This window comes from Nymphaea colorata, chromosome 1, assembly GCF_008831285.2.
Source record: "Nymphaea colorata isolate Beijing-Zhang1983 chromosome 1, ASM883128v2, whole genome shotgun sequence".
NCBI classification, from domain to species: Eukaryota; Viridiplantae; Streptophyta; class Magnoliopsida; order Nymphaeales; family Nymphaeaceae; genus Nymphaea; species Nymphaea colorata.
In genome coordinates, this window is record NC_045138.2 from 18,630,776 (window position 1) to 18,764,350 (window position 133,575).

The window sequence follows — 133,575 nt, forward strand, 5'->3', positions numbered from 1 at the left end:
TTAAGCTTTTTCGTTTGTCTTCTTGGCTGTGATTAAAAGTAGATGAGATGGGTAGCTGCTGATTCATAAAGGGTACATTGTGGCTTGACGCCATACCAAATCTAAATTTGAAATGGTTGGTCTGGTTCTAGATCCAGATCTGATAGACATCATAATGGAATTCTGGATCCAGGATACAGAATGAGGCATTTTAACAATGCATCTGCTAAGATTTATATTTCAAGTGCAAAAGACAAAGGTATACTGCAAGTATGTAGTATTTTCTAATGTCTGCTTAGGAGAAACCACTTTCAGTATAAAACTATCATCTCCATACCCTTATGCCTCCAAGGTTATGACTTGTTTCAAGGTTTGGATGGACTTATGGTACACCTTTCAATGTCGGTATCATGCTTGCCACCATTTGCAGCCAGGAAAAGTAACAAGCCGGAACATGACAAGAACGACTAGATATGAACCTCGGACCCCTTGAATATGAGCCACCTTGCCGCCCAGTTGCACTATGTCCCTTGAGCTTTGCAATTATCTAGTTACATAATGTGAGTGGCCCACATTATTGACTAAACAGTGATATACTATCTTCATAACCATGCTTGCTTGTAATTAATATGGAACCATGAACCTTGAGCCTTCTATATATTTAGAAGAAAAAATTTTATAGGTCCTTCCCTGAATGGATCATGTGTATCAGATCCAGTTGGGACCTGTGATGAAGTTCCAGTGAGAATGCACCTTTAACATTTTGAATCCAATCATAAACCTAATTAGCTAAGAGCGTTTGAGAGTCCAAGTCGATAAGATATTCAATCCTTGATAATTAAGACACTGACTGGCAGAAATAAGTGAACTGTCATCATGGCATGATACTCCATCAGAACTCATTGTCTCTCTTGCTTGATCATCAATGGATGTCAGGAGGCAAGGTACTTTTGAACCTTGACATAGCTTAGAAGTGCCTTTGAGTGCAACCCAAGTGACTGAACTTTTGTAATGGCAAACAAAATACAGCGTGAAGACGACAGCCATTAATGGCGACTAAACAAATGCGGAACTTGCATTTTTGCTGCATCTGATGATTAGAACTTGAAAAGAAAGATGAAGAAGCTAGAGAGATGCCAAATGCATGTCAAGTTAGTGCCACTAGGCTGAGAAAATATCTGGATATTTAAAAAAGGAATAACCAATTGCAACTCAGCTAGACTGCAAGCATGCTTTTACAGTATATGTGGAGGATTTGAAACTTTATATGGCCCAAAAAGTACATTGATTTCTTGCGGTTTGGCCCATACCAATTAATTAGATAAAAGTGTACCATTTTCATAATGATCATTTATTTGCATTTGTTACGCAGTAAAGTGAAGATCTTGATAAAATCCTGAAAATGATTACGTGTAAGAAAGTCTTATATATGGAAATAGTCCGAATATGCGTACTAGATATGGTAGGTAAAGAATTTAAACCTTTTAAAACAGAGCTCAATTTTTTGGTGAGTCAATAAAAACATACTCAAATTTAAAAAAAATTACATTTAACCACCTGCCCATTCTACAGTAATTCTTAATTCACATGGATAAGCGAACAACTTTGAAGCTTAACCATGTTTTTTTCCCCTCTTAATCCTTCTGAACATACTCAAATATATAAACTCTAATATTGCTGAAGGAAAAACCACAATCGAATCCCCATGATTATATGAAATCTATTTAAGTAAACTGCATCTGTGATCCATAAGTTCAGAGGTTTGGGTTATTTTAGCTGGTTATGACTCACGAGGCTCATCAAACTTTTTGAATGTAAAATAAGAGTTAACCATGCAGAAAAATTTCGGACTTTCCAAGTCTAACGAGTTCATACGTATAGATCAAAACAACGATCACGGAAAAGTTGTTCTCCAATTTTCTCTTTCACCAGTCATGTTTTCATATGGTTAATGAAGCGAAGTGGCATCTAAACTGCCAGCCAATCAAATGCAGAACGCTTAGTCCAAGTATTACTGTCCAAGCGAACACGTTAAATACAATGACAAATGGACAAGGTGGTGTGTTGATCTAATACAAGACGTTACGGACCAAGCGTTCTTTTGTCCATGTATTTTGGAATCAAATGGTACCTAAATTTCGTGAACAGCGAGCATTCGAAGGATAAAGAAACGTGAACAAAAGAGTGAGAAATCCAGAAAACATTGGTAATTCGTGAATAATTCCTGAATTTATGCTCACTTTATTTATTTGTACACGAAAAAAATTGTCGTTACTATAAGGTGCACATTTCTAAAGAGACAAACGTCAACTGAACGACAGTAAATCATGATAAGTAGGCCTCCTGCGGTGGCCCGGTTCGGTCCGTTTACATTAAAAATATATATTTTATAATTTTTTTAAAATATATGTTTATATTATTAAATATATTTTATATTTTAAAAAATTATTTTATAATTAAAAAATAATTTTTAAATTCAAATGGACCGGACCCATGCTATCGAGCCGAGCTCACTTGCCCGACGGGCCGGATCGAGCCAGCCCTTACCGGGCCGGGTCGGGCTGGCCCGATGCCCACCCTTAATGATAAGCACCTTGTTAAAGGATTAGATCCTACGTCCCGTTTGGGTGGTCCTCTAAATTTCACACCAAGAAGAAATCCTTAGTGAGGACCAAGAAGAAATCCTTCGTCAGGACGTAGACGTACTTTTTTTTGTTTTTTGAATTAATTGTTTTTCTTTTTAAAGAAAAAAAAATTACTTCTTGGTACAAAAATAAAGGGATGCAAGGGTAAAGCTGTTTGGGAGAAACGATAATGTGGATTGCTCCTTGAGGGACGACACGTGACATATGAAAGGGCGGATCAGGTAGCCAAGTTGGATTTTGTTTTCTTAAAGAAAAAAAAAAAGAGTCCCATTCCGTCATTGGATGCAGTTGTGATATTAGATGTTGGTGAGGATACCTTCCTCATCTTAAATGTAAGTAAATCTAATCAGATCTTAGTATCTCTTCTCTCTTCATGTTATCTACCTTCACTAAGTGCAATTCGAAGACAGATTTCATAAAGCATTTTTTTTCATGGGCACTAGATGGGGAAGGGTATTTCTCAATACATCGTGTATATAGCATGCTTCAACTTCTTGGTGTCAATTGGTTTCCTCATTATCTCCTTTCGAATGGGGGGTCCTACTCGACGAACCAAAACTTTTGCATTGCTTATTTTGTTAGACCACATTCAGACTCAACATAACCTCAAAATGTCTGGTTTTCACCTTGCAAGCAAGTGTCCTTTATGTTGTTGTGCCGATGAAGCTACCACTCACTTGGTGTGGTTTTGTCAAGTGTCTCAAGATCTTTATGTGTTTACCTAGTATATGTCTTCTATTAAAGTCACAAACATATCTACAAATCGAGACACGATCCATAGACCAGTTAGAATGAAAAAAAAAATTGCGTACCATTTGAAGAATTTGAATGTTTATGTTTTGGTGGGTCATTTGGAACTCCAGAATCGATAGTATTTATAAAAATGAGACTGTCTCAATTCAGTCACATGACATCCTCCATTTTATATGATGTCTGATTAATTTCCCATAACCTATGGAAAAAATGGTAGTACCTTCAACTTCTTACAAGAATTAAGGGCTGATTTTTAAACGTAATCTCTTTTTCAAGTTCAACTTTTTGTTGGTCTTATATTAATGTTATTGTCCTCTCTCTCTCTCTCTCTCTCTCTCTCTCTCTCTCATCTGATATCAGTTGAAGAACTAAATTTTAAAGAACAAAATTTTCAAAGTATTTAGTTGCCCCGTAAAATTTTTGAAAAAAAGTAGGGGTTGGCCCTTGTTAAAAATTTTATCTGGTGGTCGTATGACTGTTCGGTCTCCCTAAAGGTAAAATTCTGGCTCCGTTCCTTGATCTCCACATATGTGAAGAAAAAGATTTTCAGGCTTACATAACTCAGTAGTGTATCATAGTTTCTAGTTTAAACTCTATCTTATGACGGGCAATGCAAGAGAAAGCATTACGTGTTTGGGTGCTTTCAATGGCTATGTGGAATTTTGGAGGAAAAAAATCGTGGCTTATTTTGTATTAAACTCTAGTAAAAACCGACTTGAGCTTCCCATTAGATCACACAAGTTTATATCATACCCAGTTTAATGCGCAGACCACCTCAATGGGTTTTGGAAAACAATATTCGACTTATCTGCTCGAACAAACTTCCTATTTGGACAAGTTTAAAGAGAAACTCGTACCTGAATCCTCTTGAGAGCAGCTAGGAACCCCTTGAATGTTCGTCCAAAACCTTTTTTATCGAGTAGAATTTTCAACATGATTGCCTAAACAAAAACATGGCCAACCAAAGTCCCAAAATAATTGTTCAAAGCCAAAATGGAGTTTAAACCAAGTAAACATACAATAGTAGGGACTGGATATCGATCCCTGCCTCCCTAACCAGACATGGAAGCAAAAGATCTACCTATCAAACATATGACATCAATCCATATGGCAATGTTCATGCTTCAAGGTGAGGGGGTTAAAAAGACATGCAGATTTATGCTGCTAAAATGGCAGAAAACAAACAAATCATTAGTGGCTTCAAACGGTAGCACGATATTTAGAAAGGTCTGCTCACAATCACACAATCCTTTCATATTGAGTTCTTAGAACCAGGGGGGGGGGGCATAGGCCATGGCCCCGACCCACGGACCGTTTGGCCCACCCTTGAAAAAAAACTTGGTTTTGCCCTTGCTTAGAACTTTGCTAAAGCCAAAAAAAAGCTGCAAGAATTTGTTCTTCAATTGGTTTACAAAAGATTGGAGCTATCTTTGGTACAATTTAAGCTTCAACTTTTGGTTTACAAAAGATTTGAGCTATCTTTGGTACAATTCAAGCTTCAACTTTTCATTTCAGGATGGCATTCCAGTTTTCTACATGACACGGACACAAATTTATGACAGAGTATCCCCACTGCCTCCTTAAAACATTCTATGTCCAACTACAACGCATGTGTTTTCGCGGAGCCAAACATTTCTGGTTAAGGGGCACTGTTACTTTAAATTTCCAACTTTCAGGGGCATTTGCATGTAAAGAAGTAGAAACTATTGAAGTGTCTATGCATAAATAAAACAAATTCAGTGGGCTGGTGTCGGCAATTGCCCACAGCAACCACAACATGGTTCTGCCAGTCTGCCACTGATCTCCATGTTCTTGGCGGACGATCTCCCTTTCGTGCATGCCTAATCTGAGAATCACGTCTTATTGACCATGAACTTCTGAGTAAGGGACAGGATGCAATCTTCAGGTCATGAGCTTGACAAGCCGGCTCGGTCCCTCCCTTAGCTTGCATTTGTATCCACAGCCAAGGCCTGCAGCCTCTGTGGGGCATAGAATGGAAAGGCCGAAGATGGAGTGGGATCGGCATCTGGCCATTGCCAATTCTATATCCAGTTCCATCGACTAACTTGCGCTACCCCACACTACTGGTAACGCAGCGCCTATGTACACGTCGAGCCTTGTCTGCAAACTTTGCTGCTTGCTTAACACATGCAAGCAATGTTGTGAGAAGCGTAAAAGAATGCGACTCAAGGCGTTTTTTAGAAAAAAAGCCTTGAGGCGCACGTGTCCATGAAATGTGTGCCTCATTTGGAAGAGACATAAATATTATGTAATTCACAAATTTGTTCATGAAGCTTACGCTTCAATTAACATCTCGCCTTGCCTCGCGTCATGAGAGGCTCAACGTCTCGCCTCGCTTTATCACCTTTTACAACATTGCATGCAAGTCGAACAGGAACTGGTGTTTTCCAATGGCAGAATGGTGAACGCATAAGAACTTAGGTGAGACCTGAAATCATTCTCCTAAGCATGCACAGCACTTCACATATAATACATGGCTACAGCCAAGTAGCTTGATCTTCTTTGTTTGATAAGGGCACAGTTGTGGAAAGGAATATGAGTTGCCTCAACAAAGTTGTAGGTCCAATCAGACCCAAAAATCTTCCTCATTGCTGAACGGTCCGGTTGGGCCAACCCGACTCACTCACGGTCATGATAAGAAACAAGCATGCGAAGCCAATCAGTACTGTTAAACATATTCAGAACAAGAAAGACGACTACCAAATAATGGCAAAAGCCGATCACATAGAAAAGGAATAACTTGAAAAGCTTAAAAAACATGCATTGCTACATTATTACAATTCTCATCCATAAGCCCTCGTGCTATGACAACGGAAACTAAATTCTAAATACAGAACCATTAATATTACGCGGAATTACTATTACACTCCGAACATCCGACTTCCCTCTCTGTACATAAGCATGAACCTGGAAGAAGTGATGCTCAAGACAATTTTGTCGAAAGATCATCGCTGCAGTGAGCAACTCTGAGTGGCTGTAATGAAGATATTGGATGTAAGACCAATTTCCGGCTGTTTCTAAAACCAGGACAGGCACCTGATTCGATACGTGGAGGTGAGATCCGCTTCCGGTTTGGAGAGGCAACTGTCACTTTATCATTTGGAGACTGACGGGCTCTAAGAAACTCAGGAGTGTCATCTTCCAAAATTGTTCTCATGAAATGTTTCTCTGATTTCAAACGTGAAAGCAGGAAACCACTATTCACAGTATTGCATCCGCTTATACGAGAAGACTGAGGGGCCTTGCCAGACGACAGGAAAGGTGGTGGTAATATGGCCGACCTGGAAACAACTTGACATAAGCTAAATCCACAAAGCAAAACCTAGAAAGTAATTCGCAACCACAGATAGAAGCTTGTTCTCAGACCTGCAAATCTCAAATGCAGTCAAGGAAGACTCTTGGGAAGATTGCTTATCATCATCCTTCTCAATCTCTTGGCTTTTAGGATTTTCATCTGGCTCAGCCACTTCGCTTACCTCCTCTTCAACTTCTCTGCTTCCAGTAAGCAATTTTGGCGCTGCAAACATACAAAAAACAAAGGCAAGCCCCATATTAAACCCTTGTTCACTAGAACTTTCACTATAAAGCAACTGAACACTGAGAAATTGCCACAATCAAGCTGTCCATTGATGAAGAAAGTATTCCTGGAAAAACAAACTAGATTGCTTTGACAATGTCTAGCAAACCACAGTAGCCAACTTCAGCAGCCAAATCTAACTAGAGAATTTCTGTAAGAAATGATAAAAGGATAACTCCAAGCAGCATCAAGAATATCATTTCCAAAAACTTACTCTTGCTAAAGCCTTCAAAGAACTGAGACGGAGAGCAGTCTGCATTTTCAAATAACAGATTTCCATGAAATGATCAGATCCAGGACATGTATTGCAAATGTAGTGCATGATTATCAACTATTCCCAAGAGTGGGATTTCAAAGCAACAAGGAAGATGCCATCCAGTTAGCTTAACCAATTTAAATCTACTTCCTTTTAACCAGCGAGAAAAAGGTTAAACCAAGTCCTATGCCAGGTGTATATATATATATATATATATACACACACACACACACACAACACCTGCCCTGAACCAATATCCATACAAGTCATTTTTTTCACCAGGCAGTGCACATATCCCAATCAACAGCCTTGTCAAGAAGGAAAAAAGACAAACACAGATAACCTTTGATATTCATTTCCAGGACCTCAAAAATTCAAAGGAAAAATCAATCCTTCACAAAATAAAAATATGCACATGATTATCAACCATTCACAACAGTGGGATTCCAAAGAGACAAGGAAGATGCCATCCACTTAGCTTAACCAATTTACGTATAATTTCTTTTGATCTACCTATAGAGGTACCATAATAACATGGGTCAGAAAACGGTGAAACCAAGTCCTAAGTTTCATATATATATATATATATATAAGGACTTGTATGGATATTGGTTCCAGGAAGGGAGTTGAGTATATATATATACATATATATATACTCAACTCCTTCTCTAAACCAATATCCATACAAGTCCTTTTTTTCAGCAGCGTAAACATCCCAATCGACAGCCTCAGAATGAAGACTAAAAAAATACAAACACAATTAACCTTTGATATTCATTTCCAAGACCTCAAAATAAGAAGGAAAAATCAGTGGTTCACAAAATAAAAATACCAGTGTTAGAGACCTAAAACAGAAGATCATGCTTGTATCTAACCAATATCGGCAACTGATGGCTTCACTAAAAACTTGCCCAGAGTTCCACTTACCTTCTTTCTTTCCAAAGGTATTCATGCATCCTTCACATCTGCAGCCATTGGAACATCCAACGCCACCCTTTAAAGCAAAACACAACTTGTTCAAGGCAAAGGAATATAGAATAACTAGTACATGAATCAGGATGAGAGAATAACCTGGAAACATTCACAATATTTCTTAAGGCATTTTGACTTCTTGCAATTGCACCCTGTCTTATGCCGAGCTGAAATGGAAAGCTTGTTCTCTTCTTCCTACATAGTTGCATTTCAGGCTTATTTATGAGGAACCATATAGCCATTTTGCGCACATAGCTTCATTCAACTTTATATTTCCTCATACCTTGTTTTCCACCACAGGTTCAGCAGGCTTCACAACTTTGGGGACAAAGGCAAGTGGATTACGAGATTCTATCCGTTCACGGGTTTCGAGCACAGTATCTTCATGTTCAGGCTTGTTGAGACACCCTTGACATGAACACTGTTGGATACAATAGACTCCAGCAGCAAAGCATTCACAATAACTAAGCAAATAAAATAAATATATTAGTTTAATATCATTTCAAAATTCAAACAAAAGATAGACACAAAGAAAGATATCAAACACAAACCAAAGCTTGTAACAGTGTCCATGTTAAGAAACTATTATCCTTTAGAAATCTTTTTCTTTTTAGGGCATGAAAGCATGGGCCAACAATTAAGAAACAGCAAGCTTGAAGCTGCTAAAGTACTGTAGGAAACACAATCTTATTAATCACATAATACCACAAAGTCGTAGCACAACTCATAATACACAGTTGAAAATTCCAGCCTTATCTTCATCCATTGACCACTCATATGAAAGCTAATGTAGTGTATCGAATGTCTCTTTTAAGTTATGAGTACAGGAACAGTTCACAAATACAGTACCATTTAAGTAGTTACTAAAATATCTTTCTCAGAAAGGTATTTCTAAGGTTTTTTTTCCAAACTATTTTCTCATAAAAACCTCATAAAGTTCAAATAATCAAAAGAAAAAACATTGAATAAAACAGACTGAAATTTAAAGGTTCGCATTGCTATTGCACAAATAGATTTCATATGCATTATAATAGGAGAACCACTTAACTAGCAATTTTTACAAACTAAAAATCATTCACAGGCTACATAATGTGTGAAGAACAAAGTCACCAAAAATCCCTTTTTTTCCATGGAACACAAAATAAAGAATGACAAGAGAACCCAACCTATTAAATAAGGAAGCTTCATTTAACTTTAAAAGACAAGTTGCAGAACAATGTGAAACCTTTCATATAGAGATGGGATTTTCAGAATCCAAAAGCAACATTTAGAGCATATTCAAGTTGATAAAGAAAGTGAATGAAAAATGAAACTAACAGTTTCAAACATTTTGATCTCTTGCAATGGCACTTTTTGCAGCCTTCTTTTTCTCCAGAATGAGATGCCTTCCGTCTGCACAAAGGTGTATATAAGCTAATGAATATATATTAATATACATATATAAATGGAAATGCACACATGGTGTGCCTGCACATGTATACCTCTGTGTGGCATCCTTTAACAAAGGTAAAAGGTGCATACCTCTTTTTCTTTGGGCTTTGCTGGATTATTTCTTCACCAAATTCAAAAGCAGGCACAACAGCGACAGGAGAAATTTTTTCTTTGGAAATATCAAGGTCGCAATCAGTAAGCTTCATATCCACAGAGCTTTCTGTAGGTTCTTGCGCAACAAATTCAGGATTTACAGCAAGAGAAGCTGTTGTATTCATCACTTGACTTCCAGAAATCATAGCCTCCTGCTTGATAACTCTGCCAACTATAGAGGGATTTGCAAGACTGTTCAAATGCAAACCAATGCCAGAAGGCATCCTCCTTGAATAGGTAGCATCAGAAGGAATCAACTGCTTGTCATCTGGGAAGATGTTTCTATCAGAATGGGATGGCTTTGAATCAACGAGCTCAGCATTGCCTTCCATATTCTTTTTATGTCCAACTGCCTCAAAAACAAGGCAACGCCTCTTGACACCACGGACTTGTTGCTGTTCAACCTATACCCAAAAAAAAAGAATCAATCTCCTCCCAAGAGAAGTGAACAAAACATCCACCTAACTTAATTTAGTCATTTGAGACACCAACTGAGGCATGATAGAAATAAAATAAAATGGACACCACCTTTTGATTCCTTATATAAAGTTAACCCTGCCTTTCATTAGGATGGTTCAAAAGGATCTTATCATGCAGGGAACGCCATTTCAAAAACTGTAGTCATGCGGCCTACCAGTGTTAACAGTTGCCTGTATAAACACGGTTTGATATCGCTTACATCCACAGCCATAGTCACAATTCATGTTATCAGGATTCTTAAGGATTTTCGAAAGAAGTGAACATCACAAAATATAAGCAAGCTTCATAACTAAAATAGGTAAAATGATCAAAATTTATTTATATATATATATATATATATATATATATATATATATATATAAAGCATTTTTTTCTTTCCAAGGCACATGCCCAGCATATTGATTCTATCGAACTTCCGACCTCATTCAATTGAGAAGCATAGAGTCCAGCTCCAACGCCACATCGATGGAGCCTTGGTCTTCGAAAGAAAACAATATTTTAAAAATTTGACACTCTTTCAAAATTGTATTGCTGTTCCGACATCATGTCCTCCTATGACCTATCATCTCCTAATTAATACCGTTCACAAAAAGCTACATAGTTAGTGGCATTCCACCTTGCCATAGTATATATCATAGCCATAAATAGTATTCTCAGGCTTTTAATGGTGGGGGTTTTCTTGGGTATCTTTTGACAAAGTCGTTCTTCCCGGGTCTTAGATACTTTTAAAAAACAATTTTAAAAACTATAAGTAAAGTAAAAATAAGAATCATGAAATTAAAAACCTAAAAAAGAAAGAAAAATCCATCTAGGCAATGTTGTAAAAATTGTATCGCGAGCTGTATCGGTCTGGCCAATAGATACACTGTATCGTAAAGACGTAAAGTATCGTAATGTTGTATCGTATGTGTATCATAAATGTATTTTTTAATTAAAAAATAAAAAAATAGAGATAAATCAGATAAATCAAGAAAAATAAAAATTATGTTTTTTTAATGAAAAAACATGTTGAACATAATGGCAGGCTTATTATAGGTTTTTGAAGTTACTTCACAAACATTAATAAGTGGTCAAAAACATGTTGAACATAATGGCAGGCTTATTATAGGTTTTTGAAGTTACTTCACAAACATTAATAAGTGGTCATAATATAATATAGTAACACTGCATGATCTAAGACATCAAGAAATATAATTTATAAGATGATCTACATAATAACTCATAAATAAGTCATAAGACCCATGACATATCAAAAACCAAATTTGCATACACTATACATAGCATCACAAGACAAAATTGTTCAATGTTAATGCAAATAAAATTGAAAAACAGCTTCATTCATAATCTTTATCATCTCATTCTCATTTTTATCTTTCATAGAAGATATAAACCCTCTTTAACTAAACAATAATCAACCATTCATGCATAAACCTGACCTCAAATTGATGACTTCATGGTGAAACTGATTATTCCTTTTGAAAATTGCTACAATCTCTCCCTCCTTCGACTATTAGATATGTTCAGGAATGAAGAGGGAGGCAAGTTTTAAAAATTAGTTTGAAAAATGGTGGTTTTAACCCCATATTTTTCATAATAGACATGTATCATGCGATACAAGCTGTGTATCGCACAATACATGCGATACACATATGATACACCACCTGTTTGCGCATCTCACTGAGTGGCCAACATAATCTGTGTTAGGCTGTTAGCAGATATAGACTGATTTTAACAAGACTTGCTCCAGAAAACAGCAATTACATTGAGCCAGCTAAACCAACACCTTAGAATTGTGAACGTGGCCAATTTTAATGATTCTTATAATTCTAATGTTTCAATTCATATTTGAATGTTCATTCTTTGTCTCTGCAATGTTATAGTTGGTGGTCACAAGAGAGTAAAGTTACATTCAACGTTTTTCACTTTTCTTCCTTGGAAATTATAGTAAATATATGTTTGACAAAGTAGACATGCTCAATTAAATCAATGTCAACTTCAATGGTTCTATTTTATCATAAATTTTCCCAAAGAAACCATAACCTGAGACTATTGATATAGGTAGCAAAAGAAGAACATATTGGACCATGAGGGTGGTGTAAGATAGTTAAATTTCAAAATATCATGTACCTTACAACCAAGTGGATTCCAATGCCCATCAGGATATATAGATCTATCATCTGTTTTCTCAATTCTGTCACCATTAGATATGACACTCTGCAAGACTGTAGAAGACATTTGAGGGGTGAGATCCATGGCATCCAGTTCATCAGGTTCGTTGAAACCATTTATAGAATCTTTCCCGTTGACATTATGTGAAGACTGCAGAGAACCACAAATTTTTATCTTGTTCCAGCCAGTAGTGACAGTTTGAGAGTGTTTGGGTGCAAAAGAAGAACCATAGCTGCGATTTAGATTTGAAGGTACATGTGCCTGTCCAGAATGTACCTCTGCTTCTGCAGATGGACTGAAAAGAAAAAACTCATCAATGTCATTCACAACGTCTCCCCAATTACATCCTGGCCCTTCACCATTCTCTTGATTGAGAAGGCCTACACTATCCTTAACATTGGCCGTGTGTATTTGTATTTCAGATGCATTCTGTACTGATTGAGATTCATAAGCATTTGAAATATTTACAAACTGCAAAAATGACGATGAAATGCCAGGAGTTTTAATCTCAGTGGATGGCATTATACTAGCCATGTCATTTCCAGATGCCATCTTAACATTATTTGGAGGTGCCATAATATCCTTCGAGACGTTATCAATATAGTGCAAGATTTGATATGCTTCAACGATTAGATTTGACTCCCTGATGGATGGGATAATGGTTTCATCTGTACTGCAATCATCATATATGGGCCCACCATCTGAAGAGCATAACACCAAGCTCTGATTACAATTTTCTTGTGAAGCTGCAGAATGCACACCATCAGACTCCAATTTAACTGCAGCTTTGATAGAACAAGAAGGATGTTCAAGAACATCAGCCCCTTTTGATGCTTTGCATTCTTCAGTATTCGGAGAGAACTTTGCATCAGATGAAGCAGAAAGCCGATCCCTGAAGAACAATACGAATTATAGCACATTACTTTTTTCCTAGAAAAGAAAAAAGGAACAACTAATCATTTTTAAAGGGAAGAAAGGTCCACCTCCTTAGATTGCTAGACTGGCCTGTACTGATCCTTGGAAATGCAAACGCATATGGTGGAGAAGCACAATTAAGCTCTTGGAATGTATGTGAAACATGAATCGACTTCACTGGCTTAATAGGAGACAGACTGGAAATATAATTGAATACAGGAGATCCCTGCACATAATAAAAAAATTTCCTTAATACAAATAAGAGAAATAATGGTGAAAATTTGTGTGGCACTTGTGCAAAAGGAAGACGAAATCAAATACATGTCTAAAAGAAAAATATCCCATTGACTAATACACATAGTAGATGAAAATAAAAACACCATCAACACTAGAATTTCTTAGCGCTTCTACATGTGATACACATTCCAGTGGAAATAATTTTCAAACATGCATCAAGTGAGAAAAGGAAGTGGTTTGCCAATAGCAGCTCAAAATAGGATCTGTGCTAAGAGAATATCGTTGTATGACGGATCTAGGAGGACAACATAAAGAAAGTTCACAGATTCAGAAGAATAATTTCATCGAAGACTAGTAGGAAAGACTGCTCCTCTGGAACCTGGAATAAGCTGAGAAAATGACCAGGAAACTCAAGATGTGAAGAACGAACAACATACCATGTATTTTCCGTGATAATGACACAGAAATCAAAAGGTAAAGGTTACCAACAAAGATAAGATAATAAGTGGTAGTTTCAGATAAAAAAACGTAACCTAAAATGAAGGGGCAAAAAGGAGCCAACGGAAGGATGAAACCGAAAACAAAGATGTACACGCTTACCGCTAGTTATTTGTACATTCTAACCTATCCAAACTAACCGGTAACTAAACACAGAAAAATCCACTTAAAAAGCAAACATTCGGCTAAAGCGCATCAGACAACATTAACAAAAAAATTAACTTCCAAAAGCAGCCAAAAACATTTATTATATGAAAAGGAACCAACAAAGTCCAATTAGAAACTGCAAAAATTACTGGGTATACTTCCGGATTATAAATCAGAGCCTACGTTCATTAGTATCACAGGTCAAGATGATCGCATGTCAGCTGAATCCTCTACAACTGGATAAGCTTAGAACTAGAAGCTAGACCAAGAAATACCCGCAAAAACATAGGGGACCGCAGAATTGCAATATCGGTATAAAAAGTAACAGCGCTCAAAACAATTAAAAAAAAAATTCAGATCTTCAAAACGCAAGCAGGTAGGAGCAAGGAAATACAAGATTAGGCTACTGATGTAAAAAGGACAGGAGACCACTCTCTGAAATTGACAATGAAAAAAATTTTGAAGTTCCTGAACTGTTGGGTAAAAGAACAAAGGCGAAGAGAGCCTCGATATAGCGGGAAACCCAAAGAGGGAAAAAAAAGAAAAGCAAAGGCACCTTAAATTGTAAAAAATCCGAACAGACCTCTAGACATCTACATGCAAACGGAGAACTGCAATGCATTCACTTCAACTAGAAAGTGAACCTAAAGTCCCAGCGATAGTGACACTCAAGTTGCAGCCGAGTGTGAGCAAAGACGTTCACATACAAGCAAACGAGAGAGAGAGAGAGAGAATGGACGAACGAAAACCAACACAAAAATAGTGCTCTTCGAGACACTGCACCGAAGAAATAAAACCAGAGACGTCCAACAATGAGGATACAGGCCATAATTACGTCCTGACGGTAGAATGTGAGGTCTCCATGAAAATGAAAGAGCAACAAAAACTCCTCCTTCTCTTGTCAAAACTTGTAGGAGCAGAATGGAAATTTGAAAAGCATCAAACAGGAGCAAAAACCGCAGATTAAACCTCATAATTGTCCACTCCTCCCTCTACAAGAGTAGGAAAAGGGTTGCCGCAGAGGAACGACGTAAGAAAACGAAAGAAAGATTAAGACATAAAAAAAAAGCAGAAGACCGTAAAAGGAAAGGAAATCAAAGTCTCTAAAACCTCAAAGGAACTAGAAAAGCCAGCGACAAAGATCCCGAGAAAAGCAAAATACAGAAATTGCTCCATGTCGAACTAGCTCCCACTCCGAACACCAAAATTTACCCCGAACTGTAACTGACCGGCAGATCGAGACTTCCTCCATCCAATACAGACACAGGAGAAGGCAGATCCGACCGGGAAAAGCCGCGAAAGGAAAGAGAAGCAAACCGCGAAGTACTACCTCAGCCGCGGCAGAAGCATCGACACAGTCCTCGATCATCTGCTTCTTCTCCGGCGTGCCCATTCTCCGACCGCCGGGGCGATGCCCGGCATCCCTCCCTCGGGGAGAGGCTGCAATGGAGACAGAAGGCAGAGATAATGGCGGGACGACGAAAACGCTCCTCCTCAATTCAAGACGAGAGAGAGAGAAGAGGTCAGGAGAATGGGCGGGAAGATGCAATAAAAATCCCTCCTTTTGGACTACCCAGGCCGACCCCTCCACCCGTCCCCACCGCCTCCTCCTCCTCCTTCTTCTCTTCTGCCCCACCAGCGACCCCACTGTACAGACTTAAAAAACAACAACAACAACAAAAAGAAAGGAGACACAGGGCCTTCCTTTTTCCCAATTATTTAACAGTGAGCAAATGTTAATAAAAGAGCCATCCAGCTTTACAATTATTACTTCCCACGCCTCCTAGTTCATGTATTTCAAAAACGCCGCATGACCTCCGATGTATTTTACAATTTAATTTCAATACAGTCATCCGATTGCTTTAATAGAATCTTGCAGCCCTTAGTTTTTATGTGGCTTACTGAGACTTGCGTTGAAAAATATTGTGTATTGATTCCAAACTTTCATGTTGTCCAATGTTTCTGAAGCAATAGAGAAAGCCAAATTGTTGTTGCATTCATATGGCACCTTTATTAGGTTCGTTTGGCATCAAGAACTATGTTACACAAAAATATGCTTTAATTTTGAGATAGGTTTATGAGATACTAGTTTTAGTGCTTTATGAACTTGTCTCAAACCCAAGGAGCTGAGTTTATTGCTACTTTTTATGGTTTGAAATTAGCTTAAAAACGTGGTTTTCGTAAAGTTATTGTTGAATAAAATTTCTTGATAGCTGTGAATAAGGTTCTAAAAGAAGTGTGACCTTTTGTCTTTTGTTTCATAATATATGAAGCATTGTCAAGAATTGCTGAGATGAGATTGGGTGTGTGTCTTATATCATATGTACAGAAAAATTAATATATGTGTGGATTTTCTTGTCTCATAGATAAGTGACTATTTTTACCAGTCCACTTGATCATTTGCATCGGTTGATTGGTGAAAATCTGATTAGTGTAGTTCAACCTCATGTTATAGTTATCTAAACCACACTCAGTATGAGACAAAAAAACTGAGGGTTCTTATGAAGGTAGTGAATATAACTTTTCCAAGTGCAAGAGTGCAACAGGTTTATCGAAATCATCAAGAATTTATCCTCTTAAAGGAAAAAAGTTTCTTTTTTTTATTATTTGTGAGCTATCGTTAACGTGCGATGGACGGCATGATAGCAGGCATGCAGGGGCGCAACGGCTGGTCGGACTCCTGATTATCGCGCGCGCGCTTTCTCTCCGTTTCTGTGGCTTCTTATCTTTTCGTTACCATTCCCTTTCTTTTTCGCAGTTATTGCTATTTCTCTCAACGCCTCTCTCGATCAGATCCCGGATATCTCTAATATTTAAAAAAACAGAATAATAACAATAATAATTTACCAGAAACGTCCTCGCTGATTTCTTCTCCGGTGGAAAATGGCGTGATTGTCGTTTTCCGGTGCACGACGAGGCGTTAATCGGTAAGTGGCTTGGGCACGCAAACGAAGATGAGGCAACTGAAGTTGGGCTTCGAGATCGCAACGATCCCAGATCGACGGTTCAGAAGTTATCTTTGTTAAGAGTATGTGAGGGTCCAACCTACGGGATACGTCGCGGTTAGTTGACATGTCGTAGTTAGAAGGAAAAGCAAGTCACCAAACACGTGGTGGTTGTTTGACTTGCTCTTCAATGGGCACGAGCGATTTAACGGTCGTTTAAGCACTTTTTTTTTGAATTTATCGTAGTAATGAATCACTTTTTTTTGTGGTTTTTTACTTTTTTTATTTTGTTTGGCCGATAAAATGCCTAATGTATATGTATATATAGCGTGGTATTCTGTGAAGCCACCTCAAAAACAAGAGCAACTTTTTAGGCCACAATATACAAAATGAATTTTATAAAGTTTGATTTCTAAGAAAACAAACCGTTATTGTGGAGTCTTTTTGAAGTTACGAACTCATGCGAGGACAAAAAACCAACTTAGGATACCCACATTTTGTTCGAGAAGAAGGGTACAGTTCTTGTATTCGCTTTCCGATTCCCAAACAAGTTCAGCTGTTCCATATCCCGATTTTCGTGTTTCACCCAGTAGCCCTCAAGAAATAAGTTTGAACTTGAGCTTGATCCATTTCACTGGGATTGGGTCCATTCCATAGTAACACAACTAGAACCCAGATATTTAAAGAAGAAATTTTCGAAATTCAACCGGTTATTGAAACTCTTTGGGTTGGTTTATAATCAACAATGCTCCTAAATATGGTGGTTGCCAAAAAATTAATTAAGTGATTTTTTAAATATTTTAATTTTGTTGTTTTCCCAATTGCATTGGGCACTAAAAAGGTGAAAGTTTCTTCATTGCTTCAACCTTATAACTAGGTCATATCCAAAATGGAATTGAATTTCAAACATCCTTTTTAACGTGAAAAAAACTTAAAGCCAATTCACCTTGCGTGAGTTTGAAGGGCAATCTATGTGAGGATGTTATATTGCCTGGTCTGATATGATGTGGCAGAACCCGGATCCGTCCTGGAGATGCGAATAATAAGTGTGATCATAATGGGAGGGGTGACAGACAGAGGGATGCGGACCATTTAAATCCACCGATCCGGATGTAAATGCCACTCACGTTTTGTGCATGAAGCCAAGTTGCCTGCTCTTCCGCATGATTGCGGAATCCAAGATGGCTTCCTGCACATCGCTGTACATTTGCCCAGTCAGTAAACCGAAGCTTCACGCATAGAAATCCTAAACAATAAATTTGTAAATTTAAAATATATATAAATATAACTAAATATCCAACATGTTCAGTCGTTCAGCATTCAAGTTGAAGGGTGTTTCATTTTACTACTGATACGAACGCTGGGTCAAAACTCCCGAGAGAGGAGAAATGGAGGGACCTTCGGGCTTCGCTTTGAGCAGTGGGATTGACCCTCTCACTCACTCGAAATGTAACGCACCGGATGGTATGACGTGAGAAGCTAAAATGAATAAATAAATCCACAAATCACACAAACACACACACATATATATATATATATATATATATATATATATATATATATATATATATATATGAAAGAAATATTAGTTCCAAGATATTGTCCTTGTTTAAGGGATCACTATCCAGTACTTTCTCTTAACCTGAATCTGGTATTTCTTAGAAGAAAACTAACTAGGGAAGGTTAAAAATAATATAAATTTATGAGAGTTAAGATTGTTAAGGTAGTTATATTAGAAGGACTAGTGGAATTATGAATTTTTATAGAAATTATTTTGTGCCCATGGAAGGTCGAGGGCCTACCCTCTAAGAGGTGTAAAATTGAGCTCTTAACCTTCTTAAGACTCTTATCAAATGAGACCATTCCAATTGTGTTTGTATTGTCTCTTTTGAATTTGAAAGATGGGTCCGGAGGGGCACAAGTCAGACGGGCAGGCAATTATGCAGCATGTTTCCAGTTCAACTTGGGGGGACTATGCATGTGTACCAAAAGAGGATGGGTCCTTACGTGCAAGTTGAAGCGCATAGAAATTTCTTCTCATGGTGTCGATGTAATTATAAACCTTGGTGCCAAATAGAAGGGGAGGGGCAGAGCCAAGGAATGGGGCGTTGGCCCCACCTTAATTTTTTTAATAAAAAATTTACATGTAATTTTTTTAAAAAATTCCTTATGATATTTAAAAATTTTGAAAAATGATATTTCATGTCAAAATTTGAAAACTTTAATTCGGCCTTCCTCATACAAAATTTCTGGCTCCACCCATGGAGAACGCTTTGGGGCTTTTGCTTGGGTTGCAAGATTAATCCTCCTATTCACCCGAATTTGAAAAATGGAATGATGAATATTTTTTTTTTTCATTTATTTGGTTTATGGCCCCATTCCATGTGCAACCAAGAACCCTAACTTGGTTTCTTCTTTGCGCCATCACCTTCAAAACCGCGCCACTCCTTCCTTCTTATCAAGTCGCCATTTGACAACTTGCATTCATTACAACTTTCTTCGAAAATTACAATTCTTGGAGTATTCCCAATTTGCTAGCTTGCTGATTTTTTACGATATCTTTGGTATTATCGATGGATAGAGACCATGTTCTGGCGTATATACAACAATGCGATGTAGAAATATCAACTTGTCTTCTTTTGGAACAAGAAGTTATTTGGTTTCCGGCCAACTTTCACGTGAAATCAATATGTATTTGTTGGATTTACATGCCAAAGTAATTATTGTTATTCCAAGTTAAATATTGGTATTCATGAGATGTTTGAAATTTTTTAATTTGACCTAAGTAGAAATTACGAAAAATATTGTTCGGCCCTATATAAATTTTGAAAATATTGTTTGGCCTCCTCAAAGAAAAGTTTCTTGCTTCGCCCTTGTCAACAAAATCATAATAGTTTGTACGTCGAAGCGCAACACTTTTCAGCTTGGAGAGAAATGATCCATGATGAGCTCTTCTAATAAAAAGAAGAAGGGAAGTGTTGATTTAGTTCCAAATCCAAATAGGATTTGTCTCTGTTTGTTTTTGCTCATTGAGGCTTAGATTTCAATAATTTTATGGGATTTGGATCTCGTTCTAATAACTACATTAGATTAGGGTTTTCCTTGGTGCTACTTGTATGCTTGTTTTGGATATTCCGGTGGCATTTTGGATTCAAGACAAATGAAAACATTGGATCATTTCCTCTTAATCGTAATTTTATGTTGGTGATTTCACTAACTTCTTTCTTAGTCTGCATGATTTTGAAGTTCTGATGCACGGAGTCAAACTCCCCTTCTTTTATTAGAAAGAATAAAAGAATTGTAAATGGAGCATCAGTAAAAAGTTTTCGTTCCAATTTTTATCCAATTCATCGAAAGGGCCATTTGGCAGGAAGTGCATAGTCATGTTCTATGATTAATCTACCACAGTCGATGAGGCAAAATATATGAAATAGTAACATATTGTTATTGTTGTCAAACACTCCCGAAGAAACAATATCAGTTTGAAGTGAAAAAGGCTACATGTCAAGACAATTAATAATATATGAACATATAAACCCAACATTAATGTTTTCAAGCTCTTCATTGCATGATCTTGGAGGTGTCATAAATTTACTTTCTTTTTGTTGCACATGTTCAGGTAATTGAGATTTTTAAGAAGTGCTTAACTTTAGGTTGCGTTTGATAGCCTCATATCTTAGACCTGAGGCTGCAATAAAAAATGTGTTTTGGGAGATCAGAAATCCATGCTACATGTTAAAAACCATAGATTTAAGATCGGATTCGCGATCTTAAATCGATGGATTTGAGATTTTAGGGATCTGAGATCAGTGGTGAATCAAACACAACCTTTGTGTTAACTCCAAGTGTAACAACCAATTGAAACTCGCATGACTCAATGAACCCAAACTTGATCCGGAATTGGATTGTAAAAAGCAGGAGGAAATTTGTGAGCAAGCACAGCTCGTAACGAGTATATTTCCTGAAAAATCTATGGAAAGTTTTCAGTATATGATTATTTTCACATCTTCCCTCATATACTTGTGGTGATACAATCTATGCCAATCAAGCACACATTGTAGTTCATTCATATTGGACATTAGATCGACACCAACTATAATAACCCAACCTTAATCAAAATTGAGTGTTGGTTTGGCAGACAGACCCTAACTTACTATCAACTGATTTTGATTGAAGTAGTATAGTAAGTGAATACTTACTATAGAATATTTCAAACATTTCAGAAATGTGATATGGTAAAGATGCTGAAAGACATGGAAGTGGTCCAATGTTCAGGTTGGATACAAAGGTTGCCTTGACGAGTATGTCTCTCATTTATGTTGGTCAAGTGAGTCCAGATAGATCGTTCAAGTTTAAAGAAAAGCAGGGCCAGTCTTTCTATTTTGAATCATTTATGCCTAAGATTTATGTGAAGAAAACATGGTCAAAGGTCTTTATGAATCCTTTATTTGGCTTAATGCGTGACCTCAACATATATAGACAACCAAGACTCGTCAAAACTGAGTCATTCTATATACTTTCTTACTTTCTTTTAAAGAACGAGTTAAAGTGAACTTACGACCTCAAATACCAGAAAAGAAGAGAGAGAGAAAGCCAATTAAATGGGAATGCATAATAAAATTTGGGGACAAGAAGTCCCCTAAACATAATAACAAACTGCAAAAACAAAAAGAAGGAACGAAATATACAATACAACAACACAATAAAATAAAATAAGATGGGTGGAAAGAGAGTGGATAAATGGAATGACAAAGTCACCCAACAGAAAACGAATGACGGCACCATAACTGAATGTAAAAGTGGACATCCCCCTGCACACAGAGACGCACACATAGAGAGAGAGAGAGAGCCTTAAATATCAATCTTCAACTTTTATTGGAAAGAGAATTTTCGCATAAAATAACCAAGATAGATGACTTGGATTTGAATATGAAGATTAAATTAAAAAAACGAAGAAAACACAATATATTTTTTCATTGAATCAGCTTGAAGTTCCTAGTCATGCTAAAAGAGTTGCCACGTAAAGACAATGCGCCATGAATGAAACTGGTTAGACTAAGAGTTCACTTACCAACAAGCCCTGTGGACAATACTAAAGAGATTTTCTTACAAGAGAATGATGGGTACCCTGATACAAAGAAAAACATTTTTTTTTTTTTAACTTGTGTTTATTTAGTTACTATTTCTTTTCTTAATAGTTGTCCCTCGATTATAGAACCTGTGAGTAATCTTCTCTTGTTTAATTAGCCCTTAACAAAAGACTGGCGACGAAAGTGTCAGGATCTACTAGATTCCCTTCAACTTTGAAACTTTAAGCCAATACACATAGTTAAGAGTGCCGCGCCCTTATAAGTTGTTTTAATAATCCGCATAACATCAAGTAAAACATAAGATGAGTAACGATTTTAAGCTTAAAAAATGCAAAAAGGGAGATCGCCGAGCGACTGGACTGTCGAAGTTGGCTACTTAAGAAAGCCCATCTTCATGTTGCGTTGCCTGGATCGTATCTTACTGTGGACGTGTTTGCATTGCCTTTTTCCAGCTATGTATTGGTGTAAAATCTTTTGGATATTTCTGCTCTGTCGATTAGAAAGATTCCCCTCTTCTTATTCAAAGAAATTCATCACCGAGCTCTTGACTTTTTTCAACTTCAACTATTTGAATATGTCCAACTTGGTGCCCTTTGAAGGGATCACGAATCAGTGGCTTCTGAATATAAAAATGCACGGCTTTTTGTATCTTGGAACAACATCAAGAGTCATTTGGTGCTTGACAGTTTACTTTAACGTGAGTGTTACCATCTTACTTTCAATAGTTCCAAAGAACAACATTTTGAAAAAAAATACTGTAAATTTTTAAAAATTTTATAAAATTGAAAATAAAAGAAACTAAAATAAGTGAGAAACTAATAACACAAAATGAAAAATGAATGAAAAAAAAACTGTTTGACATTAAAAAAATTAAAAATGAAAAACTGAAAAAATGCGTTAAAATGTGTTTTTTTTTGTTTTTAACATTTTTTTCCACAAAAATGTGTTTTAAAGTTTTAAACAGATAATTAATTTATTAAAAAAACACACATTTTGTGTGACTTTTAAAGTAAGACACCCACAAAATGCAAAATAAAGTTAAGGAGATTGACACGAGCATGCCTTCATGGCCGATTCAAGAATTCGGCTTAATTTTGAATTTTTAAAAAGTATTAAAAAATAATTTCCATTATCTAAAAAAATAAAGAAGTTCCTAGATATTTAAAAGTTTAGACATAAAAACTCTTAAAATCAAACAACGGATGAACTTGACTAGCGGTTGACGAACCCCACGGCAAGGGCAGAAAAGTCGGGAAGAAGGACTCCGGGGGTGTTTAAGTCCCGGTAAAAAGTAAAAGGGGAATGCTGGTCGGTAACTTTCGGGACCCGAAAAGAAGAGAAAAGGCTTCCATTCCCTGAAACTAAAGAGTAAAAAGCCTGCAAAAGGGACTAATAATTGTTGCATGCCAAAGGCGACCTTCTTGTCCCCCAACCGCTTTATTCACCACCCTTTTCACCGTTTACCGGCCGTTAAAATAGCGGGAACTCAACGAAATGACGGAAATGCCCTTGACTTGACTTCTCCACGTTACCTGGGGGCCGCGCCTTGGAGTCATCACTTTGCCCTCTTTCCAGAGTTGGAAGGACTTTTTCCAAGTTCTGACTTTAACCTTGTGTCCTCCGTTTTTGTCGGTTTCAGGAAGTGAATCTGTGGGTCCCCCACACAAGACGGATCGGGTCTGGCCGTTATGGGTTTGTCTAAAATGAGTCTTGTCCAGATCTGGTCTCACTAAGTCCGGTGTCGTTTGGCCGATAGAACACTTTGTCGGACTCCAGATTTAAAGTAAATTCATGAAATGCTAAAACAAGTATTCTCCACTCTACTTAAACTTTAGAACAGATTCAGCAAACACTATAATTGTTATCACTACCAAATGACAAGATTGGGTTTCATGAAGATAGGATCCAAGTTTTCCTTTGTTGCTTGGATGTTGATTTGCGCTTGGATTTGGATCAGCATGATTTGGGTTGGGATTTGGATCAGGGTACTGTGGCTGATCTGCACATGCATCCTTGTCAAAGCCAACTGTGCACTTTATGCGTGTTGGAGCTTTAGCTTTTTTTCACCTTTTACTTTTACGCTTGTGATGTAGAATGATCTGGTAAAGGTGAGAGACAGATCCAGCTTCAGCTTTATTGAGTCTCGAATCTGGATCTACTTATAATGATCAGATCCGGATGTTTGTGGCCCAGTTCTGGATCCAGTTTGCTGGTAAGGGTGCAACTGCAGCAAGTTTGGATCAGATGCCTGAATCCATTTCTTTTTGCTCCACTGAGAATTTAAATCCAACTCCGCCTTGAATTCCATTTTGAAGTTAAATATTCAAGGACAAACCCAGTTCGTAGAATTGGAATTCACAAGCGGGGATTTTATCAAAATAAAGAATTAAGAGCTAATTTCAACAAAAAGATTTCCAATAAAATAAGGAGAAGGGAGGGGGAGATGGATCGCCTGTCTTCCTTCCCTCCTATTAGTGTCGGTGAACAAGCCGAAACCCACTTTGTGGCGTGAAAAACAATGTTGACAACTCTTCCATAACCCACTTTGGTGTCAAAGGATGTTGGTTGTTTAATCCTTGTGGAGAAAATCTTCTTCAGACCTAACGACCGGAAAGGCTTATGCAACGGCAAAGGTGACAACTCCTACTTCTTTACAGAGCCGTGGGATTATAGTAAGGGGGCGGAGATATGTGGGGTTTCCCTGAGACATGTGCCCGACATTTAATATATAGTTGGATTTAGGTGGACTTAGGTACTATTATATATGGCAGCTTCATGGGACCTGGGTCACTGCTCCACTAACTTGGATGGATTTGATTGTTAACTATATATTTAGTGTTTCATGGAAAAAATTTTCTAGCTTTGCCCCTGATTATAGTATAACCAAGTTCCTTCTCTTCAGTTTAGATTATGGAAGGTGAGGGAATGAAGAATGGAGAAGATGCCGTTACTAGATTACTTCTTGTGGATTCCCCACATCCTTGAAGAAGTGCATCTAACCAAATGAGGAACCAAATGAGAAGAACGAACTTCTTTGGGGGTGAGAAGGATGTCTTGGTCATTGTCACATATATTGTGTAAGGGTATTATACGGAGAGAGACTTCTTGGATATAATATAGCAAAGTTGTATATCTCAGGAATATCTCGAAAAAATCTTGACAAATTTTTAAATTTTTTAAAACATTTAATAAAACTTGAAAATTATAAAAAAAATAAATGTAAACACATATAATAAGCTCTTTTTCACGTTTTTTGTTTTTTGACAATAAAAGACACGTCTAATTGTCGTTTTATATGGGTGACTTATTTTTCACGTATTTAAATATGTGTTTTTTTTATTAATAAGCCCCGCCTTCCTCTGCTTGGTTTCTCTACATTGCGAGTCAGGACAGACTTATTACGTTAGACAGACTAAAGAGGTTGGGATTTCTTTAGAGGTCGTTTGATTGTGTTGGAACACCGTGAAACACCATTGTCCATAAGGACTGGACAGTGGTGTAATGGACAGGACGTCCTGTCCGTCATGTCCCCGTGGATAGCAATCAAACGACCTCTTAGTTAACCAATGGTGTCGCATCAAGGTGGCGAGGGAAGTTTGAGAAGGAATTTGACAGTAGGATCCAAAGGGCTCACGTACAAGTGGAGAGAGGTAGTTATATGCACGACGTGTGTCTACTATAGTTCAGTCATTCCCAATGAAAAATTTCTATCTCCACCCCCAAGAGAAGAGAGGATGCTTGATTGCCCATTCTCTAGTGCAGGGAGGAACTTCTCTATCGAGAATCGTCCCCAGGCACGAACAGCGGGTGTCTGAATCAATAACAAGCTCATGAAGGTGCTGTTTCTCATCCTTAGTATGAGTTTTTTTAGGAAGCTCCTTTATCCAAATAGTGTTATCACTCTTGCGTTGGGCACCTCCTTGTAACTTTTTTCATCTTCCAAGAATTTTCCTCGCATTTTTTTTTTCACATCTACCATTCTCTTCACAATGAAAAAGAGAGCCGCTTTTCAAAACCAAACTTGTGTGAGATTCTTATTTTTAAGTTTGTTTTGCTCTTGTTTTTTACCTAACGAATCTCCAAAATTTTCAGGATCAACTTCAATTGGATTTTTCTCTACTCCAAACAAATATTAAATCCAAATGATTAAATATATGAATTTGCATCCAGACCAATTTCATCAGTAAAATTGTTTTTCAAACTAAATCTGCCTCCAAATACTCTATTTTGGATTGGATATTCGCTAAAATCCACTGCATATGCACCCCACTTTGCATTTGCCCCCAAACCCACAAATTTGGATCAGACATTTCGCTAAAATCAACCCCACTTGCGAGCTTCCAGTCGGATTGTTATGCTTTTATATATATATATATGTATATTTTTTTTTGAAATTTACCTTCTAGAAAAGCTTATTCCAACAGCCTTAGCATCGAAACGCTAGAAAACGTTTCCAGTCTGTTTATCCTTTGACAATAAAAATTTGCCAAAAGTTCTGACGTTTTCCCCTAAAAACTTTTCAGCAAAAAGCCCACCGAAAACCTTTCCAAGGCCATCAAACGCCCACTAAGGAATCATTTTCCAACCTGAAATTCAAGTTTAATGTCACAAAGGGGAAATTTCAATTTAGGACGCCGTATGTTCTGGGAATCATGTCCGTGAATTTCATGATACAGTCATCGGAGCAATAAAAGGTACAATTCTTCAACAAAATTTTTTGCCAGTGAAACTGTATTCCATGGCATGGGGGAAAACACAAGATTGAACAATGAAACAAGAATCACCTCTATCTGCAACAGAATTCTAATCTCCACAGTTCAGAAGCCAAACTTGAAGCTTCCCACCTTCGCATCCATGACAGAATCCCAAAATGAAGTCTTCTTCGCTTTTTTTGCTTCATCTTCAAGCATGAGCTCTTTGATGGAGCCAGGGAAGGAAGCTTCATAAGCATCCCTAAACTTATGGTACAGGTTCACCCTATCCCTGGTTCCTGAGACAAGGTCTTTGGCATTTGGACTCTTTAAGAAATCCAAAACATTCAACAGGTTTCTTCTGTAAAAAAAAGCAAAAAGGAATGAATCATATAGAGCCCAGAAATGTCATCAAAGTATTCAATACAACCTTACTATTGCAGGGAAGGAGGAAACACATGCACTCGGACAATGGTAACCTGGCAAAATTTGGAACTAAGGATCTAAATAATTAGGATACTTCAGACATAGCCTCCTTGCATTTAACAGCAACTATAAGTGTTTTTTGACATATTGCATGCACTCTCCGTGACTCGTGATCCCTTCTGTTGATGCTAAAATGTTAACGGGTTAAATTAAATGTGGCATTCTCCCTAGAATTGTTGCAGTTAGTTTATCATGTTTCTGTTACCAAACGTGTGTTCTCATTGTGAATTTTCATGCTGATTAGCAAGGTTAATCAAACGAAGGAAATTTTGTTTGTGCTAGAGTTGCCCAAGTATCTATACTCACAAGCAAATATACCAATCGTGCTTACTTTTTTCTCTTCCATAATCCTACAAAAAATGGCAGGATCAACCAATATAAGACCATACTAAGAGTTCACTTATGTCAGTTATAACAAATATTAACATCTATGTCATTCTTCCACTATCTTCCAACACACCTTCCTCCTTTAGATGCTATCAAGGCCAATAATTATATTTCCTTGTCAAGCCATAAAGCTTGAAACAAGAAAAAGAATAAGGTTTCATCAAGACAATATTGATGAGATGGAAAATAGTTATAGACTAATGCCTTGGGAGATATGTAAATATAAAGTTGGTTAGCCCAAATGAAAAGGATAACTAAAAACGATCAGTTGGGACCCTTATCTACATCAGATACACTATTACATTTTCAAATGGCCCAGGTTTTCATGAATATCCACTAATTTTGCAATTGCTTAAGTACTTCTCATGCATAACTTCCACTCTGCAGCATGAAGAGGAAAACTCTGGAATCATAGATTCCATTTATTAGAAGAAGAGGACAGCCTAAAGAGTAAACAAAAGCTTCCATTCAGTCAATGGCCACAAGATCAGAGCAAGATTTACTATAAATTTTTTCATAGTTAACAGCTACTACTTACGAAGTTTATGCTGCAGTCCTGGACAAAAGGACAAACCTCCTCATTCTAATCTGTACTTTATGCTGTTTTTGAGTCCTAAAATTCATGAGATGTAGCTGAGCTTGTAGTACCTCTGTTTGTCTGCCCCATAAATGCACACACACACAGACAAAGACGGACACACATAGGGCGACAAGAAGAGGGAAAAGGAATGAGCTGACATTGTGGATATCAATGGCATCAGTTTGCCCCAACAGCAAAAGAGATCTTAACTGTGAACAAGGCTTCATTTGTTATGTAATAAATAATATCTAAGCTACGAAACCCTACTACCAAAGAAAGTGCATGATTGGGGAACCATTAGTCAAACAATTAGAGAATAAATGCAAATGAAACTGGGATAGAAGGCAATCAAGAAATTAATTTTCAACCGAACCAGCAACAGGGAAGAAAGGGCCACAAACCACATGTACAAAGAAAGAAAAAGAATAGCAGTAAAAGGAAAAAGAAAGAGACGATGGAAGCAAAAGGAAAAATACCGGCTGACATAGTTTTGGGTAATAGCAATGGAGTCTTCAAGATTGATCACTAGATGCCACCACCCATTGGGCACAAACATGACTTCTCCAGCCTTACATATACATTCAATGGGTCTTCTCTTCCATTGTTTGGTCTGCTCATAGAAGTTCATGAACCATTCAAGTATTGAAACAGGGCATGCTACCTCAACACCATCATCACTTGGATGCACCCCAGGCGGGACAATGTCAGGAGGAAACAAAATCCATTTCTTGGATCCCCGAACTACAGCATTCCATGCTGATGTGGAATTGGGATCAATATGAAATGAGGAACCCGAACGAGCAGGCCCAATTATAAGCCACCGAAAGTCTGGTCTCTCATCCCCCAACAATGAAAATAAATCTTCCCTAAAATACACAGGAACTTCATAGTCTTCAGAAAGACTGGGGACCTTTTCAACAAACCTCGGATCAAAAAGATACAGTGGCCTCTCCTCATTCACAGAATCAGCATATTTATAGTAACTCTGTAGACTCATATCAACAGGACCTACAGAAAAATCTACATCCTTGGCTTTCTCCATCAAGTAGTCCCTATCCCATTTCTTCAAAGCAGCCCAATTGCTCAAACAACCACAAAGTAATACAGGCTTGTTCGGCTTTTCAAATTGAAGGATGAAGTCTTCAATGGAGAGATCATTCCTTCTCTCTATGTTATCCACCTCTAGCCATTCTTGTTTCAACTCAATATTAGCACACAACCAACTTTGAAATAGATAATCAGAATAAAAGCTTCTAACCTGTAAGCCCCTTCCAAGTTGGGCAAGTGAACATGAGGATGAAACTGTTGAAACATAAGTATGTTTCCATGAGGCTGTAAAGGAGAACCTACCCTTGAATTCTTCAAGAACAAGGTTTCTCCAAAGTGGGTCATGGTTAGAGAACACATAGAAGGCTCTACTTACAAGACTCAGCATGCACAAATCTTTAGCACCCAGAAGCCCCAAAATATCAAGAATGGACTCATCAGTTAGCACACAGAGATTACCGAGGCCTATGTCCCTTGAGTTGAAGGAGGATTGAGCGAGAAGGAGGTTCCCCAATGGCTGAACTCCATGGTTCCATGAAGCCAAGGAGTCTTGCAAGCAAAACCCATTTTCAGGAACTTTTTTGTGCTTTGTCCTTTTCTTCTTTCTGGGCTTGTTATTTGAGTTTTGCAAGTTTTCTCTCTTTGCCATTGTTGGAGATACACCCAGTGACAAGGATTTCAGGAGCAACAGTGGCGGGACGTTTCTCTCCTATCCTTTGGGCTTCCAACTTTGCAACTTCTTATCAAACATCTGCAGCCAGCCATTCCATGGCCCGACCCCAACTGCCCATCTCAAAGCCTTCACTCAAGGGGTGTTTGATGACCCAGAATACAGTTTCCGGAATCAGGATTCCAGAGACCTTATCGCAGGCTTGGTTTTGCAGGAATTATGCTTCCAGTCCCAGAAGTTGACCCTGCGTTTGTTGAGCTGGAAACAATATTGCTGAAAAATTTTCTTATGTTTGATGAATGTGAAAAGTAATTCAGGGAAAAAACATTCCCATTAATTGATATGAGAGATATGGTAACTGATCCAGAAACTTCATGGGTGTCTTCCTCTTCTAGTAACTCCTGCTTCCATTGATGAAACAAGTGCATAAGCCATCATCCCATGCCTAATGACGACCTACGTTTTCTGCAAGAAGAAAATTTGAATGTTAACTCTAAAATTGAGGAGGCATGCACAAGTCCAAACAGATTACTCTCCCTAGAACCAGAATTGGTCGTACTCTCTGTATACAAAAATTGATCCTAAGTTAGAGGAACATGAAGAAAGAACCATTGAAAAACAAAAATACATCAGATAGAAGCCATGACAGACTGACAATCTTCACAGATTAAGCTTCCATTCTGCAAATTCGACAGATATGATTGATAAAAAAACTCCACGTTATCAAATATAATATTATCTCATAAATCAGTTTCTGCTTTCTCTTTTTTCTCCTTTTCCTGCAGCTTCCACTTTTTAAATAACTGGCCTATGAATCGAATCAATGGCATATAATATAACCCCCACCATGGCCTCAATTAAGAAGTACAGGCCGATACAGAAGCTGGCTGCACAAAGGGCACATCATCATTACCTAATCAGCTCCATTGTTGGCAACTACTGTCCGATGATTTTACAATTTAAGGATTAACCAGCAGCAAGGTCAGTCATTGAAATGTTGAATTCAGAGTGAGTGCACATGGACTCTTTCCTCAGCTCACAATAAAATGTACAAAACAAAAGCAGATGAAATTACGAAACTGAACGGCCTTCCTTGCAAAATAGAAATTCAAACACAGTGAAACATATAGCTTGAGGGAGAGAGATGCTTCAGTCTGCAGACTGCAGCCCCACCAAATTGTGGAGAAAGAAACCATGTTCTTTTTCCTTTCCCACAGTGCTGATGGCACATGATTCACACCATCTACCGTTCCTTTTTCTCCAAATAACGCTAACTGCTCTTAATATTTGAGACAGAGGAAAATGACAAAACAACACCTTTGTTCTTAATAATATTTCAAAATGCTTCTCATATTCAACATTTTCTTGAAATAATTAAGGCATCTAAATTCACATGCCTCCGGAGTGTGACTCTCTCAAACGCCACGACAAGAAGAAGAAGAGACAAAACAAAAAGGAAGAAAGTCGCATCATTGGCACAAAACGCAGAGAATTTCACTGTGCTCCGTCGCGAGTTGCGAGGAAAACGCAGATACGGATTAGTCGCGCATCGAAGCCACCACCGTAGGAAATGAAAGGGAAAAGAAATAAGCAGTGACGGAAAAGCAAACAATGAAAATGGGAACAGAAAAAAAGAAGCGAAGGGGAGAGGAAGAGGAAGAAAATGGAAAAGAAGAAGTAAAAGGAAGGAGACCAGAAGAAGAAGTCGGAAGGAGACGCAGTCGTCGAAAGGAATAAGAAAAAGAAAAAGAACAACAGATAGAGATGTAGGAACTTACCGGTCGCCTTGAGCTGGAGGCCTGCTTCAAGATAAGCGACAGGCGAGCTGCTGCGAAGTGGAGAAATGCTGCAAGTGTAAGAGAGGAGAAGCGGTCGAAGAAGAGAGCCGTTCACCGAAGCCCTAACAGGCGGCAAAGTGTTTCCGGGAAATATTATATACGTTTCCGGAAATGACTGCGTAGACCGATACGGATTCATCATCACGTTTCCGATACGAGTTGAAAATCGTTATTTAGGCGCGCTGTCTCTCTCCCGTTTTCTCTCGCTCCCTCGCGCTTTCTCGCTTTCTCTCGCTCTGCTTCAGAATTCCCATCAATGGAGACCAAAGGTTCCTCCTCCCTATCGAGATTCGCGATGCGCAGGAGGGACCCCGACCCCAAATCGGCGGCTCTGCTCGTGATCGACATGCAGAACTACTTCGCCGCCATGGCCGCCCCCATCATCCCTTCCATCCGGGCCGCCATCGACTGCTGCCGCTCGGCCGGCGTCCCCGTCATCTTCACGCGCCACCGCCACCGGTCCCCCGAGGACTACGGCATGCTGGGCGAGTGGTGGGGCGGGGACCTCATCTTCGACGGCACGCCGGAGTCGGAGCTCATGCCGGAGGTGGGCCGGCGGGACGGGGAGCCGGTGGTGCAGAAGCACACATACAGCGGGTTCCAGGGGACGGGGCTGGAGGCGATGCTGAGGGATATGGGGAGGTCGGAGGTGATTGTGACGGGGGTGATGACCAACCTGTGCTGCGAGACGACGGCTAGGGACGCCTTCCTGAAGGGATTCAGGGTCTTCTTCTCCGCCGACGCCACCGCGACGTCGAGCCGCGAGATGCACGAGGCCACGCTCCTGAATCTGGGCTACGGCTTCGCCTACTTGGTCGACTGCCAGGTCCTGAAGAGGGCGCTCGCCAAGGTCTAGAATTAGGTGTCTCTCTTGGTGGGTTGTTGTAAATTGGGAACTTCTGGCTTGTGCTTGGCCCCTGTGTGGGCATAGTGTTTTTCTTTGAATAATGAAAAATCCAGGGTTTTCCTTCTCTGGGATTTTCAAACAGAAATATTAGGATTATCGTTTCCTAGTTTGTTGTTGGTGCCATACATCTGGTACAGAACACTTAATTATGTTCGATGTTGATGAGTTATTGCTGCTCTCAAGAAAGTTCAGAAGATTCGAGCTTCCCTTCCAGTTTGGTGTATCCGCTCATGTTCTAAAGATTATTCTATAAAACTGAGACTGTTGGTAAGCTCCCGAGAAGATAGAATCATTCCGGTGGGGTGATTCGGACTCCCTCGTTTAGCTCAAAAAAATGAGTTGCCTCCAGACAGGAAAACTCTTCGTTGACCTCAAATTACGTTGTTCTAGTTTGTGAGAGAATGAACTTTTCTGACTCAAGCCAAATAAATCTTGCTGAATCTTTCCTGTCATGTCTCAAAGTATATCACATCTTTATATAGAGGAGTTTGTTTGTGTGGGCAGAGTGTCTGTTTCATGATTTTGAGAACATCCTCTTTTCACTCTTTGGTTGCAAATAAATGAATGCAACTTGTGAAAAATGTAGAACATTAGTCTACCTGTCTTCATTTCTGCATTGATATCTGCCCATTTAGTGCAGAAGAAGTGGAAAGCATGGCACTTCAAAGAAGCTATGTCATCGAATCAGTAAAAAGAGTTGGCAGATTCAGATCGAATCAGTAAAAAAAGTTGGATTCGAAAAATGCGACTTAATGTTTTTGACACTTGTGCTTGGTTTTGAGAACGTGCTGTTGAGAGGAGTAAATTACATTTTTGAGACACTGCGTCCACCCTCATCAAACACGCCGCCCTAAGTTATATGCCTTCGAAAAATACCAAGTTCTTTAAGCCATTGTTATAAAAATTGGATTCTGAACCGAGTCGGAGAGGCTGCTGATTGGAGCCATTCATGATTCAAATGAATCCTGTGTGAATCGGCAGAAAATATTTAAAAATTCAGTTAACAAAGTACATAAAAAGTTGTATGAATAATAATTAAGAATACAACAATGCAAAGCATACTTAATAAACAACTAAATTTGACATTGTGGCACTTTTTACATCGCCATGGTACCTTCGACTCGTTTCTAATAGATTGATTTTGATAACTTAATACATAAAACTTGTACTAGTTTTTTTATTGGCCAGAGTGGGGGTAGAGTAGTTTGTCGGTCGGATTAGCAGGTTCGTGAAAGTCCGGTTGTCAGTATAACTCCTATGAACACAACTCTTCTGAACTACAAATCAAACATTGGATGTGTGACATTTGTTCGATGGTTGTTCTACTCCCCACATAGGTCTCGAAGCAGTCTCTTCGGTCTCTTCAAAGTAATCTCTTTCTGCTATTTTCTTTTATTGGCACTCTAAGGTTAAGTGGGCCTTTTACCAGATATAGGGTTGTCAGCATGTCAAGTTTATTCCATACTGGCCCCAATTTGTAACCAAGTTTATTCCATACTGGCCCCAATTTGTAACAACAACCAAATTCGTTAAAGAGGCATCAGGTCAAATTCTTAATTGGATTTAGATCCGCCACACACTTTCATATCCCATTAAGTCTGAGATTTAATAAAATTTGACACCCCACTACATGTAAATATTGGATATTATGGTTGTAAGTTCTGAGTTCAAAGAATCGAGTTTGAGTCCAACGCCAAAACCAAAACCGATACCAAAACTAAGTTACTAAATATGGTTAAGCAAGATCTGATTATGCAGGAATCGGCAAATCTGGACCTGAACTGAAAAACATTGACGAGGTACCTCCGGAATTAGAACTCTTTGACCGCTGACAGCCTAGACAATGTAAATGGACCTAAAAAGATGGTAACCATTTCCGGCCAACGCTGAGCGTAGCGTGTCGCCGGAAAATCGTCCAACTTAAAAAAAAAAGAGGCAAAAGCACTATATTTAGTGATAAAAGGTAATATCGATTTTGAAAATTGCAGTTTTTTTTTTTGCTTCCTGCCTTTATTTTGATCGTTTTCATGTTAAAAAACACTTATCTACTAAAAAATATCACAAAATCCTTTTCCAAGGTAAGCAAAAAGTTAACCGGAGAATAAATTAAAGAAAGGCGATTATTACTCATGTTTGGAGTTGGGTTTCACAAAACAAACTATATGAATCCAAGTTTATGGATAAATCATAATAACAGAATGATTTCAAAATAAGGAGCAGAAGCTGCAAAGCCATAATTTGGCTTATAAAATCTGATCTCCCCAATGAAGGGAGATCAGATTTATTGATATCGATGCTTTGGCTTGTTAAATTATTAAATTTATAAGAAATGAATGAAAATATGAATTTCAAAAATAGGATTATGAAGCAAAACTAGCAATTGCAATAGGCACGGCCATTTGCACAGTTAACCCTTGATTTGCTGCTGCCTGATTGCGAACGTAACCGTGAATGTGGGGTGGACGGGCAACGGTCAAAACCCACCAAAGTTGGCGGGCCACAGATTTGGACGCCTACGACTACGAGTCTAACGGTCAAAACTGCACGAAGAAGCTCTCCCTCTCTTATTCGCGCGAAGTTGCGAACCGGCGGAAGTCGCGCTCGTCCGGGCTTTTGACGAAAGGCAGAAGCTTCTGTTTTCCCTATTTCGTAGTCCTGGACGAGACTTTCTCTGTCCTTTATTCCACCGTCGCTTTTGAACGTTGTTTCCGTCCGTGGTTGGTATTCTTTCCTGAATAATTTACTTTGTTTGGCGCTTCTTCTCCTGATTCTTCGTCTTTATATTGAATTGACTCGTGGGGAAGAGATCTTTTTGACATTTCTTCTGCTTCTGGAGATGATGGCATCCTTGGAATTGATTGGAGGGTGTGTTTCTCGGAGGTTTCGCTTCAGGGCTGCAGTTTTATAGCGATTACTTCTCGTGGGTATTTGCAAGATTTCATTCATCGGGTTCTTTCTTTTTGGGGTTGCCTCTTTGTTTGGTAATTTACGGTTCACAATATTTGTGTTCTTTTCTTTTGGTTTTTCCTGGGTGAACTTGGGGTGCAGCATTTTTCATAAGTTCTCTGGATTGAGGGCCATCGAATATGGACGCTGCTGTTGAGGGTGAGAGAAAGACCCAACCGGAGAATGGTAAGGATGGAGAAGGAAATGACAAGAAAATGAGCTTCGCCGCGAAAGACGGGGGCTCCAAGAGCTTCGGAAATAAGGAGGTCTTCTTCAGGGCCGATAAGATTGACCTGAAGAGCTTGGATTACCAATTGGAGAAGCATCTCAGCAGGGTCTGGTCTAGGACAAGTAAGGAGGCTCAGGGGCCCAAGGCTGAATGGGAGATCGATTTATCGAAGTTGGAGGTCAAGAATGCCATTGCACACGGCACCTTCGGCACAGTTTATCGGGGAGTTTACAACGAACAAGACGTTGCAGGTAGCATTGATCTGTCGAACTCAATTATGACGAACCCCTGCTTTGAACAGAGAGATTGGCAGATTGCAGAAGTCGCCATTTTCTATCGATTAATTTGCTTCTTGAGGCAATGCGTTCTTTTGTCGAGCTATAAATAACTTCTCCGGCTTTACTGTATATTCCTGTTTAAATTTTCTTTTCTGTTAGCCAGAATTGCCGAAGGTCCAGGAATATACCTTTTCTAGTATTTGCTGACATCTTATTTGCTCCTTTAACCTATGAAACCTTCATCATCACGTGGTAGTCGAGTTTGAATACTGATAATCTCATTTAGGCCATGAATATCATAAGATGTGCCATGTTGCGCATATGTAATTGAATGCTGCGAATTTCCCAGTGGGTGATGGGCTGATGGCTTATTGGAAAGTCCAGGTGTTGTTTAGACAAATAGATTTATCTGGTTTCATATATTATTTTCTATAGAAACTTATGTCCATGCATGCTCCTCCCCTTCAAAACTTGGAGAGTGAAGAATCAGAGGAACAATATACTATGAGAAATAAATTAAGAGCAGTGACGACAATGAAATGACTCTGTAGTCAAGTAAATCGTCACACTTTCCTTGAAATTATTCCAAAAGTTTTAGGAGAACTTCAGGATGGAATACTTGGTAGGCGGGGAGTTTTCAGTATTCAGAGATTGCGATTAGTTAACGTCCTTTGTAGATTCCCTCACGTTCAATTCCTGTTTAACAGTGAAGCTGTTGGACTGGGGAGAAGATGGTCTTGCCAATGAGCATGAAACTGCTTCTCTTCGTGCATCATTTCGACAGGAAGTTGCTGTTTGGCACAAGCTTGACCATCCAAATGTGACCAAGGTTGCTTTCTTTCCTCTAAAATGCATCAAATCTTCTTTGTTTTCTGACCAGATGGGTCATATCTACGGTGTTTCAAGCCTCAATTGCATGGAGTGCTTGATGGAGAAAAATCACGTGGTTTAAGTTAATTACTGATAACAATGGGTTGCATCTTGCATAAAGCAGTTTGTTGGAGCATCAATGGGAACTTCAGAGCTCAAGATTCCATCAAGAAGTTCTTCCATCAACGGTCATGAGGCAATACCAGCAAGAGCATGTTGCGTCGTTGTGGAATATCTGCCTGGCGGAACTTTAAAGCAATTTTTAATAAAAAATAGGCGCAGAAAACTTGCTTATAAGATTGTGATCCAGCTTGCTTTAGACCTCGCCAGAGGGTAGGTTGCTCCTCTTACAGCACATACTCTCAATACTTTTTTTTTTTAGATTATTAGCTGAATTGTTTCATCTGTAATTGCCTTCTCAGGCTCAGCTATCTCCACTCAAGAAAGATCGTACACCGTGATGTTAAAACAGAGAATATGCTCCTTGATACAACAAGGACTCTTAAAATTGCTGATTTTGGTGTGGCGCGTGTTGAAGCTCAAAATCCAAAGGACATGACTGGTGAAACTGGTACACTTGGTTACATGGCTCCAGAGGTATTGAAAGCTTGCAGCTTGAGACTGCCCCGTGATTTTCTGCTCAAGAATAGATTGTCAGCAATAGTTTTTTTTCTTCATAATACAGTTTTTTAACACTAAAACACCTATGATTCTCCCGGTTTATGTGAGGATCAGAGTATGACGAGCATGTTGGTAGCTAATTGCTATCACCTTATGAAGAGTATCTGTACTGACACTAATTTGTCTCAGTTCTAGTGTAATTCCTGGAGTCTCTGCTGATTAATTTGCCATGTGTAGAATACGCAGGAGATACTATTATGTTTATAGTTCAAACTTCAAGAAGATACCTAAAGAGTTAAAATTGATGCAGGTCTTAAATGGCCAGCCATACAACAGAAGGTGCGATGTCTACAGCTTTGGTATCTGTTTGTGGGAGATCTACTGCTGTGAGATGCCTTACCCATACCTTACCTTTGCAGAAGTATCCTCTGCTGTTGTGCGACAGGTTAGCATATAATTCTCATGCATCTTGTTATAGAACTTACGTGGAAACCGTTTGATTCAGAAACTGACTGAAAAGCCACTTATTATCTTAATTGCATGATGAGAGAGAGAGAGATATATAATCTGTTTTGATGTATGTGGAGTACAGATTGGTGATGGATTCTGAAACATCATCTTCCTAAATGAGTTTTTTTCGCTATCATGGAATGTTTACATAAGCTCGTAGCCATATTCATAAACCTGTGGTGACTCCCAAATGTTTTCTGAAATTTTTTGCAGAATTTGAGACCGGAGATTCCTCGGTGCTGCCCAAATTCACTGGCCAACATAATGAAAAAATGTTGGGATGCGAATCCCGAGAAGCGGCCGGACATGGATGAGGTTGTCAGAATGCTCGAGTCACTTGACACTAGCAAAGGAGGAGGCATGATCCCTGACGACGAGGCCAACGGCTGCTTCTGCTTTGTGCCGCAACGGGGTCCATGACGATTCTCACTCATCAGAGTTTCACTACGTAGTTCCATCATCTGTCACATGTAAAATCTGAATTGTTGGTTTCATCAAAATGCATGAATCTGTAAATCCCAGTACGTAAGAATTTGTGTGTGAGAATTGTGAAGAATTTGGCTCCCTGGAGGCAGGTTGGCAATAACTGATGGAACATGAACTGATCAGACGTCCACCATTAAGTTCATTTTATTCAAAACCATGACCTTGAGAATTTGGCATGCCCATGATGTACGTTGTCAGCAGGTTGTTCAAACAAAAAGTGCTTTTCTTCTGGATTTGTAGATTGATGCTTTTATTTAATCCATTTGTGAATGTGAAAAATTAATTTCTACCTCTCGGGAGCTGTAGTTTTTCAGATGTAGAGGTTTGCTTTGTTTCAATAGAAGAGAAGAGGAGACAGGTGACTCAAACTCTAGGCTTTAAGGTGCCGGACTTTGCTAAAATTTCATAGTTTTTTTTTTTCTTTTCTTAAAATTATATGGCGTTTGAAGAATCGGGCCTTTAAAATATATGAAGAAAACATGACATATATAATATAGTAAAATTCCAAAGCATACACAAAAACCGGTGATGATAAAAGATTGCACCTAACCTTTGGTATTATATAAAAAAGCATCCAAGTTTTTCACCATTGGAAAAGAAAGCGTCGATTGTTACCAACTTGAGCTTCAATTAATAAGACAAAAGGGCCAAACTAACCTTCAGTTAGTCAATTATGATTTTTATTGGTTTTATTTTCTTTGTAAAATATAATCAGTGATATTAATATGTTATTAATTATATCCAAATGAACTTATTGTTTCCATTGATATCTAAAACAATTATGTAATAACTTTCTTATTACTAATGTCAGGAAGTTAATTTTTCAAGCAAAAGCCAGCTGCTTTAATAAAGTTAAGCAAATTTTTCTTGTCACTTTTAGAGGGTAAATATATCTTGCTGATTTGATCATTAAATTTTCAAAAAGAAAAATCTTCAAATTTTTTTTGGTTATCCACATGAAATCTTAAGTGTGCTTTTTAATAATATGAAAAGGTTAAGTGTCGGTTTTGTTACTATTAATTCTTTAAGCATGCATGCACTTGAGATTTTTCTGCAATACCTTTTCATTGCAATGATCTTGTCTTCTTTTTTGCTTTCATTGTCTGAACTCTGAAGGAGTCCAAGGGAAACCTAAACTTGAACCTTTTTTATTAATCTTCACTTTATATATATATGGACTTTTAAAGAAAATTTTGAAAATCCAATATATCGTGTCACCATGTCCAGTATTTAATTTTTAAGTCCACAAATAACACTCATAATTAGACAAACAAGAAAGCAGTACTCTTAAAATATGTGTTCTAAAGCATCGTACCAAGAACAGGATGTTCTAATTTCTTTTTAACTTGATAACAGCTCTTTCACATAAAACAGAAAAAAAAAGGGCAAATTAGTAGATGTTAAAAAGCTTGAACCGTTTGGATGTAATAAGCATCTTCCTTATAAAACCCGGAAGACAATATTAGTAGATGTTAAAAAGCCCTCCTCTAAAGTCAAATAAGAAGATTAAGAAAAGAAATAGAGGGGGCTTGCGAAGAGTGTTATATATGACAAAACTTTTTTGTCATGGAGCAAACAACTGAGACGTTCGATTGTCCCTAACTTAAATTCTTAAAATTTGAAATCCATGGATTTAAGATTTAAATCAAACTTTTTTCAACGTAAAAAAAAAAAAAACTATTTCAAGTGGAGATATGTCTGACGTAAGATTCTTAATCTGATGAATCGTGGATTTCATTCAAGTGCTCTTCTGAAATCAAGAAAAGGGCAAAAAAAAAAAAAGACTCAAACGATGAGACAATTTTATTCCGTCCCGCTTCTGGCTTCCCAATCATTCAAAAGACAGTCTTTGACGTATTAGATCTGAACCCCGAATCAAAATATATATCATGATTTTAAGAACTGCACGGAAGTGCTACTAAGTAGTACAAAAAAACAAGGGTTTACCGACGGCCAGAAAACTTTGGGATTATTCAGGATTATCTCAGAAATTGTATCTTCTCGCATTATGACACGTTGCATGAAGGCTGATCCAGACAATTCCTTCGTCCTTTTCTCCGTGCAGGCAATCTAAAGTTTGAAGCAGGTAAATTTTCGTTCTCCCTGATGTGCAAAATGCCTGATGAGCTCTTCCCACCTCACACAACAAATTCATGATCTCTATTGCTCTCTATCGCATTTCTTCTTCTTCTTCTTCTTCTTCTTCTTCTTCTTCTTCTCTATACGGTGTTGTAAGTTTTTCATGGTGATGAAGTTATAGTCTGTCCAGATTTTTTATGTTCTTCCCGAAGGAATTTTGTCTCAGTGGGCGGAAACAGGTCGCCTGAACGGCCGCGCATGCTTACTGCATGTTCCCTTCGAGTGGCCCTTCTGCAGAAGCCCAAAAACCAGGTTTTGAATGACAAAATGACCATCTGAATCGTCCTGGCCTTACTCTGAAGTTTGGAATAATTCAGATCAGTCAAAATTTCCAGAAATTCTGTTCGTTCCCCTTTTCCCAGCTGTACATCGCCAGAAACTCTGATAAAGCAATAGCGGACACTAAAAAATTTTGACAAAATAATCCTGAACGGAAAGTTTCTGGCTTCAGACCTTTGCATCTATTATATGTAAAACCTGCTCAGCGTATATAACTCGATAATCTTCTTGTAAAGCATTCCATGGCCTTACCTTCGGCAGGAAAAGGATGAAAACTGGCTAATCTTTCCGCAAAAGCGACATCAGTCGGTTATATGGGATCATCAGATGTTCTTCGAGATTGCTTTTGGAAAAGCTTCTACCGGAACGACTGAATGCTTTGACAACTTCACGAGTCTTCGCAAGCAAGTTGATGGATTTTGTAAAGTAACAGGAAAATTATAAATTCGGCAAGTCTGATTCTTTTGTTAAATTACAATTCCTGCGAAGAATCTACCCAATACCCATTATACATTGATCATGGTAGGAACTCTTGGCTTCTCTTGGATGCCTTGATGGTACCTTTTGTTGCACATTTCATTACAAGTCAACAAGAACAATCCCCACTGTTAAGGAGATTGAAGTCAAAGCAACCACGGGTTGAAGTGGCAAAAAATCTTCCCTCTTAAAAAGACTGCCAAAGTACTTCTCAGAAAACGTTCGAAGTTTGAACGCAAAAATTCTGTATCCAATATGGGTACTTTCAATGAAAGCTTAGTTGTAGATCAAACTGCAGAAAATGGAAGTAGTTAATTTGGTTTCTACCGTGTCACTTTTTGAAGAAAAAACTTTCACATAAACTCTTTTCTGCCTTTTTCCTTTCTTAAATACAAATCCTACCATTTGCCGATTTTCTACAGCGCAGCTTTCGTTATTTTTGACCGCCCTTCTGAATTCAAAAACTTTGGCGGCGGCTTTTTCTTGGGGTGGTAGGGCATGGTCTTCCCTGTCTAATCTCGTTTTTATGACATTTTGGAATCTTCATCTACCTACGCTACGCCTTTATACAGCTAATCTCTCTCTCTCTCTCTCTCTGGCCGTGTTTGCAGGAAAATAGTGTGCCCTTTTGTCTGTAAATGGCGTGAAGCGGGAGCCTCGCTCAGAGATGGCTGTTGTAAGACCACTTCTAATACAATCAGAGCCATCAGTAAGGCTCTGAAAAATTGAGTTTCCTATGTCACCTGTCATGGATAAGAGTCCGGAAGACGAACGTGACCTCTCTGAATGGCTGGTTGCTACTTACGCTTTACAGGCTACGCGATCAATCTTGGCGATTTTATTATGTTCCTTTCTGATGGTGGTGCCACAGAAAACTGAATGTTAGATAATTGTGTACTTTTCGCTCGCAAATGTTTCCAGTATATGCTGAAAAACATGTTACAATGAATGCCCATTTAGTTTTTTCGTTTACCTCCCTTGAACAAAACGCTGTAGAACATCAGTTTGTCGGATTCGGACCGCGTGGGACCTTACTAACTTCCATCTAATCAAATGTGTTCCAAACAGCACTGGGTGTAGATCCATATTTGAAGCTCATATCACAAAGACGCTAGCTACGAACAAAAGCAATACGAAGAATGTGTATTATGTCATACAATTGCGCAATATACTGCCGGATGTAGATGGGAGATGCACCCGTTTGAATCCCATTCCTGAAAAGAGGCCATCGACTCTGGATGATCATCACAAGGCACTGTATCAATGCGTCCAAGCTGTGAATAATTCATTGGTGTTCCACAAGGTACTGTTTCGATACATGCAAGCTGCGAAAAAATCAGAAAGCCAAGCCCATCACCTCTTTACAGGCAAGGATCTTCATCCAAGAAATGCAAGTAGATGATGCGATGAAAACCAAATGATATGAACCATAAACAGGAAAGCTCTCAAAAGCAGGAAACAAAGAATGTGAAGTACATGCGTGCTAATGCAGGCGCAAGGTGGGCCTTCAAACGAAGAGAAAATGTGCTAAAGACAGCAGGTCATCATCATTCTGGTGTCTTTCTGGCTTCCATGCACAAGCATAAAATCACACTAACACTTTTAAGGAGGATTCTTTTTTTTTTTTTAAAGATATTTGAACAAGTTTATGTAAACATGAGTTCACACCAAGGGGATAAGAGTACTTCATTTGTTTTCAAGAATCAAAACCAGAGTAGACGCCCTGGTCCCTCAGCAGCCTCTTCTCCTCTTCAACATAGCTCTTCCCCCTGCTGGCCTGACCAAGTTCTCTCTTCCTCTTTTCCTTTTGTGAGAAAGAAAGATTTTTCTTTTCCTTCCTCGTCTGCACATTCAACAGTTTTTCACCCTCAGCTACTGCGTCTCTTGTCCTTTCACGTTCTTCATATGTTTCTTCAGCATCCTTGCTGGTCGAACGATTCTTGCCATCAGACCAAGACCAGTCTTGTTCCTGGTTTGCAACTGTACTTGGAGGAGGAACATCCAAGACTGAAAAACCACCCTTGTAGCCATGTTTGCTTAGGGCTTCATAACTTACGCCAGCAGCCTTTTTCTTTCCTGGAATAACCACCATAGACTTAATCCAAGTCAAGGAGGCCTAAAAGGTTAAGATCTGCTAAACTACCAGTCTACCACTAAAATGTAGTCTTATTTACATGCCAAATACAAAATACATGCGGGAAAGTTAAGCTTGTCTACAGCATCTTTTATGTTGTTTGGGCATTTGACAATGGATCAAGAAAAGCAGAGTGCATAGGATCTGCTGCCCAGAGATTTGCAAGGTGCTCATGAGAACATGTAAGCCTGTGGACCTCCTCAATAGCCCAAATGGTGGCCGCAGCTTTGCAAGGATGGATAATATAATCCAACGGCCAATGATAAACATCAGTTTCCATCCTTGCCAGGTCCCACTGCTTCATTAGGACATTAGTGAGATAGTGTAAGGGTTGTCCATATATCCGCTTGATGGATTTTGCTAGACCCTGCCATGTGACACATGGGATAACAGCCTGATGATCAGTGGGAAGAGGGATGCCCTTCATGTGTTCCTGATATATTTGTGCTCTTCTGTTTAGTACACCTGCACCATCAAGGCACAGCCACACGCTTGAGGCACGTATTTGACAAGCCTAGGTCTCCATGAGGTTAAAACAGAAAAGGACTAGCTATCTATAAGACTGATGAGGAGCAGCTGCCTAGCCAACAGAAACAACAATGGTTTACAAAAGACTAGCAACAGAAAAGCTTGCAAGTCAGTAGCAGGACCTGTGTTTTAGGAGCTGTTATTTAAGTGAATAGTTTAGCAAACACTAACGAGATGCATTTTTATGACAGTTCCTTTAAAGAAGCAATTTCACAAAATCCCACCAGGATCACCATGGCCATAAGCTTTCAAAGGAACAGTCAAAGAAATCAAAAAAACCTATATAACAAGAACAGGTAAACCATAATATGGCCTCCTGAATTGTCACCGGAAATCCATAATCCATGGTTATACTCAATTTTGACATTTTGACCCAATGGACTGCAGATCTAGCACATATATCAAGTAAATAAAAGCAAAGTTAGCAAACCCAAATATTGAAATGGGGATTATGATCAGGAGTTAACATGATTATATTTCATAAAGTAATACAAAGTGTCCATATGAATGCCTTTCTAAGTCATTGGTGCAACAAGAAAAGTGACCTTTCCTTGAATTTCAGCAGGTCCAACTGAAAAAACCATATCTTATTTCCAGCAATCCTAAAGTGTGTCTATTTAGATATAGAGAATAAGATTTCAGGTTGAATCGTTGCAGTTTCCAGAATCTATTGGTAATATCTAGAAGCATAGAATGTATTATGCTCTCTCTCTCTCTCTCACACACACACACACACACACACAATTGTCCAACAACCCTGTTCATTTTCTGCACATCTTTGCAATCTTTCAAAAAATGTATGTTCCCAATATCTAACAAAACCTGAGTAGCTAAGATCCCAAAGAGTTGGCTAACCTGTCCAACTAGTCAATTGAGTTGGTTATCAACCAACATGTGTTCTCAAACAAGTGATTAGTTGCTCAGACTACAGAACTAGTCAGCATAGATGTTAATTAGCCAATCTACACACACACACACACACATATATATATTTCAGGACTGGTTGAACCCCCCACCCCTTTTTTTCCCAATCTCTCACATACTTTTTCTATCTCATCATTTTCTTCCTTTCTCCCCACACAACCATCCTACCTAGGGCTGGGGCATCGGGTAGGCCTGACCCAATTTAATAAAAAAACATTTAAAATATATAAATTTAAGATATAAACATATATTTATAATGAAAAATATATGTAAATAATAAAAAATATTTTTTATATACATTGGCGGGACCGGTCCAGTGCCACCCAAAGATGACAGTCTATCCCACCATAAATCATCCACAGTGATGCTCTTAACAATTTGAGCTTTTATCTCATCTTCAACACAATAACTATTCCAATTTTTATCAGCAACCATGGGAACCAATGCATTCTTTACTGTTTGAATTATTTTCATCATGATATGATTGAAGTGAACCTTGTTTCAACAATTCAAATAAGAAAAGCTACTAAATAAAGACTATGCATGTTGGTGATTCACAATAAAATTTTTGATGTTCTTCACATCTCTTTTTAAGTTTTCAATCTATGAATTGACTCATATGCACAAGGATCTTCATCTTGTCTTGGTGGATTGCATATGCTCGAGTGCTACACATAAAGTATTTGCTACACATGGAGTCCAGGAGATACGAAGAAAATCATCTCTCAAACCTAATGTTGCACTCTCGCATACATGAAGATTACCTATAATGATTTGCACTACCTTATCAAAACCAATTTCTTTGATCACTCAACAAACAGCTGTCTCAAATATTCAGCATCCTTATATGGGTGCGGGGTGCAGATGCATATACAATACAAATTGGTCCACGAACAACAAAACTATCAAGTAACAAATAACAAAACAACAAATAATAGGGTCCTAAGTTTTGAGTTCATACTTCATCTAATCATGTATATGATTCTTTTGCTGTTCCATCAATAGTTGTCATCCATGCTTTCAATGTCATCACCAAAATCATCAGAAGAATGAATAATGGGATCAATTAAACTCATACTAGCAGCACACATATGGTTCCCTTCAAAATCAAACTCTTCTGGGTCCACATCCCAAAATTTAGATGATCCACAACTGCACGTAATGATAACAGGAAATTAAAGCTTGAAAATACTATCCGTAAAAATATAATGAATCTAATAGAGCACCAGGAAATCATTGGAACAACAAAATAACATAAAGAAATATAAACATATAATACCTATATTTTTTTGGCTTTCGTGAAAGAAGGTGCAAATTGGAGTGCACAAAAACCAAATCCTCTACATGTTTGTTGGTGAGCTCATTCCTTTTTATATTTTGTATATGAAAATACGTGCTCAAATTTCTTTTGCAACATGATAATGTAACAGGCTGAGAAACCAATCTCAATGCAAGTTTTTGGAGTGCAGGCATTTCTGATCCATAAACTGACCACCAATCAAAAGGACTTAGGTCTTCATCTTCTCTTGCTACTACTGCATCTAGAGAATCAAAATTTCCAATACAAAACCTTGCATATTCAGAAGTAACTTGTTTTCTAACATAAGGATCTGTATAAAGCCTCTCCATGCATGATATTCTATTTTTTGATATCTCATGATCTTGATTTGGACAAACACGTCCAACAGTTCCTTCTAACCATTTTTTAGTATAATATTTTGGATTTAAAGAATAAGCCATGCAGTGCAAAGGAGTATTACTCTTGTCCCATTTTTCTACCAATATCGAATGTATGCGATCAAAAAACTCTGAATTATCAAGACCAATATTTTTCTTCTCATGTTCAAAAACTATAAATTGAATTTGCTTAATCATATTATCCCACATTTCATAAACTTTATGAAGCATAGGCTCGTCTTTGTAAACTTCCCTCAACATGCACCAAATTGGATTTGTAAAAGTCAAAAAATAAGCAAGCTTATCCCAAAATGTATCTTCCATGATGATGAATTTAATTGCTTGAGCTTTGCCCTTATCTTCAGCACGATAGAAATCCCAATCTTTACTAAGCACCATGTCAACTAATGTATTCTTTACACACTGAATCCTTTTCATCATTGCAATAATAGAAGCAAATCGTGTCTCAGCAACTTTCAACAATTTTAAATCAGAATAAGTGTCAAAAAGAGAGAATGCATGTTGGTGATTCACAATGAAATTTTTGATATTCTTTGCATCCCTTCCTAGATCTTGAATCCATGAGAACAGTTCATGTCCTCGAGCATCTTCTTCTTCACTTGGTGAGTAGCATATATCTTCCAATGCTAAATTTAAAGTATGTGCAACACATGGAGTCCAAAAGACATGAGGAAAATCACTTTTTAAACCTGATTCAACACTTTTGCAGACAGCAACATTATCTGTGATGATCTGAACTACTTTATCTGGGCCAACTTCTTTAATGACTTTTACAAATAAGCTCTTCAAATATTCAACATCTTTAAATCTTTCAGATGTATCAAATGTCCTCAAAAATATTGGCTCATCAGATGCAATGGCAATAAAATTAATTGAAGGATGCCTTTGAATGTTTATCCACCCATCAGAAACAATTGATACACCAGTTGTGTTCCATTTGAACTTTTTCCTGGCCAAATTTTGCTCGATAGCATCCTTCTCATCTTTAAGAAGTGATGTGCGCAGTCTCTCTGGACTTGGAGGCACATATCCTGACAATTTGCTATTTGCAAGTGCAGTCACGAATTTCTTCCAATAGGGATTTTCAGCTACACTGAAAGGAATGCCGCTAGAAAAGAAAAATTTACCAATCATTCTATCTAGTTCTGCTCTTCCACAAGAATTAAAATATGTCTCTATAGTACTTTGACATGTCTTTCTTTTCTTATCAACACCCTTAAGAGGCATAGAAACATCTGTAGCAATGGCACTTGATTTCTTCTTTTGGATTGAATCAGCATGTTCATGTAGCTTCTTGAATTCTCTAACTTTTTCTGTAGAGATCTTACTACATGCTCGAATTCCAAAGTGTGGCAACTTCAAGAGATGTGCCCTCACTCTTGTGTAAGATCCAACAAATGCATCCTGACAAAATCCACAAACAAACCGCACATTTCCACCACCAGCACCCACATATTTGGTGACCACTTTAATTCCTACCCACAATGGTTGTTCTTCACTTGCATATGCAGCACCAGGTTGTGAAGTAAGCCTTGAAGCATTGATATCCACTCTAGAAGATCTTATCACTAGAGAATCTGAAGCAACTTGTGTTCCCTTTCCCTTATCAGTCATCTTGTAATTTTTACCTTCAAATGTAACAACATTACAATTATACAACGTAACAACAGTATAAACAAATTAGAAACCTTATATACAACATATACAGACACAACAACATATAGCTAACAACACAATTGCATTTATACGACTTGTATAAGTATTAGTCTTCTAATGTTTAGCATGTGTACATAACATTTACAACATAACTAACTGCATGTATATGTATATATATATATATATATATATATATATATATATATATATATATATATATATATATATTATATATATATATATATATATATATATATATATATATATATATATATATATATATATATATATATATATATATATATATATATACTGTAAAACAGAAAACAATCAACAAGAAATCAGCTAAGGTGACTAATGTTCATTTAATTCGAACAAGTGATGAAATCTAGAACGCATTAAAGCAATTAAATTAAAATACAAACTTTTTACGACTATCAGTAACCTCTGATGGGCTCAATTCAATCAAAACAAGGCTGGATTTCATCCAATCTGGCTACAGTTGCAATCCATATGTTGCAAATTTATATATGACCCCTTAACAAATTTGAGAATATGTATCTATAAACATCATGATCATACATTCCATAACGAATCAATGATCTATCATATATGCAATGCAGCATAATAAACATTAAATATCAAACTGCCATGATGTATCATATGCAGTAGAACAGCATAATAACAACAAAACAGAAATGAGAAAAATGAAATCAGTGCACATTACACAAGGATGTCAAAACAGCAAAACAAAAATGAGAACAACGAATGTACGATGATACGATCAGTGACAATAAAATAAAACAGTCATTAGAAAACAGGAAGCAAGAAACTAACAACCCTGAGATCTAAGATGAGAAAATTGACATGTGTGAGTGAGGTAAAGATTAAAAAAATAAACAAAAACTACAGTCTGAGAGTAGGAGCGGAAACTGCACTGGTCAGTGGTCACTGGAAGGGAGCTTGCCAAAAGGGACCTTGCTAGAAAGAAATATGGGAGACCAAAAAAGGTGATGATGCCAGAAAAGACAGGAGAGGTAGGAATCCCGCTAGATGCAATTTCTCTGGTTGCTGGAAGGAAGCCCATGGTGACCAGCAATGCTATCAGGGGTTGCAGGGGAGCACTAAGCAGATGAAGGGGGAGGGCTTCAACCGAAAATGAGCTTCCAATTGAAACCCCAACCTCAATCCCTTTTTTGTTGTTTTCCCTTCAACAAATTAAAACAGAGCAATTTTGTCCTTGAAGGGGTTGACCACATCCACTGTTGATATGTGTCGGGTGAGCATCAAAAGTCAGACAAAATTAGCCTCGAGTAGTGGACCACACCAAAGTGTGTTGACCACATCCAATGCTGTGTCAGAGGCATACCATTGGTGCGACTGCTATTTTAGTGAATCAATGTGACTTAGCTTGTATTTTCAAGACACATCAACTCTTCTCAAAAGACTAACTTATCACATGCAATAGCAATAAAATTAATTACTTGTCATCTTTCAATGGTTGTCCACCCCCTCCAAGAACTAATTACATACCAGTTTGATACTGTGCAAACTTTTCAAAGTTAAACATTTTTTTTCTAAACATTGATTTTCTCATCTTATAAGAATTACGACCTTACTTGAAAAGAATCATCTTTAAGAATTGATATTCATAGTCTTCTGACCTTGGAGGCACATATGCAGGTATTTTGCAATTTGCAAGTGAAGTTACTAAATCTTTCCAATAAGGACGTCTTGCTACATTAAAAGGTATGCAGCTAGAGAAAAAGAATCTTCCTACTTTTCGATCTATTTCTACTATTCAACAAGCATCATATGTCTCGATGGTATTTTTGCTCATCACACCTGTCTTTTTTTCTTGTGAACATCATCATTCTTAAGAGGCATGAGAACATTCATTTGAATTGATTGGCCCAATCTCTTTCTTTGAATTCAATCCCAATGTTCTTGCATCTTCTTGAAACTGACATATTTACTTTTGCATCCATAAACTTATATAGACATTATAAACAGAGCAACAGACATTCATTTCCGCATTTTAAAACTCATATAAGCCGAGCAACATTATACACGAACAAAATCTAATGATCTATGCAGTTGGATTTATGATGCCCTACCCTATCCCACCATTCCAACTATGTCTAGGCTTGCTTAAAGGCCAACACAGTATTAATCCATCCGGCTAGAGAATGGGCTTCAAATTTAGGATCAGTGAGAACTCAAGAAAACTAAATGCTAGCAATTTGGTATACTAAGATCTTACACCTACTGGACCCATAAGGCCATGACACTCCTTGTTTGAGGGTTTGAAGGATACATTTTTATGATGGCATCAGGCAAATTTAACTGAATCACTTTATATACCATCTACGTGTGTACATACAAGAGAATGTGGTCCACTCTGTAAGGAGATGTCTCAGGCATGAAATGTGGCCAATAAGTGACCGATCAACATTCCAATTCGGCGTGCTCATATATTATCAAACTGAACAATTCTTTGACGCATCAAAAAATCAAAAAGAAGTTAATATCCATGTGGCATGCCACTATCATCCATTTTGCAACTAAACAAGACAGAACGTGTACATACTATCAGATGAAATATCCTTAGTCGAGGCAGCATTGCCGTCCTTATTTCTCCTCTTTGAGCTCGCCATCTGAAAACCTTCGTCTGAAACGGAATCCGAATCAGAGGATAGCTCCTCCACTTCATTCCATGGCCCCGATCTCTTCATTTTTTACACAACCTAAAGAAGGGACAAGCACCTACCCAAGTTACCACCCAAAAAAAATAGCCCATGTCGTACTAATACTGTTATAATCAACTGAGTACTACCATCTCAAAGGAACCGCATTTTAACTGTTCATAGTTTCCTTAACAGAAGAGAGAGAAAAAAAGAGACCGAAAAGAAACAAGGACCCCCTTCCCTAAACATTTCTAACGAGAGCATGTAGCAAACGAACCAAGTAACTTCAAATAAAAAAGAGCAACACCATCCAACAAACCCAAAAAAGAAAAAGTTATTCGGAACTACAAGGCAAGGTAAATAACACCGAGCTATTTCTAAGAGAAGGGCTTTAGCACCTATATTTCTTGAAGAACGAAAGAGGAGGAAGGCGAAAGCCTAAATCGACAGAGAAATGAAAAATGATCATTACAAGAAGAAGAAACTTTCTCACCTCCAGGAAAATGGCCTCTCCCTCTCTCTCTCTCTCTCGCGTGCTAGGTTTACCTTGTGGGAAAGAGGAGCAGATGGGTTGGGTGACGTTACGCTTGTCCGGTTTCGGGTCGGATATATTCCGGTTCTTTCTGCCTCTGTGATGAAGAACGAGCCGAATAACTCGAACTCGGCTCGAACTCGAGTTCGAGTTCAAGCCAGTTTTTCTACTCAATGAGTCGATAACGAGTTGCTGGTTCAGCTCGTTTATTTATTGAGTTGTTTAACGAAGTTCGATTAACACAACTCGGCTCGTTAGCTCGAGTTCGTTGATGCGCCACTTTTTTTTTTTTTCTTTCTTTCATCGATACTGCGTCACTTTCTCATTTTTTTCTCTCTTTCTCATAAACTCCCACCGGCACCAGCCACCGATTCTTTATCCGCCACCAGCCACCGATTCTCTATCTTTCTTTCAAAGGCTAGTGAATAACACTAAGGTACTCTCTACACACTCCCTCTTTTTGCCTCTCTCTCCGATCTCACATTCTCGATTGGGCAAAGGTCTTACCAAGGGGGGTTTCTGGAACCCTCGATTAGGCAAAGGTTTTGCTCAAATGAGGGTTTCACTCACTCCCTAGCTTGGTGAGGGTTTAAGAAACCCTCACTTGAAACCCTTGTGTTGGGGAAGGTTCTTTACTTAGTGACTGAGGGCTTTCTCATGGGTTTTGAGTGGGAAAGAAGCAGGTAACACAGGCGGTGGTTGTGCAAGGCAAAGCACAAAGCAGAGATGAGTTTGTCGAGCCTTTGAGTCGAGCTCGAGCTCAACAAATTCTGTCAAACCGAGCTGGAGCTCAACAAATTCTGTCAAGCCGAGCTCGATCTTGAAGTTTCATTAGCCGAGCCGAGCTCGAGTTGGGTGAACTCGGGCTCGACTCGGCTCAGTGTTGGAGATTTGATAGTCTGGCCAAATTAGTTTAGATACGGGTCAAGTTAAACTCTTATTCGATCCATTTGAATGCGAGCAAATTTGGTCCCGCCCTATGACTACGAAGTACAAACGAGAGCCTCATCCACACCCAACTTCTCTGCCCCACTTCGTCATTCTTCGGCCTCTGCTCCTTCCAACGCTAGAAGGAAAACGGTGTCCAGATAGTGCAGCTTGTAGCATTCTGCCGATCCCGCCGAAACGGGAGGTTCTGGAAGCCGGTAGTAAGGTAAGGCTTATGGGTATTCTCTTCTTCTTGTACTTCTGTTGTTGATTTTTATTTTCACGTAAACTTTCGGAAAATGGAGAACTCTAGAAATTTTCAGATTGGTTCTTCAGTTTTCTGCGATAGGCCCATGACTTTTTTTTTTTTTACTGAAGATTTAGTGTGTACGTGAGTGTATTCTATTGTTTTTATTGGAGTTTAGACTCTCTGGTAGCAAGGCTGTTGCTCTTTACAGAGGAGAACTCCCTAACTATTGAGTGGAAAAAATGAAAATTGTCGCTCATTTGAGTTTGTGAGTATGAACTTTGTCGAAAGATGCGATTGCTGCGAGACAGGGTACTTCATAGCGTATAAATTTAGCAAAATGTTATACTTGATGATGATTGTTCGAAAGATGATATCTAAAGTAGAAGTCTATGCATGTGGGAACGAAATTGAGACTCCTTTCTCCGTGTACTTAAACTAAAGATCTTCAAGGAAGAGGGTTTTTTCATCTCTTCTCCAGAATGCATCATCTTCCGTTCAATAGCTAACGATCAGACACGTATTTGTTTAAACTCTGTCATCAGCATCTCAAATGGTCATGTCTGCATTTCTTCTATCATTTATTCGGTGGGAAAATATTCATTCTTCTGTTTTGATCTCGTAATAGTTGGTTCATAATTCTATAATAGAGGGAGAAGTCGTTGAAAGTTTATCAACAGTCGTGGTCCTTGTGGACATCCATATCAACGTGCACCAATTATGGTCATAAACCACGTATTTTCATCAAAGCATACCTTTACATGCTCTTAAATGCCCTAAATCTGGGAGCTATGTGCATCCTGAAGCTTTGTATAACACTTGAATGAGCAGTCATACTTCACGGTATGTCACCATGGCGATCACGCTGATTCTCAAAGGTACATGTTCACAGTAACATTATTTTTCAGAATATTCCGGAGAAAGAGAGAGAAGGAGAGGGAGAAATGATGAACAGGACAAAGACGAGCTGCTTCATCAATGCAAAGAGGCAGATATTTTCATTTTGAGAAGGTCCTTCAAACAAATGAGGGCTTATGGTTTGCTATGTAGTTCTCCCTTTTTTTCATGAAATGTGCGGCTCAATCGTTTTTAGCTTGGAAGAGTGGGTGCATTTTTCATTTTGAACTTTTTGGCAGTGATAAACTGATAACTATGGCTCAAATGGTAATTGCAATTGGTTTTTTGAATCTCTTGCTGACTTTGTCTAGTGCCAAAAATCTTAAGTTTTGGTGCTTTAGTTTTCTAAAATTAATGAACATGATTCTTGGGTATTTTAATGTTGTGTCTATACTTTCTCTTTTTAGTATTTATGGAGTCATTTATGAAGAACATTCATATACAGATAGGTGGTTTGATGCTTGTCTTCCGTAACATAATCGGCATGCTCAAGACCCACCAATTTGGCTCTAGGAGGGTCTTATACAAGTTTGTGCTCATGATGGTTGATGTTTCATATGATGCTATGCCAAACCCTCCTTTTGAGGTTCCTTTCTCTTTCTTCCTTGAAGTTCCTCTTTCCACAGGTGTTGAAACCTACTTTATAAACTTTTCAAATGTCTTCAATTTTCTGCTTCCTAGAAGTTCCACTGTGGCTGTCTTTTTAGCCACTTATTTTATCCTGGAGTATTGCTTGTTTCTCTATATACCGGTTATCAATACTACTACGAATGTGCTTTTAATGTTTCTCTTATTGGTTTGGATTCTGAATATACTATTTGATGAAACATGGTACAGTTGCTATCAAGGACAAAAGTGATCTAGAAATTTTATTTACCCTTTATGGAGATAAACTCTGAGGAACATGAGCATTCCTGTGTGCTTCTGAAGCAAGGAGCCGAAGCTGTAAGTGGATTTCTAATCTCAGTTCAGCCTCTAGATTCTCTGTTCGTATGTGTCTCTTTTATATGTTAATTAAGCATTTGATTATTTGCAGAGAGTTTTTGAGTCAACTTTTGTAGGAAGAAGATCTATTATTAAAGAACGATTCTCCAAAAAGTATAGGCACCCAACTCTGGACTCAAAGTTGACCCTTAAGCGTTTAAATGCGGTCAGTTATCATCTGATGAGTTCTTGCTTTCTTGGATGATTATGGTAGCCCTGGCATCCGCATGATGGATTGCCTGGTTTTGGTTGGCCTTGCCTACTTACACTGCATCAAGGAACATACAGAATTTCCGTGTTCATCACTATTTTGAATGCTTATTGTTGAACACTGTACAGGAGGCTCGTTGCATGACAAAAGCAAGAAGGCTTGGTGTTCCTACTCCAACTTTGTATGGAATGGACCCAATTCTTCACACTTTGACATTTGAGTATGTTGAGGGGCCATCTGTAAAAGATGTCCTTCTGGGGTTTGGATTGCATGGTATTGTTGAAGAGCGCATCAATGACATTGCAACACAGATTGGAGATGCCATTGGAAAACTGCATGATGGAGGCATGGTGCATGGAGATTTAACTACATCAAATATGATACTTAGAAGCAGTAATAACCAACTAGTAAGTGATTATGTTCAGTTTCTTGGGTATCTTCACATTTTTTGGATGACATAAAAATAAAAATGGTAACAGTCTATGCATGTGCCTAAGCATGTGTTGGGAATAAATGGTAGTGCTGTTCTACTTGAAACAAAGATCGGTTAGTGAATGCTCAGAGCGGGAACAATAAGGTATCCTGAATCATGCAAAATACAGACAGATCAGGAGCATCAGCTGGGTAGATTTTGTTAGCTGAAATATATTTCCTATTCATTACTGAAAAGGTGAAATTTGTGGCAAGTGGCATGACGATATCCACTTAGAATACTACATGTAAAGAGGTATAAAGGCAAGCACTTAATACAGCACTCTGTTTTACCCTTTCTGTGATTAGCATTTAGATCCTCAAAAGAAAGCTTTTAATATAACATATTAGTCCCATAACCAATCAATTACGCTGGTAAACCTTATAGTTAAATTGTAAAACCAACCTTGGCTACTGATTGGTAGTTTTTCCAGCCCCAGCTATGCCCTGCATGTGTCGGATAGTTGTTGTGCATATGTCCCTGCACCTACTGTGGCCCAAATATGTGCCTCAGATGACCTGCTTGTTATATTTCGTGCAGGTTACACATTCATAATGAACTGCTATTTGTTGCTTTATGTTTAGGTTCTGATCGACTTTGGTCTTAGCTTCATTTCTACTCTCCCTGAAGATAAAGCAGTGGACCTGTACGTGCTTGAGCGTGCACTGGTCTCCATGCATTCATCATGTGGTGACGTGGTATGTACCTGCAATTTCTTTCTTCATGCTAAACATTATTCAAGAAGCCTCATCTGCTGACCATTGTATATTCTATTCTGAGTGTCAGATGGACAAGATACTAGATGCTTATCGAAAATCTTCTAAGCAATGGTCATCTACGCTGAACAAACTTGCTCAAGGTTTTACGATTCCTTTTTCACCATGAATTCCTTTTCTGTCAAAGTCTTATTTACATGTTTTCTCCTGCATTGTGACAGTAAGACAGCGTGGCCGGAAGCGCACAATGGTTGGATAAAATTCTTGCAAGTGGGCTGCTAGCTTGTTAGTTGTATCTATTCACATGCTTAGATTATTACACTTAAAGAGGATTGAAGCTGTCGTTGGTTGGTAGCATACCTATCGTCACTTCTTAGGGTCATACTCTTGTTGTTACCTCAGAGGGCTGTCACTTATCTAATGGTTTTTGTACTTGAAAAGGGTCTACTCGGGATGCACTTTTATTGCCATAATTTAGTAAAGATCTGCCGAAAGGCAGCTCTCCTCAAAAGAGTTCGTTGTTTTTTAATGAATTAGCTAATCCTCAACGCTGCCATTTTATCCAAGTCTAAACATAGTCAACAATATCGTTGAAATTTTATGATGCTTCTGTAAATATCTCCAAACTATTGACATAAGTCAATTTGAGAGAATTCATGCGATATTTTCATAATAGCACCAAAGGAAATTTATTCTAATATTAAACTCATATTTTTTTTAACTATTTTTCTATTAATTCTTGAGACCTTTTTTGAGAAAACGTCGTTGAAATATTTGAGAGGACCAGAGGACCATAGCCTATGTTGCACAGAGCTGCACTAACTTTGTTTTCTTTTTCCAACTTCTTTGTAAGCTGGCCGACTGATGTTGTTTTTAAGTTATATTTCTGTTGCATGCTGCGATCTTACTGCGGAAGTTGGTTCTCTTCTTTTCGTTTGGATGCTTCCAATTCAGGAGTTATTCTGGGGCTAGCTTCCTTCTCGCCAGGATCCCCATAGTTTTCTCTTTTGGCGTACTTTGTTTCTTTCATGTTCATACTGTATGGAATTTTTTTCTGCAATAAGCAGGGATAACTTAGCTAGCCTGAGATATTTCTGCTAAGCCTTTTAGAAGGATTCAACCCTGCGTCTGATCACTGATTAAAATTGTAGTTTTCCTTGTTTGAGGACAAAACCAATCCCATTCACAAGAAGAGGCTACGTGCTGAACATTTTAGTTGTTACTATCAATTGGATGGAGTTTTCAGCCACACAAACACTTCCCTTTATTGCAAGCTAGTTTTTTTCTTTTGGTTGAAGTAATGACGACATAACCAGGTTAAGGGATTCACCGTCAAGAAGACTTATGTCCAGGCTAATGAATATTGGAAGAAGTGGGCTGACGCGCCCATCTATAGAGCTTGCATAAACTTGGCCTTAAGTATTGCTCTTCAGAGAGTTTTGAACAATTTTGAGGCTTGATGAGGAAATTATTTTAGGCAATTGCAACACATCTTTGGGCTTCATATTAGGGTGGGCATTGGGCCAGCCCGGGTCGGCCTGACGGGCCCGAAACTCGGACCCAGGCCCGGCCCGGTTACAATAAAAAATATTCAACTAAACATCATAAATAAATGAATAATTACCGAGGCAGAAGGAAGATGACTTGCTTGGTTTACAAACGGAAACGAATTAAGATAGGAAAGCAGGTCTCCACGAAGGACGTTTGAACAGGTTCCTTGCTCTTGGCCGTTGCCACCCCAATCGCTCCAGGAACTCTTCAATCAGGCTGCAATAGCCATAGAAATGCAAAAATCAATCACAACCGAACTTTCAGCTTTTCACTTCCACCTTAGATATGACTTGGCTACTGCCAGATAATCAATAGCAAATTAAGATGAAACATATTGACTTTTAGGCAAGAAAATCAAGTCCTAGGGGCTAGGAGCCCAAGAATGTGAAAACATGCATAATATATATATATATATATATATATATATATATATAGACATATCTTGGAGAACAAAGGAGAAAAAATGTTTACTCACAGGTTGCACATTTCCTTTTGTGCAGATGCCACTTCACGGTCTGGAAAACTCTCTTCCAATCGGAAACTCAGCCATACATAGAGGTCTAAGACCTGAATCAAATAAATAAATGAAAAATGGTAAATGACAAATGACAAATTAAAATGAGAGGTTTATCATGTGGTGTTCAACGTCCATCTATTCAAACAAATGTCATACATCCAGTTTCCAGAGCAACTAAAAGATACTGAAAATTACCCCTTTAAAATGCAAATTGGATCTCGTTTCTAGCAACTGACGGGAAGAAAATGAAACTATCTGCCTAAAATACAAATTGGATACCGATATGAATTTCCAGCCGGTTCGTTGCAGAAAATACAGATATGAATTTCCTTAAATTGCGAGGCAATGTTTTTACACAGACGTAGATCCTGATTATTAAAGTTTTACACATATCCATGTCCTGATTAACCTATTGATTTATTAGAAGAAACTGCTAATCATGTGGACATGTTAATATACTAACAAAATCATGGTAAAATCACCTTGCTCTAACAAGCAATTGATACGTTTAATTAACACGCAATGGCCATGATCATCGAAGTTGTAACTAAATAGTAAAAGGATATCAGCCTAATGCTCTTTTGAGCCATGAAAACCATCCGCTTCAGGACAGATAAATATACTGGAGACCTAATTTGACTCGGAACACCCACACCAAAAAGAAAAAAGTTACCACCATACCAAATTCAACCCATCCACAAACTACCTATGAATCCTGAGTTGCTGACAATCAGCAGAGCTGAATCAGCTAAGTCTGCACCGGTTCAAGAGCCAAGAAAGAATGAGGGTCGTATAATAGGGTGCCTTTTCCTATATTGTGGGACATTGACATGTGCATCCTTCCCTGTCTCTTTTTAACAAGTGCAATGATACCTTTAAGGTAATCATAACAAACCAATCCATGAGGCTAAATTTTTCAACAGGAGAACTACACCGGTGCTTTCAAATACAGAGAGGTAATAGTATGAAGTATAAAAGTATTTTTAAGCTGCTGACCATGATTAACCTAATAAAAGGATCCATTTGCCTGAAAAGTGCAATAAAAGGGTTTATGAATCACAATTATGTACACTGCAAGGATGGGCCTGTCAATTTCCCGTAAGTCAAGGATGAGTATGGAGAAAAAACCTCATAGTTACCAGTCAATACCTTGTGAATAGATTCAAGTTCCATTAGTTCATTTTGTGACTTTGGCACTCGCAGCGTCCCGGGAGTAAATATTTCTTTCAAATGGACGACTCCTCTTTTGGAGTAGCTCTCTGCAAACTGGTCCAACCAAGTAGAACCAATATAACTTGTACATTAGAAATTAAAGATCCATGGAGACATTAGATATACCTGGACAAGACCTTGACCAGAAATTTCATCATTCATATCTACTGGGCTGCAAAAAAAATAACAATAATAATGCAACTTAGTAGAAGGCAGCTTAGTTACCAGTTACAGATGTTTGAATTGGAGAACTGCTATTCCATACAAAGTGCAAGACTTGAATATACGAAAGGGATTTCCTTTTTAAAAACAAATTGAATCTTCTAAAAACGTCAAAGAAAAATGAACCCTTCAAAAACTAGTTAAGGCAATTTTGACGACCGTGGCAACCGTATACACTATACGGCAATTCTCCATCCAGAAACCTATTACATTAAGAATTGGTTGTTCGTTCTTATGTTTCTTTCTGCTTTAGTATTCTTAGTCCTCCATTACAACCCATAACTTTCAGATAAGAAATAACTTCACAACCCAATAACCAGAGAAAATTACCTGATGCAGAAAAGGTATTTGTCTTCCAAACTTAATGGCATTTCATCAATAACAGCAGCAACTTTCTGTTAGCCAGAAAAGAGTGACATAGATTATACAAGTTGGATCCCAGTGGACTTCATCAAAGAATTAACCTTATTGAGCTTTGGAATGACACACAGACAATAATTCTCTGTAAGGTGCCAAATCCACAAGTATATGAACTATATCAAAGACCAGAAAAGCACATCATATACCAGAATATCTTCACAGTTAGTGATGAAATAAAATGGAGAAGTTTTGGCTTTCTCTAGGAACTGCTCCTGCAAAAGCAAAAACACAAATTACGAGCAAATGTCACTCCCAAATGATTGTGAGAATAGTTAAACTTATATTTGCCATCTACAGACCTACATACAGACAGCATGATCATTTACAAATATAGGCATGTAAACCTGTAATAAGTAGAAACATATGACCAAAATTTTATGTACTTTTGATACACGATACATAAAGATAGCAATATTGACCCTGTTCGCCAAGCATGATCACGTTTTGTCATAGCCTGCTTGGGCTAAAACACATACTGTAACTTGTTTGCCACAGAAATGTTTATTGATGCTGAATGCTTTTATGGTTTCCATATATCATCCAATGCTTTTTGTTCTCATTTCAATTTCCACTTTTTATATTAAACATTAAGGGGGACCTAGAGTCCAAAATTGCATTCTAACTGCAAAGAAGAAGAAACCAAAAATGCCGAAGTTCCACCACTATGGACACCAACAGCTTATATGAATCACATTAAGATGATCAAATAAATACTAGTTATTTCTAAAGCCAGGGAAACTAGTATACCTCTAGCACCTAAATATACATGAGATGCTGCAACTCTTTCTTCTAAAGCAAGTTGATTTCTAAGATAGTGAGACACAGTTGTAAAAGTCACATTGTATCACGTATCAGTTAGGCCAACCTATATGCATACGTAAGGCATCGTAAGCATATCATAAAATTTATTTTTTAAATTCAGTAAAAAATCGAAAAAATAGGGAAAAATCAGAAAAAAAAAAGGAAACAACAAGAAAAATGTTTTCCATATAAAACAATTCCTCACAGTACCATACAGATAAATAAACATTCATAATCCGTCATCCACACACATAATAATGATATTGATATGATAAGCATGATAAAGTTTAAAGTCTTAAAAACTTTTACAGTAAAAAGCTTTACTGTTTTACATCACATCATCAAAAATTTAAAAACATAGAATCTATCTATTTATCTTCTTCATCTTCATTATAATCTATCTATTCATCTTTTTCATCTTCATTATAATCTCCATCCTCAATGCAGTGATTTCTCATTTTTCCCTTCAATCATTGATTTCTTGGCAATCTCTCCAAAATCACAAAAGCTGCTCCTCCCACATCTTTTAGGAATGCTGGAAATGAAAGGGAAGAGGAGGTTTTAAACATAAAATGTTTGAAAAGGGCATCGGACAACTTAAAAAAAAAAAAAAGGCAGGCCCGTATTGCAAGATATGGGCCGTATCCCATATCCTACGATACCGCGGAGTGGGGGCGTATAGTACGTTACATACGATACAGGCACAATATGCCAGCAATTTGCGTATCTGCCCCTATCATATCGTTTTTCTCGAACGATATGATACAGATGGCACTGAGTGAGACTATTGTAGACAGGAGGTCTATGTACACCAAAAAGGAACTTTTATCACTTAGGTTCTACGATTCCATCCAGTGAGTAAGAAGGAAACGTGGATCATTTTTCTTCTGGAAATGCAAAACATAGCAGGTTCATTACCTAAAGGCAAATCCAGCAACTAAGTTACTAACTATTTAAATCTATTCAGATCTGTTTTATACCAAAATCTGATTTACATAACCTTTCAAGAAAATTCAGATCTGTTTTATACCAAAATCTGATTTACATAACCTTTCAAGAAAAACCCTGTCAGAGTGACTGCATCATGAACAATTAGAATTTACTCAAAGCCCGGCAGAGATAAAGCTTACCAGCATATGATAAAACCCAACTTTGGGATGTAATCTGGAGTATAAGAACAACAGATCAGATGTAGGAAAGAGCCCTGCACGCTGTAAAGACATATAAAAGAGACTATCTTAGAGAAATACATAAACATATATGGTGCATGTCTAGCAAGCTACAAGTAGTTAGATCTCATTACTTATTTTTTCACACAGATAGAGAAGTTGGAGAAAAAGGAGTACGGGCTTACAGCCTGAAACTAAAAGAGAACTGAATACACTCTTGTGTATGTGTTGTACAATTACATATTGTCGTATAAGTGTCCAAGACCTACATAAAACTGAATTAAGATAAATAAGATTCTACTGACTAATTAATTATAATCTGAGACAAACTTTCCTACTCATTGTGTACCCATTGATATCTGTCATTTATCCACAAAAAAGGGTTACGTTTGAGGGCCTCGTGCGTGCGGAACTTGCAAAGTATAGAAAAAACATTGACATATTAGAAAAACTGACAGATAAAATGTGAACAAGTCAACGTGATTCAACAGAAAATGATATATACAACTGCCAGAGTAAAGGCTCATGCACTCAAGTTGCTACCGATAACCAAAGAAAACCTTGTCAATATTATTCCATGCATGTATAAGTGCAGTCAAATTGCAACAGGTGGGAATAACAGTACTTGGTATCCTCCCATACTATAGACTGATATTGCCCTCTTAGCATGCCGGATCACTAAATGGAAGAATGCTATGTGAAGGCCCCTGCTCCTCAACCTGTCTCTTACGTAGTTTTAAGGTGGGTTTGGAACCACAAGTACAGCCATGTGCATGCAAATGTACAGACATGAGTACATATACACAAACATGTACAGGTAATAATCAGATAAATCATGTGCAGGGAGCAGGGTCCTGGACACAAATATGAAATGCAGTCACTCCTGCACTTAGTGACTGAGATCCAGTGCTGTGCAAGATAAGTGAATCAATTAATGGTACTTGTGGGAATCTGCACAAATCAATTTTTTACGTGATAGCATCATAGCAATAGTCATTAGAGCTTTTTAGGTGATGTGATCAAACTGTACACTGCTACATCTTCCTAATTATTCTACTCTATCCAATCAACAATCTTGTTCAACTAATATGAAAATCAATGTTTCTGAATAAGGGGACATGAAACCCACTCTTCTGATGCTATTCTCAAAGACAATGCATCTTTTCTTCTTAGACTTTATATGTCTTTGTACAGCATTACCGTAAGCACAATTTTGTTGTTCCCACAAGAACAAAAAACAAACCCGAAGCATCCACTTCAATAAATGCGACAAAATATACAAATTAGGGTATAAGATACACACAGACATATGTCCACTTACCTCCAAAATAGGGGACGGTGATCTTAGAGATGAGTGGAGCAAAGGCAGATCCTCACCATCCAAGCAGGTCACCTCACCATTTGGAAATTTAGATCCATACCTTCCAGCCCTTCCTGGATCAAAGAATAAAAAAAGGAACTACGTGTAAAACTAATTGAACATATTTGTGAATTATCCATGTATTAACCAGCAGATCAGGAACTCAGATAGTGCAGAAGCAACTTGAAAATAGAACTACAGAATAGATCCACCCTTGAAGATATTGAGAAGGAAACTGAAAAATTACCTAATCTTATGTCAAATCATATAACACACATCAGAAAGGAAATGGATTCAATGATTAAACAGAACTTGAGCAAAACTGAATCCTATGTAAAATTAAAAGCATATAGGAATGGATCTAAGCACCTGCAATCTGCTTAATCTCTGAGACCGTAAGTTTACGCATTTCAGAACCATCAAATTTTTTCAATGTTGAGAATATTATCCTAGAAATGTTCAGATTCAGGCCCATTCCAACAGCATCACTAGCCACGAGAACATCAAACTCACTGCTTTCATCATTGAACATTGATGCCTGCAATCCTACAAAGAATTAACTTAGCTAACCTTTATCACGTTACCAAATGGATGCCAAATTAATTACATCTTACAAGCAATAACTTGGCAGCACAGGAAAGTTCATCCACTTTTCTGCAGAACTATCACGGTGCAATGATATAATTCACCAAATATTCCATTTCATGCTAAACAAGAACAAAAAAGAAACTTGCAGCCAACAAAATTACAAGGTCAGCCAAAATTTTTCACTTGAACTCCCTTTCTCGCCTCCACCTTACAATGCGCGCATCTAAAAATAAGAACAGGCTTGGGTTTGTTTTCTAAACTTATCAACCATTCATTTAACCAACAAATGTACAAAACACAGATTGTGTGTGTTAATAAATCCTTGGCAAACCTGGAACAGAGTCATTACACATATACAGTTTCTATGGCTGAATTACCAATAGATGCATGACATAAATTCTTTCAGGTGCATCTGAAGCAACTTCGAAAATCCAAGTATCAACTGAGAGTCTCAGACTGCCCACACAAGGAAAAGAATCTATATTGCCAAAGCAGCTGAATTCAAGTCAAGTTCATGGCTAAGCGCCTAGGAAACAAATAAACTTGGGAGGCACCAGATATAAACAAAAGATACAATAAGCAGTGCAAGCATCAGAAATTCAAACAATTGGCATACAAATGTAGGGATAAATGAGATGCATACAAGGGAGTAAAAAACTTGGCAACACCTAATTTCAATAGCTGGAGACGATAGAATCTAGTCATCTTATGCAGTAAAAAACCAAGTACCTGACGTGTTCGCGTTTCTGGAGGCAATGAACCATACACCACAGAGCAAAGATGCTTTCCTTTGGTTTCTATTTCTTTCTGTTAGTTAACAGCAAGAGGATAAGAACTGATCAGAAACTGCATGTAAATATATCTTAGGAGAACTTTAACTTTTAAATATCATGAGACCCTATTCATATAATGAAAGTAAAAGTTATTAAGTTGTGTTAGCATCTAAAGACATGGAAGGAGATTCAACAGGGCAATAAAGCACTATAAGAAGAAAATTGAGCAGGAAGCCAGCATCATAGCAAATGAAAGAAGAATCAATGCTAGAACCATATCGAAATTCGTACCAAGAAAGCAAAACTCTAGACCTATAAAGAATATATTGAGGAGGCCAAGTTGCAATTAGAAAACCAACAATTTTTTATACATTTAGCACCTCAACTTAAGCAGCTTCCAAGTAGGCATCACATACAGTATTTCACAAAAGATTGATCAAGTTTGCAGTAGAGGGGACCTATGTGCCACATCTTTTATTTAGGAGTACAAGCATCAGAGAGGATCCCAAAGGTTTTAAAAATGCTTTTCCTAAGGTAAATAATCCAAAACCGTTAGACTGCCTTTACAATTTTACAATGTTGAGAATAGATGACAAGAGCAAGAGTTTAGCATACTGGGTCTCAGATTCTAACAGACATAGAAACTCAAATGTGTTTCTTGAGTTTCGGCAAGATATTGCCGCATGAAATATTCCTGAACCCTTCAACAAAGGACATGAATCTAGTGGCCATATTTTTGCTTAGAATGTTTGGGACATCACATTGAAACAGAAAAGCAACAACTTCCTTAAAACTTAAAAACAACAAACTCCATGGGCACCATGAGCCACTACAAGAATTTGATCAAGAGGCATATTTTTCATGGAGAACCACCTCGCAAGTGTTTTCATCTAACATAACATTTCTAAGCAAAAATGATTAACAGATTTAAGCAAAAGATACCATAGCATCTCCATGGTATTACCTGCGCTTTAGCAAATTCAGGCTGGCAGAAGAAAAGAAAAGGCCTCTCAATTAGTAAAACTGAGAGGCTCGCACAAAAGTCCAGTATTTCTGAAAGCACTTGTTCGTTTTTGTTATATGTCCAAATGCACGAAAAAGGAAGGACATATTCTTTATAGGCATCATTCTTTTCAACAATCAACAAGAAAAACAACATATATATGAGCAGAAGTCTAATTAATTATGGACGAAGATGTTGTTATTCAGACATAGTACCCATTACCTTATGATATGAGTTGTAATTATGGGAGAAAACCAAAATTATATACCTCTGAAAATCGTTGCAGGACTGTGGTGTATTGCATCATGTGTACCTTATGATATCCCCTGTATCTTAAGTTCCAGTAAGATACTGGCATATCATGCTACACCTTCAAAACACAAAGAAATGACCCGAAAAAGAACCTGGTGGTACAAAATTTTGTAGGTAGTTTGAATATTAAGTTTGTCATGAGAGGTAATGGGTATTCTTACACCTAAGTAATGAAAAAAGTAAATTCAAAGATGACTTTAAGCACCAAAATTAGGACTTTTGTGGTTTCTTTGTGTAAGATCCTATTTCTACCCCCCAACATGAATTTTGGAAATGAAACTTTATGATCATGAGTTGCTCGAGCCTTCAAGGAGTAAGCTGTACACAGTAACACAATAAAGCTTGTTTATGTCCATTTAAGCATTGAGAGTCATTTAAGTTGTTGATTTCAATTATTTCTAACAAAAATGTGCATGTCTTCTACAGCATATTATTTTAAATTGTACACCAAATGTTTTATGCAATTCATGGACATTTTAATGTGCAGTTGTAGCTTGATCTTGTTGCCAACATAACTTTTCAGTTTAACAGACTTTTCCCTTGAAAGTCTTTGACTGTTTTGGTCTTAATTTCTTTTTAGCAAAATCTAGAAATTCTTAAGATACTTTTATGTTATACTATGGTACCATCCTATTTTGGCTCCCACCCATGCAGGTTATGCTATGCATTTTACAACATTAGTGTTGTACTCAGCTTACATGGGTAATCAAGAAAGCTGAATAGATCGTGTTTCTTACCTTCATTTTGTATTGCATGGGTAATAAGAAAACTGGATAAGAGTACCACATTTCTTACCTTCATTTTGTATATCTCACGCCGTGAAAAAGTGACCACACAATCACCTCGTTGTATGTCACTGAAGGACCTAAGTGGAACCTTTGCTGGTATAAGTGGGGAAAGCCTCTCATAGTATTGAACCTGAGAAAAAAGAAATTTCCAATTGGAAAAAAGAAAACACTTTGTGGTGCCAACTAAAATAGCACAAGCTCAGTATGACTTCCTGTATTTTTTCAAAATTTCTTATCAAGTTTTAATAACACAATGCACAACATTCCTAGTGGCTCGAATCACAAAATCAAAAGCTTTTTCCAATAATATCTTCCACACATACACAGACACTATGAATTTTTGCTAGATGTATGGCATAAGTCTTATTAAGCTAGATGGCTTTATTTAGTCATAGGGTTGATTACTTTATTAAAAATAAAAGCAATGTCAAAAACATCATTCTCAGGAAAATATCGGTGAGGTTGTTCTCAGATTACTTTTGGCAAATTTTTCTCAAGAAAATTTTGGAAAAAAAATCTAGGAAGATTTAAAAAAATAAAAAATCCTAACAAATCAGAGAGAATAAAATAATGAGAAACCAATAAGAAAAAAATCACCAAAAATTTATTAAAAATTTGTGAAATATTCATTTTTTTGAATTTTCTCAATATTTTTGTTTTACTTGTTTTTCTCATAAATATTGCAAGATTTTCAAAAATCTCACGATATCTGTGATAGATATTTAAAAGGAGGAAAAGCTAATGCCTTTTCATAGTACATGATTATTAAACCTTCTTATGGATGGGTCAGTATTGGCAGAACTGTAGTCCATGAGCATGAGAACGGTTTCCATTGAAGGGACATTATATAGGAGGGGCTGCACCAACAAAAGATGAAGATGTGACGCTTGATTTTCCTACATCGCTTCGTGTTTTGATTCTTCATATCCACTTGGGACAAATCAACTGGTTAATTTAATGTTTGAAAGTAACAAGAGGAGGCCATAAAAGCAAGTTACACCTTTATAACATCACCAGTAACCCCAAGAATTTCCTGTACAAGGGGAACAGCACAAGTATCTCCACATAAGTGCAGTTCATCTGCAGCAATACCTAATAATGCACGCGTGAATGAGAAGCCTCTAGTATTACACCCTATCATCTGAAAACAGAAAGCTGAATCAGTAAACAAGGATAGAGGCTGACTCCCTGCCTTTCTAAGCAAGAAATAAGCAATGCCTTGTCTGAGACAAAGACAACAATGTAACAGTTGATAACATGTTAAATAGATTCTGCAACAAAATAGTAGACAGATGTTAGAATCCTAAATGGATGTTACACCAATTGGACTATGTGGATAGGAAGAACACAGGAAGCATAAGTTCAGTAACATTTCAGCACTAAAATCTGATTATAAGATTCTAGATGATATAGTCTACCAAAAGCCCACAAGCTTGAGTTCTCAGATTACACAATATTAGTTATTGTAAATTTGTGATTAATCCCTGAATTTTAATGTAGTCATCCAATAAAATTTATAATCCATATAGTTATACAAAAGCTTTGTTCTCCTGGTTTATATAGACATTTTTCAATGTCCAGATCCACAAGCTGCTTTCATCAAATGTGTCTAGGCTTGAATAGTCCGTCAGATCCCAAGCATCTTAAGCTTATGACATACCTCATTTGCACAGGCATCAAATCGAATGGAACATAAACCAACTTATGCCAAACATCACAGCCACAGTAGTACATCTCATTTTGATTTTATAATGCATGTGCACATGCTGACCTCATTTTCTTGTTCCCTTTAGATTTTTAAGAATTTTTTGGAAGATTGATATGTACATGGTGGTTGCTTGGTAACACTAGTAGCAGAAACTCACCATTTTGTGGTTGTTTTGGGGTGATATGGTTTACTTCACTGAATAAGCATCACTTCCTGATAAAAGTCCACCATCTAAAGAGCACAGAAGGCTCTGCTTTCAAGACTCTTTTTTATGGAACATACTTTTTCGATTAGTGGTGTAGCTTTGAAACCATACATTTTGATTTATATTCAAGCAGAGGGATGTCAAACAAGCATAAAAGGTTTTATTACTTTATCATGTTTTTAGCCTCCCACCAACTAGTACCAATTTAGATTGATCCCTTTGTCATGACTTCTAGATTTTGCACAAGATTGAGATTGCAAATGCATTTTTGCTCACAGAAACTCCTAAAACAGATGCTAGCAGCAGAAAAAGCCCTTATATAAATTGGAAATGCATGGAAGCTATTGGAATCCAAGCCATGCCTGAATTTCATCAATAACTGCACACTTGTAGTCGCATATCACATCAGCCATTTCAACTGTAACTGAGTTGTGCTTTGCCCCATTGATCTCCTCCCTTTCTTGGCCTGTTATCAGATTACAAGGGACATTTACCTTGTTCAATCTTTTAGCCACTTCCCATGCCAGGAGCCTTAAAGGCCCACAATATAACCCTGTGGTCAACCATAAAAGAAAACACCATTCTTGAGGCACATTTAAGGGTGTAAGCACATGCATCTAATTATAACTGTCAGTTAAAATGTAAGAAAGTTTGGCTTGAAGGATGACTTGTAAGCACACCTGAAGAGCTTGATTCCAACTGCTTCAGAGCATGATATGTTTTGCCACTGTTTGTAGGACCAACATGAAGGAAAATATTCCGTTTCTTCCTCCGTGCAAGTGGGTACCATGTATGGGGACGACTGCATTCAAGCTAAAATTAGTGCTATAATCAACATTGTGCTTTATGTTTCATTAGTTTGCACTTTGCATCAGTTATAAACACTATCCTCCCCAACAAAGCTGCTGAAAGCTACGCTTCATCTGATGATTCTGATCTATAAGGACATCAAAATCTTAACACATGCACATTATGCACCCATCTTTTAGAAAAGTGTAAAAAACGACACATGCAAGGTTAAGCAACTAGGATCCATGATACAAATGGACAAAATAGAAATGAAACCGATCATGAACTTTAAAGGATGAAGCCCTTATTAATCATTTTGAACATAGACCATATTCAACATGATAAACTGCAATACTGCCTTACGTCAAGTCAGTGAGGTCAAATTTTGAGTTGCTGCAAACACTGCTGAAATGCCCATAACCACTAGAAGCGGCTGAGAAAGAATGAAGTGCGCCTCCCAAGCGTCTCCAGAAAAGTTTCATGGTACCTGCAAGCGTGTACTCATATCAAACTCAACCAAAAACGTCCACATGCCAACAATGCCTTGCAAAGCAATATACATAGAAATGGATTTTGTGTTTTCAAAAATATGTACCTAATCACGCCAATATAACAGACCAAAAACAATCGCCTTAAGATAAAAAATACTAAATATCTTCATGATTTGAAGGTATAAAAAAATGCAAAATAAACCGAAAAACATAAAGGAATTTGTCGAAATGTTCAGAAGTAGACAACGATAGTGATGATAAAATCATCCGACCGCCACCGATGTCATACGAAATTCACAAACGAAGACACCAAATGAAAAGAAAGAACCAGAAGTTTGTTTGTTAATCCAACGAAAAGCACCCGCCCATACCCAAAAAATAAAAAGCCGAACAGACATCGTGTTACAAAAACAACACACATCACATAATAGACATAACCGAGAGCTTAAGACCATGGGTCCAATACTGGTGTCAAGAAAATCATACAAATTGCAAAGACAGTGATCATACGATCATAACAGCATAATTAATATCAACTAACTCGTAGGAGAAGCCCCCCAAGCGAAAACGGAACACAAATTTGGCCAATGTGCCTGCCAGGAGGCGCCTTCTTCACGTTATCAAAGATATGGGCGGCAGAGAATTATCAGAATAAAATGGAAAGTTAAAAGAAAATCATTCTTTCACACAGAATAAGAAGAGAGAGAGAGAGAGAGTTTCCACCTAGGGATCCCCACACGATAAATCATATCACCCAGCTCTCCGAATCAATGCGACCTCCGACCGAAAACGTGCAAGCTGAAATACAACTCTATTCCAAGCTTTCTAAAGAAAAGGGAGATAAGAAAGGATGACGAAGAAAGAGAGAGAACGGAAGCCAGTGCTCCAAATTCGTAAAGAAAGAAAGAGAGACAGAGACAGAGACAGAGGAAATGTCGGCCGCGAAAGGTGGAGCAGGGCAAAACGGGGGAGAAGGCAGACGTGAGGCCTTTGACCCGCGGGAAGAAGGAAGAAGAGCAGAGGACGCTCGACCACCGCGGGTCGCGTTGCAGTCTCAGAAGGAGTTCGGATTAGTTAGTCACTAGACCACGTAGATCCATACCTGTATTAACGGATCAGCATCTTCTACATAATATTCTACATTGACCCGAAAATGTCGAGCTCTTCAACCGCAGGAACGATGGCTTAACTGATTGTGCCATTTCATATGTGATCTTGAATCCATCACATTCAATTCTTAAAAATATTATAAAAAAATTATATAAAAACTAAAGTGTGTAACTTTAATATATAATTGAATTAAATTATATCCATAGGAATAAGCATCGTAGCAGGTTGTGTGTGTTATGCCCTGTTATTATGGCATGTGAAAGTGCGCCACATGCAATTGAAATCTAAATTTCATCTAAAATGTACATGAGCTTGATTGCTTGGAATTTTGATTCATTAATGAAAATTTCATAATCATGAATTTAATAAAAAATTCAGCACCCCTTTTTTGGTTAACAGGGGAACTTGCTTTTTAAAAAAAAAAAAAAAAAGCTAAAAAACAAGGGCCTTTAAGCCTAAGAAACTTTTCATTGCATCTTGTGGATATATAATAAGAATGATGATTATAAATTACTTTTTAAAACAACTTATTTTTATAAATAATATATGAACTTACCATTTATCTTACCATAACTCACATTTAAACTAAAGTTAAAAAGCCAATCTTAAAAGTCTTAGCGACAGACTTTCCATCAATTGGATCCAACTGAAACTGAAGTCGATCCGGGTAAGGACAATAGATCCATCACGGTATTGGACGCGGTAGGCAAGTACGTGTGAGAGGAGTTGCATCTGACGGGAACCATACGTTCGAACCTGATTGGATCCAATTCAGTCTCACCTTAGATCTAAGGCTATCAAATGTTGCATAAGGGACAAAACAATCGAAAAGGATTGTACGACCTACAGTGCGATTCCCAATCTTTGATACTGGCTGCCAGGGGCACAAACCTTTTATTTTTTTTTTTCAATTTACATGTAAATTTAAAAAAAAAAATTATTTAGTTTATATAAAAAAATTAAAATATGATATTTCAGCTCTTATCAATATTTTAAAATTATAATTTGGTCTTTCTCATAAAATATTTATAGCTTCATGATTGGGAAATGTATAGCAATTAGATGCTGTCAAACATCTGACAAAATATCTCTTTTTGAATATGAAGCTCCAAAAACTGTCCCCATTTCTAAGAAGAAATTGGTAATCCAACCAAAAAGCTAGAGAATTGAAACCTACTTAGTTCTGATTTCTCTTTTATTTTCTTTTCACTTATCAAAAATATAAGCCCATGTCCGGTGCTTTTGGATCAAATCGGACACTCCATGACATACCCATCGGGAAATGCGTGGACTTTCAGGTTCTTTCACGTTTGACTGAGTCATCGATCGGACCACCCGACAGCGTTATTCGGTTCAACATGATCGGCATCAGTTTGAAGTTATTTTTTAATATTAAACTTGTGGCCCCTTATTTTTAGGTCCTCAGTTATCACTTTATATAACACTTTCGAGAATCGAATTAGAAACCTATCTTAATCTTAGTCTGATCAGCTACGCTATACTCTTTGAGGCATGATGTTATAAAATAATTTATAAACTTAAAAAATCTCATATGAATTACGTTTTTTAATTTTTTTAAAAACAAAGCAATATTGATCAAAACATGTGGGATTGAGTGGGCAATTGCCCATACGGTCCCACATGAAAGACCCGCTCACATGTTAGTGTCTCATAACCATTTGAGGGTCGGCCTTCTAGGTGTTAAAAATTTAAATGCGCTTATTATTTAAATTTCAATCAATAATTGATGTGCTTCTGCACCATTGCCTTGAACTCAGGCAAAGATGAAAATATATTTGTAAATTACATAAATGCCCTTGTTTAAAACATGGGAACACCTCTTCCCATGTTAGCAACCTGACATGGAAATCGGCACATTTCCGTCATTACCGCCTATGGTATGACACGATATTTGCAAGATGCCTATGGAAATCAGCACATTTCCGATATTTCCGGATTCGAATAGTGAACTTGGTAAGAGGAGGGGGATCCCCTTAGTCGTAGCGCTTACTTGTGATTTTCTAAAAACAGGAGAAGCAAAGAAAAAACGAAGACGGGGCAAGAAGAGGCCCGCCACCTCACCAGTCGTCACCTTCCCTCCTTCCTTTCCATCTCTTCCTTGCCATTGTTGCCCAGCAAAACAGTCCGATCCGCTCTGCGCGTTCCTACCGCTCGTCGATCTCCATTTCCTGGTAACCTCTTATGAGTTCTTCTTCCTCTCCTCTTTTCAAGCCTTCTGTAGTTGCTGAATTTGCATTTGGCGGAGATGATTTTTACTGTAGCTTGAGCTATTCTTTTCACGGGTTTGGAGGCCCATTTTTGGGGTTCTGTTTGTAATGGTTTCTGGGGTTTTTGGTATTGGACGCAGATCGATCGGATGGACTCGTTGTCGGGAGTCAGCGGCACTCTCGCCGAGCTCGATGGGCAGATCGCCGACATATTCCGAGCATTATCGTAAGTGTTGCGGAGTGCATCCGTGTTTTTTGATTTACATTGTCATTTTTTTTTTGGAACAATGGTTTCCTTATTCCTGGTACTGATGTTGGTGTTGAATATGTGGAGCAAGATTGGATTCTGGTTCTACCTGTTTGGAGATTGCATATGCATTTCGCTTTAGCATGTGTATTGCGGTGAATGTCTAGATGGCATGGACGTTGGATGCCAACAATATAAATTTTTTAGGGATTTGGCAAGTGAAATGTTTTCGTTGAGTTTGGCTGTGTTTCGGAAGGTTGAACTTTTGGAATTGAGCTTCAGAGATTTTGAGTTACAGCGGATCAGCTTTGTAATAAACTAATGTTCGTGCCTTTAATTACTGAAGGGAAAGCAATTCTTAGTTCTGGTGTTTGACTAATGAAGAAGTACGTAGATCGCTTACGGAAAGTACTTAAAAAGAGTATAACGAATTGCTCACCGGCTTTTTCGGAGCTTACTGTTTTTTTCAGATATATTATCTGCAGGATACGTAATCCACTTGGAAGTTTATCTGGTAGATTTAGATGGTGCTTTTTCAAGACAGCCCAAGGGGATGTATCATTAACTTTCTTTCACCTCTCCATCACTTCTAAACTTGTACCGTTAATTTTCTAATTTACTTCTCCAAATTATTTCTTCACTGGCATGCTCTTTCCTGTCACTCCGTTACAAGTATTTTCCATGTCTCTTCACCAACTCGCTTCATGCCATGTGAGTAAGAACACTTACTTTCTTTTTGAAGTATGCCAACAATTGCAAAGGATTTTGTCACACAAGTTAATGCATCTATTTTGCCTCTATGTTGAGCACTTAAATTGGTTTCTAAATATGTGTCACTGATGTGATGCCATTGTAGTGTGAGATTGGAAATACATTGTCGGTCATGGACACTGAAATCCTAGTGCTAGACCATGCGGACTGAATGGAAGCCTGTCTTTAGGTAGAGGGTGTTCAAACAATAATGGAAAGTAAAATGAATGTTGATTTAGAGTTTTGAACATCGGGAAATTTGTCAATTCATTTCACCTGAAAAGTTTTTCAGAATGCTGTCATTATTGTACTTATAAAATGTAAACAATGTCTTCTTTTGCAGCAACGGGTTTCAGAAACTTGAAAAGATCAAAGACGCAAACAGGCAGAGCAGACAGTTAGAAGAACTTACTGGAAAGATGCGTGAATGTAAAAGGTATGTTGCCTTCATCAGCTTGATATTGGATGTAGGTGTTAGTCTTAATTGTTAATGACATTATTATAATTTCTCATAGTTGGAATTTCTTGGCGCTTCAAAACATTGCCTGAATATTACTTTCTTTAACATCTCGTTGAAAACAGAAAAATAAAAAAATCAAAAAAAGTGAAAAAATTCCAACAATTTGAACATATTAGAAAATTAAACATGTGAAAATATCAAATTATTGTGTACAAGTAAAAAAAATGTTTTCTATGGCATGCTAAACTCTTGACAGTACTGAATTTTATCATGCTTTTTAAGAAGTCAGTGCACAATTCATAATTTTATAATTTTTCTTATTTTTTCTCCACGAATAAAACAAATTTATTTTAATACCCAAGAAAAGCCTCACTAGGGGTGCTTGAGAAGAATACTTGTTACAATGCTTCAAAGTAATTGCTAGGTCAAAAAGTTGGATAATTGATAACATGTTTCGTTTAGCCTCATTTTCCACTGGGTTGTTATACAAAGGCATTGCTTGCTTCTTTCACATATGTCTATGTTGATGGTTCTGTATGCAAGTAAAATTGACATAGTTTGATTGATTTTGAATGCACAAATATGGATTTTTCACACGTAGCTGCTATTTTTAATTAGGCATGTCGACTTTTCTGCTTACACCTTTGGCACTTAGCACAATTTCATTGCTTTTGCAAGCGTGAAATTATGGCCCTTTGATGTTAACAAATGCTTCAGTTTCTTTCTGCTTGAGTTTGCCATTGGTTTTCTGGTCCTCCATATTGTTAGGAGGACCATGTTTGTTATTAAATTTTTTTTGAAGGCATTGGTAAATTTTGTTCCTGGTTTCACTACTTTGCTCCAGGCTTATTAAGGAGTTTGATCAAGGAATCAAGGAAGAGGAGGCCAGTTATGATTTTGAAACTAACAAGATGCTTAGTGAGAAAAAACAGTCAATGGTGATAATCTACTTCTTAAGAACTGTATAGCAATTTATAATTTTCACAGTACAATGTTTTAAAACAAAACATAGCAGTTATGCACCGGCTTCCTAACTTTCTAATGTTTAACTAATTTCTTGGTCTATTATTTTGCAGATTAAAGAACTGAATTCCTATGTTGCATTACGGAAGAAGTATGTGCTGAATTATTTTCTGATGCATTTATGTTATCTTTTCTATAATATTTTTAGCTTGCATCTTTTAAAGCAAAAGTTGAATACTTAGGGTTCCGCATTCAACGACACAAAAGTTAGCTTAATGGGCAGATAATCAAATTATCTAATAAACTACTAGACAATATATGATTTTTCGGTAGCTTAAGGAAGATACATGGGCTTGGTCAAGCATAAACAAATGATTTATGTTCATATTTTCGCTTGCATCTGAATCAGATAAGTGATGGCCAGTTCAAGTGCTAATGGAATTATCTTGTTAGCGTCAAGGTGCTACCTGATCATTTAAGTCATCAGTTAGTTAAAGAATTGTTTATTATTTGGATATGCTAGTTTGCCTTTTTTCCAATAATGTCTTGTGACAGCATGATGATAACAATTTCCAAGCAGCAAAGACATAGACGTGCATGAAGCCAGAATTACATGTATTAGGAAAAAAATACGAACAAATGAGTGATCACATTTTCCTTAGATCAATCTGACTGTTTCAGCAGTACATACACACGTATGTCAGCTTGCCTTGCTTGTTGGTGTAGAACCTAGTTCCTTGCCTCGAGGTACACCCAGGTTTGGCATGGCAACAAAGGGGATGAACACCCACGTGCTTCAGAAACTCATGATAATTTGTCAACTTAAATTACATTGCTGATTGCATCTGGTCAGATGATGAGTCTCTTGTCCACCTGCTGACTTCATATTTGATTGAAGGAGGGAATGTGACCACTTTTTCATCTTGTCAACCTGCATCTGACAACTTTCATTAGCAAAACCTGACAATGGTAAAATAAATAAAAACTCAATGAAAAGCACGTGCCATACTTGCAGGACAAAAAATAAAAGAAGAAATGTGTATTGTCTGTGCTGTTTTTCTAGAATAATCTGATGCCCAGGATGGTCTTGTATTGCATTTGATCATTGTGATGATGAAATTATGAGATTTTTATACCTGTATGACATTTAGGAACAGAGCTAAATGACAAATATTTATTTACCTTGAAAATTTCTGTATGGGTTGCATCACCGTGTGAGAGAATAGAACTCCATTAGTACTCAGCCATGGGCTCAGCATCTGATCTTTGGTCAGTGCACTTAGGAAGACCTTGTATACATTTAACAAATTTAACCAATCTATTATTTAGATTGCAGGAATTACTATAAATTAATTATTCAATAGGCCTTCATTTATGAGGTATATGCAGTTATGCGTGTAGTCCTCAAAATTGAAATGCATACTTTGTTATGTATTGACATACCTGAGTCTCTAACAATGTTGCCCAAGAATGCTTCATGGTTATCAGCCATCCTTGTTTTCATGCTGTGAGACCAATATGCTATTTGTGTATCTGAAACTTGTTATTAAATTTTGTATATTTATGCGATCAAACAAAACTTTTGCATGCTTAGACAGACAGGAAGTATATGGTTACCTTACTGTAATCATCTTGGAGCAAAATTTTAATTGTAAAATTATTAAACCCCAAAATGTAGCTGTGCCAAGTTTAGTTGTATTGATAGACTGACCTGATATACTTTAGCCGAGAAAAAAACATAAATGCTGGATCTCTTGTTATGTCCATGCTTATATTAGGTTGGTTGTAATATTATTTCTGATAAAAATCTTCTCTTGCTTCGTTTATGATAATTCCAATCTCTAAGGCCACCTTTTTGCTCTGATCAATGAATAGGTACTCAAGCTCCCTTGACAATAAGCGAGTTGACTTGTTTGATGGACCTGAAGTTAATGAAGGGCCTTCTCAGGATAATGGCATGCTAGCTTCAAGTAAGCATCGTCCATAAAAGGATTCTTTTCGACCGACTCTTTAGACTTTCTCAAAGTTTGAGCCCCGAAAATTTTATTGTCAAAATGGATCTGTGGAACAAGAAATATTCTCAGCACAAATGTTATTGAGATCAAGCAGCTAATGATGCATTCAGGCAAAACAACCTTGACTATTTGTTGTGAACATTATAGACCAATGACCTGGAGGGATAAAACTGAGTTCGTGAATGTTTTTCCAGTACTTACATGGTTGTACTCTAAGTGGTGGAAATTAAGTAGGAACGAATTGTTGACGTGTTTAGGAAGAGTTCCATGACTTGGCTTACATATGAGGTCCAGAAATTTGGGCCAATCTTCTATTCGTTATGCAGAGTAATCAATTTACTTTATGTGATACTAAAACTTTTCCTGTAAAAAATGTCCAGCTTAATTGAAAAACAAGGACGCTAAATCCAACCCGACTTTTTTTATTCATTTTCAATAACTTGTCTAAAGCTATTTCAGTTTCCACAAACTTCAGTAAGAGAAACCATTTAGGAGAACTGAATGCAACTTCAAGGGCTGTGCATTATACATTTGGTAATACAATCAAACACAAAGGGAAAAAAATATGTAATATATGATATCAGAAGTTTAATTATAGGAAAAAGTGCAAACCTCTGTGAAAGAAGCAATCTGAAGGCAAACCAAGAATTGCTGAACCACTACCCTCATATGGCCCATGGGTGTGAAAGAATTATAATATGATTACAACTATGTAGAATTCTTGGTGGTACTTCATGATGTTATTGAATTGGAAAAATGATGTAAATATGTGGCCTCTTTGCCTATAATGTCTAGCAGTATCGTAATCTTTTAGGTAGATACCTTTATCAATGTTGTAAAAGGCATATCGTAACGTGTATTGATCGGGCTGGCCTATATTCCATATCATAACGTATTGTAAATGTAGCATAGCATATCGTAAATTCAATTTTTTAATTAAACAATTAAAAAAAATAGAGAAAAATTCAACAAAAAAAATGTATTCCATGTAAAAAAAACTCATCACGCATAAACGATATTTATGATTATCATTCATAAGCAATAATATATTAACAACACCATTTAGGAATGAGAAATCATAGATTCAAAATAACATAATAAGTATCTGTTACAAGTTTAAACTTTAAAGTGTTTTAGATTATATCACAAGTTTACAACATATAATCATCCATTACCGAATGCCAAATATCATGACGACGCAGGAGTAGTCTACCTCATATTAGATTTAGATTGGATATATGTTGGATTCATATTATTTGATTTGGTCCTTTATCTGTTTTATTTATTAGGTTGAGTTTGGATTTCATTTTGTTAGTTTCAGATCCATTTAGTTAGAATTCTCTATTTAAAGGACACGTATGATTAATTTAGGAAAGGGAAGTTGATTAATGAAACCCTAATTTCTTGTTCCTTCTTTGTTTTCCTTTGTTTCTTCCTTGCTTTTTGTTGTCTTACCCTCTTGTTCTGCTTAGTTCGTGGTTGATCGCAGGGATTAGAGCTAACTCTAGTCACTGCATCACATGATTATCCTCAATCAATGATAATCATCATCATCTTCAAATTCATTATCATTTTCTTGGTTAATTGTTTCAATGCCTTCAAATGGAATGTCCTCACCAATATATGGTCTAGTTTCTAGAAAACTATCCAAATCTCCCCCTCCCACAGCTCTTAGAGATGTTTAGAATGCAAAAGGGAGAAACCATTTTTAAAAAAGCAGCTCAAGTCCCCTTTTTCTTTTTGTTCCCACATCGCCTGTGTCATACGATACGGATCCGTATCACATGATACAAGCAATAGCCAATGATACACATGCGTATCGTGCGATACGGATAACACTGGCCTTTATCATTATTGTTACTCTTTTTCTGAAGCATAATCCTTGAATGCTGCTGCTATGTTATCATTCTTTTGCTGTCCTTTTTTTGGGGTACTGAAGTATAATCCTTGAATGCTGCAGCCATGACTAACCAACAGTTGATGGACACTGGACACAGAATGATGAATGAAACTGATCAAGCAATACAGCGATCAAAGCAGGTCATTGTTCATTGTAAAATCTACAGTGATCTTCTGCATGTCTTGATAGCCATGAATAACCGTTCATTGTAAAATCTACAGTGTTCAAATCTTCTGTCGTTCTTGATACTCCTGGATATTCGTTAACTTGTCTTCCAACTCTGAGAAGGATTTTGAAAATATTACTCACAGATTAGGAGGTAATGCAGTATTTCAGCTAGGTAATGGAAGTGGAAGCTTCAATTGAACCTAAGACAATGTCATAGTAGTATGACAGCCGTGTGCAATTTATTTTGGGTTCTTCTTGGACCGGATTTTCCTCAAGCTTGTACCATTGTCCATTCCTTGCATTTTTTCTGGTCTTGAGAAACGTAGAGCTCTTTGATTACATTGCATTGTAATTTTTCTGAGAAAATTAGGAGATTGTGTTTATTTTCTCACTTTTAACCTGCATGCACTAACTCACTCTGAGGATGAGCGACAGGTTGTTGAAGAGACAATCAATGTTGGAGCAGAGACAGCAGCTGCCCTCAAGGCGCAGGTCTTTAATCATGACTATGAAAACCTACTTTTTCTTTACAGATATTGTGCTAGCCTCAAGTAAAGATTGTTTATGATTATCTTCAGACAGATCAAATGAATAGGATAGTGAATGAACTGGACTCTATTCATTTTTCAATCAAGAAGGCTTCTCAGCTTGTCAAGGAGATAGGTAGACAGGTTTGTGTTCTTTTTTGTTCTTCCTATTAGTTTGTGGGATTGAAAGTTGTAATTGTCCAGTAAGATGGAGACCTTGCTTCACAGGAACATGACATAACTCCATCTGAAATTTGTCAAGACAGAGCTTGTCTTCAATGAATGAACTTTCTGCTTCTCTTTTATTTACTCTTGGACATGGCTCTATTATGTGAGACATTGATTGCTTGACATTCTTTTTTACTTTTTCTGCCAGGTTGCCACTGACCGGTGTATCATGGCCATGCTTTTTCTGATTGTTTGTGGTGTGGTTGCTATTATTATTGTCAAGGTTAACAGATGCTCTATTGCCCTGCTTTTTTCTATTAGAAAATGCATATCCTTAAGGTCTTTTTCAGCCATAGATATGTTAAATATTCCTATCTCTTGCAACTCATGCCATACTTACAGCTGAAAATATTTATATAGACATGGAAACATTTGTTTGATGGTTTCATGTTGGCACTGAATCCTATGATTTTGTTCAAATCCGAATTGTGGGATAGGTTAGTGGATAATAATCATAATATTGATGCCAACTATTTCTTGACTACCTGAAGTCAAAGGTCTTGCATCATTGATCAATAGTACAATGTCCTCTGAGCTGCATTAAGATTGGTTTGGATGAACAAATGCATATGCATGCACAATTTGCGCGACTTGCATGTATTTATTTGCAATGAAAAGCTTCAACAGGCTCAGATTGCACTCCTAATTTCCTACACTATGTTCATCAAAAAGATATCTTCGTATGTTCAGAAACAAAAATATAATAATAAGACGTTGTTTCTGCCCAAAAGGAACTAGGAATTCCGTGTTCATGTTTTTTGATTACTTATTTAAGCATGTGACTGGCAATAAAATGGAGCAACTGCAAAATTTAAATTTGATAAGTCTTACGAGTCTCTTTGCAAATTTATGTTTCCACATACTGGTCACTATTTGCATCTCTCTCTCTCTCTCTCTCTAAGCATGAACATGGAATATATATATATATATTCCATGTTCATGCATATTACTTATTTAAACTTGTGACTGGCAATAATGTGAGCAACTGAAAAATTAAAATGTGATAGGGCTACATCTTTTTTGTAAATTTGATAGTGCTTGATCTTTTTGCAAATTTACATGTCTACTATACGTGTTGTTTTATATATATCTAAATTCTAATATACATATGCACAGTGAGAGAGACAGATGCACACACATGATTATCAGAGAGAGAGAGAGAGAGAGAGAGAGAGAGAGAGAGAGATGCACACACATGATTATCCTTGTCTAGATAGTTGGGTTGAAGAAGCCACGTTTTCTGATTGAACTGCATTTTGATGCAATCGAAGTGGCATGGTCTTGTTTATCTATAATAGATTGTATCTAAAATTTTTGCATAGCAAAATCTACTTAAAGTAACATATTCTAGTATTCTACTCATTGATCATTGATGTGATCTGCTACAGTGCTATGCATGTCTAGAGATAGTAAAGCAATTCTTCATTCAGGAAGAATAAGATAGGTTTCACTACATTATTTTATGATTTGACCAGGCAAGTTTGGTTTATTTAATTATTTTATCTTTTTGTTTGAATGTAATCTCTTTTCATCTGGATCCTTAAGAAAATGAAGTTTGGCTAGTGTATGGGTCTGGGCAAAGTGTTAAGGTCTTTTTGGTTTCTTAAATTCTTTGTACACATCAGGGAATTTTCAACATTTTTGAAAAGAAGATTAGAACAGAAACATAATGTAAACTATGACACAAGTATAATATATTACGTTTTGAAATATTACCACATAAATTTAAATTTATCAAAATGGTAAGACACAAGAACTGTAAAAAACTTAATAAATACAATTAACATGAAAATATTGTTCCTTGCTTCTCATTTTGGAAGACCTTTGAGAGGTGATGTCTCAAAGATTTTATGATACTTTTTCAACATTTTTGAAAAGAAGCTTAGAACACAAACATAATGAGTAAACTATGATACAAGTATAATATATTACGTTTTGAAATATTACCACATAAATTTTAATTTATCAAAATGGTAAGACACAAGAACTGTAAAGAACTTAATAAATATAATTAACATGAAAATATTGTTCCTTGCTTGTCATTTTGGAAGACCTTTGAGAGGCGATGTCTTGAAGATTTTATGATACTTATTCAACTCTTTTGAAAAGAAGATTAGAACACAAACATAATGAGTAAACTATGACACAAGTATAATATATTATGTTTTGAAATATACCACATAAATTTAAATTTATCAAAATGGTAAGACACAAGAACTGTGAAGAACTTAATAAATACAATTAACATGAAAATATCGTTCCTTGCTTGTCATTTTGGAAGACCTTTGAGAGGCGATGTCTTGAAGATTTTATGATACTTTTTCAACATTTTTGAAAAGAAGATTAGAACACAACCATAATGAGTAAACTATGACACAAGTATAATATATTACGTCTTGAAATATTACCACATAAATTTAAATTTATCAAAATGGTAAGACACAAGAACTGTAAAAAACTTAATAAATACAATTAACTTGAAAATATTGTTCCTTGCTTGTCATTTTGGAAGACCTTTGAAGGCGATGTCTTGAAGATTTTATGATTCTTTTTCAACATTTTTGAAAAGAAGATTAGAACACAAACTTAATGTGTATTTTGAAATATTACCACGTAAATTTAAATTTATCAAAATGGTAAGACCGTAAGGCGCAAGATCTGTAAAGAACTTAATAAATACAAATATACAATTAACATGAAAATATTGTTCCTTGCTTGTCAGTTTGGAAGACCTTTGAGAGGTGATGTCTTGAAGATTTTATGATACTTTTTTCAACATTTTTGAAAAGAAGATTAGAACACAAACATAATGAGTAAACTATGACACAAATATAATATATTACGTTTTGAAATATTTCCACATAAATTTAAATTTATCAAAATGGTAAGACACAAGAACTGTAAATAACTTAATAAATACAATTCACTTGAAAATATTGTTCCTTGCTTGTCATTTTGGAGGACCTTTGAAGGCGATGTCTTGAAGATTTTATGATTCTTTTTCAACATTTTTGTAAAGAAGATTAGAGCACAAACTTAATGAGTATTTTGAAATATTACCACGTAAATTTAAATTTATCAAAACGGTAAGTCCGTAAGACACAAGATCTGTAAAGAGCTTAAATAAATACAGTTAACATGAAAATATTGTTCTTTGCTTGTCAGTTTGGAAGACCTTTGAGAGGTGATGTCTTGAAAATTTTATGATACTTTTTTCAACATTTTTGAAAAGAAGATTAGAACACAAACATAATGAGTAAACTATGACACAAGGATAATATATTACGTTTTGAAATATTACCACATAAATTTAAATTTATCAAAATGGTAAGACTCAAGAACTGTAAAGACCTTAGTAGATACAGTTAACATGAAAATATTGTTCCTTGCTTGTCATTTTGGAAGACCTTTGAGAGGCGATGTCTTGAAGATTTTATGATACTTTTCCCTTAGGCCATCTTTCTGGAGATAGTGCAATGACATCATAATATTTAACAGGTATCTGTGCATACGACATGGTTACATGTTTTGTGCATGAGAGAGAGAGAGAGAGAGAGGATTTCCTGTGTTAAAATCATAGTACTTGATTCTGTAATGCTGCTTCAGATTAGGAAATTTTCTCCTAATCTTAGGCAGAGAGGGAGGGAGAGAGAGAGAGTTGTAGGCATTTCCTACGTTTATGTTTAACTCGTAATACTTGATTCTGTAGTGTAATGCCGCTTCATTTAGGAAATGGTCTCCTAATCAAAGCCATGTCCAGTTTCTAACCAGGTTGGAGGCAGACACACGTACATGAACAAACATGCCTGACAGGGCTGTTGCATGAAACTTTGGCTTTAGATATAGAACGGTTTGTTTTGCTGTTCTTTCCCAAAGTCATGGCAGGTTTTGTCACTCAGTGGTAAAAGGCAACACGCCTTATGCATAGGACTTTAATGAGCAGTATGTTAACGCATGACAAAAATTAAAATTCATTTTTTGACTTTAAAGTTGATATGATTATGCCAACTTCATTATTTTTTTTTATAGTTTTATTTTCCTTGTACAAATTATGAAATCAATTAATTGATCAACCGTTTCGACATCAGATCGTGAATCCAAAGAATAAAAGCATTCAAGATATTCCGGGATTAGCACCACCAGCACCTGGCCGGAAGCTTCTTTGGGACGTTTGCTAATTGGAGCGTCGCAGTTTTGGTTTTCATGTTAATTATTCTCATTGATTTCATATTCTTTTTCACATTATTGCTGCTCCATCTGTGGCTGCAGTGGCAGCAGCTGCCGCTTCTGTTGTTGTTGGGGCCTGTGCGTATGTATACAAGTTAAAGTTGGGCGTTCTGATTCCAGTGCCTCTGTAACTTTAGTTTCCTCAGTTTTCTTCTTTTGACTGTTACGCCAGTTGTACTATGTTCTCACGTCTGAACCAATGGCAACAAGTGCATTGAGACACTAATTTCCTGTTGGATGTGTATGATCATTATTTATTTGATGGGGCCATTGTGTACAAAACATTTGTTCAGTACGTACAGCATATTTCAATTATTGTGTTGAATAGCAAAAAGCAAAAGGCAAAAAAGAAGAAAAAGGTTGGTGCATGTTTTAGCTTGTCTGCTCTTAGAAATAATATTAATTATTAGCCTTTGTAAATGCAAAAACATCAATTTGCCATGATTTGCTTTGAAACTGGAGTTATTTCTTCGGGCTGCAGGAGTGATCCATAAGGGAAAAGTTCACATCCATGTGTTCTGAAGAGTTCTAAACATTGGCTGCTCACTTGGGGATGGTTCTTGACTCGAATCTACAACAATATGGTTTTCAATCGTGTACAAAATATATTTCAATCTATTCAGTCGTTTATAAATTTATGCATGTTGGTAGATTAGGGATGTAAAGGGGAAAAGATTTTGCCAAAGTCAAAAAGCAATGTCCCCAATGAGTAATTCATACCCGGCTAGATGGTGTGCAATTTTAAAAGCTGAGGTAATAAAGCAGCTCTCATGTTCGGCGAGAGAGGAGTATTTCGAGGTTCTACAATGACGTGAATAGCCAATCTACTATTTTATTTGAGCACATCTACCTTGTCTATATTTGAAAGAACCATCTTTGCTTCTAGTCATTCTTGGGTGCAACTATACAAGGATAAAGCCCAGTCCTGACCTCTCATACCAGCAAAGATGAAGACTGCAGATTCTCCGCAACCCGAGAAGCTGCTCCCAGTTTTAGCTTGTGCGAGAAGAGAGCCGTTGCATTATTGCATAGGAATTCTGATAAGAAACATATAGAAGAAAATGTAGAATAAGAATACGAAGACAACTGTGAAAGTTGAGAGTCCTTAAACTTGTGATCTTTCTGTGAACAAAACAACAAAAGCACATTTTCGTCGTCTGTTGAAAGTGGGACACTCTGCAGGTGTCCCCTATGGAGGATATAGGACCTGTGCCTGAAAAAAGGGGCATCGGCCTCAGTTACAAATGCATGCTTTTCATGGTGGTGCCCCTTAAATTAACAATTGGATTGATGTAGGCCTTTCAATGCAGGTAAAATCAACATCATTTGTCACTCAATCAGCACGAATATAGTACACAACCTTCTTTACCTTTTGTTTTTACCGCTAACTTATAAGAGATATACAATGCGGGAAATGATATAATTTGTCACTTTATTAGCACGTTAAATATGTGGGCACCTAAAATTAGGTTAGTTTTATCGATATATCTGCCATCAAACCAATCTTATGGAAAGTTCCTTTTCAGGTTGGTCTTGGTAAAACCAAAAGCAAGTACTGCTAGGGTCTGGATTAAGCATGGCGAACTCAATTAACCTGTCCATAGTGCGAAGTCGGATTTTGTCAAACTTAGGTTTTGCTTTCAAATAATCTTGTGCTTAACTGGACATTCTACATTCCAATACCAAGTTACTCTGAATTATGATATTTGCTTATACATGGTTCAGGTGAATAGGAGGTTAACAACCTACCATTGTGAAAAGAGGCCCAAAGGCTCACATTCCCCCTAACATCAACTTAGAGTGTCGCAATACTACCATTACGGTCTAGAGGAGTAGCACCCATGAAAATCAAATCGACAACATACCTTCTAAGCGCAACCACCTTCTCGACCAGTTATGCTACACCCTTTGAAGCATGCTTTCACATGATCAACATCATCGAGCTTAAAGAGCTTGGCCGATCCTTACAAGTTTATGCCAATAGATATTGCAATTTTTGATGTCTTAAATTTAACCCTTAATCAGGTTGAAAGATCTTATGTCTAAGCAGGATTAGACATTTACGTTTTAAGGGCCCAGTTTTATTAGCCTTATATAGTGATTCCAACCGTACAAGAATTGCACTGAGCTCAATGGTGAGAGCAGCAAGACAAGGACAGCTATCTCGGTTGCCATGTAGGCGTTCTGAAAGGAGATATAGGTTCCCATCTGCTTCAGTTGCTCAGTTTTTTTTGCCAATCCAACCACACGGATGTGACATCCGTTAACCTTTTCAGTGCAAAATATTCCTTAGTGTAAGAGGTTTTGGTAGCACGATTTCTAGCACGACTAGAAACAACTCTACATGCATAATTTATGGAAAACCTGTTCATTAGTTTTCTGCTTCCTTTTGCTTTTCCTCAGGATAACCAGCAGAACCTTAAATTTCAAAGATCTTCTTTAATATAATTAAAGCAACTTGCTTTAAAGTATATCCCCATTATAATGAAGAGACACCATTGACGGGACAGCAGGGACAAGAGTGGCTTCCCAACATGATTATAAAAGTAAGGTTCTTCTTTAGTTTCAGTGCACGAGTTTATTGGTTTAGTTATGCATTTATTTGCTTCAGGGTAAAAAGAAGGGAACCACAGGATAATAATTGGTTGGTAAGACCTCTAGTTCTTCTCATCCACAGACACAGCACAACCATTTCAATCCTGTGACGAATGACCACTTTCAGAAATTAGAATCACGGATTACATGATGATTGAATCCCTTGTGGGTGTGGAAGTTCTCAGTAGATATAGAAAAGATTTGAGACAAAGACTCACCAACTATCATAATCTTCATCCATGCTCATGCTCATCTACTGCAAATGATCAGCCTGGATACTGCAGAAGAGGATCTTTTCTGCAAGGAGAAGCTTCCAAATTGGAGTCCTTCTCTCGTTCTTTTGTAAAGTTCTTCTACACGGTCCAGTAATTTTGGTTAACACACTGGTAAGTTCCCGGGTAACCGTGGTTTATTGTTGGAAAACAAAAAGTAAAATGAGATGTTTTTTGTTTCTCTGTAGCATATCTTAGTCCCACATGCGCAGATCTTCAAAATTTTTTGCTTACCAAATTAATATTCCTCCCCATAATGCCAAGTTATTTTGCCCTTTTCTCCTGCAAGGAAAAACAAAAGCAGAACTCTTTTTTATCTGTTTTCACTCGCATTTTCCAGTTACCTTGAGCAAGATGTTTCATGTGATTCATGATCCTCTAAAGCAACCCAAGAACACAACCTTTTACAGTCCATTGCATGAGATTGGACCATAATCTTAGATCTGTTTCTTTAAATTAATGCAGTCAACATGAAACCAAAAGAAGCCTCTCTAGCTTTATTTTAAATGGGTCTAAGCTCATTATTATCACAGAAAGGTTATGGTATTCCCACTTTGGCAGATGAGCAATCTAAATGTTTCTGGTACAACAAAGGTCTGCTACAAAAACTTTTCTGTATTTAGGCCATGGCTAACTTCCTGCACTATACCACAGTTGAGATCAGCCTTAATTGGTAGTTGAAAATGGGTTACAGTAGGTCTTTATTTGAATGCACACCCTAACGAGCCTCAACCAAAAGGGAAGTTAAGCACTGTGTAGCAAAGGAGCATCTTTGCTTTTGTGGGTCGCTTTCTTTAAATGGATAGAGAAAAGTGAATGCTTAAGATAAGAAGACACTTTCTACCAGCAAGGAAAGGGTGTGAACCACCTTTGGAAGGCGATGAAAATTTTTTATATACAAATCAGGATCTAGTATGATTTGCCCCATGATTCTTTCCTTGCATCTTAAAAGGCTTTTGAATATAAAAGAAGTGCTATATATTAATCCTTTTCCTTGTTGGCTTTCTATTTATATTATTATACTGCAATTGCTTGAACGGAAAGCAAAGTAATGGAACCTAACTGCAAGCAAAACCAGACCAGTTTCAGGGATGTGACTAATTTTAGATAAAAATATAGTGTCAGGAGACTGAGGACCATGGACCGTGGTTTAAATTAGGGCAACATAAATAGACCCATTTCACACACAGATGTACCGTGTCTTTAGTTTCCGTTTCACTATCTTTCTTCATGCTAAACAGTAAATACCGAAATATCACTGGTCATTGGATTCTCTCTCTCTCTCTCTCTCTCTCTCTCTATATATATATATATATATATATATATATATATATATATATATATTGCTAGATGACTACGGATAAATAATTCTCCCTCTCTCTCTCTATATATCTAAATATATATATATATATATAAATATTTTTTAACTATTTTCACTGATCTTTTTTCATAAAGCCTACTTTATGAACATGTTTTCTGTGTTCAACATATAATGAATTTATGAAAATCAAAGATGAACAGCATTTTCCATATCTTTACTAGGATTTTATAAGCATTTGAAGTTAAAATTCTGCAATTATTGGTCTTCAGAAACTCATTTTGTGTGTTCAAATAACATGATCTTGTGTTCTTAAATGCGGTAACTTTTTTAAAAAATGGAGCAAAGGTTTTTTTAGAAGTTATAATTAAGCATCAAATTGCGCGTGCTGCAAGAACACATTCTATTTAGGCCCTCCAATTTGCCCTAATCCTGTTTTTTTTTTTTCTTTTGGCTTCCCAGGTTCCTAGAAACGGCCAAACGATGACCTCATGCGGACGAACATCATCACGGTAAAAAGTCTCATTCGAATCTCTGAATAGTGTCGTGCTTTGGGGTCTGCAAAATCTCGCTCATGTGGCCTACAAGGGAAAGGAAGAGCAGTCTATTGCATATCTAATTAAATTTAAGCAACACTCAAGCAGAATTTGTAGGTTACAGCCGAACAATTTTCAGTAAGTCATAGTCCAACATTAAAAAAATTCGTCACACTCCCTCAAAATTTCTTAAGTTAGAGCAAACAGATCAGCTCCAAACTGAAATTTCCACTGGACACCTGTTCAAACTTTTGCTCTCTCTATTGTTAATGCACCCAATTGAATTGGGTAGCGCTTAAATTCATGTCCTCGATTAGATTCTTAGAGAAAATTATCTTGATGGTATTAAAGAGTGTTGAGTTAGAATTGAGGGTTGCCGCTCGGCAGCTAACTAAACTCTTCCCTTATATTTTGTGGAGCAAGTTGGTCTCCGTTATCGGATTTTCTTTAATTTCCTCCTTTTGTGCGTGCTTTTCGTTTCTTTTTTTTTGTGTTTTTGTAGTTGGCGACAGCTTGTCCCCAGTTTTACTCACATTTCCATTTTATAGGCTTCATCTGGGTGGGATCTCCCCAAATAAGCCGTCTTTCTACGAATACTATTTCTCTCTCTCTCTCTCTCCCTCTCTCTCTCTCTCTCTCTTTTGCTTGATCTCTATTTTTTGTTCTAACTTCCCGTTGGGAGCATGTTTTTATAATGTCGAAGTCTTTTCTCTTTCTCTCTCTCTCTCTTACTGAGAGAGGAAGTCTCTCTCTCCCTCTCTGGGTTGCGTCTCGCTACCCAAGAGATTTTCTTTGTGAATACACTGCTCAACCACTCCCCTTCTCTCTCCCTCTCTCTGTTATATATATATATATATATATATATATATATATTATGCACACACACACTGCCGCAGTTTCCATTCAGATTGCATTACTACAACCAAGTACGAACCATTTTTGACAGGAATATATGTCTTCATCTCTTTTCTTGTCAAAGAAAATAATTCTTGAAAGACAACCTCTTATAAGTGATACATCTCTTTCTCTCTCTCATATGTCAACACAGAAACAGAGCCATGTACACTCGTTCTTCGGTCCTTATGATTCTCTTCCAAAGGGCACCTTCCAGTACAAGAACTAAACCCCCAACTTTCTCAGTCACTGCTTCTACTGTCATATTTCCAACAATTCTTCTTTATATTTGCATCTCCTTAGATGTGATTGCAAACTTTGTCCTCATCCCATCTTGGTACCCACAATCTCCATGATGCCCTGCTCTCTGTCCCACAGCTATTAACTTGAAGACAAAGACACCTATCTCTCTCTCTCTCTATCTAGATATATATATATATATCAACACAAATTCTCTTTAGTCTTTCCTGTTTCAAAAGCAGGACCGTGTGAAAAAGCAACGCCATGCAAGTTCACAGAAAATCTCAATCAGTATAAAACACCGCAGACTGATAACATCTTGTTAGATTATTTATGGTATGATTTCTTCCTGTCCCCTGCAGCATCTGGTTGTTGAGATCGGCGAGACCCTCTCTATCGATCCGAGGGTCCCCTGCTTTGACATTGCAACAACAAACTCTCTGTAGTTTCAAAGCAGACAGCAAGAAATTAGAGAACGAAAATCTTGGTGACCATCATGTGGCTTCCATAATTTATGACAAGATGATCGTCGTTGGTGGCAATGATCCTGATCGAATCATTTATAAACAGTAACCAATGTTGGCGCATGATATTGAACAGGAAGTAAGGTGCAGCACTGTTTCTTCAAAGATGTTTTCATAGATACAGAGTAATTTCCGTAGTTTGGTTCTTCCTTGTATATTTAATTATTTTAAATTCTTGTGTCGCCCTTTAATTGGTGGAAATGTTAAAAAAACAAATTTTGTAATAAAAAAATTGAAATATATACAAAACTGATTAAACTTGACACTTGGCACTTTGAAACTGAACATGGAGCCACCAATTCGGACCATCTTGCCTTATTTCTTCATGTGATATTCCCACTTATATATCCACCATCTCACCAAGGTGCTACGCCTCATGTTTAAAGTTCCAAGTTGCTATATTCACCATATGACAAACCTGACACTTGGGTGTTTTGATTACTTCAAATTTGAGAACATAAATACATCTGAGTTTTTGCTAATGTAGCAAAAGATTGATGATAAAATCCATGGTTCAACATTTGAAACCTTTCTTTTGCCTTTCTGCATTGAGAAAATGTTTGAATCAAAATCGGAGAGAGGAAGGTCTCACTCTAAATTCATAGGGATCTTAAATAGGGCTTCAAATCTTAACTTTTTTAAACAAAACATCAATTTAGACTATGTAATTAAATATGTGAAAGGAAACATATTTATTAAATATATGTAATAACAGTTAAAAAGATACTCAGAATATTGAAATAGGAGCAAAAAGAAAAAAAAATTATTGAATCCAAAACTATCTAAAAATACTTGAAGAGCTATCGGAATACTGAGGCAAAGCTGAGGCATCTTATTCATCGAAGCAGCATGTCAGAAACTTCTGTAGAAAAGCAGAGACTGGACGACGCCGAAAACAGTCTGTGTCCCGTGACGCAGCACATAACTAACACCGCCACCAAGGCCTAAGTCTGTCTCTGCTCGACCCTTCACTTCTCCTTGGATTAAAAAATCTACAATTTTCTACGTTTCTTTTGAGCACCATCTATGTTCTCCTGTGTCGTTTCAATTCTTCAAAGTTCAGGTAAACTTAGATTCGTAGTCGTTTTCATAAACCCATCTCTCTCTCTTGCAAGGTGATGCCACCCGGTGGGCCTGCCGGCAATGACAGGAGAGAGCCATAAAACTTCAAGCAAAACCTCTACCCAAGATGAATAGAGGAAAGACCCAACGACTCCCCATAAAAGAAGAGAGAGAGAGAGGGGAGGGAAAGAAGGGAGACATGAGCCATTTGATTTTATATCAAGCGGTTTAGATTTGATGCCTTATATATTTTAAAAAAACTTTAGAATCATTCATATATATATATATATATATATATATATATATATATTCAATTTTGTATTATATAATACAATACAAAATTGAATTTATTAGCAGCCAAGACACAATCTTTGAATCTTTTGACATAGAAAAGACGGGATGTTGTCCGGACTGGCTGAGTTGATGGACGTCGCATGCTTGAATGAGAGTTTTGATTTGATTCTTCCACCTAAAGTGCACTCACGCCGGTAGAAAACTCTTACCTTGCTCGTAAAACAAGTGATGGTCCGGTCAAATTAACTACGTCTCCAGTGGGCAGCTCTTTTTTTTTTTTTCTTTCATTTTAAAGTTTAGTAAGGCATTAGTGAAGGCAGCTCAAGGAATCCCATGCACGACTTTGACTCGAGCCCGGGATGCTGTTCTTGTTGTGTTAGGTTAGTGTCTTGACCAGTGCGCTTTTGCATGGCAGGTCTAGATGCTTTTCTGACTTGATTCCGGCGGCCGGGATTCCTTCTGGGCTTGGGTCCATCCGGCGGGCCGCACATGTTATAGACCGGGTAAACCATAGCTTCCGATCACATCAGCCCCGGCCGGTTCTTCATTGACCATGTATTAGTAGCAAGCTCAGGCTAAGCCAAATTAGAGTTACCAAGAAACGTGTTGCATGCGCCACAGTCGGATGTTGGACTCACTTACCAAACTTCAGGTTCGAGTCCCATTTCCTCAACATTTTGGTCACACTGTCAAGCTGATCAGCCCGGCTCGATCTTGATTTGAATCAGTCATCATTTAAACCAACCTTTATAAGTGGGGATGTTACTGTATCTTATTATTTTAAATCAAATATCAAATCAGACCATTCTAAAAAAAAATTGGATAAAAAAATTAAGATCATTTTAAGAAAACAGGTCCTATTCAAATTTTAGATGACATGCGATCAGATTCAGATGTACACGAATATATCTGATTGGATTTAGACTCAGATTCAGCTTGAGATCAGATTTAGTTTTAAATAAATATCATATAGATTTTGAAAATTGACTGAACTCTGTTCAAAATTTGGATTTCAAATATGAATGTAAAAATCTGATTCCGATTGTGAAATCAAATTCGAGATTCAAATATGATATATTTTTGCTTTGTTTGTTTTCAAATTTGAATATCTGAAAAAAAAAGATATGATTAAGGGTATATCCAATTCAAAATCTTACTCGAAGCTTGGCCCTTGACAATGAAATTGCCAACAAAACCTTAGGAATCAGTCTCTCCACGAAGAGACAGACGCGAGTATCGAATTCTTGACCTTCTTTAAATTGAAGATGTTCAGTTTCGACTCTCTAAGACATTAGCTTTAGTTGGCTGGGAAAGGAGGCACCTACCTAAGAATTAGCGGTCAAGCTCAGTCAGGTCAAGGGCTCGACCAAGCAAGGTCATGGAACCAAAAAAAGGCAGTCAAATCCCACTTATCATTTTGTACTTTGCCTTTGATGTCAGGACTAAGCTCAAGAAAGGAATTGCGTATATCTCCTTTCCTTTTAGCTTTTCAGCTTTGGAAACAACCGGTGACGTAATATTTATTGTAACCCACCTGAGCTTTTACTGGTCTACCGGATTTCTTGGTCTTCATTTCACTTCTCTTTTACCTTTACCATAAAATAATGCTTAAATATTTCTTCGATTTTTGACCATTAAAAGCATTTAAGTAGGAGACTGGATGCATATGATATGGGGGGAGGATCCGCTCTCATCACATCTTTTCCTTTTTTGGATTGGGAAAAGGAAGCCGTCAGCCGTTGGATGACCCCATCAGACGGCGCAGATGCCATTTCATGGGTCATCCCATTTTGGGCAATGCAGCAAATTCTTCTGCTCAGAACAATAAATGCTTTGGATGCTGGTTTCCCTAAGAAATGACCCATGTAGATTTTCCCCTCCCATGGTGAAAAAAAGGTAAAGTTGGTAACTTAGAGAGAGAGAGAGAGAGAGAGAGAGAGAGAGATTGGACTTTTTATTGTCTTCCCTTGAGGGCAAAAACACCAGAAAATAGTGAATGATCCGAAAGATTGGAGCAGTTATGCCTTCAATGGACCCAACATGCATGGCCCCTCAGTATCAATACATTCCCCAACTTTGATTCAAGGCTTTCCACATTTAATAACAAGATGGGCACATAGTTGCAGCCTTACTCTTGGATTACATCTGATCAACAGGTCCCATTGCTTGTTGCTTCAATTTGATAGACACTTCTCTGCAAGCAAAGAGTGTGACTTGTGCATTCATCTGCACCACATTCCTTGGTGGCCTCCAATGGATGCGCTCATGTTATCTTCATATTCTTTCTTGAGGCTCCATGTTGCTACTTGCCTTAATTGGAATCGCCGCCCGTCTGCTTCGATAGGAGAGATCGACAGTTGTTTCTGTTAGATTGTAAATTTTTCAGAGAAACGCAGAGTCTATCTATATTGTTTACATTGATGTGAAGATCTTAAGAGGGGAAACGTAGATAGACCTACCAACATTTGATTTTGGTGAAGATAAACAAAGTGAGATGAGATAACTAAATACCACCCAAAGGGAATTCAATTGACTGAAGAGATGTCAACAGTTAAACCCCAGCTGACTGCTCTCATTATATATGATAGTTTTTCACCAAAAGAGCACTTGCATATGTTTTTTGTAGCAACATGTGACCAATGACTGATTGCCAATTCATAAAAAACTGTGGGTCCCCAATATGGTGGATACAATGGAAGCTTGATGTAAAGATTTGTGTGGCCCACACAGTGGGGGTGCACATACACCTAACACTCACTGGCTTGTTAGTGGAAGCTTGATTTGGGACTAATGGAAATGCTTGGATGATGAGAGGGGATTCCATGATGACATGAGATGGATATCTAGGGTTTACACTCTTTTCAATCTTTTAATTTCTTTTGGGGGCTATCCATCCCTCAAATATCCAATAAACAAATGTCTTAAAAGAGTACCAAGATCCTAGTTCTATGTGCATAAAGAATGGAATAAGTAGCACAAGCACAGTCTCCCACAAATGAGCAATAGTGTAACAAGGCTTATGATGCAGAACCCTAGATTGGTCTAAAAATAAATCCATGATCATGGGCTTAAGATTTTGACCAGTTGGACAAGGGAGACACAAGTCCCCATAGCATGGACATGGTGTGCAAATTTTTAAATGTGAGACAGCCTCCAGTTGTGACACCACCCAAAAGATGGCCTAAGCAGAAGACCTTTAGAAATATGAAAGAATAACATGGTGAACAGTGCATTGGGAGGGGCTTAAGATCACTTCCCCACAAAGAAAGAAGGCTTTGAATTGGCTTAAATTTTTTGTAAAGACCCAACAAACTCAAGCTTGGGGGCCAACACCCTAAGATGTCCAAACAAAAGCCTTTAGTTTTTGTGTTCATCAATGGCATAGTGAAGAGTGTGCAGAGAGCTAGCTGCTGCAACAATCTCCATGGAGACATAAGGATTAACATGGCTTAGAAATTTGTGGATGCTCAACAAAGCCCTAGATTGGGCCAACACCTTCAGTTGGCAGCCCAAGCAAACTATCTAGATATAGAGGAAGGTAGACAAAACCTCTTAAAAAGAAGAAAACAATGGTCCAAGTGAGGTCCTGATATCCAAAATCTTGGAGAGAGCAAGGGGGAGACAGGGGACAGCAACCCCAAAACATCATGAAACAGTAACAAGGATGGGGGTAATACTCTCCTATCTGGAGGAAAATAACTCAAAGATCAACAAACATTCTCTCTTCAGATTATCAATAAAAGGATATGCTAAATTTTAGAATCAAAGAAAAACATGGTAAACAAAGGGGACCCTTCAAAATGCTCTCTCTCTCTATCTCTCTTTATCTCTTTTTCCCTTTAACTGCTTTTTCTACACATACAAGGGTACGCCAGAAAATAAAGCTCATTGCCCCTGCCTGACCGCGGGCAGGCGCCTGAGTCACAGAAACCATGTGGGTCCCACTCGGGCAGCTAGTCGGGCAGTTCCTTTTTTTGCTGGTTTATTTTTTAATGCGAGAAACGAGGTGTTTTTTTTTTTTACCTTGCTGACCGTCTTCATAGTCTTGGATTTGGAGTAAAGAGCCTCGAGAGAGAGGGAGAGAGGGGGGAGAGAGAGAGGAGGGAGAGTTTGCTTGCGCTTTATTGCCTTCAAATTCTACACTTTGCTGTACGCACTCTCAAAAACGAGGTTTTTGGAGGTGGGGAGGAGAGGGAGAGCCTTCTGCATTGTCTTCTTCTCAGAAATCACTAGTCTTCTCATTTTCTCTTTGCAGTTTTCGGCCTTCATTTCTGGACTGTACCCACCTTGTTTTCATTCAAATTCTTCTATTTATTTCTTTCTGCTTGCTGTTGACTCTTAAGGCAACCCCGAAACGGAGAACACATCTTAAGTGTGGGGAGAGAGAGAGAGAGAGGGAGAGAGAGAGAGCATTACTTCCTGGGAGGAAGTCTGTATGAAGAATTAGTGAAAAAATGAGAGATGGGAGCCAGAAGAGGAGCAAGGTCTCACAAAAACGCCATCATCTTTTGATTTTTATTCTTCTTTCCATGATTTGATTCACATTTGTGCAAAATGGATCTATTCTGGCTTCTTTTTCTTTCTCATTCGTGCTTATTTCTTTTCTCTTTCTGTTGTGCCGTGTATGGTTGTTGGTGGACTCCAGCTCTCCTGGTCCAAGGCCCTCGTTAAAAAATGGTTCAATATCAAGAGTAAAGCACATGATTTCCACGCTGATGATGTGGTTGAAGAAGGTGGGTTCTTCATTTTCCCTTCAAATGCCATTTCTGGGATTTGGGTTACTATCATCTAAAAATGCCATCAGCCATGAGGGAGTAGTATAGAATATGCCTACAATCCCTTGACAATTTTTTTTGGTCTTCCAATCCTTTTAAGCCGCATATTTGTTGCTTTTATCATATTTTCTTGCATTTGGCCTGGGGAATTGCTTCTTCATGGCCTTGGTTCTTCTTCGCGTCGCAAAAATATGTTTTTTCAATTTAGTCGGGCCTGTTCTATGGTTTCTTAATTTCTACCGACGGAAAAAGATTTTTCTTCTCTCAACCGATTGATTGGCTTGACATGCAATTTTGAATCTCAGCAGGTGATGGGGAGTGGAAAAGTTTCTCAGAGAGGGAAAGTTACACACTCAAGAAAAGCAAAACAGGCTAGTCTCAACTGTTTGGAAACCTATTTTTGCCTAGTCTGATTTCTTCGCTCTTTGTCTCTTCCATGAGTTTCTTCTTTTTCTTGAAGCAGAAATTGTCGGTACCCTATATCCTGTCCTTATCTATCTTGTGATGCGATTTGCTTGTCTTCTTCCAGAGAGATCAACCAAGAGAAACTCAGAGACATACAGGAGACCAAAGTTTGAGTTCGAAACCAGTGCTCAAGTTACTGATGTTCAGGACTATAGGTACTTAACTTGAGGTCTCAGTTTCGAAAAAAGAGGCAATCTTTCTGTACGTTTTCTTGAATTTACATTGATCACCATTTTACCACTCGTTTTATGAACAGGGTTTTTGTAGCAACATGGAATGTAGGTGGAAAATCACCTCCAAGTTATCTGAGTCTCGAAGATTGGCTTCATACTTCCCCTCCTGCGGACATTTATGTTTTGGGGTATCTTAGATTCTCTGTTAATTTTGGATCGACTACGGATGTTGTCTCTTTTCTTCTGTTTTCCTGTTTAGATCACAAGGTTTTTCTGTTCGCGTTACAGTTATATCTTATGGTATAATATTTTACTGTATCAGGACTAGTTTTCCTGTTCATACCACAAGCTTTTTTCTGTTTGCATTTGGTGGGGAACAGGAAGTTTCTCATTGTTGGGTTTTCGCTTGCAGTTTTCAAGAAATAGTTCCTCTGAATGCGGGGAATGTCTTGGGCGCAGAGGACAATGGCCCTGCTATCAAATGGTTGTCACTGATACGGAAAACTCTAAACAATCTTCCTGGTTCGAGTGGAACTGGTGGCTACCAAATGCCTTCACCTATACCTGATCCCATTGTGGAATTAGACTCTGATTTTGAAGGTTCAACAAGGCAAAAGACTTCGTCTTTCTTCAATCGACGGTCTTTCCAGTCCCTTAGTCGAAGTTTGAGGATGGATAATGACATTTCCATGGGTCAACCGAGGCTTGAACGCAGATTCAGTGTATGTGACAGAGTTATGTTTGGAAACAGGCCGAGTGATTGTGATGGTACATTTCGCTCAGGTTCTTCAGACGATGAGAATGCTGGTTGTGATTCTCCAAGTGCCATGTATTTTTCACCATTGCCTTACGGTGTGCCTGCTTCCATGGGGGAGGAAAGAGATAGATCAACAGGCCATTCTCGATACTGTTTGGTAGCCAGCAAGCAAATGGTTGGCATATTTCTCACAGTTTGGGTGAGGAGTGATATAAGGGATGATGTTAAGAACCTGAAGGTCTCCTGCGTGGGAAGAGGATTAATGGGTTACCTTGGAAACAAGGTAAGATCTTTTGCTACTCCCAGTAAGTTACTTTTGAAAGTTTTGTTTGCCTATAGAGTTGCTTTTAATCCAAAACCTTTTCTCTTGAACTCTTATGGGGGTTTCAGGGTTCCATTTCAATTAGCATGTTGGTGCACAAAACAAGCTTTTGCTTCGTCTGTAGTCACTTAACATCGGGGCAGAAAGAGGGTGATGAGCTAAGAAGGAACTCGGATGTCATGGAGATACTCAGGAAGACTCGGTTCCCTCGTGTCCATAGATTAGGTGACAACAACTCTCCTGAGACCATCCTTGACCATGAGTAAGTAACAGAGCGAGTAATAACTTTTGTCTCTAATTTTGGTGTTCTCGACGAAATGACGTAGCTTTTTGATTTTCTTCAAACAATTGGGGTTCCAGCTTGAGTTTTCTCCTATAATCTGCTGACTGAACCAATGGTATCTTTGTGTTTGCTTCAGCCGGATTATTTGGCTTGGGGACTTGAATTATCGGATAGCTCTATCGTATCGTTCTGCTAAGGCCCTTGTTGAAATGCACAATTGGCGAGCATTATTGGAAAATGATCAGGTTGGTGGAGGACCCTAATGAGTTATTTTTCTCATGAAGCATGTGGATGTTTCAGTTATGAACAATGTAGCTTTAATGCGTATGAAACTTAGCTACTGGATGCCTTGTCAAAGTTGATTTCTCTCATTCTGGACCCAGGAATATGTCATGTAGATATTGGAACAGGGTGGCTAGTTTTATGTAGATCTCCCAATGACCATTAGCCTGTAAACAGACATAGGCTATGTCAAAATCGGGCACCTCTGTGATAGGGTTTCTTATAATTGGAGTGTTGGGTGTCAACTTGCTGCTCGTCTGCAACTGTTGATCTGACAAGGACATCAGGGTGCTGTTTTTTTTTTTGTGAAGCCTCTAGTTTAAGCACCCTAGTTAGATGCCTTCAGCTCATTGTTTTCCAGTGGCTCTTTTATTTTTTTTGCAAATGCTATCTCTGGGGATAAGCTGCTTCAGTATTCTTGCTCTTCTGCTTCTTATCTCATTTCTATAAGTGCAGTGGAATTATCTGGTTCTGAATATCTTGAATCGGTTTTACAGCTTAGGATTGAGCAAAAGAGGGGGAGGGTTTTCCAGGGATGGAACGAAGGGCGGATATATTTCCCTCCCACATACAAGTACATGAACAACTCAGACCGTTATGCTGGAGATGACATGTATCCTAAAGAGAAACGGCGGACACCAGCATGGTGAGGGTGCATCCTTATAAGATTCATTACAGAAGATTTTGGTCAACCTCTTCTAGATTCCCTTTCCTGGTTGAAGAAAACCAAGCAAATTTTAATATTGAAATTGTTTGGTATACTTATCAGACCTTGTAGGGTTAAACACATGTTCTTCCTGTAGGTGCGATCGAATTCTGTGGTATGGAAGGGGCCTGAATCAGCTATCATATGTTCGTGGGGAATCCAGGTTTTCTGATCATAGGCCAGTGTATAGTGTTTTCAGTGCAGAAGTTGAGGTCATTAACCGTCATCGAGTTAGAAAAAGCATGGCATGCTCTAGCGCTAGAGTTGAAGTAGAAGAACTTTTGCCTCACACACATGGCTATACTGAACTGAGTTTTTTTTAGACAACTGGAGGATTTCAGAGACAAACAAGGTTTGATCTCAATTTCATTTTCATACACAGGAAACTTTGTCAACTTGTTTGCATGTTTTATGCTCATTTCTTTTAGGTTCACGTGGCAGAACAATGCAGTGCAAAACTTGATACCAGTGCAAAGAAATCAAGTAAAGTTTTGTAGCAGAGAGAGTTTGGATCTTATGAAGATTGTCCTGAACCATCGACTATTTTTCTCGCCACAATTTACCTTTTACCTGTGGTAATTTTTATTGGCGATTTTTAAATGTATATCCTGCGATTCTGTACAAAAAATTGCTATATTGACATGCATGATGCTGCCTGTGAACTAGGTTTTTGTTGAGCTACCATCAACTTCCTTTCAGAATTTTTTGGATTGTCCTTGGAGGTTTTTGAAGATGATCTCACCATTCCAATTGGAGAGGTAATTTAATGTTCCTTGAGTCATATAAAAATCAAATACCTGAAAGGAAAATTGTAACTGTAGGCTCCTGGTAGAAAGCTACATACACCACTGAATATGGACCATGGCAGCCACATCTCTCTCTGTCTCTCTCTCTAAACTCTTTGAAAAGTCTTTAAGATTAGTAGGCTGTACTTCATATTAATGTCTTCTCGTGGGGAAGTCTGTCAAGTTGCTGTCTGCTAACTATTTGAGGTTTCTGTTTGTTTGTCTTGATTGTGATTCTGCAAGCAGAAGCTGCCATACTGATGGATTGCCATAGCTAGCCGGTGATATATAAGCAGTTGATTTTGGCCCTTGAAATGGAGGTATTTGATCAGCAACCTTACCCCGACAAATCATCTAACTGTAGCATGACTAGACTATGCTGGAATTCATCAATCATTAGTCTTGTTAGGCTGCTGTTAAACTAGGTTGCTTGATTTTTCTTGATCTTCCTGTCTCTTGCGATCAATTACCTTTCTAGCTCCCAGGAGCCAATTACTAAATTACTTCAACATGGTGAATATTCTTAAATAATACTATTAGACAACTTTTACAACACCTGATTACCAACATATGAATAGTTTTTGCTCAAAGACGCAAGCCGCCTTGAATCTTGGCCAACGGAGGCAGTCATAAAAAAGAAAAAAGAACAGAAGTGGTCTAATTTTCAAACGAAATGTTAAAGCTTAATTGTAAGTTTTTCCTTTTTTTTTTTCCCTTGACTGATCATCTTTTACTTCAACATGGTGAATATTCTTATATAATACTATTAGATAACTTTTACAACACCTGATTACCAACATATGAATAGTTTTTTTGCTCAAATACGCAACCCGCCTTGAATCTTGGCCAACGGAGGCAGTCATAAAAAATAAAAAGAACAGAAGTGGTCTAATGTTCAAACGAAATGTTAAAAGCTTAATTGTAAGTTTTTCCTTTTTTTTTTTCCCTTGACTGATCATCCTTTTCTTTTTAAACTTTTGCAGGATGACAAATCTCAAAAATCTATGCGACTAATACGTGATGACCAAGATAAAGCATTCATTGATTTGTTTATTATTTATTTTTGATTCGAAGCATGAAGAGCAGCTCCAAGAGAAGTGCATGGGGTGGTTCGGAATATAGGCATTCATTTCAAAGTGTTGTAAATACGAGGAAAAAGAAAAATAAAGCAAAGAACAGAAAAGAAAAGAGTAAAGATATGGATGTACACTCATGACAGTATATATAAAAAAAAGAAATGTTGATATAAAATGCTTCCGCCTGCAACATCTGCTCTTTCATCTGCAAAAAGGCATTTTTCCTGATTACCAACTTCGGCCTTGCCTTAAGAATAAAGCAAATCCAAGCTATGACAACAGTTCCTGGACATTTGAGATCTGAGATCAGGCTGTCTAGAGAGAGAAAGATGCTGTGCATTTTGAACTTATCTTTTTCCTTTCTCTGTCGGCTGGTCCAACGACCATGTTGACCATAGATTCTGTTCCCATCGCCCGCTTCCATCCCTTTCCCTGGGGAATGTTGATCCTTGTGCATGGGCAATTGGGCATACCTCAGAAACGGAGGAAAAAGGCCCTTATGGGCCTGATGCCTCTCTCACTTCACCATCTTCTTCCTCAACATCTTCAATGCCATTATTTCTGGCCATTCTGTCTCTCGACTTATCAGCAAACCTTTCTCTCTCGCCATTACTGCAAGTTTCATTACTGCAGCCATCTGGGCACAATAAAAGAACCAGGGGTGTAGCTCTTTCATGGACCCTAGCAGCCATTTCCTTTGAGCTTGAGGTTCTTGACCACTGCGTTAATGGCGATGGTTCCTCGCCACAAACTGAGCCCATTACATGGTCCCACAACTTTATCCCCCCAGTTGGACCATCTTCATGGGGTTGGGCCCAGGAAACCCAACCTGGTTGGGCTGAGTTCAAACTTTTTAATGCACTTATTTTTGACCTCTAAGGCGAATAAGGTTTCGCTTTTTCCTTTTAGTTGTTGGCAGGAGCAAGATGATTACAACAGTTAGCCTACCTCTTATGAAAAATTTCACTTGTCCTATATAAAAATAAAAAGAAAAAAATATTTTGGTCCATATCAAAATTTTGAAACTTTAATTCGGCCCCACTCATGAAAATTTTTTGGCTCTGCTCCTGTGTGGACTCCGTACATGTTAGTTAGGACTAAACAATACAACACTCCCATCTTATTTAGCATAAAAATATAGCGCTCCTAAGAACTAAACCGCAACATGAAATTTTCTTGCCGCTAAACCGTCGACCAGCTATACTATATCCCTCAAAACCCCAAGCTACTATATCCCTCAAAACCCCAAGCTTTTAAGGCTGTACGTTGATATTCCCTTCTGTTATTTGTTACTGAATTAGTATCGCCTTCAGTTGTAAAAAAAACACAATCTGATTGAAACTTTTTATAAAAAGAATCATGAACTTGTGGAAGAAAACCATGCTTTGAATGAATAAGCGTTTAATCGGATTCGACCCACTTGCAACTTGCAAGACAAGACTCAAGAGGGTGCGAGGACATTATCGTCAAAGTAACAAAAAGAAAAGGGCAAAACCGTTATTCTTGTCACGTAGATGGATGGCCTGATGATGTGTTGCATGCATGGAAAAAGCGAAAAGACACGTGGCGTGCACGAGAAGCCAGAGACGGGACGGGGGAGAGTCGATTGGACGGTTGGATGAGTGGAGAAACCAAGGGAGGGAGAATCTGAGCCACACCTTTTGAGACGGAAGCCAGATTCACGTACAAGGCACTAACGGATGGCCATGGGTATCAAGTCGGGTCGGACCACATCGATTTGAAGTCCTGGTTCCGTTTAGCTCCATTCGGCTGGTTTGATAAATTTTATATGAAAAAATTATGAAAAATATATTATATATATATAAATTAGTAATTATATATATATAATTATGAAAATTCACACTGGGCATTTCAGATTTTGGGTAAGTAATCGATCTAGAAGCCGCTTGGGCGAAAGCCGAAGTTTCATGGGTTTTTTGTTTTTGGATCAAGAACTGTAAAAAATTTAAACAATTGGAAACCTTTTTTATTTTAGCATCTAAGATACTTTTTCTTTTCATTTTTTTTAATAATATACAGTACAAAAGTTAGATCTATGAGTTCACGTCCCTTAATTTAGAATTTGTTTCATGTAATTGTTTTTTTTTTTTTTCAACTTTTTTGCTGATCATTGATTCAAGTGTTTATCCTGCATCCTTTTTTATTTTATTTTATTTTATTTTTTTGGTCTCAGCTAAAGGCGAGGAGACAGGTGTGTTGGGGAAAGCGAGGGACGAGGTCGGTGTCATAAATTTTGCCCCAGAAAAAGGACTGTACCCCATCCCGTAACTCGTAGCCGTTTAAAATAAAAAAGAATATAAATCCTTTAAAAAAAAGGAAAATTTTAAACTAAAAATGGAATGAATTATTATTTTTTATTGGAAAGATATTGGGGACTTGGATGTTGAATGCAGATTGAATTGAGGAATTATTTAAAAGAAAAAGTATAAGGATTGAGTTGATTTGATTAGATATGGGACTGAGATCTGACCGTGCCTAGCTGGGTTCGGACCTCGGCTCATTACTAAGACTTGAGTGACAGTTGCAGCAGCCTGAGCACATCACAGTGATGTTTTTATGTCACATGGACAACCTCATCCCTTGTCTAATTTTTCTTTTCAGAAATAATATAAAATAGTGAATTTATGGCTCAGCACGTAAACTCTTCATTTCGAAAAAACAGGTCCTAAGTTTTTAATTTTTCAAAGCACTTTTCCGCGTTGTCTTTCATGTTGAAAAAATCTATATCCATTTTAATTATGATAAACAATGTTATCTTTGTGACATTTCATGGATTGTTACTATATAATAATAAAAAAATACAAGAGTAACTTGACAAACCAATAATTTGACGATGGGTTTGCAAAAAATTGAAACTAAACTTTTAAGCGAAATGATTGGCGCTCATTCGTCAACGAACGAAAGAGAAGAGAACAATTGAGCGTACCCGCTAACAAGGGACGATGTGTTATACATTATCAAAATGTTGATTGATTGGACGACCTATCATATGGTTAAAAATTGACGAAAGCCAAAATTTCTCGTATATATTTACAGCAATGTTCTATGTTAGTGATATAACATAGAATGGCGCTTTAGGGCTGGAAGATTCTTCCCCTTAAGCTCTTCATATTAAAAACCACGAGATTTCACTTATACTAAATTTGAAAAAATAAACGAACCTCAATTTGTAATTTTTTAAAAAATAGAGGGGGAACTCGACAAGCGTCCGAGTACGAGTTTGGCATAGTGTGGGTCGAATTCGTTGGCATTTCTACCCGATCCAGATCTGAGTGACGAAGGACGGATCGGCGATTAATTTGGAGGCAACGGGAGAAAAGATCGCGTGGCGAGGTGGTGTGGGGCCCGTACTGGCAGGTGACCGTTTGGGGAAGGGGTGTCTGGGAGTCTTTTTTTTTTATGGTCTCTTTTCGTTGCTTTTAAGAAAATAAACAACTGCATTTTAAGTAATTAAAATAAAATCATTCATCTTGATTATATAAATTTTTTTTTTGCTTTAGCTGGGAAGAAAATATTAAAAGTAAAATGTGTGGTAGGAGGGCGGATGATCGGATCGAGCATACTGTTTAGGGAAGGCCCTAGATAAGATCCACCCGATCTACGTGATTAAGTAGTCAAATTGGACAATATATATTTTGATTATTGTTTTGGAAACCAACTTAGTTGTTGTGTAGAATTCGATGAGCAAATTCACATGAATTGCAGTTCCATATTTGAATCTTAAATAAAGTACCGTATCCAAATAGAATCCGTTGAGATTAAACTTGATTAGATATAAATGTGGGATCTTATATATGGGTTTGTTTTTAAAAAGTAGAATCCCATTAAATTTGAGTATGAATCCAAGTAAGATCAAGTTGAATTTGGTAAAGGCTGGTTCCAAACAGATCCGAGCAATTTTGCAGGACTTTGGCATTAAAAAACCATTTATGAGAAAAAATTTCTTTGTTTTTCTTGCTCATTCTGATTAAATTCTTGAATGCAAACTTACACAAATTCATCTAACAAAACTCAGTTCGATCCATTGGGTATGGAGAGAAAAGGGTTCACTTCCCAATTTAGATTCGTGGATCCGATCGGTCGGTTAATGTGCAAGATTTAGTAAGATCCAGTTCGGGTCCACCATTTACTAGACCCTACCTAATCGGGTCTCTTTTCTAATAGGATGCGAACTCGGACCGGAATCTAACAGTATGGCTTTTCATAAATGCATCCATTTTATAAAGTGCGTGCAATTCTTTGGCATAAGAATTAGCCGGCAAACAGATCCATTCAATTTTGGATTGTGCATTGGATTCAGAACCTGCAGCTTGAGGGTCACACTGGGGAACCATCCTTAGTTGGATTTCCACCAGAGTAGTTACATGACATTTGAATCGAAGGGTGTATAGTAGACCACCCAAGTCTCAAAACAACCTATATTATGGGGATAGGGTGGGCAGCGTTGCCCTATGAGGACGTTTGATTTATTTTCCAGGGAATGCCGGGAATTAGATGTCATGCAAGGATCCTATGAATTGGAAAGATCCAAGAAAGATTTTCTCCTCACTGACGCACAAATTGAGACACAATGAGAGGCAAACACTATACCTTTAAAAGACTAAGGTTGGACATATACTTTAGCCTTTTGTTCAAGGGTAGAAAATCCTTCTCACTAGAGAGATGTTTAAACGGGTGAAATCTTTCAGGTATATTTTGGGTATTTAACAATTTAGAAAAATAGTAAAAAAGACAACGTCAACGAGGATATATATATATATATATATATATATATATATATATATATAAAAGCGTGAAAATTTCCTAAAAAAAGGAGAAATTCAACTTCATTTGTTTTTCCTAGCTTGGGTAACAACTTACGTGAGGTGAAAAAATTTCCCCCAAATGTACACTTGAGAGAAACATCGGCCGAGATATAAATAAGAAACTAGAAAAAAATTAATTAAAACTGCCTCCCATCATAAAAATGTACACACAAAAAGGAAACATGTTATCAAGCACTCCAATGGTGAATAGAACTTGTTGAGAAAACGACTGTTTCTTAAGTAGAATCTGCAAGTTCAAGAACATAGATGAACTTGGCGGTAGCAGAAAAACACACTCAACGTTCAATATTGTCAGGATTTCCATAGTCATTAGGAAGGGACAAAGAATTGTCCATCAAAAGCGTACGCTTTATTAAGAATACTGCAAAAGCAGTCTTTTTCTTAAGCCTGTGAACAAAAACTAATAAAAAAAAGCAAAATTTCTCCAAAAAATACATTAATTCACGAATCATTTTTCAGGCCAGTACTCATCGGGTTTCTCTGACAGAAACCAACATTATAATATATATTTCTCGTCATCCTCTGAAGAAGAAAGGCATCATTCCCGAGACTTTTTCTTATCGATAAGCTAAATCTGAGAATAAAAACCGAATGTTTCACACAGAGAACCAGAGAAAAATGATACCACCATAATGAGTGGAAGAAACGGGGGCAGAGGGGGTCGTCTAAGCACCAGACCTTTTCATGATAATGCTCCCAAAGTGGAACAAATTGTTTAATAATCTGCACAAAACCAAACCAAAGTTTTCACCTTCTTTTCACGAGACATGACAGTCCGAGCGTGCACTCAATCATACCTTTTAAGAGAGAGTGGGGGGGGGCGGAGGGCCCCTCCTCCCGGAATCATTGGCATTCCCTGTCTCCTTTTCAAGATGCTCTTCTTCTTTGGATGGTACTCTCTCGCACTACCCTCCATTAATATGCTTCGAGCAGCAGTGATAGCATCAAGACAAAGCGAACCAACTTTTATCGTCGAGCATAAGATCAGGAATAGAATTGACGCTGCGTTTGGAGGTGGGGAGTCCATGGAATTCAAATATTTGCTTTTGGTGGAGCTCCAAGGCCGCTGAGGGATCAAAATTTTACAGCTCTAAGGGTATGTTCGATTACTTGGAATATGAGATGAGGTAGAAATCTGTGGTTGAAGACCCAGGTCCTTAACTTCTTTATGTTGGTGGTGGATGCTCTTTGGTTTGATGGATCCTTCATTTTCAACTTCAAGTTGAATGATAGGAGGCAGTCAAGATTTTTAGAAATTCAGTAGTTGGGATTTCTTGTAAATGAAATTCCTACTAGAGTGGTTACTGTAAGGCTGAGATCTCATAACAGATTTGAAATCTTCAGTGACCTCAAATCACCTCTCAAGTTTCTCAGATCCGAGGGAGATAAACTTAAACGCCCTGGAAGGGAACCCATGCATGTGAAATCTTTTCTTTGGAAACTATTACTTGAAAGTAACACAGAGTTGGATCAAATTAAAACATGCTTTCGCATGAGCTTTTCTGCAGAGAATCCTTGTATTATCTTTGTAAGACATGGTCGTTAATGCTTACCAGAGGTTTTCTCTAAAAAGGCATTAATATATTTCCACGTGACTTTCAATTATATATGAGAAGAAAGGGGACCATGCCTCCACTCTGAAGGTGCATGTGGACTTCCATCACTGTCGATCGACGGAAGCAGTCATCACAAAACCTGCATCTGAGAGCAATTATACATGAAAAAGGAGCACCATACTTCCACTTTGAAGACGCACAGATCTCGTCACACTACAACTGCTGTTTCTGATCCTACCAGAAGATAGCTATTCATTTTTTAACAAACATTACCAAGATCGGAAACTAGTTCCCTTTGAGATTGTTGGACATGAGGAACAATGTGCGAGTGTTTTATATAAATCTGCCTCAAATATTGATATAATTCATAAAACACATGTTCAAGTGCTTCATGAATCTATTTGAGGTAGATTCATATAACACTCAACGTTCTTCCTGCCAAACAACCCTTCACTGATTAGAGTAGAAAACTTTAATTAAGTAATGGAGGGATCAAATTGTACAGCGACTATACAAAGAGATCACGTTCTCCATGACCATTTAAGACGTGAGTTTTTTAATACACAGCATATGAAAGAGAACCAGAGAGCGCTCAAGAGAAGGCATGGAATTAAAAAACAAATTGCCTTACTGCTTTAGAATTCCCAATATTATAATATTCTCTTATTAACTGTACATAGGAATTGTTGTACTGAAGATTGAAAACCAACCCCCAATGTGTCACATGACTTATCTTTGTTATTTTGCTTATGACGGAATTCTTTGTTTCAGACAATTTGAATACTGGAAAAAAAATGAAAAGTACCTTTTGAATCAAGTTCAATAGAGTTTTTAATTTGTCAATTTTATTGATCAGTTAGTAAAACTCTTCGTATTCATGAATTACGAGATCTGTACTTTATATATTATTATTTTTGCAGGCTGGCTGGGGTTAAGCAGATTCCTAATGAATTATTCAACTTTTGCATTTTGGTTTTATACTAAAATCTCCACATCCTTCTACTTGTCTTAAAATTGAACCTCTATCTAAGAGGAGATTACCGTTTCTGTGTTTCTTACATATATTGCTAAACCTCAAACAAGTCATATTATTTGCATCCGATTTTTTTAATTGAGAATCTGATACCAATCTCAAACTAAATTATATATACATATATGCAGTTTACACACTTGATCTTAGCAAAAAGACTGAGAAAGGTACACATAATCTAGTTTATAACGTTCTAATTAAAATTTAACTCACTTAACAGGGGTGGAGCCAGAATTTTTTTTTCCTGGAGACACTAAGCATATAGTTAACAAAATTTCAATTAGCCATAGGGCAGTGACCTGGGTCTCGCGGGGCTGTCAATATAACTGGACCCATTAATTTAAACTTTCAATCACTAATTTAATGGGGGCAGTGACATGGGTTTAGTGAGGTTGTCAATACAAGCGGACCCATTAATTTAAGCTGTCAACCACTAATTTAAGCTTTTACTTAAGGGGCTCCATGGGGCATACATACGCTTATGTAAAAGCTTAAATTAGTGGTTGGCCCCATGAAGCCCCCACTTATCTACGCTCTTGTCACTTAATCTTCTTAGATTGTATGAATGTACTCAGGGTGGTCGAAATCATAGCTATTTATCAACTTTTTCTTTGTGCGCCTCTTAGCTAGCCATTGATTTTAGCGTAAAAAGTTTGATGCAAGCCAGACCTTTGTAATTGGAAAGCTAAATGCACACTAAAAAGACTTAAGGGTCACTGAGTAACACTTTCATATAATCCAGTTTTGTGAAAACTTGGTTTTATGAAAACCAAGTTTTTTAACGAGTTTTTAAAATTTGGTTTGTTTGATTGACACACTTAAAACTTAAAACCTGCTTTTTTTACAAATAACTTGAAAAAGATCAGGGGGAAGAGGTCGTGTTGTTAATTTCCCTTTACAAAATTAGGTTTTGAGAGGAACCTGGTCATGATGGACCCCTCATAGATCACATCCATCTAAAATGTCAGTTTGATAAGTAAAAATAGACATAAAAAAATAAAAGTGAATTGTATGAGGAGAGTGTATACACATACATATATGAATAATAATAACAACAACAATAATAATAATAATAAGGAATCTAGGAAAAAAGTATTAACAAGTTCACAATGACTTGAAGCATTGTGAATTATTGACAGATCCACAAACTGACTACACAGACTCTATAAAGTTTCACTAGTCATGACGTGACATATGGATGATAAACAGGGGCGGACGGTGACGATCGAGCTTATGTAGATTTGACAATCAGTCGTTTTGGTTAGCAAAATTTCTCATCTTTATAGAGTTGAAGTTGGTTTATGTCATGTAGTAATCAATGAACCCATAGGATCATTGTTAGATTATTTTACAGACCCCGAAGGAGCTATAGACAATTAAGATGTAAGGTAGTTGAGAATCAAATATTTTATGTAGATGTTAAAGGGATGTGAATATATATATATATAGACAGTTCCGGAGCTGAGACATAGCACCAGTAGTAAGTAAGCTCCTCTATATTCAATTCTAAGCAAGGGAGGGCGACGTAAGACTCAATAATGAGCAGCCAACATGCTCGCTCTCAAACTTCAAAGGAATTAAGTTGCACCATTTTTGAGGTCAGATTGTTCATCGAATGTATAAGACGGCCCGATCATCAAGACTTCCTGCTTGTCTTAACTAGTTGTAATATATACCATGGCATTCAATGGCACGACTTCAAATGCATGATATGTATCTCAAAAATCAATGAAAACAAAATTTTATGTTGTTCAGATTAAAATATGGGTCATGCATAATGCACCACTTATTCCGAGCTACTCCCTCTTTAAAAAAACAAACTCCAAACCTTTTTTTTTTTAAAAAAAAAACTTGAGTTTAGAGCTGCATTGGTATATAGTGAAAAGACCTTATACTTTAAGGTCCATGCCATGCTCCACCCCAACAGAACATACATGAAAATCAAATTGGTCACGCAGTCCTTTCTGTGTCACTAGCTCGACCAGCCATACTATGCACCTAGGAGCACATGCACCACTTATCAAAATTAAAGCAGTCGGAGGAACTTCCACTTCAATCGCATCACGTTAATGTGGACACCTGCACTCGGACAATCAATGAATAAGTTAATAGGGTGTGATATGTCACGTCCATCCTTGTCAATGAGTATAATGTAAATGATCGACTCCTATCATGCGTTTGAAATGAGTCCTCGTTGCATTTTCCCCTCGTTCAGCAACTTGGCAGCATTAGACTCTATTGCCATGCCCAAGAAGATGATCATCTTTTGGGACAGTTGAGCACACAGACCTTGTTCTTGGAGCAGCGTGTTTATGTTCTGGGGATGGTCTTTCTACAGATCATGTTAATGGGCCTTAACCATATTTGTATTTTCAAGTATTCATGTATTCGGATTCAAACATGAACCCAAAGAAAAGTCATACCCAAATTAAACTCTAAAATCCAATTTTGTGATCTGAATCTGATTTTTATGTTCATACCAAAATTCAGATTAGACTGAATTTAGCCAATTTTCAAAATGTAAGAGCAATAGATATATAATATTTGTTTGAAAAGGCCCAGCGCATTCCAGGATGAACCAATTTGAATCTGATTCAATGTTTATGTATCCAAATCCGAATCCGAATCCGATCGGTTGTCATTTCTTAAATCCAAATTCAATCTGATTTTTTAATCGAATATTAATTTTTTTGGTATCTGATTTTTCTTAATAGTTAAGTCGAAAATCCAAATCAGATATATTGACATCCCTAAATGCAAATGAAAGAACCTAATTGATTTGGAGAATTGCCTTTCGAACCTTCCATATCATATCAAAATTCAACTCACTCTTTGTTTAGTCACCCTAAACAATAGTAATTGCCAAAACCTATAGCTTAGAACATTTGCGCTATTCCAAGTAAAATAAAAAACTGAACCCGCCAGGTTCATAATTCATTGAATCGGCCGCTTCAACAATTCTGCTGAAAACTCATAAATAAGCCAAAAAGAAAAACTTATTATATATATTTTTGAAAACAATTTGTAAATAACAAAAATGTGTAGTGTACAGCTAGTAGCATCCTCATAGTGAATTGGATTGATTTTCCACTCATTTGATTTGCGCCAACCCACTCAAGTAGAGCGACGGACGAAATTAATTTGCATTGCTAAACAACGTTGTGTCTATGAGGGTCTCAAAGCATATCATTTTGAGGTCAAGAGGTATTGGATGTGAAAGAGCGACATATACACACACATATATATATATATATATATACTCGGCAGCACCTGAAGCTCCTTCTTCTTTCCATTTTGTGGAGAGTTCAGGACAGTTTTGAGACTTGGGGTGAAAAGAAAAATGCTTGGGTGAAAAGAAAAATGCTTGCCAACTAAGTATCTCACATTTACCATTGTAAGAATGAATATTTTGTCTTTAGAACCAGGGGCAGAGCTAGGATTTTTTTAGAGGTGGGCCAAACGGTCCACGGGTCGAGTCAAGAGGTCAAGGCCAAGAGGAACGACGGGTCGGGCCAAACTAAAAAAATTTGATTTTTTTAATATAATTTTTTTTTTCATCTGCTCACCCGAGCCATGGCCCAGGGGAGCCCCCCCCCCCCCCCCCCCTCTGCCCTGTTTGGAACGCATGTGCTGGTAATATATATTTTAGAATCCGTACGTTTTTGCTCTAAAGAACGTGACATTATCATGTCTTACGTTTGATCGACTGGGACCAGATGTTTCCAATACGTTGAATACGTAGTTGGTGGTTTTGCACTATGTGTTCTGAATGCATATATGTGTTCTGAATGCATATGTTCCAAAATATATTCAACATGGAGATAATAATACAACATCGTTAAGTTCATAGCAGGGATGGCTACATATGCCGTTTTTAGTTCAGTCGGGAAGGGTTTAGAAATTAGACTTCTCATGAAATCGCTAGAATTGGAGTACTAGTTTCAGAGTTGTGCATTAAACAATTGTAGATTTTAATGCATATTGAAACCTGAACAGCGACTAATTGATCACACAGGAAGAAAAAGAACACGCGCGGTTCCAACGATTTGATCAATATTTAACTTCGAGATGAAGAAAAATCACGCTTTAACGAGGCGATCGCGCTCTCGTCAGCACATCCCATGCACCATTCCGTGTTCGGAGCAGTATTAAAAGCCCGGCCGTCCTAAAAGGGCGGACATCCCGTTATTTTCCCTTTGTCGCGATGCCTGCCAGAAAATGACGCATCCACTGCGATCGGGGCTCTGCCACGAGTCAGTTCCGGCTGCCTGGAGATCGGCCGGGCAACCGTACCCCGGTCGGCATTGCGTGCTTCAGCGTGCCCTCGCCTCGGGAACCTGCCGGAGATGACGTCACCCCTCCGCCATGTCCCCCGGCACGCCCCGATTCCAGCACCGCGGAGAAAAAGAAAAAAAGAAAAAGAAAATTCCTGCACCCCGTACCGTGAGGACTAAGATATCAGATATATAATTTTATTATTTGCAAACAAAATATTCCTTAATTAAATGCTCTGCCGCTTTAATTTTTCCGTCCTTCCCTGAAAAGCTCCTCATTCCGCGGGTCATTTCCTGCTTCCCACCCTCGTCCCCTCATAATATCGGCGTGACGGAGGGGCCTTCCATTGGCAGCAGCGGATGAGGCGCGGTACCGTACAAGAGGCCCTCTCTCTCTGTAGAAAGCATGACGTCGACGTCGTCGGAAGGTGGCCGGACGGAAGGAGATACCTACCCTCCTTCCCTGACGCCGCGGCGCACGCTTGACAATAACGGAACGGCGTCTGGGGAGGCGTCGAAGGCGCTGCTTCTGGACCTCTGGTGTCGTTGACGGTTACCCTTGTCCGTTCCTCCGCACATGACCGACTCCACCGGACGCCGGACAAACCAGAGCTGCCACCGGAATTCCAACCCTTCATAAGTCATAATTGCAGGAGTCACGTGAGCTCCGCGCATCGCGTCGGAGTCCCGATCCAGATGTCGAAACGAGCATGGATCCAGATCGGTCGCAATGGATTCCTGCGGCAGAATGATCCAAATGAAAGGGAAGGTGGCAGCTGTACCGTATCGTTCCGAAGTTCGGGACGGGTCAGTGCTAGAAGCTAGGCAGCCTAAAAGAAGGCGATTTTCGTGAGAGACCCAAACTTTCACGCATAACGATGATTGCTACCTCTTTCTTTTTTAAAAACAATTTCGAGGGACCACTCGTGAGCTCTTCATCTTAATCATGGGGTGGTTTTGAGTGGAGCATGACATAATGTGAGTGTGGTCTTGGCGTTATCATTATGCTGCTCTCCTCCCCATGCACACAGCCATTTTGTATATGAAATAAATGGAAAACCGCTAGCGGCTAGTGATTGGCTTTCGAGAATGTGTACCGTTTTTGCTTTTGTTTCACTAGAACTTTGTGCCTGAATGTTGGGGAACGAAAACATGGAGATGGGGGAATTAGATTCCCATAAGTGGCAAACGTTTAAAGTAGCCATTATTATAAAAGGTTTGTCAGATTTCTGTGAGGAACGCCATCTTACAACTTCAAAATCGTTTTGTTTCTTACAAAAAAAAAAAAATCATGAATTCTCTTTAAAAAATCATTATGAAGTGTTTGCGTGCAATTGTATTTGAGTTTTGTCTCTTTTTCTTTGGAAGTAAGGTTATGCCATTTTTATTGGAAGACTCGCTTAAAAAACGAATTTTAACTGTTGAAGTACAAAAGGTGGAGGAGGGATTTCGTCAGTGACGACAAGGAGAACATGGATGCTAATTTTTAAGACATCACTTTTCTTGAGAGTAATGTCCGTGAAATGCATGGGAGTTTTGTTTATAAACTGTAATTTTCATCCTTTCTTTTCTTGCATAAACATGAAATTGGTTCTTAAATGTATGACTTTATGGCAAATTTTATGCAATTGGATATGAAATTCATTGTGGATTTGGGTTTATGTCAGAATAGAATTGATATCATTGACCTCAAGCTTGACTTGATTAAGGTTTCACAAACTCGTTTGAATATAATTGATATTTATTGTGACGTGTTGAGCTCGAGGTCGACTAGATTAATACTCGAACTCCACTTAAAAATTACGTGTTGAAACTCGATTAAGGCTCGACAAACTTGTAACCTCGTATGAATATATCAACTTGATTTAGGGTCGTTAAAATCGATTAAGGCTTGAACTCGACTTAACAATTACGTGTTGAACTCGAACTCAACTCAATTATTTGAATGAGTAGAGGCATGAATTAGAGCTAGAGTCGTTAAGTAAATGACTCAGCTCGAACTCGTCCACGAGCCAAGCTTTAACTAGATAGAAGACCCGGAGGGTGACTCTCATGTGAATCTTAGAAATCAAAAAGTATTTTTTGGGTGGGACTAACTTTTTTTTTTTTTGCTTCCAATACAATAGAAGGCGTCAGAGTCCAAAAACAATATCCAAAATTTCTCTCTCTATCTGAGGCTTTTGAATTAATCGGTAGCGTGTGGGGGCGGGACGATTTTATTGGATGTCGCGTTGACTGTTCGGGACTTTAAGTCAAACGCTTGCGGAAGAAGGCAAAGCGAGAGACGAAGATATCAAGAAGCAGGCATGCCAATTCCTCGGCGAGTTCTTTTGTTTTTTTCCCCTATGATGATCGCCTGAATGCAGGTCACTCTTCTCTTTCAATTTGCATCCAAAGTTCTGTTATCAGGTCCGAGAATCGAACTTGATATTGCGATGAACTCTTTCAAACATTCTAATGTCTAAAACGGCATGAAGATGATGCTGACTGCGGTGGCTTTCATGGTGACTATGGCCATGATAGCACCTGAGAAAAATTACATAAACGATTCAACGTATTCTCGACACCTGCATTCATTTGATGTCACGCATAAACTCGCCTAACTTTTCAATTCTATGATCATTTCCTGCTTCTGTGAATAATATTTGACAAAGAAAAATAAAACTACTGATCATAGAGTATTCCAAAGAGAGGGAAGCTGGGTCAAAGAGCTTGGTGACAAAACCTGTGTGGGCAGCCCTACCTCTCCTGACCTTGATAGTTATGATGTGAACTAATGATGCAACATTTTCCCATTGTCCATCTACCATGGACTGGACCAGACCCAAGAGAAGTACACAACAAAGCCTACATGCAACAGTTGCTAGAACAGCGATTGCTCCAAAGTCATGGATCATTCTGCCATGCCATAAGTGCATTGGCATGTGAGCCCAACCCTACCACCTATAGATTCTCTAAACAAAACAGCTAGGTTTAGTCTGACCACTATAAAAATTGAAAACTTGATCTTCTTCAACTTCAAAGTTTTAAGTACAAGCCTACTGACTAGAGTTAGACAGAGACAAGTTAATGGCCTGAAAAGGGCAGTGGCTGCAAGTTGAAGTTCTTCATTAGCAGCCAAAGAAGAAGAGATTTTTTCTTAAGTGTTCCCAACGACCGATTTGCACCAGGTATGTGATGCACATATATATAAAACCAGGAAGAACTCTCAAATTCATTTAGTTAATATGTAATCTGAAACAGCTTAAGCTTAGTTCATGGCATGAGGCTAACTTAAAGGGAGCCTTTGTGAGCAAGGCTTTGAATATTGCATTAAGCCCAATAGAACGATGGCAACACTTAAATTCCGTAAGTATTTGACAGAAATTTCACCAACCACAAGATGCTCAAGTAATTGCAGTCTAAATGGCTTGCTATAATTTTCTGACACAGCCTTTCATGTCAATATGCAAGTGGTCATGAACACCATGACTTGTGAATGACAATCACAATCTGACAGGCCATCCTTGATGTGGCTTATCAGGGAGTGGGAGTATAATGTAAATGGGGACTTCTTGATCGGTCCGTTCATGGCTTGTGATATTGATTAATCGTCTATCATGACCATGACCAATGTCGAGGTCTGAATTCTGCAATGGAGAAAACTACCAACCAGATGACTTCTGGCTTGAATGACTTTAATTCAGAAAATCATCTCAGGAAAATTTTGGTCTGCGTCACGTTCGCCTCAACAAGGACATGCATCTTCTGTCGGTTCTGAAGTTCGCATGTTATTACTCGAGTCATGTCTTGTGCTTTCTGTAACATCAACTGACTTCGTTTTTCTTAAATCAATTTGTGAGGGACCTTGGTCTCTTTGGTTCAGTTGAAAGTATTTTCAATGACTATATAAGCTTTGAAGTACATGCATCTTCTGTACAGATTTGCTGTTGTAGTAAAAGGCTAGGAGGCCTCTCCCTCGCCGGGTTGTTGTTGCAGACTATATGTGCTTGAAGTTATCAAGCAACATGCACATTTTATGCTTAGTTTTTCTTTTCCAATGCAAATCTGCTAGGGTGTAGGGTCCCTACCCTTTTCTTGGGTAAGCGGAGAGTTAATAATCTATCGTTCACAAAGAGGATCAAAGGCCTTGGCTCCTAAGGTTATGGGCTGCATCAGGATCTGAATAGGGTATGATATACCCATCAATTAAAACTTACAATGCACCTTTTACATGGTTGTCTGCCTGACCGGCTATGCTATTACCAAAAGCATGAAATTTCGCTTTTCTTTTGATGGAGTGTGGGCAATTGAGCCTTAAAGGACAATACCATAAAAAAAAACTCAAGCCACCAAGACATAGTTGAGACTTGATACTTGATTCTAGCGATCCTCTTTTATTATAATTATTTTCTTACCATGTGCATCTTTGCCTCGAGAAAGTTGGATTGGAACAGTTTGACATCATCTATAATGTAATCGGGTGCACAGAAGAAGCATCCTACTGCATGAGTGGAGGTTCGGTGCAACATTGGTGTTTGGTGTGAGTTCCCAATATACCTCAGTTAGTACATTGGTCCTGCCCATTGGTACGGAAGGGGTTGGTGCCCATGCCCATCAAACTAGTGATCAGTTGCTTACCAGCCACTTCCCACAGCTGGTGTTGCAAACCCCCACGAGATCTAATAATATAATTCGACAATATCCAATAATAGAAATGAAAACATCAAATAGCCACAGGGCAGGCCTTCATGTGGCAGGCTCGGTGGATCCACACACAAACCTAAGTGAGTTTCCGCGGGTGCCTGGCCCGAACCCAGTCCGTGAGAAAAACCACAATCGAACATGACCCGACTAAATTCGGTACAAGAACAAGTTAAATACTCAGTATACGGCATGACATCTGTAGGAAGAATACAACTGAGAATGGGATATAGATCAATCTAGTTTTCAAGATTCCGAAGTCTAATGAAGATGCGCGCCAACTGTATTTCAGCAAATGCTTGGCAGCAGTCGTTCTAAGAGGAAAGGATGCAACGAAGACGTTCAGTGAGGGGCCTTTTGGCAAGTGTAGCAATGCTACTGTCCCATAAATCTGCTCCAAGAAATAGAGTAGATTCACGAAATATTCACTATGGTATCATATGAATTTACCACATTTTTTGGAACATTGTTCATGGGATAATAGCAGAAACCTATTGTTGCCAAACAACTACTGAGTTTAAGGGTGCAAAATCTTCTTCTGTTATACTATGGACATAAAATCTTCGAAGGAATTTCATCTCAAGGTTTCTCCTTGGTCCAGTCCCTCCCTTTAGATTACACACAAGCCTTGCTAAGAAATCTATCTAAAGGAGAGATCATGCCTCTCAGTCGTGCTGAACAGGATGAACAGGCCCCTCCTTGATATGTTTTTTCGGAATAGAACAATTTACGTGAGCGTCAGAAATGGCAAACATTTAAGCGAGTGTCGGTTTATGGTAAAAATCTAAGGTGTAGACACTTGGGCATCCCTTTTACACAGATCGCTTACGTTTGGGACGAAAATAAGATCACTAGTTAAAAGGCATGCTTACTGTGATGTTTTGTAAAGTGTAATTTTGTCGATCGATCAACGATATCAGTGACATGTTGGTTTGCCAACCAATACATATCGTTACATATTGCCCAGTATCACTTCATTTTTCAATTTTATTGATAAAGTAATAAATTAAAATGTTTTAGATTAATGTAAAAAATAAAATTTTAGAAAACAGAAAGCCCATCTCGGTGGGCGATGAAACAGAGTGACATTGATGGTATGGGGGATTTAGTGAAGCTAAAGTCCCAGCTGAAAGGAGAAAAAATGAAGAAAATACAACTCAGAAAGGGCTGTACACCAGAGTAACTGTCCAAACAGATCATTTCTGCCATACTCACAATCAGGATATAATCGTCCAGGATTAAACTTTGCACTTTATATATCTTTTTAACCAGAATGTACAAGGCTAATTCAAAGAAAAAAATAATGAATATCTGTAAACAATAGTTATAACATCAAAAGTAGCATGAACGAATCAACCTATCCTGAGAGGGTCAAGGATGCCCTGACAAAGTGAAGATAGTTATTTACAGACGAAACAGCCTAAGCAGATGCAAGACTCAGCGGCTATCCATGTATTGTTCTGGAATAGCACATGAAAACACCTGATGATATCTAATGCTGTACACGATTTTTTGACAATTCTAAGCAGCTGCTCTCCCCGAACCTCTAGCAAATTTATTTGACCATTCTTTCATGTTTGAATTGTCATTTCTAATGTGATGATTCACTGAGCTAGTTGCCTTAGCTGCAGATCTAGCCATCAACATTTCTTCGGAAGCCTCCTCTTTGTCAATCACAACTTGTCTACATTCTGGAGAGCAAAATGCACGTAGATCCCTGTAAATATTTACAGCCATTAGCCTCTGGCATTGAAAATAGAAACTGCAAGATTAACATGTGAGAAGAACCAATAAATCAATGTTTGAATGTAAAAGCATCAAAGATGGTTTTCCAACATAGATTCAATTTGCTAGCAGAATGAACATTCACATTTCCTAACACAGTTCCAATGTCTAGTTCCCATCGATCTATCAAAGACCACAAATTTCCAAGAATAGGCATGAAGCTGAAATAATCGCAAAGAATGAAGTTGAGGTCATCAACTCTAAGCAGATAAATCTAAGCTTTAAAAAAGGAAAAGGGCAAATTTATATAAAATCATGCAAGCACACACGCACCTACATACACCAAATAGTAAATATATTTTGAACATCATTACCAGACTTGTATAACTGACATGAGAATTGAACATATATTCTATGAGCTAAAATCCACATGACTAGCCCAAAGACTAATGATTTAAGAAATTTCAAGTTACCATGTGGCTGTGCTACTTGCCATTACGTTGCATGACATTATTTGTGTAAACCAAAGATGAATGCTGCTTCAAATGCATAAAATATGTGCAATCATCAGTGAACAAGAGTTAAACAGAACAATAAGAAACCTTAAAAATCAATCAGTAATTTGAGGGGACGAGAAAAGGTGGAGTGTAAAAGAGAAGTAGGTCATTTAATAAAACTGAACACACTAACATTGAAGACCAAAATAAAACTCAAGTTTAGACACAAAAATAATGCCATAGCGAAAGAACAAAAGAAAAAGCTTAATCATACAAGAAAAATGTATTAATCACATAGTAAACACATTAACTACCATAGTTTAAAATTTAAATCACAATCAAGCTCGTTCTGGCACATTCATGTTTCACAAGGTATGGAGACTTGGGGAGTTTCTGTAGACTAGTTAAATTTGTTTCAGCCGACTATGTTATGCAAGTTTCACCTGTTTGATGATTTCTTCCTCCATCACATGTGGGCTCTGAGGCTTTCACAAGCAAAAGTTGTTTCAAACTACTAGTTAGAAAATTCCTAGAAAATCTATTTCTTGTATAGAAACCTGCATCCAAGTACCTCTGGTTTCCCCTTTAAGAAGTTTATATCTCTCTTCCTTCATGTTGATGCTAAGTGAAGGACGGATATGTATTCCTTCAGCTCACTTTAGAGGGTTGAAACACCCTGCAGGCATTCATGATTTTGCTCCTGAAACTTGAGGCCACCATACATCGACCAATCAATTTCTTCAAATGTTGCTCTAGAAGTTCAGTTCAACCTTTCTTTTGGATCAAACATACATAAAGTTTTACAGAGGAAAAAGGCTTTTTGTTCATTAGTTAAGAGATCCACTTACTACATGTGTTTAACTGCACGTAGTATTTCTCATTAACCACCATTTTTCTTGCGGTGTGGATTTTGAAATTTACAGAAAACCTTAATCCCCATCAGTTAAAAGTGCATTCAATCATCACTCAACGTCACTTTTAACCCTGCTTACATATCAAGCGCAAAAATGTCCAAGAACACCAACTTCAGTTTAGCATCTGAAAATAAGGACTGAGAATACCAATCCATAAGCGTACGAATTATGCTTCTTAAGGAATTCATGATACTAGATGGTGAAATAAACAGGTCATTCACCCTGTGCGGTAATTTTTTTTCTTTGTGAAACTCCAGAAAAGAAGACGCGGAAAGAGAAAATAACGTAACAGATCATCAAAGAATAACATAAAGATCACAAATGTAGCAAACTTCACATAACCGCCATTAGAAAAAAGATCTGAAAGCAAGAACATTCAAACTTATTACAGATACAGAATAGCAGAAAGAAGCATAAATAAGCCAAATACACAAAAAAGCAATCAGAAGGAAAAATAGGAAGAGCATGCAATGAAGAAAAACCCAATTTCACATTCTGCATTTTGATCAGAGCAACAAACCAAGCAGGAGCTAAAGAGTCCACGAACAAAAACAAAAGCCACGAAAAAAAGCAACAGAAAAAAAAAACCAGGCGATAAAACAAATGAGAATACGAGGAGTACCTGTACATGAAGATGTCATCAGCGGGATCGAGACGCTTCCTGCACAAGAAGCAACGCTCAAGAAAGCTTCCCAATCCCCTCCATCGATGGTCGCGGACATAGGGGTCCTCCATCTTCTTAGGCTCACAAACTGCGGGACCGAGGTAAAAGAAAGGTAACTCGACGCGCCGTCTCACTGAGGGCCTAGCATATTCCGCGTAGTCCTCTGCCATGGTTCCTCGCTCTCTAATGTTCCTGATACGTGCCGCTCCACTCATTTGCTGCGTCCCTTCCATCTGGGCAATCCGGCTTTCCTCTTAGTCTTCTCACAGGGGGAGAAAGAGATAGAAGACTCGAGGGAAGAGAAGTGTAAGGCAGAGGGGATGGGAGACGGAGAGAATCGAGAACGATCAATATATCAAAATCGTTTTCCTCTGGTATTAGATTCGGCCGCAATAGGTCGATTCCAATAGAATCAGTTCGGTTTAATAGCTGATTCAGTACTGCCAACCGTCAAATGTTAACTGTGTTTTGAAGAATATTTTAAGATTTTAATTTTAACAATATGTGTGGATATATATCTTTTGTATATTTTCGTTGTTTATCTTCTTGGAAATAATGTTTTTCATATTTTTTGGCCGATTCACACGATGCAGCTGAGTTCGCGTGAGAGAAAAGAGAGGTTCCACTAATATATATCCCAGAAATTTGTTTCACAACAGAGGCCACATTTATCGGAACTGGTTTTATCTCTTCCCGCAACAGATTTGGCTGCGCCCTTATTAGATAATGATAATGCAACGCCCTTATTAGATAACGATAAAAGATCTCTTTCAGCATCTTCATTTGGCCTTCTATCTTTATCTTTAGCCTCCGAGACTCCATAACTTCTGGGGCATCTTCATCTGCCGCTCGTTGTGAAGCCTCTGGCGCTCGCTTCTCTTATCTTGCTAACAGTCTTGGGCAGAAATGACAAGTTTCGACGTAAAAATGAAGACAAGACGGTTGCTTAGTCTGTGCATTTAAGTCTCTGGTTTGGCTTTGATACACTTAATATAATGGAATTTTAAAATCAAAATACTCAATTTTTAAGAAATTAGAACTATTAGACAAACAAGATATTTTGTTTCTAGAATTAAGAAATTGAACATGGATTTTTTATGTCATTCCTGTTTGGAGAGGAATTATGATTCCGTAGTTTTCATTTTTGAAGCGAAATTTCAAACCATCATAAACGATGTTTGTTATTAACCCTCGATTATTTGGAATGATTTTAAATTATTCCAAATAATCTGTTTATTCATTTAGTGTATGCTCCTTGATTCTTTTGCTTAGTGTCCCTTAATCATCTTCTTATGTTTAATTTTTTTTTTTAAATAAGCAGTCGTTGGCCAAAAATTTTTGGCTCCACATAAGGATGTCAATGAATCAAATATACTCTTAACTGTATCCACTTTTTCAGATTTTTACATAGGGATTCAAATACCACCAACAAAAGGCCATACCCAAATCGAAAATCCGATTTCACAATCCAAATACAATTTGAACCAGTTTTCACATTTTTACTAATACAACTTGAAGTCATACTAGTCGACCAACTTAGCTTGTCGAAACCATATACATTGTTCTTAGCTCTTAAATTCGAGCCGTTTCCATGAGGCATTGGTAGCAACGACGGCTACATGCAATGAGCGAACATCCAAACAACCAACTAAGGAATGGATAGGCAAAGTCAATTTGGTGAGAGCAGCCATTGCCACAAGCCTGAACTGGTAGGCAATTAGTAAAAATATATAAGGATTTACCACGATTTAATTGCCGTTATTTGAAGTCAATTTTAAATATAATTAATGAAAACTCATAAATCATATTCCTTAAAAGGGCATCAGTATATATAAATAAGTAAATATTTGAACACACCCATAAATGTTTTTTTTTTCATTTTTTAAAGTTCGCCGTATTATACTCGAGAAATATCTTATGATTTAAAACTCCGAGATGTTATTTGTGACTACGGACTACAAAATAATACAGTGATTATTTGGACAAATTATAAAAGAAGATAAGCAAAACACATAATACACACATATTTTAGTGGAACAAATGCTTAGCCGAACATTCAGGATAGCATAGGAGTGATTCTTGTCTTGGGCAGCCAAGGGAAAAAATCCTAGATAAGGAGGACTACCTTATAAAATTTTAAATTTTTTAAAAACACCAGTATATAAATGATAAAAATTACCTTGAAGTATCAGCATGAAAATAAACATGTTTTACGACTCAAGATAAGCAATTGCCCACACAGTGCCCACACTGAGAAGCTGCTTTCCTTTGCTGGTTGTATCTCACTTCTTATGCACACAACCATGCCTTAATCTCACTGTGTGCCCCGCCTCTCCGCCGGCTGACCTCCGCCATTATGAGCTTTAATCCCATCCTTAATGGTTTACTTTGGGTTTCTTGTTTCTCTTCCCACAGTATTATACTCGAGAAATATCTTATGATTTAAAACTCCGAGATGTTATTTGTGACTACGGACTACAAAATAATACAGTGATTATTTGGACAAATTATAAAAGAAGATAAGCAAAACACATAATACACACATATTTTAGTGGAACAAATGCTTAGCCGAACATTCAGGATAGCATAGGAGTGATTCTTGTCTTGGGCAGCCAAGGGAAAAAATCCTAGATAAGGAGGACTACCTTATAAAATTTTAAATTTTTTAAAAAACACCAGTATATAAATGATAAAAATTACCTTGAAGTATCAGCATGAAAATAAACATGTTTTACGACTCAAGATAAGCAATTGCCCACACAGTGCCCACACTGAGAAGCTGCTTTCCTTTGCTGGTTGTATCTCACTTCTTATGCACACAACCATGCCTTAATCTCACTGTGTGCCCCGCCTCTCCGCCGGCTGACCTCCGCCATTATGAGCTTTAATCCCATCCTTAATGGTTTACTTTGGGTTTCTTGTTTCTCTTCCCACAGTATTATACTCGAGAAATATCTTATGATTTAAAACTCCGAGATGTTATTTGTGACTACGGACTACAAAATAATACAGTGATTATTTGGACAAATTATAAAAGAAGATAAGCAAAACACATAATACACACATATTTTAGTGGAACAAATGCTTAGCCGAACATTCAGGATAGCATAGGAGTGATTCTTGTCTTGGGCAGCCAAGGGAAAAAATCCTAGATAAGGAGGACTACCTTATAAAATTTTAAATTTTTTAAAAAACACCAGTATATAAATGATAAAAATTACCTTGAAGTATCAGCATGAAAATAAACATGTTTTACGACTCAAGATAAGCAATTGCCCACACAGTGCCCACACTGAGAAGCTGCTTTCCTTTGCTGGTTGTATCTCACTTCTTATGCACACAACCATGCCTTAATCTCACTGTGTGCCCCGCCTCTCCGCCGGCTGACCTCCGCCATTATGAGCTTTAATCCCATCCTTAATGGTTTACTTTGGGTTTCTTGTTTCTCTTCCCACAGTATTATACTCGAGAAATATCTTATGATTTAAAACTCCGAGATGTTATTTGTGACTACGGACTACAAAATAATACAGTGATTATTTGGACAAATTATAAAAGAAGATAAGCAAAACACATAATACACACATATTTTAGTGGAACAAATGCTTAGCCGAACATTCAGGATAGCATAGGAGTGATTCTTGTCTTGGGCAGCCAAGGGAAAAAATCCTAGATAAGGAGGACTACCTTATAAAATTTTAAATTTTTTAAAAAACACCAGTATATAAATGATAAAAATTACCTTGAAGTATCAGCATGAAAATAAACATGTTTTACGACTCAAGATAAGCAATTGCCCACACAGTGCCCACACTGAGAAGCTGCTTTCCTTTGCTGGTTGTATCTCACTTCTTATGCACACAACCATGCCTTAATCTCACTGTGTGCCCCGCCTCTCCGCCGGCTGACCTCCGCCATTATGAGCTTTAATCCCATCCTTAATGGTTTACTTTGGGTTTCTTGTTTCTCTTCCCACAGTATTATACTCGAGAAATATCTTATGATTTAAAACTCCGAGATGTTATTTGTGACTACGGACTACAAAATAATACAGTGATTATTTGGACAAATTATAAAAGAAGATAAGCAAAACACATAATACACACATATTTTAGTGGAACAAATGCTTAGCCGAACATTCAGGATAGCATAGGAGTGATTCTTGTCTTGGGCAGCCAAGGGAAAAAATCCTAGATAAGGAGGACTACCTTATAAAATTTTAAATTTTTTAAAAAACACCAGTATATAAATGATAAAAATTACCTTGAAGTATCAGCATGAAAATAAACATGTTTTACGACTCAAGATAAGCAATTGCCCACACAGTGCCCACACTGAGAAGCTGCTTTCCTTTGCTGGTTGTATCTCACTTCTTATGCACACAACCATGCCTTAATCTCACTGTGTGCCCCGCCTCTCCGCCGGCTGACCTCCGCCATTATGAGCTTTAATCCCATCCTTAATGGTTTACTTTGGGTTTCTTGTTTCTCTTCCCACAGTATTATACTCGAGAAATATCTTATGATTTAAAACTCCGAGATGTTATTTGTGACTACGGACTACAAAATAATACAGTGATTATTTGGACAAATTATAAAAGAAGATAAGCAAAACACATAATACACACATATTTTAGTGGAACAAATGCTTAGCCGAACATTCAGGATAGCATAGGAGTGATTCTTGTCTTGGGCAGCCAAGGGAAAAAATCCTAGATAAGGAGGACTACCTTATAAAATTTTAAATTTTTTAAAAAACACCAGTATATAAATGATAAAAATTACCTTGAAGTATCAGCATGAAAATAAACATGTTTTACGACTCAAGATAAGCAATTGCCCACACAGTGCCCACACTGAGAAGCTGCTTTCCTTTGCTGGTTGTATCTCACTTCTTATGCACACAACCATGCCTTAATCTCACTGTGTGCCCCGCCTCTCCGCCGGCTGACCTCCGCCATTATGAGCTTTAATCCCATCCTTAATGGTTTACTTTGGGTTTCTTGTTTCTCTTCCCACAGTTGGGATGTCCTTGCCAGGCTGCGACTTACCAATTAGAAATCAGAAAAGATGAAACCAGTTAAAACTACTAATTATGAACTCAAGTATTAACAATAATGTAATTTAGCAGTAACTCAAAACTAATTATAATAATTAATAACACTTCCTGCTCTAATACTGTACTATAGTCTCCAGTTTGGTGGATCTCAATTCACCTCTTAGCAGTATTCGTTTTAGCATAAAAAAAAAAAAGGTTAGAAACCATGTCATTCTATCGCTTCCTCCTAACCTCCATTTCATTTATAAGTTATTGAAGATTTCTTTCAATGTCTAAAAATGAGGTTTTACAGTACCTTTATACTAATATAACTCTATTCTAAAGCCAACATTTCAGACTTGGATTAAAACCAACCTAAAATAAGAAAGGAAAAATAACTAATATAACTTTATTATGAAGCAAACATTTCCAACTTTACTTGAATTAAAAAGTAACATAAAACAAAACAAGAAAGAGAAATAACTAGATGGGGACCTACACATTATAGAATGGAACCTAACTAGTGTTTATAATTAAATAATATGATTTCACGTCACCTATGTGGGCACACCTAATTAACTCAAAGCAAAACGAGATTAACTTACATGAAACGCAAGGCAAACAAATTATCAAATGCAAAATGACCATTTAATGAAACCAAATATATAACAAGAACATTTCACAAGATTACATTCCTACTACGTATCATAAATTTGTCTACATCTGGCTAACAACCTTTGCTAACAACACAAAGGCAACATTACTAATCTCCAACATCCGACACAGAGAGAATTATTAATAAGTAATTGTTTCTCCTTACCCGCAATACGACGCTCAATGACATCAGAATTGCGTTGAAGCAGTTCAGTGCAGTCCTCTATCTGCAGTTGAAGTTGAGGCAGGTCCCTCATCCCATTCGGCAAGCTCGTCAGCTCCGCCATGACTTCCAGTCTCACCAACCTAAGGCTGCAGAGGCGACCCAACCCTTCTGGTAGGCTCCTCAACCCAGGGAGGAAACGGAGTTCCAAATCCGCCAGATTGGTTAGCCGACCGAGCCATTCAGGCAAGTGTCTCAAACCGATGCATTTATTGATTCTCAAGGATCGAAGATAGAGTAGAGGTTGCATCTTGTCCGGTAGACTCCTCAACAATGGCAGGTCTTCGAGTTTCAGGCTCCGTAGCTGAGACAACTCACCTAGCCATTCCGGCAAATGGGTAAGCCCACTGACTCTAGCGATCGACAGGCTTTGAAGTTGCGTGAGAGATCGCATCCCATCCGGCAGACTCCTCAACTCCGGCAGGCGAACGAGTTCTAATCTTTGAAGCTGAGAGAACTCACCCAGCCATTCCGGCAAGTGGGTCAGCTTGGGGCTTTCATGAATTTCCAACGCATAGAGGTTTTGAAGACGTTGGATCCATTTTGGCACAGAATCCACTTCATCGTTCAACCTGATTATCAGTCTATCTACCCTACTTCCCAGGTTTCTGAATCCGCTGAGTCCATCCTTTGACTCAATCTCTAACTGCAACGATACAAGTGATGGATATATTATACGATCAGAACTGTTTCTAGAGCAAATCTGCACATGCTGGAGCCGAGGGAGGTGATGGTGTTGCAGAAGATCTGCTACCGGTGCAGCTAGGTTTGGGCAATCCGTCAGAAACAATCTCTCCAGATGCATCATATTCTCAAGTGCTTCCTCAGCCATTTGGGACTCCATAGCCAATCCCGGAAACCCATTCAGGTCTAAGCCTTTTAGTGCTGTCACTGTCTTCAACATGTGAAGAAACCCGTGCTCTTGCACGTCAAATTTAGGCAATTGATGCAGTTCTAACTCCCTAATGATATCCAACGATGTCAATGACATTGAATCAAGCTCAGGAAGGTCCTTTAGTTTCAGTTCGTGAAGTTGGGTGAGTCGCAGACCACCAAGTAATGACCTCAACTTTGGACAGTAGACAATCTCTACGCTTCGGAGGAAAGGCATTGTTTCTATTTGGGTCCACTCCTCTAGGCTTCCCATCCTGTGAATCTGTAGCGATTCTAGCTTGGGGAATCCAGCAGGTAAGACTCTCAACTTTGGGCAGTCATAAACCTCTAAACTGTTGAGCTGGGGCATTGGTTCTGCTTGGGGCCACACCTCTAAGCTTTTCATGTTGGAAATGACTAGTGTTTCCAATTTGGGTAGGCATGTTAACATGGGTAATTCTTTCAAAAAGTTGCAGTTCTTTATAGAAACTCTCTGTAGACAACTTAAAGAACTTATCCAAGAAGGAAACCATGTACCAGCATAGTAAGACACTTCCAGTGTCTTGAGACCTTTGGGAGGATGAAGCTCTTCAAATATGCCCTCGATTCTTTCTGTAAAACTACTGTTCGACTGATGAAGGGATGTTGGCCCACAATGTAACCTTAACTCATGTAGTTTTGCTTTCTTGTGTAGTCCTGCATCTTTTGCCTCTACTCTGTTATGCACCCTTTCTATGTGATGAATACACAACAATCCTTCTAAATTGTTCATGTGATTCAACTCTTTGATGCTACATCCATTACTCTTGCTTGTATCACTGCCCACCACAAAGTTATTCAATGTTTGTAAGACTGTCAACTTACCAATATTTTCAGGCATACAAATGGGGAAAGAATATTCGTCTCCCAAGGGAAGATGTCGCAGAGCCCTCAGCTTTGAAGTACCTTTGGGGAGCATTTCGATACGAGTACCACTAAGGTTAAGCATCTCAAGGCTTCTTAGTCTTGAAATTGATTCTGGTAGAGTTGTTATTCCTGTGAATCTAAGATTTAAGTACTTCAGCAAAACTAGATCTCCCAAAGTCTCTGGAAGTACTTGTAAGTGGAAGTTGTCACTTAGGTCTAGCACTCTTAGCCACTTTAAGTTCAAAAGGATGCTAGCTAGAGGATATGTCCGGCATAAATCCCCTCTTAACACCAATGTTCGAAGCTTTGTGTGTTGATTGATTTGTGTGCCATCTACAAGAGACTCATGTGAGTTTGTTATGCACAAGGAACGTGCTTGACTCGGTGAAGTTCTTGCAGTCAGCGAGAGGTTCGAGGGGTTTGCGTTCTCATTTAGTCTCATGGAGGAGGCAAAATCATGAACAATGTCATGTAACTTGTAGAGCTTCAAGTCCCTGTTAAATTGAACAAGTGAACAGCCAACTAGCATGTCAAGATATGTATGAGCAGTACAAATTTCCGTTTCTTCCGGCAGTGCTTCTTTCTCTGTAATGAATCCCTCAGCGACCCATAGCCAAGCTAGATCCTCCTTATACATCGGATAGTCTTTTGGGTACATGGAGCAATATGTCAGACATCGTTTCAAAGAAAAGGGGAGGTTCATGTAGCTTAAAGCAATGGTAGAAAGGATTTCTTTGTTCTCATCATTGTCGACAATGCCATCCCATTTCCAGAATGGGCTGTTTTTAACCTTTTCCCAATCAGATATCTTCCTCTCCTTTTGTTTCAACAGGCTGCCCACAACACTTAATGCAAGGGGCAACCCTTTGCAATTCTTTACTACATGCCTTCCAACATCTTTCACTCTGTCAAGTTCCTCTTCTGTCTCATCTCTCCTTAAAACTTTATTCACAAATAGGCACCAACTTTCGTCATCTGATAAGCACTTCATTGGATGCACATATACATCATCGATCTTCACCTTAACTTCTTCTTTTCTAGTTGTGATGAGAACCCTGCTTCCTAGAGCACCTTGTTGCAAAAGGCCATTCAACTCAGTCCACCAATCATAGTCCCATGCATCATCTATAACAAGCAGAAACTTCTTCCCCTTCAAATGCTTCATTATCTCGAGGTTTAAAGCCTCCAACCCTGTTATGTTTTTCTCTCTCTTATTTTTTAATTGTTCTAGTATTTGTTCGAATAGTTGCTGTAGGCGGGGCCTTTCTGATGCACAGATCCATATGAACTTCTCAAAATGCGCTCTTATGCTCGAATTTTTGTAGACCCACTTGGCAAGAGTCGTTTTTCCGAGTCCCCCCATACCAACGATTGCCACGACATGATTAGCCTCTTTTGCTTTATTATCGGGCCTTTTCTTCAACCACTCAACAACCAATTCCTCGTCCTTTTCTCTTCCAAAAATATTTTGCTCGGTGATATTAGAAGTTGTTAAGCGGTTGCTACATAATAATTTTGTTTGATCTAGTGGAGGTGCTAACCCAGTTGTGAGGGGTACAAGGCCATAGTTATCCTTCTCTTTGTAAAGTGAGTTCAGCCTCTCAGTCACCTCTTTTATCTCACTAGCGGTCTTGCGCATAAATAAGATGTTTCGACACATAAAAGAAAGAGAAGACAATTGTTTGCGTACCTTCCCCTGTCTAGTTTGTGCATCTAAGTCTCGGGTTTTGGCTGTATAGAGATCAATGATGTCTTCAGCATCATAAATGGTGTGACTAACCCTCGCAATCCAGGCCTTAATGCTTCTGGACGTGAATTGCTTGTTATGAGCATCTTCAAGGATTGGTTGAATGGCCTTCAGTTGACTCTCCAGATTTCTTAGCTCGCTCTTCACAGAAGCAACCCCTGAAGCAAGTCTTTGAGCTTCTCCAACTACGAGTTCGGCCACTATGGGCAAAAGGGCTGCAACAATCTCTGCCATTTTTGTGCACAGAGAGAGAGAGGGAGAGATGAACTGGTGATGCATGAGATCTAGCAGTTTGGTTTAAGTAAATAGAGATGGCTTGCATGAGACTGGAGCAGTCTGCTGGCAAACAAATAAGTACCACCTACTTTGAATTTATAGAGATTGCCTGTCCAATTAAACGAAACTTCTTGCAGAAGTTGAATAGCTGGGACCTGAATGCCTTGGTTTTGGTCGGATTTGAGGCTGTTAATTACCATATCCCATCTCAAGGCAGTTGGCCTGATCTAGACCAATTCACAGAAGGGGACAAAGATACAACATCAATTAATTTGGCCCCGTGTTTTTATTTTGAAAGCTTCTCGAGAACGCTTCTCCTAGCCATAATTGTTCTAGGTAGCACCTTCACTTCAATATTGTCTATTTGACAAACTTCAATTGTTATATTTCGTTAATGAGGTGCAAAGATTGCTTGTATATATTTAATTCTGTTGCTTGAATTGGCGACTCAAGTCCTATTGGTGGCTATTTCACGCGTCATGTTTTAACTAATTTTTTGAAGAAATCTTAAGAACGTACTTATTTTTAATTACTTCTTCATACCTTCCATTTATTTTCTTTCAAATAAATAAATATTTTTCTCGATCAAATCACAATCGATCGGCTTAATCATTGAATTGGTAGACTTGATTTCCAAAAGTGATTGATATCTTGTAATTAACGTTGATTTAACTTTTGTCCTCGATGTTATCTGTCGACAGACTTGGCCAGATTCTCGCAGGTTATTTGAAATCCTACTTAACAGAACCGTTTTGAACTGAAAAGTTTAATTTTACAAGTTAATTCCAAAGAAATCGTTGGTATCCCATCGAAATGCAGATTAGATTTTATATGAATTTAAAATTAACAGCTTTAGATTGTTAAAAATTTGTCAAAAAAGTCATAAATGAGACTTAATCCATACAGCCACTATAAGAGATATAACTACTGCCGACGGCCTGAACTGCCATATGGTTTTGCAAGTGCATCCATGCATTAGCGACTCGAAGAAGAAGAAGAAGAATGTCTGTTCTTCTCATTGCTGAGAGAATCTTTGTTGATGGTGAGAAAAGTCACTACCCAATCAGGGATCGATTTTACAAACTATGATAATTTAATTTGAAAATGTAGTTGTAAATTATTCACCATAAGTATATTTTAGATCTATAATAACTTTCCGCCTACAATTATTAACTTGAAGTTGTCTCGATGCTGATTCGTACCAATTGTTAACTTTTTTAGGGTTGATCCTATCAATGAGAGGCGGCCGCCGTTCA

The 133,575-nt window shown here is 37.8% G+C and overlaps 11 protein-coding genes across 28 annotated transcripts; 5 read left to right on the forward strand and 6 right to left on the reverse strand.

Annotated features, from left to right (window-relative positions):
- Positions 1-6,118: 6,118 nt before the first annotated feature.
- Positions 6,119-15,813, reverse strand: LOC116246337 (protein tesmin/TSO1-like CXC 2). Of its 2 annotated transcripts, XM_031618167.2 has the most exons (11): positions 15,564-15,812; positions 13,420-13,577; positions 12,395-13,328; positions 9,725-10,191; positions 9,521-9,595; positions 8,487-8,667; positions 8,303-8,398; positions 8,159-8,225; positions 7,190-7,228; positions 6,765-6,915; positions 6,119-6,679 (listed from the first exon to the last, which is right to left on the reverse strand). In XM_031618167.2, the coding sequence occupies exons 1-11, from the start codon at positions 15,624-15,626 to the stop codon at positions 6,322-6,324; spliced, it is 2,589 nt and encodes an 862-aa protein (XP_031474027.1). In that variant the 5' UTR covers positions 15,627-15,812; the 3' UTR covers positions 6,119-6,321. The 2 variants fall into 2 exon arrangements, with proteins under 2 accessions (XP_031474027.1, XP_031474028.1); XM_031618168.2 differs by lacking the exon at positions 7,190-7,228 and having other exon boundaries at positions 15,564-15,813.
- Positions 15,814-26,949: 11,136 nt separating this feature from the next.
- On the reverse strand, positions 26,950-32,047 carry LOC116265272 (arginine-specific demethylase JMJ22). Of its 2 annotated transcripts, none has more exons than XM_031645829.2 (3): positions 31,908-32,047; positions 28,889-30,594; positions 26,950-27,320 (listed from the first exon to the last, which is right to left on the reverse strand). In XM_031645829.2, the coding sequence occupies exons 2-3, from the start codon at positions 30,106-30,108 to the stop codon at positions 27,086-27,088; spliced, it is 1,455 nt and encodes a 484-aa protein (XP_031501689.1). In that variant the 5' UTR covers positions 30,109-30,594; positions 31,908-32,047; the 3' UTR covers positions 26,950-27,085. The 2 variants fall into 2 exon arrangements, with proteins under 2 accessions (XP_031501689.1, XP_031501695.1); XM_031645835.2 differs by lacking the exon at positions 26,950-27,320 and adding an exon at positions 27,338-28,235.
- Positions 32,048-32,213: 166 nt separating this feature from the next.
- LOC116265288 (nicotinamidase 2-like) lies at positions 32,214-33,043 on the forward strand. The gene has a single exon (XM_031645844.2). It carries the CDS (start codon positions 32,224-32,226, stop codon positions 32,821-32,823), a length of 600 nt encoding a protein of 199 aa, XP_031501704.1. The 5' UTR covers positions 32,214-32,223; the 3' UTR covers positions 32,824-33,043.
- A 2,428-nt stretch (positions 33,044-35,471) lies between these two features.
- Positions 35,472-39,097, forward strand: LOC116249605 (serine/threonine-protein kinase STY13-like). Of its 4 annotated transcripts, none has more exons than XM_031622771.2 (8): positions 35,472-35,591; positions 35,711-35,794; positions 35,923-36,300; positions 37,035-37,156; positions 37,322-37,530; positions 37,620-37,794; positions 38,129-38,263; positions 38,542-39,097. In XM_031622771.2, exons 3-8 carry the CDS (start codon positions 35,961-35,963, stop codon positions 38,746-38,748), a joined length of 1,188 nt encoding a protein of 395 aa, XP_031478631.1. In that variant the 5' UTR covers positions 35,472-35,591; positions 35,711-35,794; positions 35,923-35,960; the 3' UTR covers positions 38,749-39,097. The 4 variants fall into 4 exon arrangements, with proteins under 4 accessions (XP_031478631.1, XP_049935671.1, XP_031478641.1 ...); XM_050079714.1 differs by having other exon boundaries at positions 35,574-35,591; positions 35,681-35,794; XM_031622781.1 differs by lacking the exon at positions 35,472-35,591 and having other exon boundaries at positions 35,600-35,798.
- Positions 39,098-42,612: 3,515 nt separating this feature from the next.
- Positions 42,613-51,931, reverse strand: LOC116258805 (uncharacterized). 4 transcript variants are annotated; one of them, XM_031636224.2, is made up of 5 exons: positions 51,830-51,931; positions 51,240-51,396; positions 46,575-48,621; positions 46,257-46,447; positions 42,613-43,034 (listed from the first exon to the last, which is right to left on the reverse strand). In XM_031636224.2, exons 2-4 carry the CDS (start codon positions 51,382-51,384, stop codon positions 46,294-46,296), a joined length of 2,346 nt encoding a protein of 781 aa, XP_031492084.1. In that variant the 5' UTR covers positions 51,385-51,396; positions 51,830-51,931; the 3' UTR covers positions 42,613-43,034; positions 46,257-46,293. The 4 variants fall into 4 exon arrangements, with proteins under 4 accessions (XP_031492084.1, XP_049935506.1, XP_049935502.1 ...); XM_050079545.1 differs by lacking the exon at positions 42,613-43,034 and adding an exon at positions 43,646-43,785 and having other exon boundaries at positions 51,735-51,861; XM_031636230.2 differs by lacking the exon at positions 42,613-43,034 and adding an exon at positions 44,168-44,308 and having other exon boundaries at positions 51,735-51,861.
- LOC116258831 (uncharacterized) lies at positions 43,133-43,942 on the reverse strand. The gene has a single exon (XM_031636245.2). It carries the CDS (start codon positions 43,799-43,801, stop codon positions 43,406-43,408), a length of 396 nt encoding a protein of 131 aa, XP_031492105.1. The 5' UTR covers positions 43,802-43,942; the 3' UTR covers positions 43,133-43,405.
- Positions 51,932-52,800: 869 nt separating the features above from the next.
- Positions 52,801-56,851, forward strand: LOC116250506 (uncharacterized). Of its 3 annotated transcripts, XM_031624176.2 has the most exons (8): positions 52,849-53,021; positions 53,951-54,053; positions 54,777-54,884; positions 54,976-55,089; positions 55,263-55,541; positions 56,191-56,304; positions 56,393-56,465; positions 56,544-56,851. In XM_031624176.2, exons 3-8 carry the CDS (start codon positions 54,822-54,824, stop codon positions 56,579-56,581), a joined length of 681 nt encoding a protein of 226 aa, XP_031480036.1. In that variant the 5' UTR covers positions 52,849-53,021; positions 53,951-54,053; positions 54,777-54,821; the 3' UTR covers positions 56,582-56,851. The 3 variants fall into 3 exon arrangements, with proteins under 3 accessions (XP_049932309.1, XP_031480036.1, XP_031480026.1); XM_031624166.2 differs by lacking the exon at positions 53,951-54,053 and having other exon boundaries at positions 52,850-53,021; XM_050076352.1 differs by lacking the exons at positions 53,951-54,053; positions 54,976-55,089 and having other exon boundaries at positions 52,801-53,021.
- A 933-nt stretch (positions 56,852-57,784) lies between these two features.
- LOC116246192 (ATP-dependent RNA helicase SUV3, mitochondrial) lies at positions 57,785-71,303 on the reverse strand. Its single transcript, XM_031617932.2, has 16 exons — positions 70,955-71,303; positions 70,104-70,227; positions 69,632-69,753; positions 69,314-69,504; positions 68,039-68,179; positions 67,046-67,168; positions 64,892-64,969; positions 63,944-64,112; positions 63,536-63,648; positions 62,176-62,256; positions 60,391-60,456; positions 60,155-60,219; positions 59,729-59,774; positions 59,540-59,656; positions 58,349-58,440; positions 57,785-58,089 (listed from the first exon to the last, which is right to left on the reverse strand). Exons 2-16 carry the CDS (start codon positions 70,220-70,222, stop codon positions 57,993-57,995), a joined length of 1,620 nt encoding a protein of 539 aa, XP_031473792.1. The 5' UTR covers positions 70,223-70,227; positions 70,955-71,303; the 3' UTR covers positions 57,785-57,992.
- A 1,996-nt stretch (positions 71,304-73,299) lies between these two features.
- Positions 73,300-85,322, forward strand: LOC116245744 (novel plant SNARE 11-like). Its single transcript, XM_031617268.2, has 11 exons — positions 73,300-73,533; positions 73,710-73,795; positions 74,910-75,002; positions 75,871-75,964; positions 76,103-76,140; positions 77,865-77,959; positions 79,965-80,044; positions 80,508-80,564; positions 80,651-80,743; positions 80,976-81,050; positions 84,916-85,322. Exons 2-11 carry the CDS (start codon positions 73,719-73,721, stop codon positions 85,003-85,005), a joined length of 792 nt encoding a protein of 263 aa, XP_031473128.1. The 5' UTR covers positions 73,300-73,533; positions 73,710-73,718; the 3' UTR covers positions 85,006-85,322.
- Positions 85,323-96,895: 11,573 nt separating this feature from the next.
- Positions 96,896-103,057, forward strand: LOC116246283 (type IV inositol polyphosphate 5-phosphatase 7-like). Of its 2 annotated transcripts, none has more exons than XM_031618077.2 (14): positions 96,896-97,273; positions 97,435-97,522; positions 97,870-97,935; positions 98,094-98,184; positions 98,286-98,390; positions 98,615-99,242; positions 99,350-99,543; positions 99,701-99,809; positions 100,344-100,492; positions 100,650-100,904; positions 100,994-101,127; positions 101,219-101,310; positions 101,584-101,657; positions 102,321-103,057. In XM_031618077.2, the coding sequence occupies exons 1-10, from the start codon at positions 97,244-97,246 to the stop codon at positions 100,873-100,875; spliced, it is 1,686 nt and encodes a 561-aa protein (XP_031473937.1). In that variant the 5' UTR covers positions 96,896-97,243; the 3' UTR covers positions 100,876-100,904; positions 100,994-101,127; positions 101,219-101,310; positions 101,584-101,657; positions 102,321-103,057. The 2 variants fall into 2 exon arrangements, with proteins under 2 accessions (XP_031473937.1, XP_031473939.1); XM_031618079.2 differs by having other exon boundaries at positions 97,873-97,935.
- Positions 103,058-120,034: 16,977 nt separating this feature from the next.
- On the reverse strand, positions 120,035-132,652 carry LOC116245901 (disease resistance protein RGA2-like). 7 transcript variants are annotated; one of them, XM_050075696.1, is made up of 4 exons: positions 128,461-132,652; positions 124,783-127,642; positions 122,562-122,836; positions 120,035-120,520 (listed from the first exon to the last, which is right to left on the reverse strand). In XM_050075696.1, exons 1-2 carry the CDS (start codon positions 132,320-132,322, stop codon positions 127,584-127,586), a joined length of 3,921 nt encoding a protein of 1,306 aa, XP_049931653.1. In that variant the 5' UTR covers positions 132,323-132,652; the 3' UTR covers positions 120,035-120,520; positions 122,562-122,836; positions 124,783-127,583. The 7 variants fall into 7 exon arrangements, with proteins under 7 accessions (XP_049931653.1, XP_049931652.1, XP_049931651.1 ...); XM_050075695.1 differs by having other exon boundaries at positions 127,388-127,648; XM_050075694.1 differs by having other exon boundaries at positions 126,867-127,648.
- Positions 132,653-133,575: the final 923 nt, after the last annotated feature.

What these genes read in the sequence shown, in the direction of transcription:
- LOC116258831 (XM_031636245.2), bottom strand. Translation starts at nt 43,801, where the DNA reads ATGGTGGTTATTCCAGGAAAGAAAAAGGCTGCTGGCGTAAGTTATGAA.
- LOC116249605 (XM_031622771.2), top strand. Translation starts at nt 35,961, where the DNA reads ATGGACGCTGCTGTTGAGGGTGAGAGAAAGACCCAACCGGAGAATGGT. An exon ending in CAACGAACAAGACGTTGCAG is followed by an intron (nt 36,301 to 37,034) that starts GTAGCATTGATC and finishes CCTGTTTAACAG; the next exon opens with TGAAGCTGTTGGACTGGGGA. An exon ending in TTGGTTACATGGCTCCAGAG is followed by an intron (nt 37,795 to 38,128) that starts GTATTGAAAGCT and finishes AAATTGATGCAG; the next exon opens with GTCTTAAATGGCCAGCCATA.
- LOC116245744 (XM_031617268.2), top strand. Translation starts at nt 73,719, where the DNA reads ATGGACTCGTTGTCGGGAGTCAGCGGCACTCTCGCCGAGCTCGATGGG. An exon ending in TAATGGCATGCTAGCTTCAA is followed by an intron (nt 77,960 to 79,964) that starts GTAAGCATCGTC and finishes TGAATGCTGCAG; the next exon opens with CCATGACTAACCAACAGTTG. An exon ending in CAATACAGCGATCAAAGCAG is followed by an intron (nt 80,045 to 80,507) that starts GTCATTGTTCAT and finishes GATGAGCGACAG; the next exon opens with GTTGTTGAAGAGACAATCAA.
- LOC116246337 (XM_031618167.2), bottom strand. Translation starts at nt 15,626, where the DNA reads ATGGGCACGCCGGAGAAGAAGCAGATGATCGAGGACTGTGTCGATGCT. An exon ending in ATGCTTCTGCCGCGGCTGAG is followed by an intron (nt 13,578 to 15,563) that starts GTAGTACTTCGC and finishes TATTATGTGCAG; the next exon opens with GGATCTCCTGTATTCAATTA. An exon ending in AGATCAAAATGTTTGAAACT is followed by an intron (nt 8,668 to 9,520) that starts GTTAGTTTCATT and finishes TTATTTGCTTAG; the next exon opens with TTATTGTGAATGCTTTGCTG.
- LOC116265272 (XM_031645829.2), bottom strand. Translation starts at nt 30,108, where the DNA reads ATGGCAAAGAGAGAAAACTTGCAAAACTCAAATAACAAGCCCAGAAAG. An exon ending in ACCCAAAACTATGTCAGCCG is followed by an intron (nt 27,321 to 28,888) that starts GTATTTTTCCTT and finishes TTTTTTTTACAG; the next exon opens with AAGAAACCTGTTGAATGTTT.
- LOC116250506 (XM_031624176.2), top strand. Translation starts at nt 54,822, where the DNA reads ATGGAGATAAACTCTGAGGAACATGAGCATTCCTGTGTGCTTCTGAAG. An exon ending in TGAAGCAAGGAGCCGAAGCT is followed by an intron (nt 54,885 to 54,975) that starts GTAAGTGGATTT and finishes GATTATTTGCAG; the next exon opens with AGAGTTTTTGAGTCAACTTT. An exon ending in ATTCATCATGTGGTGACGTG is followed by an intron (nt 56,305 to 56,392) that starts GTATGTACCTGC and finishes TCTGAGTGTCAG; the next exon opens with ATGGACAAGATACTAGATGC.
- LOC116258805 (XM_031636224.2), bottom strand. Translation starts at nt 51,384, where the DNA reads ATGAAGAGATCGGGGCCATGGAATGAAGTGGAGGAGCTATCCTCTGAT. An exon ending in TAAGGATATTTCATCTGATA is followed by an intron (nt 48,622 to 51,239) that starts GTATGTACACGT and finishes TTACATTTGAAG; the next exon opens with GTAAAAATTACAAGATGACT. An exon ending in CGAAAGCCAAAAAAATATAG is followed by an intron (nt 46,448 to 46,574) that starts GTATTATATGTT and finishes CATTACGTGCAG; the next exon opens with TTGTGGATCATCTAAATTTT.
- LOC116265288 (XM_031645844.2), top strand. Translation starts at nt 32,224, where the DNA reads ATGGAGACCAAAGGTTCCTCCTCCCTATCGAGATTCGCGATGCGCAGG.
- LOC116246283 (XM_031618077.2), top strand. Translation starts at nt 97,244, where the DNA reads ATGAGAGATGGGAGCCAGAAGAGGAGCAAG. An exon ending in TGATGATGTGGTTGAAGAAG is followed by an intron (nt 97,523 to 97,869) that starts GTGGGTTCTTCA and finishes TTTGAATCTCAG; the next exon opens with CAGGTGATGGGGAGTGGAAA. An exon ending in GAGACCATCCTTGACCATGA is followed by an intron (nt 99,544 to 99,700) that starts GTAAGTAACAGA and finishes TGTTTGCTTCAG; the next exon opens with CCGGATTATTTGGCTTGGGG.
- LOC116246192 (XM_031617932.2), bottom strand. Translation starts at nt 70,222, where the DNA reads ATGAAACTTTTCTGGAGACGCTTGGGAGGCGCACTTCATTCTTTCTCA. An exon ending in AGAGATTAAGCAGATTGCAG is followed by an intron (nt 63,649 to 63,943) that starts GTGCTTAGATCC and finishes TCTTTGATCCAG; the next exon opens with GAAGGGCTGGAAGGTATGGA. An exon ending in TTGGGTTTTATCATATGCTG is followed by an intron (nt 60,457 to 62,175) that starts GTAAGCTTTATC and finishes TTGCTTTTGCAG; the next exon opens with GAGCAGTTCCTAGAGAAAGC.
- LOC116245901 (XM_050075695.1), bottom strand. Translation starts at nt 132,322, where the DNA reads ATGCATCACCAGTTCATCTCTCCCTCTCTCTCTCTGTGCACAAAAATG. An exon ending in CATTGAGCGTCGTATTGCGG is followed by an intron (nt 127,649 to 128,460) that starts GTAAGGAGAAAC and finishes CTAATTGGTAAG; the next exon opens with TCGCAGCCTGGCAAGGACAT.